This window comes from Mastacembelus armatus, chromosome 16 (assembly GCF_900324485.2).
Source record: "Mastacembelus armatus chromosome 16, fMasArm1.2, whole genome shotgun sequence".
NCBI classification, from domain to species: Eukaryota; Metazoa; Chordata; class Actinopteri; order Synbranchiformes; family Mastacembelidae; genus Mastacembelus; species Mastacembelus armatus.
The window spans coordinates 20,263,954-20,395,876 of record NC_046648.1 but is presented as its reverse complement, the minus strand read 5'-3'; the positions used below and the strand labels follow the sequence as shown (position 1 = coordinate 20,395,876).

The 131,923-nt window shown below is 39.4% G+C and overlaps 6 protein-coding genes and 3 long non-coding RNA genes across 31 annotated transcripts; 4 read left to right on the top strand and 5 right to left on the bottom strand.

The window, feature by feature from the left end:
- Nucleotides 1-13,065: 13,065 nt before the first annotated feature.
- LOC113136251 (free fatty acid receptor 2) lies at nt 13,066-16,159 on the bottom strand. Of its 2 annotated transcripts, XM_026316893.1 has the most exons (3): nt 16,002-16,158; nt 15,197-15,358; nt 13,066-15,113 (listed from the first exon to the last, which is right to left on the bottom strand). In XM_026316893.1, exon 3 carries the CDS (start codon nt 15,103-15,105, stop codon nt 14,092-14,094), a length of 1,014 nt encoding a protein of 337 aa, XP_026172678.1. In that variant the 5' UTR covers nt 15,106-15,113; nt 15,197-15,358; nt 16,002-16,158; the 3' UTR covers nt 13,066-14,091. The 2 variants fall into 2 exon arrangements, with proteins under 2 accessions (XP_026172678.1, XP_026172680.1); XM_026316895.1 differs by having other exon boundaries at nt 13,066-15,355; nt 16,002-16,159.
- A 10,398-nt stretch (nt 16,160-26,557) lies between these two features.
- On the top strand, nt 26,558-49,101 carry LOC113136261 (uncharacterized). 11 transcript variants are annotated; one of them, XM_026316914.1, is made up of 7 exons: nt 26,558-26,618; nt 43,827-43,917; nt 44,406-44,465; nt 45,241-45,606; nt 46,844-47,083; nt 47,817-47,916; nt 48,213-49,098. In XM_026316914.1, exons 3-7 carry the CDS (start codon nt 44,414-44,416, stop codon nt 48,271-48,273), a joined length of 819 nt encoding a protein of 272 aa, XP_026172699.1. In that variant the 5' UTR covers nt 26,558-26,618; nt 43,827-43,917; nt 44,406-44,413; the 3' UTR covers nt 48,274-49,098. The 11 variants fall into 11 exon arrangements, with proteins under 11 accessions (XP_026172699.1, XP_026172701.1, XP_026172700.1 ...); XM_026316916.1 differs by having other exon boundaries at nt 26,571-26,618; nt 44,409-44,465; nt 48,213-49,100; XM_026316915.2 differs by lacking the exon at nt 26,558-26,618 and adding an exon at nt 40,796-40,942 and having other exon boundaries at nt 44,409-44,465; nt 48,213-49,099.
- Nucleotides 30,465-41,394, bottom strand: LOC113136229 (uncharacterized). 3 transcript variants are annotated; one of them, XM_026316850.1, is made up of 9 exons: nt 41,266-41,394; nt 41,040-41,095; nt 37,477-37,824; nt 36,046-36,312; nt 34,689-34,976; nt 34,234-34,347; nt 34,024-34,079; nt 32,001-33,866; nt 30,465-31,671 (listed from the first exon to the last, which is right to left on the bottom strand). In XM_026316850.1, the coding sequence occupies exons 2-9, from the start codon at nt 41,077-41,079 to the stop codon at nt 31,642-31,644; spliced, it is 3,009 nt and encodes a 1,002-aa protein (XP_026172635.1). In that variant the 5' UTR covers nt 41,080-41,095; nt 41,266-41,394; the 3' UTR covers nt 30,465-31,641. The 3 variants fall into 3 exon arrangements, with proteins under 3 accessions (XP_026172635.1, XP_026172637.1, XP_026172636.1); XM_026316852.1 differs by lacking the exon at nt 34,234-34,347; XM_026316851.1 differs by lacking the exon at nt 41,040-41,095 and having other exon boundaries at nt 41,266-41,362.
- Nucleotides 49,102-60,386: 11,285 nt separating the features above from the next.
- ago3a (argonaute RISC catalytic component 3a) lies at nt 60,387-87,953 on the bottom strand. Of its 3 annotated transcripts, XR_003296240.1 has the most exons (20): nt 87,107-87,953; nt 76,860-77,031; nt 75,795-75,915; nt 74,947-75,155; nt 73,971-74,107; nt 71,383-71,517; nt 71,141-71,228; nt 70,588-70,735; nt 70,278-70,397; nt 68,655-68,798; nt 67,601-67,734; nt 66,890-67,074; nt 66,345-66,504; nt 66,086-66,176; nt 65,756-65,950; nt 64,983-65,117; nt 64,371-64,472; nt 63,811-64,010; nt 62,777-63,610; nt 60,387-61,541 (listed from the first exon to the last, which is right to left on the bottom strand). XR_003296240.1 is itself a non-coding variant. In XM_026316860.1 (19 exons), the coding sequence occupies exons 1-19, from the start codon at nt 87,120-87,122 to the stop codon at nt 63,502-63,504; spliced, it is 2,601 nt and encodes an 866-aa protein (XP_026172645.1). In that variant the 5' UTR covers nt 87,123-87,953; the 3' UTR covers nt 61,898-63,501. The 3 variants fall into 3 exon arrangements, 2 of the variants coding, with proteins under 2 accessions (XP_026172645.1, XP_026172646.1); XM_026316860.1 differs by lacking the exon at nt 60,387-61,541 and having other exon boundaries at nt 61,898-63,610; XM_026316861.1 differs by lacking the exon at nt 60,387-61,541 and having other exon boundaries at nt 61,898-63,610; nt 68,676-68,798.
- Nucleotides 87,954-88,153: 200 nt separating this feature from the next.
- ago1 (argonaute RISC component 1) lies at nt 88,154-105,903 on the bottom strand. Its single transcript, XM_026316862.1, has 19 exons — nt 105,449-105,903; nt 101,847-102,033; nt 99,844-99,964; nt 99,274-99,455; nt 98,608-98,744; nt 98,140-98,274; nt 97,778-97,865; nt 96,469-96,616; nt 96,169-96,288; nt 95,946-96,068; nt 95,650-95,783; nt 95,147-95,331; nt 94,811-94,970; nt 94,275-94,365; nt 91,932-92,126; nt 91,710-91,844; nt 91,507-91,608; nt 91,152-91,351; nt 88,154-90,838 (listed from the first exon to the last, which is right to left on the bottom strand). Exons 1-19 carry the CDS (start codon nt 105,471-105,473, stop codon nt 90,730-90,732), a joined length of 2,577 nt encoding a protein of 858 aa, XP_026172647.1. The 5' UTR covers nt 105,474-105,903; the 3' UTR covers nt 88,154-90,729.
- Nucleotides 105,904-107,229: 1,326 nt separating this feature from the next.
- Nucleotides 107,230-112,935, top strand: dhdds (dehydrodolichyl diphosphate synthase). Of its 7 annotated transcripts, none has more exons than XM_026316902.1 (9): nt 107,230-107,286; nt 107,662-107,742; nt 108,277-108,393; nt 108,495-108,637; nt 110,005-110,121; nt 110,253-110,354; nt 110,477-110,591; nt 111,528-111,635; nt 112,193-112,935. In XM_026316902.1, exons 2-9 carry the CDS (start codon nt 107,680-107,682, stop codon nt 112,433-112,435), a joined length of 1,008 nt encoding a protein of 335 aa, XP_026172687.1. In that variant the 5' UTR covers nt 107,230-107,286; nt 107,662-107,679; the 3' UTR covers nt 112,436-112,935. The 7 variants fall into 7 exon arrangements, with proteins under 7 accessions (XP_026172687.1, XP_026172681.1, XP_026172685.1 ...); XM_026316896.1 differs by having other exon boundaries at nt 107,248-107,286; nt 107,651-107,742; XM_026316900.1 differs by having other exon boundaries at nt 107,248-107,298.
- Nucleotides 112,936-114,281: 1,346 nt separating this feature from the next.
- On the top strand, nt 114,282-117,970 carry LOC113136270 (uncharacterized). Its single transcript, XR_003296242.2, has 6 exons — nt 114,282-114,466; nt 115,732-115,749; nt 116,080-116,109; nt 116,462-116,509; nt 116,727-116,783; nt 117,348-117,970. It is a non-coding gene; the product is annotated as an uncharacterized LOC113136270 (long non-coding RNA).
- Nucleotides 117,971-119,047: 1,077 nt separating this feature from the next.
- LOC113136272 (uncharacterized) lies at nt 119,048-120,345 on the bottom strand. The gene is made up of 3 exons (XR_003296245.2): nt 120,074-120,345; nt 119,507-119,552; nt 119,048-119,363 (listed from the first exon to the last, which is right to left on the bottom strand). It is a non-coding gene; the product is annotated as an uncharacterized LOC113136272 (long non-coding RNA).
- Nucleotides 120,346-123,962: 3,617 nt separating this feature from the next.
- Nucleotides 123,963-126,909, top strand: LOC113136271 (uncharacterized). 2 transcript variants are annotated; one of them, XR_003296244.2, is made up of 3 exons: nt 123,963-124,093; nt 125,112-125,221; nt 125,939-126,903. It is a non-coding gene; the product is annotated as an uncharacterized LOC113136271 (long non-coding RNA). The 2 variants fall into 2 exon arrangements; XR_003296243.2 differs by having other exon boundaries at nt 123,967-124,172; nt 125,939-126,909.
- The last annotated feature ends 5,014 nt before the right edge of the window (nt 126,910-131,923 follow it).

Sequence of the window (131,923 nt, the reverse complement as noted above, 5' to 3'; positions counted from 1 at the left end):
CACACCCACACACACAGTCTATCTCTCTCTTTGTTTCCCAGAATTCCTTGCAGATTTGTCTGACTTGGTACTTCCCTCCTCACCTTGTTTCCTCTCATTATTACCACTGGGCTGATGTTGATAGAAAGTGTATATTAAATATTGTGTCAGTGATCAATGAGAAAATAGATAATCTAACAACTGGACGATCATTTATGTAATATACTACACAGACTAATGACTGACCTACAATGTTTGCCTTATGGAAATTATACATAAAATCACAATATTATGGTGGATATTTATGGAAACAATAGTTATAATGTGACCTTTTGAAAAATGTCCAATTGGTGGCTATGTGAAGTGTCACCGTTTGATCTCTCTCTCACATACACATACACGCGCACACACCTACACACGTATGGCTTTTTGATTTTAACTGTGTAGCAGTGAATCTGCTATGAATGATGTCAAAATGTATAAAAAAAAAAAAGGGTGGGTGGTGATGGCGTCAGTCTTAACTACCCCTCTATGTAATTTGGGGTGTTTATACCAAGGTTTCGCATGTTGACCCCCTCACTACCCAAACCTTTTTAGCCCCCCCAACCCTCCCCCCTGTTCAATGTGCTTTGTCTAGTCTCCCTTCGCATTGTTATAGTGTTCTCTGCTCCGTGTCACCTCCCTCCTCCTGCCCTCTTCTTACCCAGTGTAAATATATACAGTACAGAGGCAATGCTGGCAGGCACAAGTTACCTGTCACTGAACGACATCTCCCATCAGCCTCAACTACGCTCCAGTCTTCTGAAGCAGCAAGAGACTTTCCAATGACAATAATATCTTCTGTTTCAAAGCTGCAGCTCCATCCTCTTTGTCGCTTGTTGATAGCATGTACTGGTTAGAGATGTTCCTATTGTGAGTCCATACACCCTACACTCCCTGCCTCCCCTTCCTCCCTGCACTATGTCTGTTTTACTCTGCAAGGTTACCTGCTTTTACTTTTTTGGTGTTAATAATACTACAGATGATGATGATGTTAATAAGTATTTGAATAACTATGAATAGTAATTACATGTGAGAAAAAATGAACAAAATCTGATGGTGATGAGCTGTGCGTGGAGAAAAATAATTTTTGTACTTTACTCTGAGAAGTCACACACATTGAACAACTACAATGAAAAAAAAAACAAAAAAGATGTAAAGTTTTCAAAGTGATGTGCTCTATTTTGCCATGACAAGCTTTTTAAAAACACATTTGAAACAGTATGAGGGATTATTTCATCCAAGTCCAGAAGCAGTGAATGATGATGTAATTTATAATTTGTATATGACTTTTTTGTCATGCCATTACCTGCACCACACACATACATTTACAGCTTATTTGTCCACTTATCATAGTGTGTCTCTCTCTCTGACCAGCTAGATGATTTGGATTGTGTCAGCCTTTGGTCAGGACTGTAAGTCAGTTCTTGTTCGACCAGACCACAGGGAGATAAAGATGTAATTAGCCATTACCTGTGGCTGGCTAAGTGAAGGAGCCCAGGCTCCAACTGTCTCTCCTGCCAGCCAGTGATGGCCCCCATAAATCAAGCTCAATCCAACAACTGACAGGAATCTTCTTCAAGGACAACCTCGCCTTGGTGCACCAGTATTCCCTCCAGTGTGTACCTGTGACATGCAGGCATGGGCACTACAAAATCCCCATGGCACAAATGTCCTGCCACTTCCCCCGCACAACACAAACAGTGGGAGGTAAACCCCAATTTCTGAATGGCAGCACTTGTTTCCATGATGAAACATTGTTCCACTCAAATGCATCGACTATATGCAAATTTGCCATAAAGAGCCTGCACGGAGAGAGGAGTTTATCCCAACTGAACCCCAAGTACTGCAATCTTAAACAGGAATTACTCATTACTGAATCAATTGTCTGAGTGTCTTTTGTTTGATTTTCTTTCAAACAAGCAATAAACCCTAACTGTACTGTGCAAGCAGTATCAGATATGGTTAAAGTTGTAGTATCTGAAATATTGCCATTAACAAGGTATATCAAATAAGTATGTTGTTGTACTTTTACTGTGTACAGTACTCTGAAATGATTGTGAAGCTCTGTTTAATGGCCCGCTAATCTAAAACACTCCATGTTGTGCTAAAAGTCTTGCCCTCTGCAATGTCGTCATGTTGACTGTGTGACTGAACACACCTTTTGTGTATGCATCTTGTTGCTCCAAAAATAATGATGGATTCCATTTCAAGCACAAGAGCAGGTCATTTGGTCAGCACTTCTTTTTCCTCTCTCAATCACTTTTTATTATCTTATTATCTATGTTTTTCATGCTGTTTTCTTTTCTCACATTTCCATGTCTGTCCTGCTGGGTTTGTCAGTGGTATTTATCATCTATGTGTACATAATCTGTTCTTGGTGAAGAAAAAGAACAAAAAAAAATGAATGAAAAGACAAAAACAAAAAACATGGACAAAAAAATAACATGCTGTCATGTTTTTCAATGTGGGTTTGAAAAAAAAGCACGTCAGTGTTTGTGTATGGGTGGATTTTGAAAAAAAAAAGCAAGCAAACGTTGTATGTTATGTTTAGATTTATAGCTAACGGGTCAAGATGGAGGGAAATTCCACAATATGACATGAAAATGTGGAGTGGCGATAAACAGAATGTGGACATTTTACAAATAAGCCACAAAAGAACATGTTTTCATGAGTCATGTATGTATATAAATGAGTCATATTTCTGTTGTCAGAGGGGAGGACTAGAGAGAGTGTGGACAAGAAGGCAGCAGATCCTCTGGGTGCACAGTTGAGGATGCTGTTAAGGGAGCACCCGGTCCAATGGGCCTGTGGGAGGATAACCTGACAATGCAAATCCAAAAGCTGAGAGCCAGAGGGAGATGGGATGACACTAACCAGACAATGAACTCTCCGTTTAGGGGAAGAAGACAGCCAGTCGCTCATATTGCATTTCCAAACTCGAGCACTGTGGTCTTTCCCAGAGGAAGGTGTACCACACACTATTTATGGTTGCACTATGTAATATGAATAGCATTAACATAGCCTTGATCACAAACACAGACTGGCCTACTTCAAGTGTATAAATAACACCCCAACTGGGTTTCAGTGAGTTTACAGTGATATAAACAAGGCATTTGTTTGGCCCCTAATTACATTCTGCGCACCCTGATGAGAAAGTGTTGATTGGCTCCTGCAGCTGAAGGTTATGATGGTTTGTTTACAGAATCTCCGTTAATAAGATGCCATGGAGCGAGAGAAGCACGGAGTGCCAGTGTACCTACATAGCTTTGTATTGTAGTTTATTAGCTGTAGTTTTGTTTGTTTTTAGTTTAAGGCAAGATGTCAGCAGTGGTTTTGCACATTAGTCAAAATGAGGTAGATTTATAGAATAATAAGTAAATGGCACTTTTTGCTTTTCTGAATTTTGGTAACATATCAGTGCAGTGTTGGATGGACTTTAGGATCAGAGCTTGTAAAACACCTTTAACACTTTTAGAGCACTGTGCCTTTGCTCAGAAGTGTCAGGTAACTATGCTTTTTGGAGTGTAAGGACAGATACCGCACATTGTTTTTGAACTGCCTCAGTGATACAGTAAAATAGTTATGGTGCTTTAAAGTCTAGACTCTATAATCGCTAAAGAGGTGGAGAAGGTTCGAACATACTGCTTTTTTCATTTCACGTGGCATGCTCTGGGTGTAGCCTTTCCTATACCCTTGCTACATAGAACAAATCCCGGAGACATTTTCAATTCAGAATGCAATGGTTAATCAATACATTCGACTGAATGGCTTTGGAATAGAGCAATTTCTCTCCGGCTTGCCTTACCAGGTCCCCAGAAGCTGAATTGATCAAGTGTCTATAGACGAGCCTTAGAACAGAGAGCATAATTCATCATGCCTGATACAAGACACCCCTAATTGAGCATCGATTTTAAGCCTTTCTCCGAAACTATTTGGGCAAGCTGTAATGTCAACTCAGTAAACTATGTGTTCAGAGCTACAGTTCAGATCCAGGGAATGAAGAATTAATTCATTTGTTTTTCTTCTGAAGTCAGTCGAGGCTGTTTTTTGTTGTTTGTTTTGCTACACTGTGTAGTGTTAACTGCACCTACTGCCTGGGCTTTTACACTGTATGTACAATTTGGTGGGTGCTGTAGTGTTATATTATATTTTAACAGTAATGGCAGAGATGTAACCTTTATCATTTTGCAGTTGTCAGTGGCAACAGCTGTTAATACAGAGGTTTATGACTGGATATATATATAAAAAAACTAAAAGATAAGATGAGAGCATGTGTATCTATAGTAAAAAGTATGTAAAAGATAATTTAATAACGTGAGATATTGGCAATGTCACAGCATCAGAACCAGTATACCAAAAGGACATGTTACACAGAGTGACAATTATATATGAATGATTATCATTGAGCTAAATCCCCAGCGAATGTCTTTTACAGCAAAGCAGGCCTAATTCCCATACATTATCCTCATTATCCATTGTTTACCAACTATCTACAGGCTCATTCAGTTCTCATGGGCAAAGTCAATGTTGCAAGCCTATTGAGGCCCAGTATGTTTCTATTACCACAGCTAATGAGAGCATTAGTAATACAGCATGCTAGACAGGATTGTGATGAGGCAAGTCCACATAACAGTGAACGCAAGCACACTTGAGGTGTTTTAAATGACATCAAATCTGTTCATTTAAGAGTCAACTGCCAGTTAGAAGATTAGTGTTCATTATTTCAAGTTGCACATACACATATATACATACATAAATACACACACATAAGACAGAGATAGATAGATAGATAGATAGATAGATAGATAGATAGATAGATAGATAGATAGATAGATAGATAGATAGATAGATAGATAGATAGATAGATAGATAGATAGATAGATAGATAGATAGATAGATAGATAGATAGATAGATAGATAGATAGATAATTTGTTATGCACATCATTCACTTCAGGTGTTCTGTGTTTAAAACCGCCTGGGTCATAGAGCCACCAGCCTCGCCCTCCTTCTCACTATGACCACAGATGGCATCTTGTCATTCACTCACCTCTCTGTGAACACGAGCGTCTGGCTAATTAACAGAATGTTATACTTCAACAGTTCAGAAATAGCGACGTTCATGCGGACCATGCAACACAATGAAGCCATCTCGCCCACCATGTCTCCCCTAGTCATTAAGTCGCCCACCTCACATCTCCAACATAGAAAGAGTCCCATTACTTGGCCTCTCTGAATCACCAGCCCACGCCTGGCATTTTCCTTGTCAATCAACGAAGGCGTAAATATTGGTTGTGGTGCTGAGAACTGACAGGGGAAAGTTGGATTTCTTTCACAAGTGACAGCACCAACTAGTGTTTTTGTGCTGATTTTTTTTTGCAGTTATGAGATAGTAGGGCTGTTGGGCTGTGGTGAAGTCACTGATGCAGTCTACAAGTGTCTTATTACCGTGTAAGGTGTGCCGGAGGGTGCGATACATGACAGGATGTATGATAGGGGCTGGTCATGTGCTGTGCCTCAAGAGGGCAATAACAGTGAACAGACTGCAGAAGCCCTCATTGCAGAGTAATGGAAAATGTCTCATTTAGAAACTAATAAGGAAATTTTTTTGCCAACGGAGAACCCACTGTTTATAATTGAGGGAAAGAGCTGGCTTGGGTTAGTGTCAAATATGGAGCCCATCTCTCTCTCGTGCTCTCTATCCCTCTCTCTCTCTCTATCTCTGTCTTTCGTTTTCTACACACACACATACATTTTTATTTTTCTTCATTCTCCCTGTCCTTTATTTCTTTTTAGGTGATAATCTGTAAAAAGGTCAGCCTTCCAACTCCTCAGTTTTCAAGGTTTGCCCACTCTGCTGTTGCTGATATAACTGGTGTGTTTGTATGCAAGTATGTATATGAGTGTGTGTACTAGTGTGTCTATGTGCAAGTGTGTATTGAGCTCCACAATGAACATGAGCATGTCTGTGTCTTGGTATTCTCTGATCTGCACAGGGCAGCCATTGTTTAGTTCATTCATAACACGGTCCTGAACTATAAGCGTTTGTTACAATTCTCAAGATCTCATCAATGTAAACACACAAGACAATAAAATCGAAAGGAACAAAACATTTGTCTTCCACCCTGACAGATGTTCAGCGCGGTGAAGCGATGATTGTACTTCTTTTTAATGCGTTTAGTTGCTGAACTTGTCTTCTTTGACTTTTATTTTGGAGTGTCACTTTTTTTTCAAAATCCATAAAGTGGAGTTAAAAATGATATCAAATGGAGGGAGACAAAAAAAAAAATAAAAATCAGTTTTGTTTTTAACAAAACTCACTGTGTGCGGTTTGTTGCTGGAAGTAGGGCTCATTGCTGGCCCCTGTGGTTAGAAAAGAGGTGAGATCAGAAAATTTTGTTTCAGTGCTTTTTGCTTCCTGCTGAGTAAAGAGCTGCTGCTTTTGTTGAGTTTGCAGGTTTGACATGGTTTTAGTGAAAATGTCTGAATGCTTAGTTTGATGAGACACTGTCAGAATAAATGGATCGTATCAAATCATTTGCTAACAAATGATGTAAATGTTATTTGTGGGTGATAACTACTTAATAGAAATGGGAAATATTATTGTGAAAATCAGCTGCTTCAATCTAGCTTTTCGAAATTTATTTTGATTAAAACTGGCTGTTACCATGTGGTTAAAATTTATTTGTAGCTGGGATGGCGCTATAAATTACAGACCTTACACACAGCAGGAACTTCTTCACTTGTCCTCTTGTCAGTGACAAACACCTGTGTAGCCTCTTGAGTTTCAACACACCTGCATATAATTATTCATTAATTAACAAATAGATTGATAATGGCTTCGAGGAGCTAATCTGTTTTACTTCATTAAAGTAAATACATTTTAACAGAATTCTCTCTGTTTAAATCTCTAACCCTAACCTCATTTGTCATTTTAGAATGAATTATGTAGGCAGAGTAAAATAACAACCCTAACCATAACCATAACTCCAATCTCTAACAATAAACCCCACCACTAGTCTAACTTCATACCTACTGTAATCCTAATTTGTGTATTTTGATTTTTCACAAAAATGTTACACATTAAAAAGGATGCATATTCATATTACACTTTATTAATCTTATTACATATCTAAATAAGGCTGGTACACAGCAGAAGTGAGTTTATTCCCCAAATGCCTGTTCTCTGATGCGAAAAAATATGATTTGAAGTTGGATTACATCAGTCTCCTTTTTAAACTTTCTTCCGGAAAACACAGTAATGCATTATCTAAAGCCGTTTTAGGGTCACTGCAATTACAGTGTTTTTACACAGCAGACCCACTGTAGTTTTCCATTTAAAGTGACAACTTTTAGAAAGATTTTATTCCTCAAGCTGAACTTCAAATTTGTATTTCTTGCTTTAATGATAACGATGATTACACCTACTGTAGCAGCAAGTTTTCTCCCCCAGAGGACACGCATCTGAATTCATTACACTGTAGCTCATTAGGCCACGCAGGAAATTCGTATTTACAGCGATTGCACAAGAAAAACTCAAAAAGCCAAAATCAAAACAAGAGTTTTGGAATATATCAACACATTCAGTAACATGGTGCAAATCCTCTGAGCAGCAAGTATGAATTTGTTCATTCCTGTAAACATGTTATGGCTCAGAATTCAAAAAGGATTATTGCTTCACCTTGTATCATGGTTTCTTTTTGTTTACATAAGCATTATGGTGTCTTTTTCATTAATACTTCATTAATAGGCACCTGATTCTCAGATAATCGACTGTAAACAAGATTGTAATTACTTCAAACTGAAATTCAAGTCTCTCAGACCAGATTGTGTTGATGATTTACAGCACTGCTGTGAAAGGAATCAAAAACATGTATAAAAATCTGTAAAATCTGTAAAGGCAGCAGCACCTGCTAACTATTGCACTGTGGTTTCTGTTTACATGAAGACAGAGGGCCTATTTGCTAACACACTGCAATGTACAGTCTGAGATTCAGGTTTCAGTTGAAGCTTGACCTATTAATGAACCATAAGCTCTAACCATAGATTTCACAAAAAAAAAAAAAAAAACAAGCTGACACCGTTGAATTTTTAAGCACAGTTAAGGGTGCCTGAAAAATCATTTCATCACTCAAGCTTGGAGTGGGGAACAACAACAGCATGACCACATTGCCTTGTCTGGGTTTGCTCATTTTGTTGGCAGGCCAAGTACCAGGTCAGTCTGAATACAGGTCATTTATGTCATAAAATGCCATTATATGAATAGTACACAAAGTTAACAGTTAATATTTAACCATCTTTGTTGTTTCTTCAATTTTTTAAGTACTTAGTTTAAGCCTTTTACAATAAAAAAGACTTCACTATTCTATATTTTGTGACAATTATCAATATTGATGCAAAGAGGCACAACAGAAGGTGAGTAACATATGTACAAGAATGAAAAAATGATTTAAATATTGCACTAATCTTGCGTCTGCTTGCCTTCTGTTAAATATATGCACAGGGTACAGACGCTAAAGTTGTTTTCAGACCATCATTTTTGTTAGGTATTTTTAATATATATATATTTTTTTTTTTTATCTGCAATCTAATTTTGAGCAACTGTTTGTCTTATCTGAAGTATGGCATCATCACAAACACTTCATCACACTTAGTTAGACAAGTAGTCACTACAATTAAAAAGCTGTTCCAACAATTTTGAATTCTTTTGTATTTGAGAGGCTTTGCATTAGTCTTTGTTTAAATAAAGCTTTAGAAAATTGCATTTGTTCTTAGGTGACATTTATCTCAATGGGAGCTATTTGCTTTTAAACGTTTGTTGTATGACACATTGTATTAATGACTCTATCTTTATCTCTGACAGCAACCCCAGGAGGACTGAGCGTTAGACAGTACCCTCCGTCTCTAAGTGTGATGCGAGGTGAAACGGCAACCCTGTCCTGTCATTTCAAAGTTGAGTCCCTCAAGTATGGGGTTCAGTGGTTCAAAATGAAGCCGGAAAAGCAGCTTGTCCCAAAGTCCCCCAGGCAGATCTTTGTGGAGAAGAATCAAACCTCCTCCCTGGTGATCTCTGAGGTTGCACTGGAGGATTCTGGGTGGTATTACTGCGAGGTGAACGTCCTGCAAAAAGACCCAGAGTGGGGCAATGGAACAGAGTTGGTTGTGTTGGGTGAGAAACAAATAGCTGCTTTCAGAAATGAACACGCCTGTAATTCATTAGAATGCTTGCTTGGGTGATGTTGCCATGCTGGTAATTATGTCTCATTTGTATCTTGTGTGCACCACAGCCACAGTGTTTAGTGTGAGGCAGCTCGATACAAGCACCGGTGTGAGGCACGCATTGCCATAAAATGCAACGGTCAGATTCAATCTATAAAAATTCAAGTCGTGAAATTCCCTCAGAGTTCATCTTTTTGCCTGAGCAGTTTCATGACAGATCTAGAAATAATCACCCCAGTACCATGTGCGCTGCCTTGTATCGATCTTGCCCAGGGAACTGAAACTCACCAGAAAACAAGGCAGGGAGGGATGGCCGAATTATTATGTGGAAATCCTTCATGCGGAAGAAAAGCTTCCTTTTGAATTTCTTGGGATGCAGCGTTGACCTCACTAAATAACACTTGATATTGCATGTTTTTAATATTGTTTTATTGCACATTTATTCTGTTTTGCATCAATTAATTGTTAGAATTACACTATTTTGCAACAATATACAGCACAAATTGTAATTATAGATTATAATGGTAGTTGTAGTGAGAGAAGATTGATTTAGATTTATTTAACAACATGTAATGCTTCACTTTTGTAGTGCATTTCTTACATCTGTTTCTTTAATGTCTAAGAACATCTTTCTAATGCAGATTTTTTACAGCAAGCTTGTAGTTCTACTGTAGGTTTAGCACCTTTCTCCTTAACTCTTCCTTGTTTTGATAGTTGCATTATGACTAAAGCCACCACATTTACTCTTTTCATATTTCATTTACATATTTTCCTTAGCTGTATATGATCATTTGCTGCTGTAATACCTAACTTTACAATGTCAACATTGCAATGTGAGGGATCTCATTTAACATGCTTTCTTTGTTTCTTCCTCCTCTTTCACTGGTAGGTCCACCTTCTGCTCCCAAAATTTACCTCCAAATTCCCCCAGACCCACAGACCGGGCAGTGGGCTCTCCTCTGTCTCACTGGGGGATTCCACCCCAGTGAGCTCAGTCTTACCTGGACCTACCAAGGTGCAGCAGCCGATATCAGTCACCTGTCAGTCACCAATTGCACCCTTCCTGCTGTCAACCCTCACCGAAACCTGTCTAAAGAGCCAGTTGACAGAGCCCTGCTGTCCTCAGATTGGTTGGTGAACTCTACGCCTCTGTGCCAGTCAGAATGTTTCCAGGTGATGGACAACCACACACAGGAAGTGTACCTCTTCAGTGTGTTTTATCTCCCACATAAACAGTCTTTGGACAGCGGGATCACCTTCACTTGTAGGGTGCAAGACCACCCTGCCATGAAAACTGCTCTCACTTCCTCCTTCACTTGGGGTAAATAAATAAGAGTTGGTTTATTTCCCAAATAAAATGTTATGAAGTAGGTGTTATCTTAGGTGTGCCCCTGACACTGTGTTGTGGAATTACTAGTATTGTAGTACCCACTGTGAGCTAGGAATATAAAGACTGTAAGATGCTAAAAGTGTTCCTTAAATGTATTGATAATTTTGTGTGGGTCCATCACTACGGATGATCCCTTTCGCATTACCAGCAGTCTGTTGCTCCATTGTTAATATAAACATACGCATTGATAAGAACAGCCTGTGGTATTAATGTACAAGTTTGTATTTAAGACTTTAAAAAAACAGATATTTATTTCAACTGCTCAATTCTTGTACTAATAATTTGATCAGGTTTTAATGCTCACCCAACTGCTGGGAATGCTCTACCTGTCAGTCACATAACCTGTGCAGCAAATTAACTTTTTTACTTCTGGTACCTTGAATGACCAGCACAACTTCTTTCTACTTTTCTAGTCTAAAGCTAACTTCCTTCCACATAGCACAGTCTGTACTGACAGTTCTGGGGGACATGGCCTCACATACCACAAGTTGCTTGCTCAGTGTTTGCCCTACTTGACTGTTAATATGGGTCAGACATCGATCAATCCAAGGCAACAGATTGCCTTCAATACTGCATACTTGATCAAATTAATGATTTTTCCAATCAATGTTTAAACACCTCTCCTCCCAGGGAGGAGGCAAATGTCCATCAACCAAAGCTAGTTCAACCTTCCTGATTTAATTCTGTCATGCTCAATAACACGATCAGTCAGTGCTAATTAGAGTTGGCCTTTTTTTTCTCTCTCTATTTTCCAGATGCCTCCCCTAATGAGGTGATTGTACACTTGAATATTCTGAAGATGTGTTTCCTCTCAGCAGTAACTGGCATATTTTTATTAGAAGGTGAATAAACCTGTTTGAGAAAATTACAGGAAGTTGTTAAAAACTGTATTTAATTTATATGGTCTTTCTCTCCACAGTAGTCAAACATTTCTGTGTGCAGGGAAAATGATGTCTGCCATGTGAGTACAATATCCTCCTGTGCCTTTGGCAAACACATCATGTACACACACAAACATGCATGCATGCTCACATGGGGTTGTTCTTATTGCCTTATCCCTGTAGCCTATCACACATTATTAGGAAAAAGTCAACACTGATGCAACAACCAATTATTGCCTTCCAGGAACCACAACATGAAAGAAAGACTGCCGGGTGTCTCTGTGGCTCCTCTCAACAGACCAACCTTTGACAGATCCAAGTCAGAATTATCAAAGAAAAATGAATGAACAGTTAATTCTCTAATCATGGTTGATATTTGGTAGTTACTTCAAGTTTCAAGCAATACACTGTACATTGTGCTTTGCTTTCACATAGCGCACATCCTCCACGTATTCAGGCATGAGTCTGATTTCTTCCTGCACATCAAAGCTGTTTATCTCTGTAACTCTTTATCGCTGCGGTGTGCTGACTAGCATGTTTTTGGATTTGCTCATTGTGTCAGTGGCTGGTAGCCCGTATATCTTAGTCATTCACTCTGGTCTGTGTGTCAAAATGAATGCTTCATGCATGATCCACCTGTCAAACAGATACAGAGATCAGCTCAACCTCCGCACAGGCCTAATCCTCACAAAACAGGATTACAGTGGATGCCAGTGCTTGCTTGTGTGATAGCATTGTTTATGTTTGCAGTGTGTGGGGTAAGATCTTGATTCACATGTTGGAGGAAGTTCATTTTTAATTTATGCCTTGACTACACTGCCAAGACCAAATACTGCCATAATAATGACCATTACATTTAGAGCAAGGCCATGTATCTAAGGTATAACCAGACTTGTAATGTAAAAATAAACTAACTATTGCTCACAGTTATTTCTTTTTTTATTTTAGTTTTATAAATGTCATATGTACATAAATATGAGTAATTATCTAGTGATCACATCCAAGTTCATGTGATGTAGTGAATATTTACTTGCAATGTTCACATTCATCACTCACTCACCTTATCTCTCCCCTTTCATGTAAACACACATTCAATCATACCTGACTACAGTCCACAGAAAATGACCTATTAGTCATAACTTGAGTAAATGTATCTTGATTCATGATTCATTTGCATAATTTACACATGAACAAACACACGCATACGCACACACACACACATATCCTTGGTTTTGTCACTTACGGGCTCTTTGCATTTATTCACTTTCATTTTCTGGAAACCTTAACTAACCTAAAACTAAACCTAAATTAAACCAATTGATGAGTCTAAGATTCAATGAATTACTAAGTGGGGTCCCCACAGTGTTTGTTTTAATTCCTTGTGGGCACTTTACATTGACTTACATTCATTCCCTAGTCTAACACAAACAAACACAAGCACCTCATACATGACTCCAGCCCATAGAAAATCTACCCTGACCCTAGTGCTACTTCTTAGTTAACCCTGAACCAAAGTCTTAATCTCAAACAAGATCTGTGAGAAACTGACAACCAGGCATCATTATTATTATTATTATTAGCATTATTGTTATTATTATTATCATTGAAGTACATACACACATAATCATTTTTTATCTAAACCCAATAATGTCTGACTCATTAATTATTTTAAGATAAGACATGTCTTTTAATTGAGTTTTTGTATGTTGTCTTACATAATTACCACCCTTGGCAAACACCTCAGACATATACAGTATTAAGCATTTATACATATATTCATACATGTATGCTATTTTAGTATGATATATTATTTAACTATGGCCCTGTATGTATAATAAATCTTATGTATTTGACATAAGCTACGAGTCAAAAGTCTGGACACACTTTACCATTGAATGAGAAAGTGTGTCCAAACTTTCGACTGGTACTGTGTATTTTTAAATGCTTTTAATTACATTATACTATAAATGCAGTATCACGTGAACTAAAATCTGCATGAAATTGGCCACAATCATGTAACAATACACAAATATATTTTTATAGAAAAAGTAAGCTGTTTCACTGTTTATTTAGATGCTTTTTTTAAAAGTGTACAAAGCCCCTGAATCTTCAGTTAGATCTCATGCTTCAGTTCTATCACGGTACCTGATATATAACAAGCTTGTTGTTACAACCAGACAATGTACTGTGTTCACGTATACACTGCTTTATCTCTGCTTACAGATGACGTCCAAAGCAGTTGCTTAGATATTCATTTTGTTGGTGCCTCTGCTGCAGCGCTTCACAACAGTTGACCGCATTAATGGAAATATTATGAAATCCTGTTGTTATGTAAGATTTTTTTTCATTTAAATGTGGTATTTGTTCAAATTACAGTGCATAAAAACTGTTGTGGCCTATTCACACAAACAGGTTTTCTCTCGTCTCATTTCAAAACAAGACGTTCAGCAGAGACACACTGTGCTGTATGCTAAGTCATTTCATCACATGTAAAAACATAAACATGGTGTTAATTTCCTGCTTCAGGGATGAAGAAAACAAAATTAGTGGAGGCAGCTGCCCACAGCTCTTTTTCAGTCTGCTTAGATAGCATTGATCTCCTCCTGTTTGCGTTCCTTATCTTTTGCAGTCTTGTTACCCCCCCCCCAAAAGGCCCGGAACATGTCACAGGACATGTACCTGTTCAGTCGACTTTTAACTCCTTCTATCACACTACCCACAGTCATTCTCACAGCGGAGGAGGAGAAGTAGAAGATAAGAGGGTCTAGACAAGCATTGAAGGTGCTACACAGGAGTGCCTTGTCTCTCCATTCAGGACTTTTCCATGTAATAAAACCCACAATGTGCGAGACATTGTAGGGGCCAAAACATAAAGCGAAAACCAACAGTGTTCCTAAAGCCATGCCAATGGCCCGTAGGCGGCGGCGCCGGTCAATGTGCTGCAGCTTGGACAGAATTCTTATAAAGTTGATGTAGCAGAAACTACAAATCAGGAAAGGGATGCAAAAAAGAACGATGCACAGTTCCAGACGTACAGGCAAGAGGACGTTCAGCTGAGCTGCTGTGAAATTCTCATAACACACTGCCTCGTTGTTACCAGTACTACCTGAGGCATCAGGACCTAAGGTATTATTTGGAGTATTTTTAGGGCCAATAAAGGGCACGATAAATACAATGCTGAGTTGCATTACTGAGAAAATCCAGAAGAAGATGCTGGCAGCAACCGCATACCCAGGTCGCCGCTTCAGGCTGTGCTGGATGGGAAATGCCACACCAAGGTAGCGCTCTACGCTGACCGCAGTGAGGAAGAAGGTGCTATTATAGATAGTCATGTAGAAGATGAAACCAGACAACGGGCATAGGAGATAGGGCATGTCCCAGAACATGTTGTTCATGACTTCCTGCATCTTGAAGGGTAGAAAGAGGAGAAAGAGGAGGTCAGAGATGGTCAGGTTGAGAAGCAGGATGTCAATCGGTGTGGGTTTCTGCCTCACTTTCTTGCAGAAAGTGTAAAAGGCAAGAGCATTGGCTGGGAAGCCCAGCACAAAGGTGATGATGTAGACAGATAGACACAGCCCCGTGTGGCACTCCTGCATGGTGGTCCCTGGTGTAAGACAGTCAGTCAGGAATCAAGATGTGTCACATTATGTCCCGTATTATAACTTTTGGGGGAGTGGGGGTGCATAAACTGCAGTGCAGGGAGGTTTGATCTGTCAGGCAGTCAGAACCACAGGAGACAAAGTTTCTTATTGGGTCAGCAGCGTGGAACAAACCCAGCGAGACAGCGTGGTTTTCCTGTCCCCACCGATAAACCAATGCTCATCGTTTCCTCGAGGGCTTTGAGCTCTGCTGATAAGAGAGAATGGAAAGAGATTACCACACTGCGCAGCACAGTATTTCAACCCATTGTCCATTCGACGCTTGGTGTAAGAGTGCACTGCTACTCTTTTTATATTTTAGATTTTAGCCTAAAAGCTGAAAGTCCACAGCAGCAAGAGATAAACTCTAATTCTCTTTTCCCTCTATATTTCTTCCTAATTTCTCTTCATATCCCTACTTCATAGTTTATTGTGGAGCTGAATTTTCTCCTAATGAGGAGACAGTGTTTTGGTCTGTTGCATGGTGTGGTATACAAACTGTAATACTGTGTTATTGCTCCCTCCTTGTCATAAATACAGTACAATGAGGCTTTTATCATTAACTCCCAGTCCTTGTTCTCCTTATATGCACAAATACTGGACGTGTTGTGAAAATGATAACCCTCATAAACATAATGACTTAACTATATGCTGAGGAAATGAGTGTATCAAAGCTTTAGCTGGCCTGGCTGCACAAGACACTTTAGTCATCAAAATGATGTCTGCATCTATTTCCTGCACTACAAAATATATTTCTATTTCCTGAAATACAAAATAAAGACTTACAGAAATTGATAGGTTCTTTAAACCAAAAAGTTTAAAAGAATGATACTAAGAAAAAACTAATTTCTTACCCTTTATTCAATGAGCTGCATCACTTAAAAATGAACACGTATGTCAGAAGCTGTGGTCTTATAATCTGTTGACAAAACAGGAGGAGGAATGTGACGAAACCACAGAAGTGCCACCAATTTTAGCAACATGAAGACTTCCTCGTTTCTTAGATCACATTTGCATTCTACCAAAAGCTTTCCATTTCCGAACATTTAGAAAGAAAGTCCCGAAAAAGAGTAATGGTAGCACATGTGTGTGCACGCCTACATGTGGTGATTGCTCAACCGTTTTATTTGATCTCTATGCACCAGCCTTCAGCTCCTACCTCCTGTCACCTGGCACGTCCCCCTATTTACATGATAATCTAAACATCCAGAGCAGATAATAGAAATTATTATTAGACAGATACTGCTGCAATTTATCTCTCATGCTCACCAAACATGGTTTCCGTGGTAACAACTGGCCTTCTTGAAATATGAGTGGCATGGATGGTATCTGTAAACCTGTATAATCATAGGTTATTAAATTATATTTAGTTAACAATGCCCACTGCTTCTACAAGGACACCGCTTTGTCTAGAGAAGGAGGGAAAATGCATTTGACAATAGAGACAACTTCTTGTCAGAGCAGTCTGTCCGTTTACAACATGTGGTGAGGTAACTGGGCCAGCTATATGGTTGTCCAAACAGAGGCCTATTGTTTGGACAACCATATACTGCACATAATAATAAAAAGCCGAGACTGAGTTGTGGTTTATTCAGAGAAGAGTCATGAGGATTCCCATTGTGAGATAATTCTTTATTCTGCAGTCCACAACGCCACAAAACACCCAGTCAGGTCAGTAGCCCTTTCTGCATTTACAACAGGGTTATGTTTTTCTTGAACAGGTGAAGCATGAAGCACAGGTAGTCATGGTTAATTTCACAAAGAGAACAAAGCTTTTGAAGTAATAATAACTCTGAGGTGTATGACAAGGCCTTTTTGATGCTGCTTAATGTATGTAAATCACTCTGAGGCACTTTTACTGGAGCTGAGTCCTTAAACACTTGATTCCCATATGAGAGTTTTGGATATTTTGTCACCATCTAACCTACCTCATTACATATTTATACCCTTTACCATATCTGTCTCTTCTTGCCCCTGCAATTGATCTTATTATTAAAAATTCTACACTCCTCTGCACACCAGACATACAACCAAAGAGAAAATGTTTGAGTTTCAGGCACTGTGCTCCTCTGAAATCATAACATTTGTATTCCACACATACATTTCACACAATCATATTGTATTATGCAAGCTGGAGTGTTCCACTGTTAGAGCTGGCTTTACAGAACGACATCAGGGAATTTCTAAGATGCTTTTTGAGAACAAACTTTGCTGTAATACTTGTGGAAATTTCATCACTGCAGGATAGCCCGCTTTAGTAATTAGCCACAAACAATTCACCAAGACAGAATTGTAAATCGAAAGAGAAATGTAGATGAGGGCCCATTTTACACTTTAACATTTGACCTATCTTGTAAATTGCAACTGAAACTGCAACCACAACTTCATTTCTTAAGCACTTTAAAGAAAACAACTAAAGTTGACCAAAGTTCTGTACAAGATATAAATAACATAAAATGGAACAGGAGTAAAAAGCAACACCATAAACCATAAAACAGATCAAGTCTAAATAAATAAGATAAATAAAAACATCACAGACTGTGTCAAAGGCCAATGAGAACAGGTGCTTTTTAAGAAATATTACCTGTTTCAAAACAGGTAATGACGAGGGCTGTCTAATGTGTAAGGGCAGCTCATTCCACAGTTTTGATGCTGCCACCACAAAAGCTTGATCCCCTCTGAGCTTACATTTAGATTTTGGTAAAGTCAGGAGCAGCTGGTTAGCTGACTTGAGTGGCTGTGTTGGAGTGTATGCATGCAAGAGCTCAGAGAGGTAGAGCAAGGCAACCATTCAGACATTGAAAAGGAAATAAAAGGAGTTTAAAATGGACCCTAAAGTGCACAGGCAGCCAGTGGAGTGAGGATAAAACCAGGGAAATATGCTCATGTTTCCATTTGCCAGTTAAAAGATATGCAGCAGCATTTTGTATGAGCTGCAGTGAAGAAATGGAAGACTGTCTAATGCCAAAGTAAAGTGCATTACAGTAATCGAGCCAGGTGGTGATGAAAGTGTGGATTATGGTTTCAAAGTGCTGCCGTGTAAGAAAGTGCTTAACTTTTGATCTGACTATCAAGCTTAAGATCAATGTCCATTTTAAACCCTAGGTTTAAGATTTCTGGTTTGGCATATTGTGCCAGAGGTCCCAGGTCTACAGGGGCACAGGAGCAACAAATACAAAGAGAAAAGGATAGGGCCTAGAATTGAGCCCTGTGGGACCCCATAGGACAGAGAAGCAGAGGAGAACTCCGAGTCTCCAACACAGACACAGAAAGTTCAAGTAGGACCTGAATCAATCCAAAGCTACACCCTTTATACCAACACAGTGTTCGATGCAGGAGACTAAAATATCATTGTCCACTATATCAAATGCAGCAGTTAAATCAAGCAATATGAGAACCACATAGTCACCAGCATCACAAGCTAAGAAAATGTCATTAAAAACTCTCAAAAGAGCGGATTCAGAACTATGCATGGGTTAGAGTTATAAAAGGACATCAGAGGGAGAATATTATTTTATTATTATAGTTGTCCCCACTCAAAAGGAAAATCTGGCAAAGGTGGAGCACTGAACATTTCCCCATTTAGTGAATAGTTTTAACTTCAAAAATTATTGTCATTATATTATTATAAGGAGTAGAGGATCATTGCCTTACCTAAGTACCAGTTTATTATTGCAGCAGTGATAACAGAGCTCCACTAACCTTAAAAAACAAGTCATTTTAACTCAAATCATAATGTTTTTCTAACCTTGAGTCAGTGCTAATTTCAAACCAAACACAGTGTTAACAGACTGTTAACATTTGTATTTCAACAGTGATTTGCACTGGGTTTAGAAGGTCCAGACATATGTTCAAATCAGAAAACCCATCAAACCGAGTACCAATCTACATGATATGAAAAAATTATAGATTTTATTGTTCACTTTTTTGAAGAATCACTGACTAATATGCATGTATTTTATGCAGATATGAAATAGAATGCACTACAGAAATAGTATAGAAGGTGTAGTAGTTAATAGTAGTATAATAGTAGTGTTGTTTCAGTACTGCAAGTGGTAATGATGATAATTAACATAGCTGATTAATTCTCTCAGGGCTGCTGTGGGCACTTCTAAAGGCATAGAATAAACCACGTTGGAGGTTCTAGGAAGGTGTTGCAGGTATGTGTACAAGAGGGAAATTAGGGATTTTCCCAGCAGCATTGGACAGGTTGAGTGGTGTGAAAACAGGTTGTAGATGGCAGCAGCATACCCACAGCCCTGAGGTGCTTGTCAGGAGCTCTGAACACTGGGTCAGAGAAAGCTGATACAAAAGGAAATGTGTGACAGAGCAAAACATATTACAGCACAGAAGATAGAACAACAAGATATTTCAGATGCACAATGTTGAAGTTAGAGACAAGCATTCGGAACAGCCGGCTGTGTTGTTACTGAAGCTGTAGAAAAAGAATCATGCATAATAAAAGCAAAAAGTAGAAGGATTTATTGGAGTACCAATCAGAAACCAAATGATGGAGAATGCTCCATCTACAAGAATCTGCAAAAAGCATCATTGATCTTTTACGGCTGTTTACTAAATCAAAATTATATTTTATTAAAACCCATATAGTTTATTGCCCTCACTCATCGTTTTTCATTCACTTAAGCATTCCAGAGGTTAAATATAGAGGGCTGGTAATAAGGCTCAATGGAGCTGTTAACTGCAAATGAATGGTATGGGTTTTAAAGGGGTGTCTTGTTGGGAATGTGAATATAACCAAGACAAAAATGTGGGGGAATTTATGAAATTATGTTTTAATTAATTAATAATGTAGCAATAATTATTAGTATTAATTAAAAAAGATTGACTGAGAAACTTGAGTAGTAACAGGAGCCACCACACTACAGTATGTTATTAACAGGCTATCAGTGTGTCCTTCTATTTCGATGAGAAAGACCACTTTAACGTTCAACTGACACGGCTGTTATGAACAAAGCATGGGAGTGTTTGAGTTGTTACAGAGCACAGACATTGGCAGACAAGAGCTGCTCTGTATGATGTCAATAGCCTTTTGAAGCCCAGCTAGAGGACAGAGGACAGTGGAGATGAAAAAAGGACATGAGCACGTACATCACCTTCTCCATTTACTATAAATTATGTAAATACAAAGAAACCCTGAGCTTCCTAAGGATTTCTGTGAAAGAGGAAGTCAATTTTTGTTTAGGTAGCTCACATCGTTATGTGGAGAGAAATACTAAGAAGACAAACTTGTGTTACACAAATGTGCATGTTTTATAATGACTTGGCTGGAATCTTTGCCTTCTTGTGAAATGCTGGGATGTTTTAACTGTTTGGGCCTTAATCAGCTGTTTGAATGAAGCCATCTGTGGAGTTTGGAGAAAAAAATCACATTTGGCGAGATTACTAACACAGTTGAAACATGACAAGTGGCCTCAATGGACATTTTATGTATCACAAAATCAAAACGGATGACAACTAGTGCTTCAATTTTTAACCAGCCGATTTGACTGTTGTCTTACTATTGAATAAACATTATCAGCGTACATGAGTCCTATTTATATAAGTCAGTAGGAGCCTGCTCACCTTCTGGAGACAACTCAATGGCGATCAGTTGCTAATGGTAACGCTAATACTGTATGTTTTTGTTCATTTTATTTCCCAACCCTAACCGAGACACTTTATTTTCTAAGCCTGAGACGTTTTATTTCCTAAACCTAACCAACATGTTTTAATACCTAGATATAATTGAGTAGTTGTAGTGCTTAAACTTAAGGATGTAACTTACGTAATGACGACAATGAAGATCTATGGGATAAAAATGACCTACTGAACCTACTGGTATTATGCATGATTCTTTATCTACAGCTTCAGTAACCACACAGTCTGCTGCTGTGCATGCTTGTCTTCAACATTGTGCATCTGAAACATATTGTTGTTCTATCAAGATGTCAATTTCACAGTTTATCTGACCAAACTTTCAGTTTCAGACTTTTCAAGTCTTTTTGAATTTATTTTGGTTCAGATCAGAGGCTCATCATTGCTCCACACAGGACCTGCCTCTGTAAGACAGTGTACTTGAAAAAAATAGTTAACTGTGGTACATCAAGTTGATATTGCAACAATGAAGAGATTGTGACTGTGTTTTAAGGACTTGAGCATCCCATGATCTTCTTTGCTAATCCCTCTGTTAATACCCAGAGCATGAACCTATAAGCTTCTTTATATTTGTGGTGGGCGAGAGAAATAACATAATTCGCCCATCCTGACAGAAGAGTTATGTGTCTTCTAAGCCACCATATTGCTATTTGAAGAGTGGCTATGCTGACAACATAGTTGGACTCATTGTATTCCCAGTGACACATTTATAAAGTAAAGCTCACTATGTTAAAAAGATAATCTTGTACATTTGGCTGGCAGCCTTATCAAGTGTGACCTGAGTCCAAAGAACAACCGTTAGAGGACACAAATCTGTGAGAAAAATAGATGACAGTATAAAAGCCATGCAGGCAAAATAAATTTTTAGCCCCTGGATCCCCGCCCATACTAACTAATCAGTTTTAAAATGATCATATCAATTCCTTTTACACAGAAATACCAAAAGTAAGCTACTGTGTAGTCCCATTTCAAAGTGCTCTGCTGTTTATTCTCACTGCCAGCATGTGCAATTAATATTTCGGCCAACATGTGCTGATACTCCTTTGTGTGAATCTTGTAAACACAGAAACCAAGATTATGTTTTAGTGTAACTTTAAAGCTTAGGATCAATGTGCAAATTTCTACCACTACTGGGAACAAGGCCAAGCCACACAGCTGTACAATGGATCCAGTCATGGGTGTTTATTGGAATATGTGGTGTTGCTGGGAACTCACAAAGTGGTTGTAAAGCCAAAGCTGATATGGAGGCACTTGGACGTATGGATGTGCTTTGAAAGTGGGCAGTGTCCACACACAGCATTACACATACAGCATTAATGTTTGAGGTTCCCAAGCAATAATGCACATGCGTCAATGGCCCTTTATTATGAGCCAAATTATGAATATGCACAACAGGAAACAATTTGTTGATTGTTTACTGGGCTTGTTGAACTATGCTCTGTGATTGCCCATCTATTATGTTACCTTTATTTGAAAACCAGCCTCCATTATTTGCCTGCTTTTTATTTATGGAACAATTAGATCCTTGATTACCAATATATTTAGGTTTGGCTTTTATGCAAAACCTGTCTTTATTAATCAGCAGAGATTCAAGGTCTTGAATACAAAATGCCTTTGGTCAACTTAGTGCCATTAAACAAAGCTTAAGCTTTAGCTCTCATTGTACAACTGCAAAGAGTGATAACTAAACTAATCTGAACTGATGGAAGGCCTAAATGTTGAAACACTGCTGATCATGCCACCAGGATCGTGGGGATAAACATGGTTTTAAAGATCAAAACACATACCATTTTAAAAAGAATCTCATTATTGGAGCAAACGAGAGTTGAATCAATGGTTTTGCCAAACAAGGAATAATTGTCAAGATAAAAGGGGTCACTGACTGCACTGGAGCCATGAGACAGAGGCACCACACTAATTCTTGGAGGTCGATGAAACTTGAAAGTCACTCTTCTGATTAGAGTGTGACATTGTTCAATAGATGTACAGAATACACCTCTTTAATATCTTAGTAGTGGAATAGGAATGAGCAGGAAAGCTACTGTGCCTCCATGTTAGGCTGAGATGAAATTTTAATGATCGCCATGGGGATCACTTACTAACATTTGGGAACATTTAGATGAGGACTCAGCTGCTGATGACCTCACACCATCATGCTTAAGTAAAATAAGTAGCTCTACTACCAATAATTGCTCTCTCTGATTTCCTTTCTTACAAAAAATAAAAAGACAAGTGGAAAAATACTTCTTTACAAAATAATTTACTTATATAATTAAGGAAAATTTTCCTCTATGTTTTTATTGTCGTGGCTCCACATTAAAAAGGTCAAATAAATTAAAGTACCATATATGTTTTTTGAGCCCAAATTAAGCTGTAAAATAATTTGCAATATATATTAATAAGGTCATGAGAGAATTGCACTTTAGTTTAATTAGCGTCTTAGCAAATAATTGAGACTCTTTATGTTGTGCTAGTATTAATCTCACTGTTTAAAGTTTAAGTTCAGGGAGTTTAAGTAAAGTGAGTATGCATCCTTCATTATTAGTTTAATTAACATAAACATTTATGATCATTCACTAGGAACCCAAATGTCATACTGAAAGTACAAAATATACTGTAGATATATGAATTCACATACAGCACAATGTCTGCTAGAAGTTGCATAGTGCCTAATTTAAAAAATTAGGGTTCTATACATAGTATATATGTAATTAAAACCCCTACCAGTGCAGAATATAAAGACGAAAAAAAAGTAAAAATGTATATTACAGTGTTCCCAGCTTTGAAGTGCTTTTGCTCACTTAGCATATTCTTTGAAGCTCTGTTAAAGGCTGATAGGACAAACAGCACTATTTTAGGTCAGCAAAAATGCTATTTCCTAAAGACCTTCAATGTCCCAGAGAAAATATGTCAAAGATATATCACAGTGAGCAATATTAAAGTATACGTGAACTTTGCCAAAATTTGTAAAAATTTGTAAATGTCACAGTTAACTCCCCCCAAAGGCCTGTTTAACATCAGGTCGCATAGCATAGTGGTGGCATTTTGAATCTTCTTTTCCTTTTGGGCTGCTCCCTTCAGGGGTCGCCACACCGAATCATCCGCCTCCATTCAACCCTATCCTCTGTATCCTCCTCACCCACACCAACTATCCTCATGTCCTCCTTCACTACATCCAAGAACCTCCTCTTTGGTCTTCCTCTAGGCCTCCTTCCTGGCAGCACTAACCTCAGCATCCTTTTACCAATGTATTCACTGTCCCTCCTCTGAACATGTCCAAACCATCTCAATCTGGCTTCCCTGGCTTTTTCTCCAAAACATCTAACATGAGCTGTCCCTCTGATGTCCTCATTCCTGATCCTATCCATCCTCGTCACTCCCAGAGAGAACCTCAACATCTTCAGCTCTGCTACCTCCAGCTCTGCCTCCTGTCTTTTTCTCAGTGCCACTGTCTCTAAACCAGACAACATTACTGGTCTTGTCCACCTTTCCTTTCATTCTTGCTGACACTCTTTTGTCACACATCACACCTGACACTTCCCTCCACCCGTTCCAACCTGCTTGCACACGTCTCTTCTCTTCTTTTCCACTCTCTGTTGCTCTGGACTGTTGACCCTAGGTACTTAAAATCCTCCACCTTCTTCCCCTCTACTCCCTGTAACCTCACCGTTCTACTTGACTCCCTCTCATTTACACACATGTACCCTGTTTTACTGCGGCTAACCTTCATTCCTCTCCTCTCCAGAGCAAACCTCCACCTTTCTAGATTTTCCTCCACCTGCTCCCCGCTCTCACTACAGATGACAATGTCATCTGCAAACATCATAGTCCATGGAGATTCGGTCTAACCTCATCTGTCAGCCTGGTGGCATTTTGAATGGGGCAGAGATATTCCAAGACGCTCAGAGCCACATTTTGCAACACAAGTCAAGTAAAAAAATAAACAGACACATACTGGTGCTCACAATTTCTGCAGCCAATGTTTGTTTTCATTATCAGGTAATTTGTCTGATTAATAATGTAGTTTAAAATGCCACAACTATTATCAAAAGCAAAGCATAGGTTAGCAGAGCCTAAAGTAATGTTTATAAATGATTTAGTCTGAAGCAAAAACCAATTAATAATTTGACAAATAGAAAAGAGCAAAGGCTTGGCAATTTTTATGCATGAATAAAGCAAAGAATATTTTTTTAGACTTTAGCAGATCAACTAATAGTTTCAGGAATATTACATCACCCTTTTCCCTGTACCACTCAGACTGAGTAGCCACTTTGATTTAAAAGGCAGCTCTTTTGATTTGATTTGCTCTGTTATCTGTGAAGCAGACCAAGCAGCCATTGATGTCCTTTTACCAGATGTCCTCATGATGACAGGAGTGGCTATGATCTGATTACAGGTTTATTTCTGTATCTTTTTGTTATTATTATCTCTACAGCATGTTATCAAACTTTTTATAAAAATTCATACGCACAGTATTAGTAATTCACACAGGTTTTAATTTTGTTCAGAGCCTATGAAGACATGTACAGCTTCAGGATTAAGTTTAGTTTAGAAAAATAAATAAATAAAGACTTTACTGATAATTATAATTAATGAAGCGAAGTGAACTTATTTCAGTACAGACCTACGGCAAATGATTCTCCCAGCGTATATTCAGGATATTTTCAAACCATTCCAATCATGGCTAAATTAAGAAGGTAAAGTGTTTTGGGTTTTTCATTTGTTTCTTTTGTTTTTTGATGATGTTAACCTTAGAGACTGTCAATGTTATTATTTACTTTTATTGTTACATGTTATTTTAAAACTATGGTTATTTTTAGACTAGTGGCAACAAATCTGACTTACTGCGATCATACATGTTTAATGAGTTGCTAAATGAGAGGTACATTTATTAAACTTGACTGGTCTGTCAGTCAAAAAAATTCTGAACTCCTACTGTGGATGTCAAAGATATATTTAGAATGTAAAAGTAGTCAGGCTGAATTGCTAAGCCCAAATAAGTAGGGCAACTCATCCATATCAAATAACACATTCGCTCACTGGGCCACATACTGTATTTAACAAGGGTGCAGGGGATGTAGACAAGCACCTGACAATTACTACCAGTTGATAACAGGTTACTGATATCTGAATTGGTATGCATGGTGGTTGAAAGTGCATATAGTAAACAGTGCAGAAAGGCCACATGAGGCAATTTAGAAAAAGTGGTATCATTACTCAATGTGTTCAGCAGACTCCACAGTTTACAGCAATCTGCAGCACATGAGCTAGCAGAGCAGCGTCACAGCTGTGCAGTTATAAGGTAACACTCTGGCTGCAGTACGTGCCTGTCAAGACTGATGAGCAAATGTTTCTGTGTTAATAAACACACACAAAGGATAGGTGGATTACAGCGAAGTAGTATTTTGGATTTTTTCGGTCATAACCAAGTAGAACAGGAGCATAAACCATTGAAACAGTGAATAAAATGTATCTATGCAAACATAAGTACAGCTAATAATAGAGTAAAGCCTCTGTCCTTTTGGGTATTTAAAGCTCCACTGACAGTCTTACGATAAAAGGTATGCAGGTCTTCACTGCAGACACAGCACATAGGAGAGAAAGCCACCTGCCTGTTTTTAATGACTCTGACATTGTCAAAGAAGCAGGGCAAAACTGATAGAGTAAACGCTCAGTTTTCTATTTTTAGTCATCATTTCCTGTTATTACCTGCAAAACATGATGAACAGCACACAGAAAGTTCACTGAAACTCCAGCGAGCAGTTTGTGTTGCACCGTGGCCACAGATTTGCTGACTACTGGATGCATCAGCATTGGTATGTTAAGATATTTGAATTTCTCTTCTATTGAGAGGTGAGGGACGCTGACTGGCCTCACCCAGTCAGCGTCACTTTGCCTGGTGCATTGTATGTTACCTGGTGTTTGCAAATGTTAGTTTTTGCTGTCTAATGAATATTTCTGACTTTCAGCGTTCACAGACTTTAATATTATTCTCTACTTGTTTTACTACATTACATACCACATATACTAGCATTTAGTATTAATGACTGAATGTCATAAGCTGTGACAGATGCTGTTAGTGAGCAAAATTTACATAGGCCACTTTAAAGGTTCAATGTGTATTATTTATATCGATGCATTAGCAGAAATGGAATATAGTATTCATAAATATGTTGTCATTAGTGTGTAATCACCAGAATATACCCTGAGACCTTTAAATCTACATAGGGAGCAAGTATTCGTTCACAAAAGCAGCTATGTTGTGCCACCATGTCTCTACAGTAGCCCATCTTGTGCTAAGTACTAAGTGGATTTGATTTTAATTCTTTCAGTTCTTGCGGCTCACATGTATTTTTAGTGATTACTGCATCTGCTCTGTTTTGTGCACTGATCTTTCTTTGGTTTTGCTTAAATTGGGATTTTGCTGCAACACATGGATTAATTATGAGATGAACTATCTGCACTACAATTTGAGGTACATGCTCTTTCTTTGAGCATCTAATCAAAGACGTTTTGTACCATCTTGACCACCTCCGTGGTTTCAGCCTGTGGACCGTGAACCTGTTTCCTTTGAAATAATTGGCTGCTGTGTTACTTAGTTTTATTTTCAGGAGTTCCTTCCCTGCAGTCCACTATGCTAAGCAGCTAACATGTCATATATGTTTAATATATCCCTAAAATACCAGACCATTTTTATTCTTATCAGCAGATAACATGTATAAATAAAGCTGTGTACCTATATCTATTGATTTTTCAAACCAAAGAGGATTTTAAAACTATAATAGGCTTTCAATGAATTCCTTAAAGGGCTCAGATTCATCTATGGTTTATTTCACTGAGAAACAGCAAGAGCCTGCCTTTATTTGAAAGAGAAAGCATCAAGAAAATATGAAACATAACATGATGCACTCAATTGAATCAACAAAAGATTATGATAAAACACAAAACTCTTTGAAGTTATTGTGTTTGATATGTATCCCTGAAGGCAGCAGTTCACCTTTAAGCATCGATAAACAAGTCTGTGACAACTGAGGATTTCCTTGTTGCTGCATACAACTGTATTTTTTTTTACCCTGTTTTTTCTGTGCTGGATTACAGAGAAGAATAATTTTGCCTATGGCTTGTTTTTAATTTCACCACACACCATCAAAGTTGCACAGATGGTGAAGGCCTTGAGGAGAACAAACTGTGGAAAGTGATCAATAGATAACCTCAAAAATCCTCTCACATGGCTCCCTCTTGTGGGATAAGGAATTATGTAGTCGCTGGGTGTCCCAGTGCGGTTTCAGCGTATGATCTACATTTTAGACCCTCCCATCCAGAGTGATTTACAGTTAGTGAACTCTTGGGGATTCACAGTCCTGCTCAAGGACATTTTGTTACAGAATGGATGACTGTGGCACAGACCGAAGCCATAAATTCAGGGTATGCTGTCACAATAAAAAAATTTTTTTTTTTTTAACCAACCCTGGTGTGTAAAGTTTAATCATAAATTTGTTTCATTTCACTTCCCCGTGCAACGTATATGCATATGTTAGTTCACTAAAGAGGGTCAGTGCACAGAGGCAGGGGTTAATAAACAATGCGCCAGATGTTTAGCTGTGGCCTTGAGGTCTTGCTCAAGGACACTTTGACAGGGATGGGCATATAGAGCTCAAACAGCTCACCTGTTTATTTCAGTAATAATATGGAATTGCAAGGACTATCATGGCTGAACTCCTTCTGCCCATTTGGTTGTGAAGAAAATGTCATTGCAATGAGCAAAAGTAGCGAAAAAGGTGGATTTTTTTACTCACTTGGAGAGCTTGGTTAGTTAATTAAACTAAAGTCTGTCTGGGTCTTATGACAGCTCTTTTGTTATTTCATACTATAAATTGCAATCAAATCTGTGAAAATATGTGTACCTGCTGAGCTAGACTGCATTTAAATTAAAATTGGATTAGGATTATATTGGCCATCTGTGGTCTTAAGTTTTTCTGTGCAAATGTATTGCAGTCTCCTGAGTTAAATCCGCGCTGGCTCCCTCCACACGAGTCAGGAAAGCTCACTGCTGCAGTTCAACACACACCGAAATGAGAATTTATCAATACAAAAAAATGCCCTATTTGCACACACCTCACTTGAGTTATGCTTACCTTTAATTTATGCTTCCAAAGGGATGCGTAAACAATTACAATTACTTGCTGCAGTCACACTAAATCAAGGTAAATCAGGATACTAAAACAACACAAGCAGATTTACATGCAAATTGGCCCAGGAAAGGTGGCCACATCAGCATTTGAGGTTTACTGTGTTGTGTCTTTCAAGACTACAGAGCGTCTTGTAATTTCATTTGTTTAGGCCATAAACAATACACTTCACTCCAAAGACAGCAGATAGCATAGTATGCAAAATACTGCATTTGTAAAACTGCTTGAAACTTTTCATAAATCACAGTTTTCATGTGGAACTGGATGGCAATGCCATAACCTTTTCTAGTACCAGGTACTCAAATACACTCCATCTCCACTCATTATAGTGCTAGACTACCGTGAAGTGTCTCCAATAGTGAGCAGCAGGACTGTTCATCAGAGGTGACGTACAAGTGGGAGCAGGGGATTGGGAGACTGATGGAGCTGTGATCCAAACACACGCTCTGCACCTCCACAACAAGCTGAAGGAACAGATTTATCTGAGGAGAATCAACAACAGCGCTTGGTGTACACAGGCTCCATGCATAATTAGCACTATAGACACAGTGAACAGGAATATGCTCAGACTACAAACAGCTTTTTGATTCAGAGGAACACTAGAATAAATAGGTGCCTTTGTGGACTGACTTACTGTCAACATGCAAGTGAATATATTCTGTACCACAAATGAAAAGAGACCCATGTGTGGAAGAATGAATTTATTTTGACACTAGAAGCAAAATGCATTCTGGTGTGAATATGATGGAAATAACAAGCCAGTGTGCCATATTTAAATGTTATTTGGTTTGGCTGGTTTTATTCAGCTGTTGACATCCACCAGGTTACACATACTGATGAAAATTCTTTATTATTTTTATTGATGAAATAAAATCCTGGAACCATTAAATCCCAAACCATGTGCAATCCCTTTCTGAGAAGCCAAGATAAAGTTTGTGCTTGTGGCATCTCAAATTGGTATTGAACATCTGTATAAACTATTTATAATTAATTTTTTTCAAAAACAGCACAATTTCTCAATGCAGCAAAGAAAATCTCATGCGCCAGATGTTTAGCTGTGGCTGCCAGATGTGCTATGTATTTATCAAATTTGAATGTTGACTTCTTATACTGTATTTTGTTATTAAAGGATAAAGCTGGCATTAGTCTATATTGTTCTAGTGTTAACAACTCCCATGAAAAGACAAAACCAAAGCAAGCGTTAGTCTGTCTCAGTAATTTTAGTTTCCCTATACCCAAATATACATTTTTTTAAGCCTAAGTGATGCCTTGGACTAGCTACATAGTATACTGGATAGTAAACTGTGCATTTACTTGACAGGATTAATACAGATTTGGCGCTCTAGTGAGTAATTACAGCAGCAGGATGATGTATGTGTGATCTGGTCAAATAAACAGTGGCCATGTTTATCATAATGATAGACCATGTCACTGAGAACAGTGTGGCTGACTGATGTGTTTTTGTTAACAATGATGCTCTACAACACAGAGATATATCACTTTCAGCTTTGGCTTGTTAGTATCGGTTCGATAGTGAGTTTAGTCTTGTCATATATTACCATCTTTTCGTTATAAGTCCATATAAATTTATGGATTAAAAAATAGCTTAGTTATCAGTTAGTGCAACCTAAATAATTAATTTCCACAAGTAGTTTTCCTCTGAGTTCAAATAACACAACCATTACAAACAAATAAAAACATACATATAGTTACGACCATTATCCATTGCTTGTTTTAGTACAAAGCATGGCAACTCAAATCTGCAGGTGTCATTGTTTTCCAACTCCTTTCTGTCACATAAAAACATTTAATTAACAGGCGCCCATCCATCTGTGGGATCTCCCTCATAGTTAGCTGAGCATTACTTCAAAATACCACTGAGTCAAATCCCTTTAATTGAGAAGTGTCATGAGAGTTATCTGTAAACAAAAGACAAAATAAACAGTTCTGTACATTAAGACCAATCCTTCACCTAGTTTCTGTACATAATTATCACTCTTCCCAGAAGCTGGATCCCTCTCATTCTAATGTATCTGTTACTGTAGATCTTCCTACGTGTCAGAGAGAATGAGATATTCATGCAAGCACCTTGAACGCAACAGGTAGCAGTGTTTAGGTTTGACAATGAATCAGTGAGGGATGTAAGCTTGGTCAGGAGCTATGGATCACTGAACATGTCTTCTCTCAACAGCCTCTTGGCAAAGTTTGATGCATGACCAGTGCTTCAGAAGGCAAAACAGTATAATACATGTGGGTCTGAAGAACAGTGTGTGTGCTTTTTGACAGAGAGGTTTTTGATGCAGAAGCAGTTTCTATAAAGATAATTCAGTATCATTTAGCTTATTCCATTTCATTGATTAAAATAATGGCAGATCAAGCCTCATTTTGGAGACAATTTGTCATTTCTTGTTCAAAAAAAAGCAGGACTGTATTCATAAAAAAGTTTTATCATCCCCATGGGAGACACATTCGTTTCTTATATAAAAGAACTGACTTTGGGACTGAGGTGCCAGGGTATGACAGCTTTTTTGAGAACAAAACCCTGTGTAGTCAGTCTTGCTTGGTGGTATATTGGATCATGTCTGTCAGCTGTTTGTTTATGTCAGTGGATGCAGGACAGTTGCAGAGTGTAGTCTGCTGACATCTGTCATCATCTTGGTCTCCCTCTGTGAGCCTGTTGCTAGAAAGACACAACAAGCTCTTCATTGCCAACATGTCATGCAGGAGAAGAAACAGAACCTCTGACACATCATGCTCCTTTTAAAAACTGCCACAGTGTCACAAACACCCAAGACTAAATACATTTTTATGTCATAGAAAAGACTGTCAATTGTAAGAATGCAACATGCACCTAAAGGTGCTGTCAAGAATTGACAAAAGCACAAACTGTTGAGAAGGCAATGTAGGAAAGTGTACATATGAGCTGGAGCTATGTGATGGAAATCTGTAACATCAACAAACAATAGCATCTTTTGGCACAGACAAACCACAGTGCTCTGTCTCACTCACCTGCTGTTGGTGGGTGAAGTGAGCAGGGTGCCCATGGGTGGGGGCATGGGCATGTCTGTGGGCACTGACATGCATATGGCCATTTCCAGGACGTTGATGATGGTGCTTCACATTGAGCGTGTGCCGTGGGTGTCGCTGAGCCACTGGTATGTTAACTGGAGGTCTGGGGGGCTGAGGACCTCTAATTGGAGATTTGTGCTGCTTGTGCTCCTTGGGAATGGTCTGAAACTGTGTGAGTGGTATCACAGGTGGAGGAGTTGGTGGGTGCCGAGCCTCAGCGGCAGGAGCTATAGGCTGTGCTCCAGGGTGAAGCAGGGCAGCCTGAGTCTGTTGTCTCCGATTCTGAAATGTCTGAGTCTTCTCAGTGTGGGCTTTAAGTGCAGTCTGGGTTAGGTTACTGGGATTCACCTGGGCAGAAGGGTATGAGACTGGAGCAGTCCCTCCTTGGCGATATTGATGTATGACAGGCAGTGTCTCTCTGCCCAAGCCTTGTGCTGATGTTCGGATTGGTACTCCCCTATGTTGCTGGGCCATGTTTACTTGAGGAAGGTGATTAGGATCAGCTAGAGCTCTTGTATCAGTACCCCATGGTGCAGACATTCCAAGTTGTGTTGTGGGTTCTCGTGACACAACAGAGCGGCCTACAGGGGCCTGCTGGCTCATGAGAGGCAGTGCCTGGGGGTTACTGCTGTGTGTGGCTTCATGCCTGAGGGCTGTCTGGCTACCAGGCAAATCTCTGATGTCTTGCTGAGCACTTTCCCTGTGTGTGCGGGGACTTGAGTGTGTGTGGTTTGCAGGCTCAAGCTGTGGTATTCTGAGGGGACGATCATCCAAACGACTTCGTGTCTGTCTGTCTACTGATGGTACATCTTGTCTGGTTGGAGTTCTGCTCTGAGAAGTGGTTTGTTGAGGCTGAGATCTATTTAGTGTTCTTGCTTCTCGTATGGGAGGATGAACAGTATAGTCTGTAGAGTCAGAGTACAAGTCAGGTGAAAAGGACTCTCTTTGAAGTGTGCCCCTGGGATAAGCTGGTGTCCCTCGAAGGAGATCCCATGGGATCTGTTGACGAGTAGAGCTTGGGGTGGCATTGCGTCTTCCTGAATTTCTGTCAGACCTGTTACGCGGCTCTGTGTCCTGCTGGTAGGTCTGTGTATTGGCATTTTGTTGAAAAGTGTTATGACTGTTATAGTGTGTGTATCCAGTTGGGATAAGTCCAGGCTGAGCTTGATGACTTGTGTGGCCATTCATTCGGGGGCCATTAGGATAGGACTGGCCACTTCCTCCTCTGGGATTTGACTGCTCTCCTTGCATCAGGTTTTGTTGGGTCTGTGGAGCATTATTTGCTGTATTGGTAAGAGGTAATGAGCTGTCTTGCTGAATCTGTTGCCCATGAGTTGAGTACGAGTTAAGATTGACATTAATGGTGGGCATTTGTGCATTACTGTTTTGCTCAGCAGTTGGTGGCAGCGTGTTAAGGCTGACATGGACTGCCGGCGGCTGGGCAGTGCCTTGGGCAGTGCCAGCTTGTATGAGAATGTTCGGATTTTGCTGCTGTGTGTTTGGCAGTGTGTTTGTATTCTGAGCATTACTGTGCATGAAAGCTGGGTTGTCAATGCCATTGTGTGGGTATGAATTAGTGTTCTGAATTGCATTTTGTAGGAGTCCATTTGTGTGAGTTCGACTAATTTGTTGGTGTGTGTCAGAGTTATGCAGGCTGTTCAGTGGCAGCGTTTGTGGGTTATTATGTCTTTCACGCAGGGCTGTGTGTAAGAGGTCAGGTTGGTGCATATGTGTGCTTGTGTGATAAAGGGGGGGTTGGGGACCTTGGCCCAATTCCCTTGCACCATTAGGTTGTGGATCTGGAGGCTTAATGGGAGCAGATGAAAAATGAGGGAAGGGAGAGTAGAGAGAAAAAGATAGAATAAGGAGGTTAATTTGTGAAAAACCCTTTAGCACCATCATATGGACAAGATAAAGACAAAAATCAATAGTGAATTATATGTAAACTGTTGCGATGGCTTACTATAGGCCTGGTATTTAGATTGGTCTTCCGAGAGACCACAGTATCCTCTCCCTGTGCTGTAGTAACAGAAATTAAAAAAGAAATATCACTTTAGTCAAAGCAAATATGCCTGACCAAATAGCTTTTTATAAAGTGTTTGACTCAAAACAATACACAATGAAATGCAAGAGTGGACCAACAATATGATCAGGATTGCACATATAAACTTACCCCTCCTTCTTCGAATGAGATAAATAATGAATATGATGAGGAGCACAATGATTAGCAGCAGCAGCAAACTTCCAATCACAATCCCCACTACTTCCCCTACACTGAGACATATGTCTGAAACAGAAAGAATGGTGTCAAACAGGAGCATTAACAAAGATAGTGAGTATGGAGCTCAGAGAGACAAGAGGAGGAAAAGAAACAACAGAGAAAGGGAAGATTTTAAAAAAGGATGATGAAATAACAGCAGAAAGAGAAAAGGAAAGAGAGAAATTAAAAAAAAGGAGGAGAGAGTGTGTGTGAAAGTCAAAGACTGACTTTGACCACATTCTCACTAGATTAATCTCCCAGAAGCCACTCTGTCCCTCTCCTGTCGTGAAGACAGATACAGGGACAGAGTCCAAAACCAACCTTCATCATTATCAGTCACAGAGAGGTCATCATCCACCATAACTCACCTACGATGGCCAAGGCAGTCGTCTGCTGCGATGTGCGTCCAGTGACGCTGTTTCTGGCTATGCAGGCATACTGGCCACTCTGATTGGTTGTGAAAGTCTGAAGGGTAAACATCCCACTGTCCGACTGGCTGGGCGTGACAGGCTGCCCTTTATATTGCCATGAGAAGAGGGCAGGGGGCAGTGAGGCAGATGTACAGGTAAGCCGCACCGCTTGTCCCACCAACACATCCCCTCCACCAACACATTGTTTTGAGGATTCCTTGGTCAGTACAGGGGTGTCAGGGCCATCTGATTGGGTGATGATCAGACAATATTATCATCAGCATCAAAAAGTACAAGAAAATTTTGGACTCCAAAAAAGCTGTTTCTAATGCACAGGTTGTATATTCTGCTAAAATATTTAACATTTAGCCGTTTTTGGGTTTAAGTCATTTCATCCACTTTAAACCACACTGGTGAGCTTTTTGACCTTGTTTGCACAACAAATTGCAATGGCTGTGTGTCAACAATTTATATTTACAGTAGAATATGACTGTCAGGTGAGGGGCTCTGTGCAGTCAAAATCTTGCAGAGGCTAAGAAACACCTAAATGAGCAGATTATTAAATAAGTGTATCTCACAAAGTATTGTGAGAAATTCTAATTCATTTTAATGTAAATTTTTATTAATAATCCAAGTAATTGAAATGTGATGATTTTCTGCTTTTTGCTGTTTCATATTATTGTATATTAAAATTCTTCAGGTCTGGACTGAAAACATGCCATTTTAAAGTTGTCACTTCAGCTTCTGGAAAGTACCATCTGTAGAGTAAGCAGCAAATTAATTTAAAAACAAAGAGATGAATCATAATGAAATGTATTTTTTGTTGCACCTCTTGTTTTATGAGCCTCAATCAGAAAGCAAGACTGAAACTGTCACTATAATAGTCATATCATGGATTCATTCTACAATCAAGCTAAGCTCTTTTGATTAATGCATTGTGACCATAGGTAGTGGTGACTCAAAATGACTTACAGGCACTTACATTTGCTTAAGTGCAAATGTTTTGGCATGCTTATCCCAGTGGCTTTTTACCAACCCAAATGATCTGACGTGTTTTGGTAAAGGAACTTGTGCTTGGTGTTAGAGAACAGGAAAGTAGATGGCAGTCAGCGTAATGCGGGATATTACTGTCATAGTGATGAGATCAAGACAAAGTCAGATGGAGCACAATAAGTTCATGATGGAATGGCCTGTGCAATGCAAGTGCAACTCAGCACACTAAATGCAGTGCAGTGTGGATAAGCAGATAAGCTACTACTATTTGCAGTGGCTAGAGCAGATTAGTAGTCACTTGTCTTGATCAGTGTAAACTCACAGTAGATAGTGAGGGTCTGTGTGGCTGTTTGGGCGCTCACAGGGTTGCTGACAGTACAAGTGTACTTCCCAGTATCACCCCGCAAAGCTGGGCTGATGATCAGAGAGCCGCGTGAGATGGTAATCCTGGGGTTGGCAGTGATGGCTGTGCCATCTTTGCTCCACTGCACTGTAAGCTCTGTCCCAGCAGTCCATGTACAACTCAGAGACACATTTCCATCTTCCACTGCCACCGAGGGAACAACCAAATTTACCCCAGCAACTGCATCTACAGGGAGAATCAAAAATAAATATTTCTCCAAAGAGCAGCAAAAGCAGAATTACTCAGAAATGGGTTCTGGAGGCATTATTACTGTTGTATAGACCATGAGAGTGTGAGAGACCACACTTCAAAGGTTGGAGTGACAGAACAATAGAGGGCAGTTTTATGATTCTGTTGAGGATAATTTGTTGTAATCAAAGCAAGTGAGAGCTGAGAAGGGACAGGATTCAGATAGAAGCACAGATGGTGAATACAGGGGCAGACGGTATGAGTGGTAGCCGAGATGCCTCTTGGCGGGCAGCCTAAGTCAAATAATTGGAGAGGGAGATAAGGGGGCGTACGAACGGAGGAGGCTGTGACTAACAGGGAACCAGGACAGCAACAGCAAACAAACAAAAACATTTAAGCAAATAGCTTTAATCACTGGTATTTTACAGACCTTCCATTTGCCTGTGACTCAGCAGTAGCTTTTTATATATTTTAGGATTTTAGCTGCCTCTCATTTCTAGTGTAAGTTATAAGTGAGTCAGTAGGAGGTTGAGAGATTTGCTCAAGGACTCGGCTGTTGATGGCATGAGCTCGGTGTTGCGAGTTTGGAGGATGTGACCTTTCGGCAATAATAGACTAGTGCTTCCAACAATTTGGTCACCCTGCCACTCCATTAGTGCTGGTGGTAACAGGGATGAGAAAGCCTATACGTCATCCCCCTAGTGTGGGTGGATGACTGCAAATGAAGAGAGCCACTCAGCTGTTCAGACTCCATTACAGTCCTAAATGTAAATGAATGCCAATACTGTACATAGTGTATGTAAATGTAATGCTACATTTAGACTGCTACAGTATCAAACATCTAAGAGCATGAGCATATCAAATGAGTTTTAATTAGCATAAAGCCCTGAGCCACTAGCTTCATCTCCTCCTCCATTTTCATTAATTTTACCTCGCCTACAATGGGTCACTAATTTCATTATACCTCCCAGACTAATTCTCTTACTCCCCAAATCCTCCCTTTCCTCTCTTTACTCCTTGCTGTTCCTCCTTAACATTATCGCTTCCCTCAAAACCTCCCTTTTCTGCACAGTCCACCACTCCTCCCACCTTTCCTTCCCCTCTCCTCCTGTTCTTCTTCTCTCTAAAGTGAACTCACAGGCACATGTCTTTATCTCTTACCAAACACCCTCAGCTGTACTGATCCGGAGTTTTCAGCCAGGCCTGTGGTAGCGAGGGGTATTACAGTCAATGTGTAGTTCCCAGCATCTCGGAGCTGGGCACTTCCAATTTTAAGCTGGGTGGCAGTAATTGTGACCCTGCCCTGGAACTGGGGCACCGGGTTAAAAGTTGGCGCTCCTCCAGTCCAAATCACCAGGATGTCTCCTTTGTACCGCCATTCCATGAATAGGATCTGAGGCACGGTCAGCACTGTGAACACTATCTCTGTACCAGTTTGAAGCAACACTGGGTTTGCCTGGAACTGGATCGGCACTGGGTTCTGCGCCTGCACGATGGCAGACAGAAGGACTAAACAGAAAATAAAAGGTTTGAATTAGTGATGGGAAGTACATTCACTCATGTAAGATGCTATATTCAATAAATTACTCTCTTTCCATTTTATGTTACCTCATGTTTCTTTTTCTTCTGTTCTTATTTGATCGTTAATTATTCTACTACTTACGCTAGATAGAAAAAGTTCTGATAAAAGTAGTTTCCCTTCTAAACTTGGTAAATAACTCTTTAAGGTCAAAAAAGTGATTATTGTTATTCCACAACAACAGCCATGCTAGCAACTCAAAGCTATAGGCATAATGGAGCTTTTACAAGTTTTTACAATTCATTCTGTGGGGGGTAGTAAGAATATTAATAGCACATTTCAGGGAAGTCCATCCAGTGGTTGCGAAACTATTTCACAGTAGACCAATCTGGTTCGCCAAGCATCTGACACACCAACACTTCCCTGCCTGGCCACACTGCAAGCATGGCTAAAATCTTTCATCCATCCATTATCTCTACCCACTTATTCCTAATTAGGGTCACAGGGATCTGCCAGAGCCCATCCCAGCTCTCTTTGGGTGAAAGGCAGGATTACACCCTGGACAGGATACTAGGCCATCGCAGTGGCTCAGGACTTTTCTGGGATTGTGACACCTTGCCTTGTTTCATTAAAGAAACATTTCTTCATACTTCTGTAATTTTACTGAAGGATCTGAATACTGTGCAAACAACAAAATCTATACATACCCAGGCTCAGCTCAAGGGGTAAAAACTCATTAGTAAGGTACACACCTTATTATTCCTTGTATATTTCAAGCAGTGTTTTTTTACTCTAAGGGATCCAAAGCTAAACATCTAGTTTGGGTTTTTAATAGTGTGACTTAAGATAAGCTAAACCAAAATCACATTTGCAGCCACTCTTCTAGAGAATTAGTGGTGCACAGGCAATTTGAAAAAAAAAAAAAAAAACTATTGTAAAGAGCCACTGATTGACTGATTGTACACATTTAACTGTTGTATGGTGTTTTTCCATTTGTAGTGTGCATGTGAGTGAAGACAAAAAAAAAAAAAATCTGTTTATGTATTTGGCTGCCAATCCTCCCTCTTGTTTGTTTTGCTATTACAGATTCAGGCAGGAAAACCAGGATGAATTTTCAGTGCCCTTTTACTGGCATATAAAGCTAAACCCACACAAAAACGCTTTGGCCAATGAATTAGAGTGAATCGAATCAATATGGTTCTGATCAGTCTCACTGGACTGTCTTTACACAATTTTCACAGGGGAGCAGAGTATAAATTCACAAGAGCCAACAGCGAGATGGATTGCGTTCAGGTTAAAGACGAAATAAGTGTGTCAGTGCTCCACTAAAAGTATCAGTGATACAGATAATAAGGCCTAAGACAAGAGTCAGAAGTGAGAAACACCCATGACACAGCAGAGTATCGATGCTTTCATATGCTGATGGATGGTTTTTACAAGGCATGAACACAAGTGCAACAGAAACAGGTTGTAAATATGACTATAAGAGTCAGAATTGAATAGGTTACAGTTGATTTACAACTACACAAGTAATATAAAACTATTTAGGTGAGATTGTTGCCCAGAAGTCATGCCAACGCTTGTAGTAAAACTGAAGCGACAATAAAACTGTAAACCAAAGAGATTAACTGCAGGCAGCCAGAAAAGTTTTTACTTTCTGTTGCTGAACTTTAGGTTTCTGTAGGTGGGTCTAATGGCAATAACTGTTAATTCTACAAATCCATTTCTAACAAACCTACAGCTATTCCTAAAAATGTAAAATAAATCACTTCTTGTGCACCAAAATGAACCAACTCGAGGTGTTTGGAATAGAAATGGCAAAACACTTTTATGAACAGTGTGGGTTGAATCATTATTGTGCAATATCAATTGTCAATAGACAGCCTCAAAATGAATATTTAATAATATGAAAATGTAGCTGATTATTACTTTAATTATTATCTTTCATGCATGAACAACAACCCTTAGTTAATGAACAAATTAAAATATAATTTACATTCCTGGTGCTAATTTCTTTTGCTCATCTTGCTGCTGCAGCACTATTACCAAAAGTAGATCTTTGTTGCTTGATCATATTCATTTTTATGCATCCAATGCTATTATAGCAATGTAGAAACTAACAAACATAAATTCAGGATGGTAACATTAATGCCACTGTAATAGATACATGATTAATTTGATACCCATTATGTAAGAGCTTCACGAATATAAAATGCAGGGCACTTAAAAGGAAAGACTATTTTTCTTCCATTTTGTTATTCTCCACATGAAAAGACCAAAAGCAGCAATGTATGAGCGTGTATCTCAATATTTCCTGACTTGTCTGTAGTTGGTGGCACTCAGCCCAAAGCCAATTTACAACTTTCCTAAAGTCATGAATCTGCTCAAAATATAGTTTTATTGAAATATAAAAAGGAGGGTGGTGGTGGGGGCTACGTGATTATCTGAAACACCAGGGTTTCAGCAAATGTTATTCAAACATGCAGTTTTGGTTGCAGATTAAGTCACTGAGCTCTTGTGAATACTTAAAGCTGTTTCATACAGGGTATAAATAACTACAGCGCTTGGTCATGTTTTTAATAAAATAAACCATATTGGATTTTACATTTCCACATACACTAACTGTCAAAAGAATCAGTTTACTGTCGATTTGGTTTCATAGAAATTGTCCATAATAAAAACAATGTCTGATCTTTTAAAAAGGTTATTGGTAATTGACTTCTGTGTTTATTTTTTGACCAGTTTAGAAAATGAGATGTTTGCTACAGGCTAATTTCAGACCAATTATTTTTTTCTATCAGTGCAGTGGAGTATCGGTACAAATAGCTGGACCATTGTTCATGCATGAACAACAAAAGAGCCTGTTGTTCCTGTGTTCATAGACTACTTATGGCCCAGCCTCACTGTTTGAACAGATGACCAAGAGGCATGCAAATCAGCCAGGAGCCTTGGAGGAGGCCCTGAAGGCATCACGTCAGTCCGTAGCTGGTGCACAGATCGGAATGGAGCAGCGCAGGTCTAAGTGCGAGGTCTGTGTTTGGAGTAGGATTGTTTTGTAAACGTGCCAGGAATACCGCAGCTACACAGCCCTGGCTTGTTTTCCCCACGGTAAAAACAGAATCTATTCATCTGAGACTTTTGTGAAATGGTTGAACGTTAATCTCGGAAGAGGAAGAGAAGAAACTGTAAGTGCAAATTGTTTTACCTGCCAGTGACAGACTGGTAAGAAGCAAAGGTTGTCTCATTGTCAGTCTGGCCGGTCTGCAGAGAGATTAGACTCTTTAACACACAAAATGATTTTTCGTCAACAGCCCGCTTATTATTACTGCACTACTCTTTACTTCAGTCTACCTGACGAAAACAAAGCCAACAAAAAACTGTTTTGTCCCGAGCAGCGATAATATCTGTAATATCAGCTTTATACAACTTACCGCTGCCTTTTCTGTCTGACTTCATGTTTATTTCTGTGCCAAAACACGGATCCGTATCTGTCAAAGGAAACAACTGGCTTTACTTCCTATTTCTTCACACCTGTCAATGACACACCTCTTAAAAGAACCGCAGCTTTTAACCTGCGACAAATGAACCAGTGCCCGGAAGTTCAAGCTACGTTAACGTACATATAGAAGAATCCAGAATCCTATTTTTTGACGGAGACATGAACTAACCAAATCATATTTTTTTCACATCAGCTCTAAACCACTCATATCCGGTGTTCTATCTAACATTATAATTAAAATTCATGAACACTAAAACACTGGATCTAACAAACCCAGAACTGCCCATTGAGGACTGTGGTGTGAAAGTAGATTTGTTGAAGAAAACATCATACATTTTATGCCATTGCAAGGCAGTTGACTAAATATCTGGATTCAATTCTAACTAAAAAGATTAAATTAACAAAATACAGCACATTGCTGTCAGTGAAACTCCCTAAGTGTACATAAAGTACTTAACATTATCTCCACAGCAGTAAAATGCTGATATGCACTGACAATAATTAACTAAAAAGGCGGTGCGTGGTAATATAAATCACAGTCGGCACGTTACCTTTCCTTTTACTGGATTTATTAGACTGTTGTAATCGTTATTACATTGTTGTGTGGATATTTTTACTTAGGGCTTTGCATACCTAAAACTCATTTTAATGCTGCTATCACTTTATACAGCAACACCAAAGTACAACTACCTCAAAATTCTGCCTTGTTTATTCAAACTAATGTATTTAATGATATCATAGCATAATAAGGACTGCATACCAAAACATAAGTATAATACTGGATATTTTTACAATGCACTCATTACAACAATATGTTCTAAGAACATCAGAACCTGTTAAGCCAATAGATTTAAACACATTTTTCTAATCTATTACTTTTTTAGATGAATGGAATTCAGATTGATGGACACTGAGATGCAGTGGACACACATAGCAGTCATGCAGAGATCATATCACCAGAGATTTCAGAACATAATCGTTTTATTTTCTCAAAATGGTGATTGCTCCATTTGACATTCATGATTCAAGGTCATTTTTATTAATACTGTTTACAGTGCTACATGGCAGCTGTGATCTTATGAGGTGCTTGATGAAATTATATGATGCAATACCATCTTTGTATTTTCAGTCCTTTGCTAAATTGCTCACTTGTGCAATTATATGGATTAATGTGAAGCAAAGCCAGAAACTAATTATTTTGCATATGGACTCAGAAGCGTATGATGATGTGTGGAAAAAAAGAGGCTGATAGGAGAGCAAAGTGTTGATGTCTCTCAGATGTTGTATTAGTGCCACCCACTGGTTAATTCCAGCTAACAGCACTCCTCTGTAGACTAAAAACTCAGTGGGAGCCACAGCTGTGATTCCCATGATTATTCATAAATCCTCTACAAAGACAAATGGATTTATAATCAGTTTTAAATCACTTGTTATATCTGTGCCCCAGGATACATTTCCTAAAGTGAGAAACTGCAGAGCTAGGCCTGAATTAAGTAATGTTACATTTCCAGTAGTGTTAAGGAGCTGTGTCACTGACAAACAAGCTCAACTCAATGTCTTTTTAGAAGCCGTTTTGGAGTTTTCAGTTTTGTCATTTTGTTTGATGGAAGATTTTTGGAGTGTGTGTGCAGCCAGTTTAAATACTGATTTATATGTTAGAAATAAGCACAAAAAAAAAAAAATCTGTACTTTATTTCAGTGTGATACCACTAAGCTCCACGGTGGCTGTTAATGAAACAGATGTTGAGTTTAAATGTCTTCACTCTGGCATCACACAGACTAACTGAACTCTCCCAAGGAAATAAAGATATAGTCATCAGATTTCCCATTTACAGGCCCGGAGGTGTTTTGTAGTTATGTGTGAGGGACAAGCCTAGAAAGAAAATAATAAGAATAGAGAAATTCATGTGTTATGTCCTCATCACAAAGGAAAGTCAATACAATGCATTGTGTCTGCAGGACAAATAGTGATTGTATTGTATAAGAAGCCTGTAGTACAAAGCCTTTTTCATGAGACTGAGGTCCAACATTGTCATTGGTTTCCCTTTAAAAAGAATACTAATGCATTTTATCTCTATTTTACAACAGTGGTGTGAAAACTCTAAACCAACCATGTGATATTGTTGTGAGAACATGTGCTTGGACACAGGTCAAAGACAGGGGCCGGGGGATTAAGGAGGGGTGATTTTACAATGGAAAGTTCACTTATGTAAAACACAAAGCAGAAGTAACACTTCAGTGTACAGGAAAACGGAGGAATTGGGGAGGGGGCACTGCTTAAAAACAAAGTGACGCCTACATGACTGGACCTGACAAGCTGAGAAAGGACAGGAGAAAAGGGTCCCAAAACATTTTAGCTTTACCTCATTCGATGTTGTTTGCAGTAACAGCTGTACATCTGAAACTGTCATCTATTATTAGATTATTTCTCACAATGCAATGACAACTGTTTTGAAGATATTGTTTTATTTTGGGCCATAAATCTACCCACAGAGTGAATTTCACTGCAGCTCCACTATTGACAAAGTGAACACAGAGTGAAGAAATCTGGCTCAACCAGATTGTTTGTCTCGACTTTGGAGAGGTAGGTGAATCCCACTCAGGGGGGGTTTGTTGTGCATAAACTGCAAAGGGAATTCCAGGTTGTATTTAATACATGCAGACTGGTTCTGTTCTTGGGTTGTGCATTGTTATCAGAGGCTCCTCTTTATGTTTCGCTGTAGCAGCTGTGCTTGAGGAGGTTCATTTTGGTTTTGGCAGTATGCCTGTCCCTGTTTTGTTCCAACTTCTGATTCTAGTGCAGCCTGCAATGCCAATACTGTTGTTCATTGGATAATTCACAAATAATTTGAGAAAAAAAGAATACCTTAAACATTTGGATTACATTTATAAAACAGGGACAGGCTGCCTTAATTGTTTTATTTTTGCTCTAATTTTAAATTCACATTTTCTCTGGAGGTGGTGTTATTGTTCTTGCTGTAGTGGCACCCCTGCTGCATGAGTACGGAGGAAATGGTGTGCTATTGCTGAGGTCATGGACAAATTCCTGTCTCTGTTCTCTGTTTACATCAGCAGGTGTTATGGATCTACATTATTTCCTGTGCTGGAAAGTTACCCCACTGCTTCTATTGAGTAAGGCTTTTTGTTGTCACCACTATCCTGATGATTTCTAGGGAAAAAAACAGTTGAAAACTACAGAAAGAACAGGAGGAAATCATTTGTAATACGTTTTGTGTTTGTGTGTGTGTGTGAGAGAAAGCCAACAACATACGTTAAATGATAGGCCCACAATTTTTCAACGTCTAGTCCTTGAACACTGAAAAAGGTTTGCTGTAATCATTCCAGTTGAGATGAACTTAAATTTAAGTTTTGAATATTATTAAAAGATCACAGCACCCTTTAGACATTGCACCCTGGAGCAAATGCAAAAGAGCTTGTGTACACTTCCTTTTGCATAAATTATCCTAGCCTCATTGTTTTTGTCACCTCCATCCCTGGCCTGTCAAGTTAAGACACATGATTAATACTGTTCATAGTTAAAGTACACAGACTTACAAGGTCCACTGCAGTTCTGACACAGATTTTAGGATTTTGATGTGGTTTGATGGATATCACATTAGGCATGGCTGTCATGCAATATAAATCATCACTTGACATTGTTTGACAGAAAGCAGCCATACATATTCATAAAGTGCATGTCTACGATTGAGATGAAGTATCATGCCACTGTTTGTTTTATTAGATCCCTGTTCTGTCCAAATAATGCAAACCCCCAGAAGCCAAAAGGCCTAAGCTGATGAATATGAAATGCTCTGGGTCGGCTAAATAGAAATATATGTACTGTATGAGTATGTAAGCACCAGACTGATGACCATGCAATAACAACTGGTCCAATCTCCGTTCTCAGTGCCATGTGGCCTCCAGTGTATGGCAGTGCATATCACCAACGAGGAGCCTGTGCACGTAATCCCTGGCTCCAATCTGGTTCTGAAAGCCCGGATTGAGCAGGGATCCCTTGAAGAGGTCTCCATGGTAACATGGGAACGAGAACCTGAAACTGGAGTTAGTCCCGTGAGAGTGACACTGGCCACGTGTTCTGGTGGACGTCTGAAGTGTGCTGGTACAAAGCAAAACATTCACGTGAACATGGAGCAGCAGGAGACGACACTTCAGATTAATGGATACACCAGAGCAGAGAGTGGCGTGTATGCTGTGACTGTGACAGATCACTCAGGAGCCAAGACCACCGCACACTGCATTGTCAGGGAATATGGTATGATATGCTATGATATGCAGCACGTGGAGGCATTTATTGTGAAGGTCATTATTTAATCATTTTAAAGATTGCTTTTACTTTGTAAAATTATGTTACTTTCCTTTCTCTAGAGAAAATTCTGTCTGTAAACATTTGTTCACTGATACACCACACCCCAAAGGTGTGAGGCAACAGCACATTGAATACATTTTTGGAATTTGTGACAGAGGCATGTTCAAGCTGAAATGAAGTGTAAAGATTCTCTCTAATATTGTTTACAAATGAAAAGGATCACTATTTGAACATGTTAACATTTTGAGGATTTGAAGATTTAGTCATCAGTCATCTTTTATAGTTTACCCTGTTGTAGTGGAATTGCAAATGTTCAATTTCCATTTTTTTGAGAATCATAAGGACTTTTAATGTGTGATGACCTAAAGCTGAGGTTTATAGTGTATGCAGGTCATGCAAACAGCAATCCTTTTAAACCCAAATTGGCTTTTTTAGTAAAGATTCATAGGATTCAGCACTAACTACAGGTGATTTCTCCAAGGTTGGAAAGGTGAATGGATGGTGCTGTTAGATGGAACCAGCAAGCCAAAAAAAAAAAAAAAAAATACCACAGCGGCAGTTTATTTAGCAATCCAGTCTCATATAGGCTGTGTAAGAGTGATAATAAAAAAGCATAAATATTTCAAAGACTCATCAGCTATCTGTGTCCTGGCCTTTCTAGTGTTAATTCCAACAATTACCAACAGCATAATGAATGTGCTTTAATTTCACGCCAGCAGGCATTGTTTCTTTCTGATGGAAATGTCTCATTTAATAATGAAACTCTTGAAATTAAATTTGCCTATAGGCTTTGCTTTCCAGGTCTCTCTCTTTGTTCCTGTGCTTCTAGATGAGTTCAGCCTCGCTGGAGCTCTCTAGTCAGAGCGTCCTTGCTTTTACTCTCATCTGGTGCTCTCCCAGTATCAATTTATCAGCTCCCCTCTTCTCCACATCTGCTCTCTCAGCTTCCACTGTCTCCATCATCCCATTCTCCGACATTATGCTTCACTCGCTCGTCTCGGAAGCGGAGCCAGTTTCTCCTGGCAGCGTTAAATGTCTCTCATGATTCTTTGTCTTAGACTGTCTTGAACAGCCATGTGCCATTATTCTTACTGTACAACAGATAGATGCCTATGGTTAAACACATCTACCTCTATACTTATAAATTCTTTTCGTATTTATTCTCACTTCTGTTCATGTCCAGAGGCAGTGCACCACGTCTCGGTCAGCATTAATGTCTCACACTCATCACTGGTTTGTGGTGAGGCCTGGGGGACAGATCCCCACTTCAGCTGGTTCCATGAGAGAGTTGCCATCTCCAGCTCTGTGGGAACTGTCTCCAAAGATGGAACGACGCTGTCTGTGGCCATGACTCCTATTTGTGGCCATTTCACCTGCATGGTTAGCAACAAACTGGGCTACAGTTCTGCAACATACACCGCAGGTACAAACTGACACCATATTGTTTGGAACCAGCTATAGTGTGTTTAGAAATGAGCTGTGAGCAGTTTTCAGTAGTAAACTGCAGTTACTGTATTATTTAACTTTGCTTTCACTAAATGATATATTGGAAATATGTGAACAGAAAAACATGTAATATCAAAGGAATGGTGAAGTACTGGGTGAGGTAACAAGTATTACCACCTGACTTTGTAGTTTCCCTAAACTCTAAACATTTATTTCACCAGATAAAGAGATATGAGATTATACTAATGCTTAATCCTTATTGGTTTAAAGATAGCTGCTGAGATGTAAATGTGACTTATTGATATCTTATTTAAAGTCAGCTGGTGTACCGTGGATATTCAGAAATCGAATCCTATATACCGTGCCTTGTGTCTGAGCCAGATCCTGATTACCTTTTGTTGTGTGTATTGTATCTCTGGTGGTGTTTCTGTGATAAAGGATTTTCCACAGCACGATCAATAAATCACTGCTGCCACTGCTGCTACTGCTGCTAAACAGGCGAGACAAATGCAATTCTTTGTTTCTGCCAAGAAGCGTGATGATCCAAAGACAATCAGGGTATTTTAGGATACCTACTGTTAGCTCCTGTTCCAGTCAGTTCAGTGACTGTACAGACTTGTTGCTGTGGACCTTTATGGGCTTTGTGAGTGGCCATGTCAGATAACTTGTGTTTTTCCCCCCTCAATGAGTGTCTTTTTCCTGCTTGGCAGTACCTTGTGAGACAGAGGGCAGAGGGACAACAGCAGCTGTGGTAGCGTGTCTCATCCTCCTGCTGCTGTTTGGAGGAGCATTGACATTTCTACTGTGGAGGTACAGTAATTCACATAGGCACTGGCAGGCACAGACACAAATCTCATTCTGGGCTATGCTCAGATGATAAAGCCATACACAAAGAGAAAATAAAACACTGGTAGTAGCTGCTTTGAAAAGAGAGAAAAGGAGGTGTTACAGCTAGCATCCTCCCACACAATAGGCCTACATGACACACATGAGGTATGGCAGGCCAGACTGTGTCTGCTGACACAACCAATTGTCATGTTTACTTGAACCAGTGTATGGCTTGTCACTGCTGTTTGATCTAAACTGAACACTTGGTTTCTTTTTAGGAGACAAAGGAACAATAACAGAGGAGAGAGGCTGCAAGAACATTTGGATGACACTGTCTAAAAAAGGGCCTAAAGCTTCACTGCTGCTGCTCAGATGCCTCAAATACAAGAACAGGAATTGGAGGAGGAGCGTGGGGGGGGGGGGGGGTCCTGTCCTGTGAGCAGTATGACCTTACACTGCATTGGAACAATGTGAAGAGCGACCTGCTTGCTGGCAAATACAAATACCAAGAAAATGGATATTCAGCTTGAAGTGCCAGTAATGTTTTATACTGCTTCCTGCTCTAGCACCTGATACTGCATATTTAATAGTAAAAGCCCTGATCATTTTGTAAGCTTCTATGAGCTTTGCACTCTTTATAAATGTACTGTAATTGCATTCATAATAAAGTCCCGGCACAGAATGTGAGAGAAACTTAGAGTCAACAGGTCGCCTGAAGAAATTGGAAAAGGTGCCAGTCTGGCACATTAAACTACAAAACACCTTCAAAATAAATCCACAGAAATGGCTTTGCTTTTAACTCCTATATTTTCCTTATTGTTTTTAGTTTTTTTTCCTCTGAGACTGTAATCCAATTGCTGATTTCCGATTTGCTTGTTGTAGACCTTAAAAGTAATTCCTGTTTTTTTACTGAATGCAGCTTAATATGTTGTATTTTAGTGGTCCCGACCCACTGGGTATTAAACTTCTGATGGTAATTTTATTCCTGTTAAGTTTTGTTTTCCCCATTGTTAAAATGTTCCTGGTGTTCGTCCAGACACTGCAGATTGTGGGTGAAAGATAAGACTGGATACATCATTATCTCCTCTAGTGATCTTCACTGTCACACTACGTAAGACATGAACCCTGTAACCGCTCCAACTGTTACATTTGCCAAGTTACAGAGACACATGGAGGAAACGGAAGCAAAGCACGAGTGGTCAATGGAGGACATGTTATACTGGCTGTGGGAGGAAAAAGCTATTGAACATCTGCCATGAAAGTTTAGGTGTGCCTTTGGGAGGTTTAGCCAAGAATTATTTTTACTTTCTATGGTGATATTACAAAATATATCAAAGAAAAGCTGCTCCATGTGCAGCTAAAAAAGTCCTCAATACTGCCCGACATTAAACTGATCCAAGAATAGATACAGTTTATAGCTCCCTGAGGCTGTGTCTTGAGGTGGAAAAGACAATGATTAAATATTATGAAAATCAAATAAACTCTGGAGTGATCAGAGTGGAATACATCCACTGCTAAAGTTTGTATGTGCATGCCCTCTAAATGCACCTATATGAAACTCAAATGTCAGTTTCATGAGTGCAAAGTTGAAAATATAGGCAATATAAAGCATAGCACATGTGCAGATTATCCCTCTCAAGACCACTTTTAACAGTATAAGTGTCAAAGGAGAACAGAACATTTTTCAAACTGCTTTCTTCCCCAGATTTCAGCCAAAACCCCCTCTGTCACAAGCCCATTAGCACTGATCTCATTGTACTGTTAGCCTGCTCTGTGTTCCCTTACTTTCATGTGTCTCCCATCAGACTACAGAGGAGACGGAGGTACAGCAAAGGAACATCCATCATGTGGAGCAGAAACTGCAAGCTGAAGAGCCTCCTCTGAAGCTGGCCCCAAGCTGAGTTTATCAACGAAGAAAAAAAAAAACTCCTACAGAGCCTGGTAGTCATTTCTATTCTAGGATACACCTGGTGATGTTCTGTATCTGAATTATATTTTATTTTTCAACAAACTCAATTACAAGATCAACACTAAAATAAAAGTTCGTCATAATAAGTTGTTTGTAAAGCCAGTCTCATTTACCTTCTTTGCCAAAACCTAGTGAAAAGAAAAAAACACATACACCACTGCACTGGGTGACATTCTTCATTATGATGAAGCTGTTGTTGTATTTTGCTTCAGTCCATCATAAACTATCCTGCTAACAAACACTCCAGCAACTACTCTGTTGCTGAAAGTAGTCCAACAAATGCAGTTCTCTTTGAAAATCACTTTTCCACATTTTAAGAGGTAAATAGTCATCACTTATCTTAAAGGTTTTCATTTTCAGTAGGAACAAATGGGTTGAAGCCACAGACAAAAACTGTTGAGAGACAGACTTGTTTTTCATCTTTTCATGGGATTTGTTGATAACAAAGACAAGATATTGTCAGGTTTATTTTTGAATGTAAGCCTGGCAAACTGCTTTTGTACTAATAAACTGTGCCAGCACACTCTGCAAACCAGAAATGACTCCAGCACTGTTCTACAGTCATGCTGTACTTTGGCCAATGATACTTAAAGTAACACGCTAAGAACAGCATGCAAACATGCTCCCAGTGCTAACATGCTAATGTTTGGCACAATGTTAGTATGCTAACACTATGCTAGTTATCCCTGAACACAAAGCACAGCTGAGGCTGATGGGAATGTCAGTTCTGCAAGTATTTAACTGTATGAGTTACATTACATGGCAATCCATTCAGTATGAACTAGCTCAACCTGGACCAAAGTGCTGGATGGACCATCAGACCAGTGTTATCCACACCAACAGCATGGCTGTAAGAATTAATAGTGTCAAATGAGTTAAGCTGTTAATTGAAAAAAACTGTGGCGTAGGTAATTTATTAAAAATGTTGCAATCTCTTTATAAAATTATCTTTAAAAAAAATCAGTACCGAGGCACAGTGGAGGTGAGTACAGTAGAATGACTGGGAAGGATGAACTGTTAGAATGGCTTGTCGTAATTCACACAGTCCATAAAATAGAAAAGCCTGTCTGCTGATCCCCTGACAGCTTAGTATTATACATCACCTCTCTGCTTTCAGTGACACACACACGCACACACACAAAGTCACGGATTCATAGATTCTGATTCTCGTGGCTCTGGTTGTAAGATGCATTGTGTACACTCTCCGGGGCTGGTGAGAGCTGTGCAGTGATCCATGGCACATCCATGAGAAACATCAGCAGCCAGTCTTCCCCCTGTTGACCCTCAATTATTCAACATGTCTTTGTGCATTCCTTCCATGTTACTCTTATCACAACTGGATTTCCTTGCCAGAACTATACGTATTCATGTTAATGGGAAGCACTGAAAGGCTAACAATGTGTGGTCTGATGTGATAAGAGGAAGTACGTGAGTAGTTATTTATAGTTAAGACTCAGAGTTGGTTATTTCATAATCTGAGCACTTTATTATGAGCTTCTTCGCTCTTAAAGCAATAGTTGAACATTTTGGGAATTTGCTTTCCTGCAGAGATCTAGATGACAAGATCAATGATCGATGCTCTCATACATGTGTGATAATATGAAACTACAGCTGGGAGACTGATTATCTTATCTTAGAATAAAGACTAGCAACAGTTGACTCTGCATTTAACTCTCCACAGCACAGCAACTTATACATTTTTACTGTTTGGAGTTTCTAAACTTTGCTTTTTTTACAAATTACACAAAAAAGATATTTATCAATTTCCAAGTTTTAGAGGTTAGGTAGATGAATTCCTTTTCCTTTGGCCAGAACTAGACATGGCAATTCCTACTTCTGCAGCTGCAGCTTCCAGCTTGTGCTAAGCTAACAATCTGCCAGAGTGTGATATGATGGCTGTACTCATATGTTGCTGGATAGGTTGGATACAAGGTTGGGTCATGTAGATCTTCTCATCTATCGCTCAGCAAGAAAGCAAATAAGCATATATCACAAAATGTTGAACTATCCCACAATTTGGCCTCAAGTTTAAACAATGATGTTAATGGAATTTAATCAAAGTTCATTAAATAGCCCAGGGTTTTCCATCACTTTCCACAAACCGTAAATTCAGCTAAATGTTCCCTCAACAGACACTCAATCACAAACCATTCTTACATACACAAATACCAGTAAAATTAAATCAGTATTGCTGACTGCCCAGCAGATGCCAAGTCCTGTGCTGGACTGGCCTTGCACAGCTGCTGGATCCTCTTTTGCAGGTTGTTGTAATTCCCTGTGCAACCAGGTCATTTATCATCAATGGGACAGTGGAGACAGTGGTGTGCAGCCTGTGAGTCAAGTTGTTTTCCCTGTAAATCATCCACCCTCTTGACTGAAGCAATGGTGGAGGTTAAAGGTAAAATGAAAATGTCACATTCAAGATACAGCATTGAAATATAGCTATCAACATCATGTGACGTAAAACTATAAAAGGAAAATTTTTTATATTTATTACTTTAATTAGCATGTTTGTGTATATTGTTTGTGTGTGATTGACCCTTGATCTCATTGAGACTCCATGAACAAATAAATCAACACTTCTACAGTGATCACACTGTGTCTCATGGTTTCCAAAAAAGTGGCTGCACTGTTGCTCTTACAATTAGGCCAATTCACTGAATTTTATTCCTCAAATCTGTTTTGCTTCTGCAGTCAAAACCTGATATTCAGGAGTTTAGGTGATCTTCTGTGACAAAGTCCAGAATCACTCATTTTACACAAAACACATATTTAGATTAGATTACACAGATAACACATTATTGGTCCTGAAGCAGGTCAATTAGAATTTTTTCAGCACACATAAGAAAAGCTTTGATGTTTCAAAAAAATAGGTTAACAGAAACTCCCAAAACAGTAAAAAAAAAACAAAAGCAGCAGGAACAGCAGCTACAAACAGTCTTGAACAGAGCACTCCCACACTCTTTCCCCAAATTCCTTCTTTTATAGCTCCGTACCAGATCAAGGTGCAACACAATAGCTAATCATCATTAGCAAATCAAGGAAACCTGGGGAGATGAGATGAGAGGAAAAGAAAAAAGAGCACATGAGCAATTGAACAGCATGTGTATTTAATATTCATGCTGGAAATAAATGTTTTCAGTCCAAAGCAAACCTGTTTTATGAGAAGATTTTTACTCTTCTGTTCCATTCTCCTAATCAGCTGTATGAGAGACACCTGTGCCGTGTGGGCAGTGGTTATCAGACCTGTTTGTACATTCAGTTACCTTGTAAGCTCATTTATAAAAACAGTCATTAAGACCTGAATTAAAGCTGACACACACTTTCAGTTGTTATTTATTTTAATCAGAGCCAGTTATGTAGCTGCTCTGTTAATTATGATAAAGTGTTGGCTGCCTAAATTCACGATGCATCAATATTATGTAATGTGGCAAATGAGGAACTTGTAAACAAACATGACTGATTCTCACCAACATCAACAGAAAAACCTTTAAATGTATAATCAGCCAAACAAAAGACAATGATGCTCCTGGTTTGCAGGCTGTGTAAAAAGGCAACTATTTGTTAACATGTTTGTGACATAGTGTATCAGTGATGAGTTTATAGTTTGTTCTGCTGCCCCCCAGTGGTAAAAAAAAACAAAAAACAAAACATATATATATATATATATATATATATATATACACACCACTGTAGGGGATGTGACAGGTGTTTGTATTTTTTGTGCTCGGGTTGGGGTTTTGCTAACCCTGAACCTTCTTGTCAAAAGCCTGATGTTGCACATTATGGGTACATCTATTTGCCACTATTTATAGGTGGAAAACCTGTTTTAACTTTGCTGACTGAGCAGAAGTGCACCATGCTTGAAATTACAGAGCCGTATGTGTCATCTGCCCTTTGTGATTTAGTGTGGATTTAGCTTTTAACAGTGGCCTTTGTCACAGTGCTGCTGTATCATCATTAGTGATGAGTTTTTTGTTACTCTCAGGCAGAGAGAAACTGTGGCAGCTGCATTTAGGCCCACAGAGTGGCCGTCTGATTGACTAAAAAGTGGCTCCCATGTATTTAAATGACATACAACATTGAAAGCGACGCCATCATTTTGTCAGTTGGATGTGGCTGTGCACAGGGGGATGGGGCTGTTTATGGCTGTTAGGATGTGAACATAATCAGCCACACCCTGCAGAGCATCTGGTTTCTTACAGAGCAGTCATTATTCCCTGTATTTAATGATGGGGAGAGTTTCTGCTCATTACCCTGTTCTGTGGCTAAAAACATTCCTACTTTCTTGTTAATGTCAAACTATAAAGTATGCTATGTACTAACTTTAGCAATATACAGTTTAAGCAGTTTGTATTTAACACAAAAGTACACTTTGAAGGAAGAAATTCAAGGAGCTCAAAGTGACAGCTTCAAATTGCATGTTTTGTCCAATTAACAGTCAAAAAAGCAAATATTTAATTTAACTAATATAAAACAGTTTAATTCAGCAAACACTTGCCAGGGAATGTTCAATAAATTGATCTTTATGATATGGCAGCTGTGAATAATTTTCTGTCATATGACTAATCTATAATCTATTAATGGATTAATTCATTCCTTCATCTTAATTTGCACTTGGGCCAGTGTGCAGAACTTTGGTATTTAGAAAATACCAAAGATAGATAGAAATTTACAAAAACTGTTGTTGTTAACTAGGAAAACTGAGTTGTTCACTGATCTGTGGCATTAAGAGCACTGGGAATTTTAAAAATGTAATAAATGACTAAAATTAACCTGGAATTACTGAGAATTTCAGAGAGTAATATAATGTGACATAAGAACTGGAGCTTGTCATCAAATGATTTTCAAATTAATACTGCAGGGCCTTGTTTTCTTAATCCCACTAATGATCCTGGTCTTGCTAAAAATTCCCGCTCGCCTGCTTTTTGTGCCTAATATACACGAGCTGACGTTTTTTCTAATAAAACCCAGATTTAAAAGCTTTTTTCAAAACAAATGTTCATGCATGTGTTTTCAGTTGCAGTGCCTGATAAGATCCATGATTGAGGTGACAGTATGTTGAGAGTCATATGAGATCATGTATTAAAAAGAAAGAAGGATACATAGATACAAGAGTATGTACAAAGCAACACAATCAGGGAGGTGGAATCAGGAAAGCTAAGTGGACACACCTGTGATTGGATGACTGTGTGTGTACAGGTTTAAAGTGCTGCAGTCCAGACAACAGACACTCTCATTCCTCTTCAGGTGGACCCTACTCACTTTTACTCCACATTTCCCACCTGTAAACACTTTTAACTCATTAGTGCGAAGAGCAGAGCTTGTCAGTTTGACTGGTGTGTTGATGAACATTTACTGATTACTCTCACATGCTCCCTGCTTGGAGGTGATCCACTTTCTGCATGTCTGTACAGGCGTCTGAGTGTAGTGAAATCTCTGAATTAAACACCTCTCCATGAGTGCATTTGAACTATATTTTTAGTGACAGATGCAAGCAACTTATTATTCTTTTTGCATGATCAAATATAATAAACAGAATCACTCTTTTACATATCTGCATCCTCATTCAATAACAGTGTCAAATTATCTGGCCATAGGTATCCAATATCCTGTTCACTTCTTAAAGGTTTGATAAAAAACTGTTTTGTTCCTTAAGTGTCACATTGTGATTGTGATAAAGGCAGCAGGTAGGAGTGTTACTAGAACTTTTTTTCTTCCACAATACTTTAAGTAACTAATTACAAGATACTCATTTTGATTTTTTTTTTTTAAACACACCTGCAGGGGGCGTCTAGGGATGACAATGTACGTGAACTGTTCAGACAGATGCATTGCTTTGACATTTCCTGCAATTTCCCCATCATTATCTCACAGAGACGACCAAGGTAAAGCAAAGCATTTTATTGCAAGTATTAGTCAAAGATACACTTCAAACTGAAGCAAAGCAACACTAAAAGGCCAACAACCTGTAAGAGAGTAACAAATGAGTGAGACATTTAAAACTGAAAGGAATCGAGCTGTTGGTGCAACAGAGTCTTTGCAACACAGAGAGACTGAGACATGGATTATCTGGTGGTGAAAGTTCAGTTCAACGTCTACATCACTTTGCTGGTGCCTCACTCAGAGGTATCAGAGCCTAGAGCTTTAGTTTGGATATAAGACTGACATAAGAGTGATACTACATTAAAAAATAATGATGATGATTTGAACAATCAATGTATGCAAATATTATAAGTCACTGGCCACTGTTGAATATCTGTCTTCAAAACCATTATGTGTATACAAGGGACAGTTGGCATTAGGCGCCTAATCTCTTCTGCAATATTTGGGTCAAAGTCGGTACTGGAATGCTAATGGGATGAAAACAGGTTAAACATCTGAGAGCCATGGTGTAAACTTTACAGTAAACATTTATTAAACCACAAATTATTTGGTTTAATGGTCAGAGGGTCTTTGATTAGGGAACAGGACTGACAACACTCAAAAGCTCCATGTCTCTGATCCTCCAATGGGGTGAGGGACAAACAGAAACATTAAAAAAAAAAAAAAAAAAAAGAAAAGAAAGAAACAGCAATTGATCACAACACGATTCATTCTTGGTTCATTATACAGGCACAGGTCTCTGTAATCCAGCACTCTGGGGAACCCTCCTGGTTCTGGTCAGGCCTGGGTCAAACTGTATCTGAAAATACTGTTCTTTGGATTTGCCGTATACGACACCATAACAATAACTAATAACTTTTACACAAACATACAGATGTGTATAAAATTAAATTAGTGTATGTTTTCATGCCATATACACATTATATAATGATGTCTGAATTGTCCTGAGGCAGTAAAGCACTGCTCATCTAGCTAAACAATTGTTTCCAAATGCCATTTGACCCAGACCTGGTTCAGTTCTGACATCAGTACAAATGAATAGAGCAATTTTTGAAAGCTTGTTTTTTGTACATCAGACTTCACTAAGTTGTGTAGCAATGTTAGTGGTTTACATGAGAAATGAGAAGAGATGACAATGTCAGTTGGGAAAAATGGGAATTAGGCTTGTATAGCTACCCAACACAAGCATAGCAAAGTCACACAGAAATCTGATGATCACATGAGAACACATTTAAGGCTGAGGCATGTCTTTTCTTGTGGAATGAGACCTGTTCCTGGCTCTAAAATAGTCTGGCGTAAAATATTCTGGCACAAGAAAAAAAAAAAAAAAAAAAAAAACTCAACAGGAAACAATTTAAGAGGAAAGAAGCGACACCAACGCTACACTTTTTTACCATAATCCAAACAATTACAACTTTCCAACATCTTTCCTTCTTCCCTCAGCAGTTTTAATTCTTATTTTATGCTCTTCCACCTGCCCTTTACTGGCATGGGGAATTTACATGGCTAACGTACCAATTAGCAGCTTGGGATTTAAAAAAAAAAAATTGAGTCAGCTATTCAACACTCAAGTCAGTGTGGTTCAGAAATGGTTCCCTTCGTCAGAGATGAGCTGCAACATGTGGGGGGTGGCATGTGGCCTTCTCAGGTGGTGAAAGAAGAATGGAGGATAAAGAATATTAACAAAAGGAAGAGGGAGAGTTGACCTGAAAATATCAACCAGAACTTGACACTATGCTTTTTGACAAGTCAAAACTACCTCCTGCTTTTTCCTCCACCTGGCACTCCCCCCTCCTCCATATTGTTGTGCTTGCATGTCTAAGAGAATAAGGTGTCAACATGGAGGGGGAGGGGCTAAAGGCCTCATCCTCCTGGCTCCGCCCCCACCATGTCACAATATGATGCGGAGACTCCAGCCGCTCAAACACACTCTCAATAAATACGCCATAAAATATTCCGCATATATATATTTAAAGAACAACACATTTAAATAGGACAACAAAATAAAAGTCGGCTCAAGAACAACTTTTCAAAGTCAGATAAGGGTTAAGACAAAACAGAGTATTTTTACATTTATATTTACTTTGACTCTAAAATAGTTACTGTATAAGAATATCGCAGTCAGGCATTACTCAAGCATTACATGTCATAATAAGCAATTTGCAGTTTTCTTTCATGTAGTATAACATATGCAGCATACCAAGGTAAGTGAGGTGCAGTGTTTTTGAGATTTCTTGTAAAAACGATTTCACCCCCTGAACTGAAAAGGTACCAACAGAACTACAGGCCACCCTCGCTTTTCAGTCAACACCCTATCAGTTCAAGACAGGGATACTGCTGGGCACACATTCCCTCCAACAGGGACAAGACACATGGCAGGGCATTGCACTAAGATGAAAAAAATGCCATGAGCTGCTGCTAGGGCTGGGCATCATCAGAAAGGTTTCAATACTGACACTGGTTCTTTTAATTTCATCTCTAACCCACTTTAGAACGACACTTGAATAAATGCGTACTTCACTGTGCAGCAGACTGAAGTATTGAGTCACTTGTGCCTTTTTAAACAAATGCTTCCTTTAGTAAAAATGCCCTTCAAGAAGAAACAGTCTTCCTCAGTACAAAGGTTAAAAGGTCAGAACCTTTTAACCTTTGTACTGAGCAAGACATGAAGACTGTGTATCGTTAAACTTTGTGATGCTTCCAAATTTGATGCCACAAATATGGATATTACATTCTGACACCCAGCCCCAGCTGCAACAAAGTGTTGAGTGGCTATTCCAGAGGAAAAACCGCCACCTGATAGCAGGCTGACTCGACTGAGCCAACAACAAAGTCACAAGAGCATGAGGCACACTTTTAATGACCGACTGCTTCGTTTGGTAACACACATCCCTTTGACTCCTCGTTTACACTGAGGTTTGGGTCCTCTCCTCCTCCTGAACAGGAGGAAGACGGGGACTGGCGGGACAGAGGTTGAAACCTCTTGGCTATGTGTCTGAGTGACAGTGGCAGTCTCTAAAGTGCTGTGCTATGTTTGTCATTCGTGGGCTGGGCTGTGTCACACCACGCTAGTGTCAGCTCTGACCCCACCCACCCCACCCACCCAACATTCCACGCTACAAAACGACGCCATTGGTCCAAGACACTAAATGCACTAGGAAGCGAAAGCTCAACCACAACCCTATACTTGGCATATATTATATTTCTACGGAGGCTTAATGTCTAAATACATGAAACATGAGTTTGCATTGCAGTCTCTAAAAAACAAAGCGTACAGTGAGTGTGTGTAAAATGCAGCCATTCCTGCAATGCAATGTGTTCTTGAGAAGGAGATTCTGTTTCTTTGATTTTAGATTTTATCTTTCAAATTGACAGCACCATCAAGAGGAAAGGCACTTTCTGTGGACTTTTTTCACTCCACTGCTACCTTCCACTGCAAACAGAGAGCAACCAAAACCACGGATATTGATCGATTACTCAAAATGGTATACACCTCTCCTCTTCCAACGTAAAGGGAGACAATAACCTTTTAAAGTTTATCTGACTATTTTTCTTCCCCAGACAGTTGTCACTGTGTGGGCAAGATGTTTGTTCTTCAGCTTCCATAAAAAGACTTGCCAGTGTTCAGTAATCCTAATTGAGAGCCAAAGGCCACAACTAACTGCAAGCTGTGAGCTGAGTATACAATCAAACCTAACAAGTCATTTTAATAGAACTGAAGGACAAACAAGACATTTCCCCTGCTCGGTAGCACAGATGTCTGTTGAAGGAAAATTGGCCCAATAATATCTTTGTATCCCTTCAAGCATTCACTTCCACAGGCCTCAAATGGTCTTGTTCATGTTAGGTCACTAATATTTGCAAAGCAGAGCTAATGACATTTCAGTTGTAAGCAAGGCAAACACATCTACTATGTAAACATGTTCAACTGCCCTCAAGACTAGTTTAGATAGGACCTGACCATCCATTACAGACAGCAGGGATAGTGAGTTAAAAATGGATTCTAATTCAGCCTTCTAACTTGTTCAACTTCCAGCATAATCTCCCACATACTGACAGAGCTGTCACTGATCAGCTTTGATTCCTTACAAATCACACAGGATACTTGACTCAACCACAAGACCCACTATATCCCACCACATTGTCCTTCAGCTCTAGTCTTTCTTATACCTCCCAGGGGTATCTGATGGGATTGTACGGCCATGGAATGTAGTCCTCTGGCACAAGGGAGAAAATGTTTGGGAGCAAAGGGGAAAGAGAGCAACAATAAGATTACAGGCTTTGTCACGGTGCAGATTTACCAGGAGGCCAACTCTTTGTATTTGTGAGTGCATAAAATTGCTTGGGTAAAGAGAGGAGTCTGAGGAAAGCAACTGAGGTTGCAAACTGACGCAAATCCCCCAAGTCTTTAACAGAAAGGAATGGAGAAGTACTACCCTTTGTTACATTATTCTTTGATCAAATGTGTCCTTGAAATGGATAAACAACACTTTCAAAACCACTTGCCCATTCCTTTTCACTCTCCCTCTTGATAAGGAGCAGGTGTCAGCACCAGGTAAAGAAAACCCGAGGACAATCAAAGAGCAGAAGCTCAAAATATTAACCGACTCGTCTTTTAATCTACTACTTGCTGTCACAACAGGGATGCAACAGCTTAATAAAAAGTCAGCTTAATACAGTATGTTAATAGTTTTTCTCTCCGGGTTCTCTCTTCTATGACAGACCTTCAACTGTACAAACTTCTAAATCCAAAAATAAAAAGGAGCAAAATAAGCATTCAACATCTTGCTTGCAGTTTTTTGTCCCAAACATCAAAGCAAAAGGCGGTTTAAGTCCACATCCCGAATCAATAACAGTATGACAGTCCAAACACACATCACTAGTTTCAACAACCCCACCACTGTTTACACATACACTATACTTTAAACAGTGACACAGGAACAACTCAACAGTCTATTGCAATAATAAAACTTTGTTGTTATATCTTTTGAACCATTATTTATCATGATACATTTATTACTAAGATTAATAATTAGACTACATTTTTGTTAGCAAAAATAAGTGGTGTGCATTACATAATTTAAATGTACAAATATACTTTCAATCTGTTTTTTTTTTTTTTTTTAAAAAGGCTTTCGGACACTAGTGAAATCACGAAGGCTCACAGCCACTGGCTTCCACAATGGAAAGCTAGCCAAGAAAGGCAGTCAAATAAATGCAACAGCAGATGTAGGACACTACATTATACCTCACTGTCCAAGGGAACATCTGCCATTGTACCGTTTATAGGTTCTCAAAGCTAACTACAGAGTCAAATCCTAAATTTAGAGCTCTCTGCACCAACCATAGCAGTGGGACTTTCTCCTGACCTTCAATGAATGAGGTTTACTGTTTTCTACCCTAACCTGCTCATATATAGTGTCAATCAGATTCAGCTTCAGATTCTAATTCAGACAGAGTAGCACCACGCTGTGTTCAGTCCTGAAACACATGCTTCTTTTAGTGCAGATAACCTTTAAAAACAACCCACTAGACAAGCTTCAGGTCATTAGTGGCACAGAGGAGCTAAGTGGTGACCATGACCTAGATAAACATTTCATATCAACAGTCAGCTATACAATCAGCTGCAAGTGTTGGTCATCCACTTGACTCCTTGGCTTTCTTATGAAGCCAGTCCCAGCTTTGGGCCGGTGACATGGACAGGAAATCAGCCTAGTCCTTAACTTGGATGTCTACTGAAATAAACAGCTCTCTGAGGAAAAAAAAAGAAAAAATTATGACGAGGCTGGCTTCATGACCATGGAGCCGGCCCAGTAAGTTTAAAAAACAAAAAAAAAAACAAAAAAAAAACTGTAGCAGCTGGATCCATGTCTGGTGATTATTAAGCAAAAAGACAACCCTGCCTGCTTTGCTTGAATGCTGCTCCACAGCAAAGCCAACAGCTAACACTGCTGTATAGGCAAACACAATAAATAGATTGATCCAGGGATAGGTTGAATGAGATGAATAGAAAAGTCAGTAGACGGTGGCTGAGAAGAGGCATCGGGTGAAAATTTCTTTCTACAAACCATCTTTTTGGTGTCCATTTGTTGGAATTTTTTTTTCCCCCATTCTTTTACCCACTAAAACTAGATCCCTATAATAAGCTATGCATCTTTCAATTATTAAATGCTTAAACTTCCACCAGGCACTTGAATACTACCTCTTTATGGCCTTTAGACTCCGCTTTGCTGCTATCAGACAACAAAGCTTTGTTGTCCAAAATGGCAAATTCTTAGAAATAAAAAAAAAAAAATCTGCCTCATTAGCAAACTGATGTTCAATAACTCTAAAATTATGACCATTGATAAACGCTGATAAAATATTCTCATGCCACAGAGGAGCATGAAATCCTTCAATTCAAGTAAAAATATGAAAAAAAAAAAAAAAAAAAAAATCACCAAAACTGCAGTTGAACAATTTCTGCCCAGCAAGGGCAAACTCATTAAGCATCTTTTTAATGAAAAGTGCCTTGTAAGCAGCAAACTTTTCTCCTTTCAAGGACACTCACTTTAAAATGAAATGTGTAACTGTTCTTTAGAGTTGCTTAAGTCCCCCAAAATCCTCTTCCCTTCGTTCAACTAATTATTGCACTAGAGGAAACCACTGACATAATCTTTACGTAACCACCACCTCAAACTCAAGAGAAGGAAATGTGAGATAAGCTCTGAGGGAAAAGAATGCATGATGACTATTAGGATTAAAAACAAAAGCTTACATGATTAAATGATTAAAAAAAAAGTTTCACATAATGTAGAAGAAAAATAACTCCAGAGTCAAATAACAGTGTTATACTTTAAATAAAATCCATACTGAGGATATATCAGTTAATATAAACTGCCCAGGTTCAAATGTGACAGCTGACTTCTATGTATCTGTGGCAGAACAGAACTGATCTGAAAGTGTTGATAAAAACTCCTTGTTGTGACTTTAAGGGGGCATTTATACCTCGTTGCCAACAGGTGGCAGTGCGCTCAAAAGAACAGGTTGCTCCATACCACTGGTGATTTCACACACTGGAGAAAAGTGACAGAACTGAGGAAGCAAGAGGAAAAAGAAAAAAAGTGACAATTGGGAGGACCTCTACCCCAATGAAATAACTATATTCCAAAAGAAATCAGACACTGCTTCTGACCCTCCCCTTCCTGCTCCTTCATTTCAGACACTAGGGAGAATCAATAACAAACTACAACAAACTAACAGAATGTAAAAGTGCTCCTGCTCAAACTGATTTGAGGTACTGTAGATGGCAAAGGGGTAGATTAGGGGACTATAAAGAAAGATAGTGCCAAAGGAAGAAAAAAGTAAAAACAAACAAGAACATCATCAACTAGGCCACAAGTAAAGGAGACAGAAGACATAGGAGGAGCAATGAATTGGGGACCTGATAAGGGTGAAAATAAACTAGTTGGCTGGTTTAATATTGCATAATAGTGCTGAGTTTCTTTCTTGTTTGTTTTTAAAGCAGCGTTTGCATCCTCAGTCCAGTGTGGGGGTGCCTCCTCCCCTCTCTCCTCCCTGCTTTCCTCTGCACAGTGTCAGGTCCGGATTGACTAGGCATGTGGGGCGGGCGAGACTTGCACCTATGAGGATTCCTTGACTGGCAAGCCAGGTGTGTATGGTTGTGTCTGTATGTGTTTGTGTGTGTTAAAGGTGGCAATCGTTGGTGCAGCTCAGGCGAAGTACATGGTCCTCAGGGTGTCGTGGTGAATCTGAACAGCTTTGGCCAGCGCCTGGGGGTCCCGACCGTTACTCTGACCAGACACATGGCTGCCCTCAGCGCTGCAGGATGAAGATGAGAGAATCAGGTATAGATAACAAACCATAATGACATGTATGCAAGAAAATTTGGCAGATTCTGCAAATAAAACAAGAGAAGTGTCATTACAACACCTCTCTGTAAAAATGAAACTTCAGAGTTCAGGACCTTTATATCCAGAGTAAAGAAAAAAAAAAAAAAAAAGGTTGTTTACTCTCCTCACCTATCATGTTCTTTGTCCACCAGATGATAGCGGGCACGGAAGGCCACCAGATGGGCATAGTAGGCTGGCGCAGGGATGGAGACTGAGCGGGTACAGCGCACGTATGTGTGGCACAACTGGTAGGTGAGCAGCTGGAACTCATCCGCGGTAAAACAATTGTCATCCCACAGTACATGATAGTGGGAGGGCCGACTGGTGCCCTAGAAGATAATTAAATGACACAATTTTAATGGAACTGATAGGCATCTATCAGGTGATGTTGCAGAGCTTGGCTGCTCCTGTTCAAATACTTTACATTCTTTTACTAAGGATGACGATGGAAAAAAATCATAAGGATGTGAGGGGTCATAAATATACCTTAAATATTGTAATTTCTACAAAAGTACAGTTCTTGAGGCATTAACTTCAGATACTTCAAAGAAAAGGAAAAAAATACATGGGTACTTCCTCTTTTCTCTTGTGGTCATTTTATTTCTGAATCCTGCCCAGTAGCTATTTGAAACATTGCAAGCTGGAAAAGGAAAGCACCCTTGGCAAAGAAGAAAAGAAGTCTGTCTGACCTGTATTCCAGCGTGACTGCAGAGGTAAAAGTCAAACTCGTAAGGATGCGTGATGTCTGTATCCACGGTAGTACCGGCAGGAATGTTTCCACTACGTCCAACCTGATAAAAGCCAAATTAAAGTTGGTTAGTGCATATTTTGCCTTTTCACTTCTGAAAATAACAGCAGAAAACAAAAGGTAAATGAAGTGCTTTAATGAAGTAAAAATTCCAACTGTTAAAAACATTACTGCACCGGCCAGGCAAAGGTTTACCAAGAGCTTCCCAATCAACCAATTAAAAGCCTAATGCCCCAGAAAGTCTAATGCTCCAAATGACAGTGTCTACACTGGAAATAAGGTTGTTACTAGCTGACTCTTACTCTGGGGGCCTTGAGTGCCACTCCAGAGCAATTGGTTTGCATTGGGCCCTAATGCTTTAATCAAATGTAATTACATGGGTTAGGAGGGTGAACAGTCCAATTGACAATAAAAGGTAATTAATACATGCCTATTTCTAGTACTTACTGTGCTTGCACACAGCATAAAATGGACTAACATATAACATTGTACTGACTTTGGTAATGGGTACTGTCACTCTATCATATTCAGAGTGTGTTTGCTGGGGACTCACTCTTTCATTGCGGTCGGCACAGAAGAGGCGTGTATGGTGGCGTTTTTGCACAACTATATAGGTAATGCCTGGTTGGTACTCTTTTTCCAGGCTGATACAGGCCTCACGAATGGCCAGCAGCTCATAGTACAGCACCTTATAAAGAAAAAAAATGTTTTTAATAAGAACATATTCTATATACACTGTACAGTATATGTTAAGTCTGTATTATCATATTTTGTCTGTCAGGTGATATATACAGTGTGAATGATAATGAATGACAGATCCCTGTGTTCCTCTACAGTGCACTCAACTATAATATTAATTTCATATTTTAAATTCCAAAAACTTAAATGTCCTCGGCCATTGTAAAAATCATATATATATATATATATTTATATATATATATATATATATATATATATATATATATATATATATATATATATATATATATATATATATATATATATATATATATATTCCTTATTTTAAACTTAACTTCCTTTCTTAAAATTTTTACTTTATTTCATTCTTGTACAGTTTAGTGAACCACAGTAAAATTCCTTGTGTGCACAAACTTGGCCAATGAACATGATTATGATTCTGATAATCATACAGAGTCAAAAAAAAACCCAAACATATTATCTATCTATATAACAGAATCTATACAACGGCTAATGAAACAGAGTGAAGAAAATTAAACTCAGCAGAATTCTGTCTGGTGCTCAATTCACACTCAACTCTAACCAATGTTTTTTATGAAAGAAGATTTTAAAAAAACAGGCACTAACCTGTCTGAACTGGCCTTCTGAAACTCCATCCCTGTAGAAAATGATCCTGGTGGGCTTGTAGCGGGTTGACTTGTAGAACTGAATGAGTAATTCCCGCACCATGGAGGCCAGGTCCTGGATGACTTCCTGTCTGGGCCTCTGGACCCGCACAGTGGCACAATACCTGCTGGGGTGGGCATCCATGCTGCCTACCACCTGGAATAGAATATGGAAGGGCAAGTGTGAGGGCAAAAGGCTAATAGGTTGGAGATGGTAATGAGATGAGATAACAAATTGGTAGAAATGCCATGTAAGACAGAATGTCAGGTGGCAAAAGAATAAGAAAGTTACTGCTGCAATTGAAGGCTTCTTTCCATCTCCAGCTGGTGGATGTGTAACATCTGCTCCCAAAAAGATAACAGGCTGCTGAAACACTGATGGTCTGTTGATTGGGAGACATAGTTAAGATGTGTCCTTGTATGTGTGTTACTATAGCATCTGTGCAAATATAAGCCAAATTCCTGTGTATATGACAGATATTCATATACTAAATTTTAAGCAAGCGTTACTAGAAAATTGCAAGTCATGAAGAGGGGAGAAGATCACTCACCGTTGGTGAGGCACCAGAATGTTGTTAATGCCTCCCAGCTTCACATTGATCTTGAGGCAGAGGTTTGAGAGAGTCTGAGGTGATGTCTTTACCACGTTCTTCACCTGAACACACTGGGTGGCCATGCCCAAGAGGGTGTCTCCCACACGCTTAACCTCCGCTGCGAGTTGAAAAAAGTAGGCAGACACACATTGTCACATTAACAATGTTAAAATGTTATCAAAAATCTGAGCACTCAGGTCAAAAATATACAAGAAAGCAGTCATTCACTCAAAAACTTTAGGATTTGAGAACAATCTGCCTACAGTCAGATACTACTGAAAAAACACAAAAAAAGTACATTAATTGAAAGAATATGTTTTAATAGTAGTAGTACACTCTCCTCAATACCGCTCGTTTTTTCACAAACATTTTAAAAGCCAAGGAGGAGTTGATATCAGCACAAGCACTCAGTCCCACAGTAGCATTAGTGATTCCACACAGGCTTTACTATAAGCTTATCTCTAGACTATGATATTATATTTATTTTTAGTCAGTTTTCTAACCGTAGACAGGAGTCTTTCCCGGCAAGATGACGATGATGAGCTGCAGTCCAGCATAGGTGTTCTTCAGGTGTCTGAACATTGGCTCCACACTGTCTGCTCCCTGGGCATATTTACAGAAGCATGGCTGGCCTTGAATAGGCATCCCAGCATCCTTGGAAATTTTCCGTAGCTGGTCTGTAAAGCCCCTAAACAAGGAAGAAACAGGAGGAAGAACACTACTTGAAATCCTAGCTTGGACATTTGTACAAAAGTCAGTGCATTTTTCCATATAAGTATCTCCCTTCAATGTGTCTGCAATACATATGCAGTAGCTAGACATTGTTAGGGATATTTTAATGTCTTGCCAGGGTTTTTCTGACCTCCAGTAGTTGAGAGTAATTTTATATGAATGTGCACCATCCCACTGGTATTAACTAGTAAAGATAAAAAACTAATTGAAATTGTGAGGCTCACTACAGAAACATTAAGGACATCTGAAAATTGCCAAGAGAAAAGGATCCCGTCCTTTCTCAGCAGTTTTCAGATGGCCTTAAAGAAATTATTAATTCATGGCAGTGTCCAATTTATGTAGATAAAACCAGACAAATGATATAATCTATAACATCATCATTATTAAAAATGGAAAAATAGATGTGGTTTGAATAGTAAGCCAAAACTCATGAATATACTGCATGTGGGCACAACATAAGCGGAGAAGAAAGGTGATCATACTTTAGGATTTCTTCCCGACACTGCCTCTGTGTGGCGAAGCAGGCAATGGCCCACATCTTGATCTCAACCCCAGTGTGGAACTGCTTCCCTCTCATGTCCCACACCCCGTGACTGGGTGTGGCAACAGTGCGGTTCTGAAACAACATTGTAGTCTCACCACGTGTACTTATGACTATGTGGGCAAACACATTCATACAGTTCATAAAGTTCATACAGACTCATGCTCATATATAAAGAAAAACAAACACTTTTACTGTGTAAAAACTCACAAAAACCCTACACCCTACCCTACTCTTTCACCCACATCAAAATGTATTTTTGTCTAAAAAGTCATACTTCTAAAAAAAAATTGTTTTTAAATTATTCCATAAAGCATGCATTTGCAAACGTTCTCACCAGACAAACATTCAACTTTCAAAACAAATACCAACTATCAACAACTGATTTCAATGGAAGCCTGCAAATGTTGGTGTGTATGATGAAATTTAGTGTATGTATGTGCGTGTTGTTGCCAGCATAGTATGCGTAAGGGTGCTGTAGCTCTCAGTAATGTAAATGTGCAATAACAAAAAGTGTGTCTCCTCATAAAAGATAGACAGTTGTTAATCAACACTGTGGCTCAGTCTCAGTTTGCTTATTTTGGAAATCTATTCAGCGTATATCAACAAGGTCAATAAGGAAGGTTAACATTAGGTTTCCAAGTTTTTGGTTATAACTGCAATAATGATCTTTAGTGTAGAAGCTATTCATTTATGAATGGGGACACTTTTTTCAAAATTGCCCTTGAGGCAGATGGACAGACATTTTTCATGTACTCATTGCCTCAAATAAAAAAAAGAAATTTGATAAGGGAAGTACGTTTAATTTTAAGGTAGAAACAAACTTGATACTACTGAGGCTCAACCACAAGTGAATAAGCCAAAAACACAAACACCATGAACATCAAACAAAAGCAATGAGTTAGTTCCCCTTAGAGACAGTGAAATAAAGGCTGAAGAAGGGGAGAGCATGTCAGACAAACAAAGAGAATGGGCGTGATTTAAAGGAAGGGTACCATAAAGTGCTCTGTGCTCACCCTGCCGCCGTACTGCAGCATGGGGGCGGGTAGCACTCGCCCCGTCACGTGGGCCATCTCGTCGCGCACCTTGAACTGGAATTCCTGCACAAATGGGTCTGCCTCATAGTTGGCACTGCGCACCTGCAAGGAAAAGGAGTGAGAAAATTGGACTCAGGTTCAGGCTAAGGTACTTCATGACAGCATGAGAAAAGACCACTGCAGTGCTTGAATATGCTGCAATGTTCTCTGCTGACTCTTCCTTTATCTGCTCACTCACTGTGGCTCAGCTGGTTAAAGACATAGTTTTGTGAAATTATCTTTTTCCAATCTTTTGCAAAGCTAAGTAGCTACATTACATGATATAATGGTAACCAATATTTAAAACTGATCTTCTCATCTGAAGCCTGGTAAGAAATAAGTGTATGTCTTAAAAAGTTCCCAAACTATTCCCTGAAGAGTATGAGCTGAGTTTGGCAAAACACTTTCTTTATTGTTCGGAGGTGAATCACCTTTGTAGACCATTATTCCTTGAATGTTATGCAGTACAACAAAATTTGTATATAATGACAAAGCTATGACTCCTCTTAAGAACAGATTCAAGTACAGCAGTGATATTACAACATGATCTCTATTCTTGCAGCTGTACCAGATGGCTTAGACTTGTGCTTGTTAACCTAATAAGGAAATGTTTTTCTGTACTGTATGGTTTATGTGTGGGTATTGGTTTTCTTTTCTTTACAGAATTTGTCTTTTGCAGTTATTATTTTCCAGGATGCTAGTGGATAGGAAAAGTGGATTGAGAAACTGGTAACATGCAACACAATGCCAAGTGTCAGCACCCTAATTCAAAATGTCTGTAAGCTCAGTGTACAAGACCAGCCCAGCTGCCACAATATCCAAATACATTACAGAATTCATTATGTAGTTCTGACAGACACAGCTTATCTGCTTGTTTTGTCCTTTTCTTCCTCCCAGCCTCTGCTATTCCACCCACAGCGCCCTGTCAGTTGCAAGCAACAGTACATCTAAATGAAAACACCACCACAGCAACATCTACAATGATTTCCTGTAAGAAAGTCCAGTCATTTTGCTCCTGAGTGAGGAGGCAAGTAGCTCTGGTTTAATAAGGTAACAACAGATACTAAATCTGATGGTGTCCAAAAGCAATCACTATACAGTCTGTCAGTCTCTCCATAAACAATATCCTGGACACACTGTAGCTGTTTCACACGCTTTAAAGCCATTACAATTCTGCCATGTTGTTACACTAGGTAGGCCTTGTAATTGCTAAATGCATAGGCCAAGCATGCAGACATGCCTCTGTAAACATCATAAGAATCTGGGTGAGGTGATTACAAAACACCCACTTTGATATCAAGATGAGCAGCACAGCAACTAACTGCTGACAAGCCTAGCACCATCTGTATTTTATTAAACTGTTGTAGTGTTCAATCTGAATGTAACAGGCTGAAAAGTAACACATATAACACAGAAAATATTCTGTGGTGTCAGTCTATGATTTTTTATAATATAGATAGTTTCTGGGTACAGAGATATACCTGCTCTGAGTTTAACATTTGATTTTATGAAGCCTATAATCAAATTTATTTTCAAACTCACCAGCCTGCTGATCTCCTCTTGTCTATCAGGTGCAGAGCGAGCAGTGGCTTTGATCATAGTGGAGGTCTGATTATCTGTCAGCTTCTTGATGCACCGTTGACCAGCTACAATATTACACACCTGCAAAGAAAGATGGTTGGAACATGCATGTGCTATCATTTTTGTTATTTAGCCAGCAAAAAAAATACATCTGAACTCCAGGAAGCTGCTCAGTAGACAATACACTGCATATTTCATCATACTTATTATTATGGGTTATGTTTTATCTAAGACCCATAAAAAAGATGAATAGTAGCTTATTCTCGCTCACCTCCAGGGGCAGATAGGTATGCTTTTGTTCCTGGCCCACCTGTAGACAGGGCAAATGTGGGTACTTAAGCTGTAGGCTGTACTTCTCCCTGAAGTACTGGGCTACAGTACGCTCTACAGTCTGACCATTTTCCAACTGCAGAGGGAACCTGAAGAGACAAAAATGTACTATATCAACATCCAGCCTCCCAGCATTCACACCTGGACTCACAAACAATATTTAAATATCATTACAAATCTTTATATTCTAACAGCATATTGTTCAATGGCAACTTGCCACAAATACACCCCATCCATTCTGAAGGCCATATGATGATGTTCAAGGTATTTAGAAGATATCAGTATAGAATTCTACTCTGAAAAACTCTGAGGAGCAGCAGCCACATTTCACTAACACATGATTAAGGTTGACCACATGCTTGTCAGATGAGTCAGGTAGTATCTAAATTGTATCATGGTGAGCTGGTGATCATGTCCTCTGTGGTCGCCCCCATCCCATCCACACTGTCCACCCAAAGTCTCTTGTTCCCTCGTCTGCCCTCAGGATGACTCACGTTTGATGGCTAGCTGGCCGACGGGTGACATTGCAGACACGGTACTTCCTCCGCATGGTTCCACAGTGCGTCACCTCCACCTTCAGACCTGGTGAAAAATATCAAGTGTTGTAGTCGCATTAAGAATGTGTCTGCGTGTCAGTGGCTGTGACATGTGGCTTCTCTGTTCCTCCTCAAAACATGAAGTGTAATTCGTCTAATTCTCTCTCATATGCAGACCCAAATAACAGCCCCAACCTTACCTTTGATTTCTTTGGTGAATTTGACTCGATGTGAGTCAGTGAGAGGGCGAGGCTGCTCGTCTATGTTGTGGATATCCAGCACTTCACACATGAACTGGATGACTGGCTGGGCCTTGTAGAAGGCAGTTGCAGACACTGCACACATAAGCAACGGGGAAAGTATTTTAAGGCAAAAAAAAAAAAAAAAAAAGAAAAATAATAATCATGCTGTTATCATATATTACAGTGAATGATTCTGTAAAATAATAGTACTATACCACTGGCTGCAGATATATCATAGTTAAACATTTAGTTTCATGTTATACATGTTGAGTGTCTGCTTGAAAAGAAATAAACATAAATGTCAAAATTTAAGGGAGTAAAAATGCTCTATCAGGCAGGTAGATCACTCATTTTGCAAGATGCCAACTATGAGAGAAAGTTAAAAACTTTACAGATAATTCTGTTCAAAATTTTGTCTGCCATTCATAACAAAAGTGGCAGTTTTAAGTGGCAGCTACTTTGAGGTTTTCACATAATAAACTGATACACGAACAGATGAACATAGTGATATAATGCAATGTAGCTATTGTAAACCTCTTACTGAGGCTTATCAGCCCACCATGCCAAATTAAAAAGCAGCAGGAACATTGACAGGACCCAGCTGGAGCGGTGCAAAATCTGTGGTGTTTGGAGATTCTCCCATTACCAAACACAAAAAGTCTCCCTTTGTTCACACACAAATAGAAAGACTGAAGTAAAGAAAGTTTCAAATGCAATAGGATACTCAAGACTGCAGAGCAAGATATCCAACAATAGGGATGCTAAATAACAGGTAACAGGTATGACAAAACATAAAGCAGCAAGCACAAAGATCAAAAGCCCTTCAGAAAAAGACATGATGAAGAGAGTGTAGTACTGTTGAGGAGGTTGGATTCTGTGATGTAAAAGGGGTATTCTCCGATGTGATGTTTGACATACTCTCATACCTCTGGTTTGCCCCATGAGACATCAGCTAGTAATTTCATTTTTAATTGTCCTCCCCACAGTGTTTTCATTTCTGTGCGTGAAATAACCCATAAGTCAGTGCTGTTAATATAAAACTGAAAGGTCCCATTTCTCTCTAATTACAGTTATTTAGTATATGCATTTTTGATCACCCATGACAGTGAGTGAGGGAGGTGTTTGTTGACTTCATGCACAAGTATTTAAACAGGCTTCTAAGTTTCCTTTGCCAATACACAATGCCATACTGAAGAGTCAGAAAAGAACTGCTTTATAAACAGTTGGGAGTTCTAGTTTGATGTTGGAGAGTCAACAAGAGATTTGTGGCAACCACCCAATTTCCAAGGATAAGAGGGCGGGAAAATGAAGCAAAGAGACAATCAGAGAGAAAAGAGAAACATTTAAATAGAAAAAGGCTTCAGGCACTTGGAGCCAAACAAAAGCTGTCACAAGGAAATGCTCCACACACCTACCCTCATGACCCCAGCAACACCCACTAGTCTCACTACGGCAGACACAGCCACAACCACACACACAGACCTACACACAAACTACTTTCTGTCTCCACAGCAACCAGCTCATCAGTTCCCACCCAGCCAAGAACCTCAAAGTTACTACTACTCTCACACACTTTCTCTCCTGTCAGCAGCAAAGCCTTGGGCTCTAACAACCTCGTGCAGTGTGCATATGGCAAAACACATTCTCTGACCTTCCTGTCAGACTGACTGAAATTGTAGCTCACTATTCTAGATTATTTGATAGCATTTGTCATTGTCAAGGCTAGCTGGATACAATTACCAAACTAGATCTTGAATATTTTTTTTAGATTACAAAAAAGTGGTTCACAGTCAGCAAAGAATTAAATCTGATTTACAACTAAATAACATGTTATGGCAGAGGAAGACTAATGTCATCACCAAGTAAAACTCATTTAACAGGCATGACAAGCAATGCAAGCAGCAGGTAAAGTTTCAAGACTGATTTGGTGAAAGAAAATGACCAAAATAAAAAGCAAAGAGTACAAAGTAGTTTTAATCTCACTCTGTCAGGTGCACTGCTTCATAAAACATGCATTTGGTTCCCAAGCACAGCAACACAACTTCATCCTCCACCCTCATCAAAAAGCTGAGAGCAACTTGCATAATTTATTCAACTCCAACGAAACAGCTTTTAGCTTTTAACATAGATTTATGTTAAATGCAGCTAATAAATTTCCTCATAACATAACAGCACTGAAAAGTAAATTGATCATGCACAAATCTCTAAATATAGCTTATATTATGGAGAATGTGTTTAATTATTAAAATCTCATTTCCCCATCCATGACAGAGGAACAGAGAAAACAATTTCTGTGTGACTACATGAGAGGACAATTTTATTTTCCTTTTTTAAAGACAGATTAAATTACAAAAAAATATTGTGAATATAGACTTTACATGTTTGGACATTTTGACACATTGTGGCACGCATACAGTGTTTGAGGCAGTAAGCAATAAAAATAAACTATTGTATTTATATTGCTAAAGTTCACAAGGCCATGCTGAAACCCTGAAAAGCCATTGCAGCAAAAATCAAAGTGAAACACAGTGAAGTTTGGTTCTCACCATCAATATTTAGCATCATCTTCCACATGGCAGGGCGTACAGACTGATGGAAGCCAAACCAAACCTCCCTCCCACCTCCCAGGGGATGGTCATAGCCCTCTGGAGCTGAGAAGAAGGATCGACCCACCGGAGTGTACCTAAATGGAGAAAAGAGGCAATTATAAGAAAAGAACAAAGACAACAAAGAGATGAAAGATATTACATAAGTAATAATAAAGTCATAAAGAAAGGCCTGAAGGAAAGGAGGAGAACACAGGGCAAATACTTGAGAATGTATATCACTATGTGCTTATATGGTGTCACATTCAGCTGGTCTTCAATATGGCCTGAAACATCAGTCAAATGAGAGGAAGGTGACACTGCCTGATCTCTTATTATTCTGCCCAAGAGACATTTAAATACGGGGGCTACATTATTCTCAATGAGTCTGGGATTGACAATGTGTCCAGATGCCAATGTAATACTGGGCTCCCAGCATAGGAAAGCAGAGCTAAATAAAAGGTGTCTATATAAGCATTTTTTAATAATGCTTTGAAAAAGATTTTCATTAAAGCACTGGTGATATTGTGTTTGACTGTGCTCTTGCCGGGGCTTAGGTGTCAAGTGATATTGAACGGAAGATGGTATGAGGTCAAGTATGGTATCTGGTACTATGTGTGAGAGGCCACGCAAGCTGTGTTTGATTTCCACTGGGATGACAGTCCTGATGTTGTGCTACTATGACAAATCAAATATATAGTATTTACTGTGAGTATGAGATGGAACTTTTTTGACTTTTCATCTATTGACTTTATGTTTGGAGATTGAAGATGGAGGTATTAAAAGCACTTAAGAATAAAAAGGCAGTTTTCTTGACTAGCTTGCCTGTTTAACACTTTCCACTAAATATGTACTAAAAATATTTATTGGTCTGCTTGGCTGTCATTAAAAGAGCGAACCCAGAAGTCCAGGACCAGATAAAATATCAGCAGCTCACTTCATGGAGGGAAGGTGTCGCAGCACCACATCTACTGCATGTACAGGGTTGGTGCTGATGGGCTTGTCCAGCTCCAGGGGCTCAGGCATACTGCGGCCAGTCAGCACCTCATGGAGCATGTGCCAGCTGACCAGAGACACAAACTTGATGGAAACTTTGAAGGGACGATCTTTGCCTCCCTCACCTGGTAAAGTGACATCCAGGTCCACCTTTGCAAGAGAGGGGAGAAAAGGTTACATCATGCACTGAAGGTGGGTTTTAAGGTTTTATCTACTGGTACTTATTTATGGGATAGAATTGTGCAGTTTGTGTGTCCCATGTGTGAGTCTGATATGTCAGTATTTGTTATGCATGCCTACAGAGAAGACATTACTGTCATTGCTCTGATAGGGAGGAGAATAAGTGGAACTTTACCTAGTGGGTTTTCTTCAATAAAGAAATGTGTATTGCAAATAACTTTGATGGGATTCATTGCACAGTAATGTGCTTAAAGAAATTAATGCATAAGGCAAAAAACCTTTCTGGGATCCATTGCATAAAAAAAGTTCTCAAATAAATTAACAATGCAGTTATAGAAGAATGATTAACACCTAGAGTGTTTCCCTTCTGTTAAATATGTCAGCAGAGGGTGTTTTCCTGATACAGCTGGAGATCCTTCTCAGGGAATTTCAGGGAAATTCTACAGGGAGTCAGCAACTGACATATACACTAAAACAATATTCACAGTAACCTAAGCATGTTTCAGTTGATATGTAGATATCATGCATGTTTTTTTTTATTCAGGTGATACTGGACACAATCAGTATATTTGTGTGTCTGCACATGTGTGAGCCTCTTTTCAAGCATACCCCTGTTGGTGCCACAGGCAGTGGGTTGGCTGTGTATAGGCTCTTCTTTCCATCATAGACTGGCCTGCGATCCCCAAAGATTGTTACCTTGAAGTGCTGCACCATAGAGTCAACTACCTCCCTGCATAACATCCACAAAAAAATAATTTAAGTCATGCTGTATCTCTACTGACTTGTTTAAGACTTTCAAAGAATGTTTAAAATATCACAACATGTTAAGACCAGTGGTGGATTAAGTATCCTCTCATTCACTGCAAGCTTCTCTGTATTAGAGAACAGGTAAATGGCTTTTTCTAAATCTAAAATGGCATGTCTGGGAAAGACACGGGTGAAGTTTTAATGATAGTACCCAGATGGTCCATCCTAGGCAAGGCAAGGCAAGGCAGGTTTATTTATATAGCACAATTCCTACACAGAGTAATTCAAAGTGCTTTACAGAAATAAAAGACAGGTTAAAAATACATAAGCAAGAATAAAAATAAAAAGGCATGCCACCACTTTGTCACCATATTTGCCCCTTATGATATCGACTATCGGACCACGCTGACCCATATTTGTGGGTCCCCTACTTTCAGTTTGTCCCATCCCTGATGGACCAAAAGTACCTCAACACAGACTATCTGCGGAGATGATCCTGAGTCCCGGACTCTTACATCTAGGATCGAGTAGACTACAGCTGGAGGTTCCAAACCCCTTGTTTAAGTCTACAGCTGTTTAGACCCGTATTCTAAGGATAACACTAAAGCGCATGGATTCCTAACCCCTGAGTCCCTGACCCAATTGGCTTTAGATCGAAGGTTCCCAACCTAATCAACTTAGAGTACTGACTGTGAGTCCGATTGTCTCCCCCAACTGGACAAAAGTAGTGACACAACAGTTTTAAAAAAAAAAATAAATAAAAAAAAATAAACAGTTAAAAATTAATACTGAGAGGAAACTGAGTGCAGATAGATCAGTTTGGATAAAACACTGTCAGGTCTAGTCAGGTCATATGTTATATGCCACACTAAAAAGAAAGGTTTTTAGCTTGGACTTAAACATTGCCAGAGATGAGGCTTGTCCTACCTGTTGACTCTGCGTGGGCACTTGTCAGGCTTGATGTCCACCTCATAGAGGTAGACATCCATCTTGGGGATCTCCACCTGGAAGCAGTTGGCCAACAGCTTGATGGGTTTTCCCATGGTGCCATAGCCAGGCCGCCGAGGCATGGAGAACAGGGACTGGGCCCCAACGGCTCCTGAGATCAGTACATAGATTAAATGTAAAACAAACAAAACAACAACAAACAAAAAACTTACAGTGTAGCTTCATTCACATCATTCAATATGTGCTGAATATGTAAACAATTTGTACAGGTTTGTAAAGTTCATATATTTTTTGTATGTGTGTTTTCATTCATTAATTTTCAGTGTGCTCCAATGTTAAAATTTACTAATAGCCTGCCTCACTAGATGTCTATTACAATTAAATATCCTATCTAGGGGTGTCCTCAACAAAGAAAAAGTAAAAATAAAAAAAATAAATAAACATTTAGAATTTAAACACCTGCTGACTAGGGTTACTGACTCTGTTGCTATTAAAAATAAATCATTGGTCAAAAAATATTTATTGCGTTCTGTAGATGAAATGGGGAAACTATCATGTTATTACAAAGGTTTTGTACATTATTGGGTATCGGCCTTTCCACTAACACACACACACACACACACACACACACACACACACACACACACCAATGCAAAGAAATTAACCACGAAATTCCAAATGTCAATATAAGGTGCTGTGTAGGGGAAATACCAAGAATAAATACACCCAGGTTCAACATTTTAAACATTATACAACATTTTCAGTAAACCTGCAATAAGCATTTTAAACCTGATGAACAATACATGAATGTATAATACAAGACACAGCAATTGAGTTCCAAATAAGCTTATTAACATGGTCACTGTCACAGTAAATACTAATAGAATATATTGACTGCTAGAGGAATTCCACTCTGAACTATTTCATTTCAATGTGATACAAATAAATATGCCCCACCTACTTTACACAGTCCTCACATTTGTTAAAAAAAAAAAAAAAAAAAGATATTATGTGCATGTACACGCACGCGCGTGCACAAACATAAAGAGTATGTCATGTTTTAGACATGAGTCACTTTGATCCAGTGCATTCTGTTAAACTTGATGTACCACTCCTTTGTCAGTGCTATCTTTGGATCTGCTGAGGCTTGCCCTCAAAATCATCAGAGAAGGTGTACCAATAGAAAATAGAATGGCTAGATACATTACAAAAAACGAATCTATTTGCCTGGAAACTGTTGCTTTGACTATGCCCCTGTCCAGCCCCCATGGCCCTTCTTCTTTTTTAATTTTATTCAGCAGTCTCATTCCTTCTCTACAACTGTAGGCCTGGTGCTCTCCAGTCTCTACCAAAAAAACTGCCCCACATGCAACACTGATAAATGAAAGTCATGGTTCAGAGTGATTCATCACGGATTTGACTCATAGTCTAATGTGTGGGGGATGTTGGGGTTGGGGGCCCTGCTGAGGGGAAGTTCATACTAACCTCCTTAAAACAGAACAGAAACCGTCTGTGAGGTAACAGCAGAAAATATGGGCAACTTTGTTTGTTTACAGTTGAGCTTTGGAAATATGTGTCTGTTTCTCCTCTGGTGGGCTGTGGAGCGAAGGCTAATTGATTGAGGGTGAAGCCCTGAAATAGCCTGCTGGGATAAAATGATAAAAGTCTGGAATTCCTGCCACAGTTGTCCCTGTGACATAAACTATGCACACAAACTTTTGTAATGGTTATTTCCTTGCGGTCTACAGAGAATCGTGTGAAGCAACCACAGTTTTACACACGAGTGGCAAAAGCAAGAAGAGATATTCTGGTAAGCCTTCATTAAGGTTACAGAAATTAGCTTATCGACCACAGACTGTGACCTGTTCTGACTCAGTCAATTTTAGAACAGAACTCAGAAGTGGTGAACACTCCAAGAGAGTATTTGGTCACTACACTGTGTGCTGTGATGGTCTTCAAGTGGAAGAGAATAGGAGGGAGTGGCAGGATTAGAGATTGGGCAGGGTGGAGGTTTTCTGGCCTTCATCTGCCTCTCAGCTGGCTTCTATTCAGCATGAGTCACAGAGCCACCACTGGTAGAGAAATACACAAGTGGATCATCGTGCTTCTAGACTGAGCAGTGGCTGAATAACAGTAGCAATGAAGGAATCTTAGAACGAAAAAAAAAAAAAAAAAAAAAACAAAAACTTCAAGCAACTAAAAAAAGAAACACACACCGCACGGGTAAGTCTTGGTGTTCCACCCACTTGCACACACAACCACTTAGTTTCGTTTTTGTATGAAACCCACACACACAGAAATACAGTAATTTGTAGCTGTGGCTTTGCACAGACACTGGAAGATTGTGCTTATGTACCCCATATTACACAAAAAGCTACTATTTTTGCAATTTGCACACACATTGTCCCCGATGTTTTCCAAAACAGACGCATGCATACTGGACAGCTGCTATAGATTTATACAGTCAAACAAATAATTCCTGACACAGTGTGATCTCCAAGGCCAAACCTTCAAAAAAATAGTGCCATGATCACACAGACTGACGTGTTCAGCTGGTGGTAATCTGATAAGATGCAAACAGGCAACAGAACAACAGGCAACAAACAAGCTGTGTGGGTCTAATCAAAACACTGGCCCTGTCACCATGATATTTGGCTAGCCTGCCTCTGCATTCTTTGGCTTCCTGTGACTCCTGCTGATTATGACGGAGCTCTGGTTTTTTCTGTCGGTAGCAGAAATGCTTTGAGAAACTGATTTTTGATATATTTATGGACAGTCTGTAATGGGGTTACAAAGAGACTATTCATATTTCTCCAAAAACAAGTGTCTCTGCATTTGGTGAACATTTTATAAGTTAACACTGAATAGAACCTGATGAGACCCCCTTTGCAGAAAAAAAGAAGCTGTAGGATTTTTTTTATTAAGCAGTTTTATCTTGTTTTGGACATATTTAGTAGCAATTTTTCAGCAACCTCCAGCTTAAGAAAATTCACTTTGACCACAGCATTCATCTTTTGTGATTAATGCTTACTGGAAACAGATCTTCCATCATCGAGTGCATGGTGGGCATTATGCTGACATATTCAATATTTGCCCAGAATGTCACATAGATGTGTTATGCAGTATTTTCTGAATGCCAACCTGACCCTGATCATTCAGCAACACATTAAATACCTCCTTCCTGTCCCTTTTAGACAGTATCTGTCTCTGTTCGCTTTACAAACAAACATAACACACATCAGGTCCACAAGACCAAAGGGGTCAGATCCCCCTCTGACTTAACTGTAAAACTGGGGATGGAGGTGCATTTTTCAGTCTCCAGCTTCTATAGCCTTAAGTAGGTCTGTAGTTTCCCACTTCCCTCAACAATGAATGAGATTCAGAGGAAACTAATTTAGTAAATTAGAAGCAACTCAATCAGCAAATCGAAGGTTCAAGACATGTAAGCAAGCTGTATAACCCCAAGCACACAAAATACTTGCATGCGTTTACAGGAACAACTCTGCAAGACAACACAGAATACTGATCAAGAACCTGTCAGCAATATAATGACCTCAACTACTGGTAGGTGACGTGTTATAGTTGGCTATGACAAATACTGAAAACTCACCCACAAATCCACATAGACACATAAAAGGCGTATTGACTCTTTGAACAACAAGCATAAGGGTTCAAGGAAACCCCTTGTTGAGCTGAAAAATGCCATACTGTGTGTGCGTGTGTGTGCACGTTTAGATAATTACAGGAAGGACATGCTTTAACAAACAGTACAGAGAAGATTTATTCCTCGCTCTTTCTATCAGTATGTCTCTCATTTCCTGAGCCTGTACATTCAGACAGCAAATAACAAAGACGAGCAAGACCTTCTCAGCCATGAGTAAAATTAACTTAGCGTATTTCAGTGAAACTGCAATAGCTCTGTGACATGTGTGGATGGAAACTGCACATCATTTGAATCAGTAACTTATATGTTGTTGTTATCTTTAATTGTACAGAAAACCATTCATTCTATAATGAAAGTTTAGTGTTAGCTTATCACGACGCATTTTGAGATTTTGTCAGCAACAGTTTACACACTGACATTCTTTCTTCAAATCAAAACATGAAATTTATTACCATGTACTGCCACTGAATAGTTACTTGTTCCAAGGACATCTTAAAAAAAAAAAAAAAAAAAAAAAAACTCCAGGTAAAATAAAAATAAAACATAGTTCCTCATTGGTTGAAACTGTGTTCATGAATGTTTTATGTCCTTGAATTAATAATCAGCAAATTATTTCTGTTTGTATGAACTAAATACAACACTTTGATGGATGTAATGAAATATGTTTATATTGATACTACTGTACAAACTCTTAAAAAAAAAAAAAGCAATAGGCCAGCCAAAATCTATGTTTTAATATTATTTACACCCTGTAGACTTAAAAGATCGTTTGTAAATGATGGTAGTTTCATGCTTCAAGGAACAGCTGCTGCGGTCAGCTTAGATTTTGTCACTTACACTATACTCCAATAGTAACATGGTTTCAAGGCACAAATACAGTATCCCGACTACTCCCATGAGCCCTGCAACGTAACTCACTTTCCTGCCATCCACCAGCATGCCCAATACGGTCCAAACATTCATACTTTTGCCAGTAGTTTGCTGAAAGCACAGCTTCAATTTTCTGCTTGTGCACTGACTAGATTTTGTGTCCTGCTTGCTTGAGTAGCTGGCAACGTTGTATTTGGACATATTCCACCACATTTTGTTAATTAACTATAAACAAAGCTGTGTGATGCAATCTAGCTAGAGACACACCAGTGATACACTGCAATAGTGCAAATTAAATAAATAAATTACATAAATATTATATAATGCACGTATTCAATGCAAGGTCTTTCTTAGCAATTAATATTTTGCAGAAGCATTTCAGCAATGTGAACTCATTCCACTCCACTGCTTTGCAGCACAACACAGTCACACTCCGCCACAGCCAGCTAGGAGCCAAAATAACTGGACAGCGAGAAGCTAGACTGACATCCAGTCTCAGCCCACCCCCACCCACCCCCCTAACTACTCCACATGTCCACACATATACAGCCCACACACCGACACGCATACACACACAATACAGCTGTTGTGTTTCTAATCCGGAGAGGCCTGAGCTGTGGGAACACTGTGCGAGTGCTCAGTGGTGAGGCACAATGGCGTCAGTCACAGCAGAGACACACACACACACACACACACAGAAAGACTGATAGTTGATGAGGACGAACTGATGCACGTCACACATCGTCAGACTCCTCCCTCCGGTTTCCCTCATCAACCCCAAGTGTTGCATCTGGCACCCATGGGAGTCAATGCTACTCTATGCCACAGATAAACACCAGCATGCAGCCACGTACTGACAGGCTGACGAGGGCCTGGTCAGTCACAACAACATGCAAAACTTTTGAAATCCCCCTCAAGATGAACCTGAGGCAGAGTGAGAGCAAACAAGTGTACATTGCAGGAAAATGGTTTGAAGCAGTCAGAATAAAGCAGGTGGAGGATTTGAAAGGGATTAACAATCATCTGTATAAAGAAGAAAGATCTGACTCAGTGGTTATGGAAGGCAAAAATAATCATATATCACTATCTATCATCTATCACCTACCCATCAGTACGATTGCTGTGTGTGTGTCTGTCTATATATAAATATACAGTATGCATACATACACAGTAGGATTGTTCTCAAAGTTCTAGCTCTGTTAAACTGACCAGGGAAGGTTAAATGGAGTCCTCTGTCCTTACAGTCTTGCTAGTCCAGCCTGAGTGGAACAGTGGACTAGGGCCAGGGGCTGTTAACTTTTTATATTGACTTGGGCAAGATCAAGATGACTGGCTGTCACTGACAGTTAAATAAACCAAAACACATAGTTAGCTTTACTTGTCTCTGTCACACATCTGTCACAATGGGGGGTATGTTTCAACACTTAAACTTAGCATGAACATATTTGTCATTTCTACAAAGGAAATAGTCCCAATTATCTGAATGGAGATGAGAAAAACTCTCCAAATTTCAGAATTCCTAGAAGCATGAAAATCACTTATACTCTGCCCTTGACAAAATCAAGTAGTGCTCTTCCTACGTGGCAAAGTGCATTTGTTTTTTTGACAAACTGACAGACACTAGTCATGTCTGAATAATGTATTGGCAGATGGATGAATGGAGGAAAATCACAGGCTTCTTGAATGTTTCTATCTCTTTTGTTGGTTTCCTAAACATATGAGTAGACAGATTTCTGTCTTTCCTGCAGTGAGTACAACAACAAAACACAAAGACTTCCCCATCTAACTCCCTCTTTTCCCATCCACAACCTAAAAGGAGCCCCATGCAGCTCCCCCAAAAGACAGGAAGAGGAAAGCAGAGAGAGGAGGAGGAGGCGGCGGGAAGAAGTGTGGTCTAGCTGCTCTGGTTTCCAATCTGTGTGACACATCACACCCCCTCCTCCTCATCTTTATTCCTCCTTCTCTCTCACACACACACACACACACACACACACACACACACACACACACACACACACACACACACACACACACACACACACACACACACACACACACACACACACACACACACGCGAGCACGCACGCGCGCGCACACACACACACACACACCATTGACTTTTCCCTCTTTTTACCCAGCCCGTTTGCCATCAACCCTACAGTCTGACAACAGCATGTGTCAGCCAGCAGAGCAGCATCTCTGTGTGCTACACAGACACATGAATGATGAAGCTGTTTCAGTGAACATGAAAAAGCCACATTCCACAGTGTCATGGGATTCACAGTACAACAAAATACAATGCAGAGACTGCCTTTAGCCAACATAAATAGAGCATGTACTGAGGAGTAACTACACTGAAGGTGCTAGCTGAAACAACACTTTTCTTTCTATTTAAGTAGCTTGAGTATGTAGGTCAGAATCAGTGGACATTTAACATCTAGCAGCACCTGCACATGTATTAAATGTAAAACACAAATTGCAGCTTGAAAATGTTAGCTATCTGTGACAGTTTGTTGAAATATAACTAACAAACATACTGGACTCAGTGCCCAGTGCCAGGACAAGAGCTTGGAAAAAGGGATGTACTAATTTTTCATGAAAAATATACATCTAGGGCCTTATTTCCTTTGATGTTCTGACTGAATATCACTGATGCCTTTTATCTACTGTTAAAATGTAACAAATATTTACATAACAAATAATTATACGTTTCAGAATACTTACAATTATCTCACATTTAGATGAATATTCTATTAGCAGCTCCCTGCCAATTTTGGTTATGAACACTCATTTTAATTGATAGAATATCATTGCCAACATTGGCTAGATCATATACCAATTATGGCGTATGACAGAAAAGATGAAGAGCCATTAAAACATTGTAAGAGGGGTCAGTAGGAACAGTTGTGACTTCTCCTTAATAAAATAAAACCAAGGATAAATTTATCTTTATTACAATCAGCTTAGAGAGCAACAGCAAACTGCATTCTCCATAGAAACCCACAACAACATACAGTTAGTCTTATGGCAGGCTGGGGTTGCAGATGGGGGTAGTCTATAATCAATGGGTTGCTTGAATGAATGAGTATTGTGGAGACTGCAAATCAAGGACTAACCCCTTGCTAAAAGTCAATGCTGCTGTCTATACAAAATCTACAGAGAGCCAACCTACAAGAAGAATGACAGGGAAGGCAGAGTTTCCCTCTGAGGCACAGAGAGGAAAACAGAAGCTGTTACCAAGGAAGGAAGGGGGTGGTAACTGTCTGTGAATCAAAAAAAGTGCGGGAAACAGAAATAAAGAGGGTGTGAAATGGAGAGAGATGCTGGGAAAAAACAACACATCAACCAGACAAACAACAGAAAGAAAGTCAGATGTCCTTAAAAATACCCCAAAGACATTCCTCATGAAACTAGTATTGTTCATCTCAAATGTTCACTGACGGCAAAACCCACCTCCACTGGGACTGTCTTCAATACCAAGCTGAGTAATTTCAGCCAACTCACCTGCTTATAAAGTGCAATGTGGCAGATGGAGGGTGGGGGGGCTCTGTCATCTCATTGTCTTCCAGTAAGCTACATCTGTCAATATGCTAAATACATTTTTGTGTACAGTATGTATATGTGTAGCCACCATAACAAGTTTCCATGATGACACAGAAAAAAACTAGGCACATGGTCACAGGTTAACCATTCATCCAGTTCAGATGGGATAGGAAAGCCTTGATATGAGTAACAATATTTTTAAAAGATCGGTTTGACATTTTGGGAATTACTGTATGCTCATTTTGTTTATTGCCAAGAGTCGCTAATATAAAATTAATAATGTCTTATATCTCAAATATGATGCGAAAGCCAACTGACTTATTGGTTAGCTGTTCATAAAGACAGGGGAAAAGTCTCATCTGACTTGTAGCAAGAAAACCAATAGGCACATTTCCCAAAATGTCAAACTATTCCTTTAAATGCTCTAGTGCCACTGAAATCCACATGACTTACCAAAAACTTAAGTCAAAAATAATATGTAAGAAAATTGCAGGACTATTGCATCCATCTCCATGTAAGAAATGTTCAACTATAACAACCCCCGAAATGTTAACAAAATTAAAGAGAAAAGTGACCGTCCGTTTTTATACGGACTGTGCAATCCATTTGCATTTTCTCACACCACTCTACGGACCACTGGCTGACTGATGGAGGGCCCCCTTTTAATCATTCATCCAGGCATAGAGCTCACTGTTTGGCCTCAGATGGTTAGTGATATGAGATTGTAGCCTAACAAAAGCACATGCAAAGTCAAGACCTTTCAATGACTTACATGGACAAGCCAAAAAAATGTACAGCAAAATGTGTCTGTCTGAATGTATAAATGTATTAACATCTTCCAAAGTGAAAGCATCAACCAGACTCCAACACACTTGAGGCATACGGAAACTGCATCTGATGTGTAATCACACTGAGGGCAAATATGTTCAGTCCCATGGTCTGATTTTTCCGGCATCCATGCTGACTGAAGAGCTTGAGAGTTATGGTGGAGGCAGACATGATTTAAGTGTCTCAAAAGAGTAAGTTCACAGAAATGTCATAACGCTAGTATGGTGCAGCTTTAGGTGCCATATCTAAAAAAGAAAGTAAAACTGAGTTTAACTTGTATATATGTCCTAACCATGACATGTAACGTTTTTATGTTTGACATAACTATAGGTACTTGGTTACTGGGAAAACACCTAAAGTTCCCTTATGCTACCAGCGAAGTGTGCAAACTGAGACTAGCAGAGATACTAATGAGACAGCAGGGAGCAGAGAGGGATCTCCTCTTGAGGAGGAGGGGTGGGTTAAGGGCAAGTTGTATCAAGTGTCAGTGGCAGATCAAGAGTACCTGGCATTCGGTTGATGGTCACATAAGTGGAAAGCTTCCGTTACAGCTGAAACAAAGCCAGGTGGTCTGACTGTTAAACTGCCACTATGATCATCAAACAGACAGTTTAGGGGCCACCAGTTTGCTTGACACATTTTATAACGAAGGAAAAACAAGAATTTGAAATGTACATTAGATATTTGGTAAATATGTTCAACAATGAGGTTTTCTAGATTTAAAAATTAAGGCTTTAGCACAGATGGAAAAACGAATCTGAAAGCTGAACAAAATCTCCCATGTTTAACTTACACCCCTATTACTTCCAAAAAACAAACAAACAAACAAAAAACACTCAGAAAGCAAAAATGTTCCAAGCACAAAACATGGGGATGGCAAAATAGATTCAATCTCAGCCTACTATTATTACGTTTAAGATTAACCCATTCAACATTTCAGTCTGCAACATGAAACCTAAAACGACGAGTGTTTTTTTTTTTTTCACTTTAACCTTCTGCTAAGGCCACAAACAGAACTAAATCCCCAATACACTTATAAATCCATTACAACTGGCAATGATTCCGTATTTGAGTTGAACTTGGAGTCAGTTTCGCACGAACTGGACAGTGACTCGGTGAAATCATCTTAAATGTGACTCATGTTTAGACAAAAAAAAACAAAAAAAACAGACTTAGCAACGTTAAGATTATTACTTTCAAGCTTCAGCAATAGCAACAGCTGAAGCAAGCCCACCATCCCGGTGTTTCACCCCACTAGCCAATACAATCCCAAGGTAACCTGTTATAGAGACGTTATAGAGACGTTATAGAATAATTTACCTGTTCCGATTTCCATTCATGAGGTCCCTGCCCGGTTCACTTCCCGGATCACAGTTAAACGTTTGGGATTCGTCCTCCGTTAAACCCGGTGTCTGCTTAGGCAGATCACCGCCTGTGCAGCGCTGAGTGGCCGAGCACCTAGCTCCCCTTCCTGCGGAGCGTCAAAGGGATCGTTTCGCCGGCCGAGGGTCCTCGTCGTCACCGCACAGCGCCGTTCGCACACGGTAAACGTATCCAATCGGATTTCACTGCCACGGAGAAAACTGCTGGCCGCTAACGCTACGCTAGTTAGCCGAGTTAGCTCGCTAGCCAGGCTTAAGAAAGTGTCTGGAACGGAGCGGAGGAGCTGTCAGGATATCATCCCAGCGGGGTCATCGAGTCCAAATGAATTCCTCCCTATAGCTGAGCAGCAACAACAATGACATAAATTCGAATCTACGGCACTTCCAGCGTCGGGGTAGCTACAGTAATTAGCTAGCTGGCTAGCTCGGCTGTTGGATAACGTTAGTTGGAATTCTGGCAGACGACGGCTAACGTTACTTTTATCGCCTTAAAAACAGCCGTTGACGCGGCACCGTTTCTCAAGCACCGTATCCCAAAGTCCTCGTCTTCTGTAGTTAGTATCCCAGTGCCAACATAAACCTGTCAACGCCGGACTGTATCCCCTGATAAGTGTCAATATTTCCAGCCTGGTTGACAGATCAACTCTTCGGAGCTACTGCAAGCCAGCTAAATATGGTGAAGTTGCCTGACACCGACAGGAAGAGGTGGGCTCCGTGTCACCAGACGTCAGAAGAGCCAACTCCGCCTTCACCTAAACGTAGCTCTACGTCTACAACACTGTGAATGAGTGGGTACGAGATGTATTCATTAAAGCCTAACATGATTTTTTAGAGATATTTGTTTTAAGACCGCTTCTGTTGTAGTGTTAAATGTGCGGACATAGCTCAATTTCATTTTATTTTCTGCTGTTAGCCAGTTTCATTGTAGATAGCTATATGTCACCAGTACTGCTTAGGTTATGAGCAAGTAAAACAACAACAGGGGTAATAAAAAACAATTTTATTTTCTTTAAAAAATAACCCTCCCCAACAGAGTTCTCATACTATCACATACAGAGCCAAAATAATATGCTTCCATGTCCTTTCATTCAAATCTACTGGGAAGTGCTATGACGAGGACTGTTCTTGATCAGTGGCTTCAATATTGCTTAGTCAGATAGTGAGGCTGTGTGGAAAAGAGTAGGCTCTCCAGTGTCCACATGATCCATTTCTGGGTATTTTGTCTTCCCCCCCTTTGCAAGGTGCTTTGTGGCTTCAGTGAGTTAAGAACTGCATCTGGTTTCAGCGGTGCTGGGAAATGCCCCCATAATGATTTTTTTCAAGCACAGAATGAGGGGTAGAGCACTGACCTCAACTGTGGAAGGCCCGGCAACTGGTGAGCCAAAATACGTAACAGGTTAATTTTATATATTTATATATACAAATCACCTTAGACACAATGAAGGATCAGTAAAATGGTGTACAAAGGCATTTTGATTATGCAATTCATAAACATAATTTAAAAATCAAACTCATCTGATTTCTTATCTTTTGATCCCTTTCATCTCAAAGGGGCCCTGACCATCAGACAAGATTTGAGGCGCTTGAGGGGCGACAGGTGGAATTTTGAGATCGTCTCCACTGTGCCCTCTTGAGGATACACTCTTGACACTTGTCACAATATTCATATTAATAATGACAAAGGAAATAGCAGTCTTTATAACCATTACACAATCGAGGCAAAACGACTGACAGGCAGTGGTGAGCGCGAGGCTCCTACCTCTAAGAAAACCAAAATAAGGTGGCTCAGAATATCCAGTCATAAAAAATAATTACATGCATTTTTTCATTAATCCAGAAAGTGACTAGATGTAAAGGCAGGGCTTATTAAGTAGTAATAATAGTGGCCCACCCTATCCAATGTAACAATCCCCTATCTGTGCTGCCCATGCACACAGAGCACCAATGGAGACTGGCTAACACAAGCTAGGGGATTGGGGCAGGGGATGCTGCAGGTGAAAAGAAAGAATAGCCATCAGGGATACAAGGTGATCATGAAAAGATTGACTGATAGTTTGGCTGGGAAAAAATAAGTCAAGTGCATTTGAAAAGGTTGGACTCTACATGTTTAGAAAGAGACTAAGAGGGCACAGATGTGTGTGTGTGTGCATGTGTGTGTGTGCGCTTCTGCTATCCAGGCTGTGAGTTGTAAATGCCTGCAAAGAGAAGAGATTTGTATAAAAATGGAACAGGTGCAGGATAGCTGTGTATAGGTATGCAAAGAAGTGCGTGGGTGGAATTTGCCGTCATCTCTGATACATGTTGGAATGTGCAGAATGATTGGGGCAAGGTCAATTGCTGAATGTGAATTCAGCTTTGCAGCACTTAAGTGATCACAGACTTTCTATTTGCCTGTATTCAAATGTACAGAGGAGTGTTGACCTTGCCTATTGCCTTAGTTACCTCTTTGTTCTCAAAGCTATGCAAGAGTGTGGGTGTAAAAATTTTAAGGTAGTCTGTGTGGCACACCTCAGGACAGACAAGTCTCACCATTTCAAAGTAAACTTAAGTAAATAAAAAAAAGTGCCTCATAAATCCTTGAAGAGCAATGCATACAGAAATAAAAGATTATCTTCCTGTTTAAGTGCCCCTTTTCCATTGGTTGGCATCACTTTTGGCTGGTTAATAATGCTGGTTTAGGTGCATGGGGTGCAAGTATATTTAATACACTCTATGCAAATGGTCCCTCTATTGTTAGGCTATGCTTGCCTCTATAGGCTAAATCTCTAAGGGACTGGCCAACCAGCACAGAGAATGCAGCGGGACTTCTCTCCTGTATCTACGATATGCTACACCTGTTCTTCCTGTCTCTGCTAATATAAAGAGGGTTAGCCTCGCATGTACTAACAAACTCATATGTGCAGGACTGGTGGCACCTACATGCTAACACTAAGTGCTAATGTACCATACCTCAGAATCCTCAAGACCATTAAAAAAATAACATTATTCAAAAAACATTAAAAACATGAATGTAGTTCATGACATTGAAATGATACATGTAGGTGTGCGTGCCCAATACCACCCCTCTAGAGGATCCCCATTCTAAAGGGGCTTGGAACACTGGCATCCGGCATTCGGATGGGTAAAGAGGCAGCATCGTGGTGGCAGTTAAAAAAGTTTTCAGGAATTTTTTCTTTTTATCGCCTATCTTCCTCCCATCCGTATTGCATACTTACATACATAGGAGTGTGAAGGTAGCATACAATACAATACATAATAATACCCACGTTTTAAAAATTCAACATAAAAAGAGCAATAGTCCTGGTAAAGTAAAAACAACAAAATGACAATAATAATAATATTCATAACCTTTTGAGTGCATGAGGCTGTAGAGTCTGCCTGTGGTTTATAGGTGAAGGGCCTTATGTTTCTTGGATTTGGGAAGCTGGCAAGGCTGTGGAGTACGTGTAGTGGGCAGTCATTGGGAATAAGGGATGGGGATGAGGTGGTGCTAGTGGAGCATCTGCCCACTCAGGTAGAAATGAGGTGGGAGGGAACAAGGGTTGTGATAGTTGGTGTAGTTCAGGCGAAGTACATGGTCCTCAGGGTGTCGTGGTGAATCTGAACTGCTTTTGCCAGTGCCTGTGGATCCCGACCGTTACTCTGACCAGACACGTGGCTGCCCTCTCCACTGCAAAATAAATAAATAAATAAAAAAGGTCAATGACACTTCATATGTGGTCAACTCATAGGCATACAGTGCAGCATAGCAGTTATATTAAGAGCAGTGTACTTTATGTTTAACATATTTGTAATCATTTAACCAAATGGGTTTTATACAGTTCAGGTCTTCTCAAACAGTACAGAGACAGAGCCATATGACATACCTACATTCACATTACAACATCAAAGTTCTCCATTTGCTATGGGTCTTAAGACTTCTGGGATCATAGGCTAACGAAGTTTGAGCAACTTTATGCTATTTCCTTCATACTAAGACTAACCTGTCATGTTCTTTGTCCACCAGATGGTAGCGAGCACGGAAGGCCACAAGACGAGCATAGTAGGCTGGAGCTGGGATGGAGACTGAGCGGGTACAACGCACGTAAGTGTGGCACAGCTGGTACGTTAGAATCTGCAACTCATCAGCCGTGAAGCGATTGTCATCCCAGAGGACATAGTAATGAGATGGCCGGCTGGTACCCTGGAAACAGAGAAAAGGCAATGAAAATAAGATGATATATACACAAAAATATATATGTGGATATGTGAAACAATCAAGATTCAGTCTTAAAATCTGCTCTGTAAATTTCAACCTAATTACAGAGGAAATGTAAAACATTTGGTTTCTGTTATTACCTGTATGCCTGCATGGCTACACAGGTAGAAGTCAAACTCAAAGGGATGAGTGATGCTGGTGTCCACTGTAGTCCCTGCAGGAATATTGCCACTCTTCCCAATCTATTAAAAGAAAACACAAGATGAGAATTATTAAGCACATAAAAATGATATGTCTGAAAACAAATAACAAAAATATTTGCATTTGGAAATAGATGATTCACCCTTTCAGACTTGTCAGCACAGAAGAGGCGCGTGTGGTGGCGTTTCTGTACCACAATGTAGGTGATGCCTGGCTGATAGTCTTTCTCTAGCTTGATGCATGCATCTCTGATGGCTAGGAGTTCGTAGTGGAGAATCTATATACAAGTAAATAAAGTTAATTAGCATTTATCTATAAGAATAAGAAAAAACACATTCTAACAACATAAAAAAAACTACCATACCTGCGGCAACTGTCCCTCAGGAACTCCATCTCTGTAGAAAATGATTCTGGTGGGCTTGAATCGGGTTGACTTGTAGAACTGAATTAGCAGTTCACGCACCATATATGACAAATCTTCAATGATTTCCTGTCTGGGTCTCTGGACTCGCACTGTGGCACAGTATCTGCTGGGATGAGCATCCATACTGCCTACCACCTGGAAGAGAGTGAGTTGAACACAGCACTGTTAGGATTAGGGATTTGATTCCTACTCATAACACAAATCCAAAAGTTTGTCATTGAGTATTTTAAAGGTGCTTTCCATAAAGGCATTTATCAAATGCATGGATAAGTCATGCCAGTGTTACATCTCAACCTACTTGGTGTTAAAATGCCTTTAAATGGAACTTTTCTTATACAAAATATATAATATTTGTCTACACAAACCAAAGAATAACAAAAAAGAAAAATTACAAAATGTGTTGCTGAGAAAAATGTTTTTTAAAAAATGAAAATACTTAAAACGATAGGTTACATAATAACAGCTTTCACATGGCAGCAGCCTTATCGTCCATTCTCATTTGTACCCATGTGTATATTTGTACATTAGCATCCTCTAAAGGCTGTGACTGGGAAGTATGGAGGCTCAACCAATTATTTTTCTTCTCTGAGATCCTCCAAGTCTCACCAATACAACCATTTCACCAGTTTTCTCTGCTGTCACGAGGATTGAGACAGACCCACTCTCCTCTCCCATCCTTTCTCCTTGTGACTCAAGCATTTGTCATAATTGCTAGGCAACAACACAGCCAACCACAGCCAAGCTGAGGTCAAGGGCAGACGAGAATTGACGTCATTTCCTTTATAAACGTGAGTCAGTGATGAGCCATTTGTTTCCCTTTTATCTTTAAGTCCTTTCTTAATACTTTTCTTTCTTCATTCAGCTAAATTTATTGTCAGTCCACCAAATTCATTTAAAATGCTTTTCATGACATGGACTCTCAAAAATAGTGTGTGTCTGGGCATTTACTGCCAATTTAATGCATCAGACAATGTTTTAATGAAAATAACTAAATGAATTACAGATGTCAAAGATGCCAGTCTAAAGAGATAAATTCCTCTTATCACATTCTTGCATCTAATCTGTTAGATCCATCTGCCTGACAGTCAGGAAAAAAACTGTATTTCCCGATTTCTGCATTCATGTTATCACAATAAATTTTGAATACTCACAAATGAGATGAAATCTGATGACCCTTGCTTTATAGTGTTTTAATAAACTTGTCGTTATTAAAAATTAAAGATGCTTTACCCATCTGCTGTGTGCCTTGACCATCCATTGCCACTTTCACCAAGCAACCGCAGCCATGTGTTTGTTAATCTATGACATCTTGAGGTCATTTGCATTATTTACACGCCCTTGATGTTTTGTGATTTGCCTATAAAAAGGAGTGCCTCTGACAGCCTAACATCTGGGCTGCCATAAAAGAGGCCACATTACACTGTGGCAATTATTTTGATTTTCAAATAACTTACTTTAGCTTGTAATTTTCACTTCACTATATACTATACTTATAAATTCTGTACTTATAAATAAAGACAAGGACAAACCATCCCCTGACCCTAAAGGCAACTATTCACCAGATATAGTGGTGATCCACCTTAAGTGATGTGTGTGGCACAGCTGACACAGAGCTCTTGTGTCCAGCATAAACAGACACAGTGAGCACAACCTTATATCCATGCTGATCAATTTGTGTGTATAATTACATTGCTTTCCATGGCTGGTATATCTCAACTAAGAGGCACCCAGGTGCTATAAGCAGCTGTTCTTATACTGACAAGTACCATAGATAGACTATTATTAAAATCAAAGAAAACGCATCTCTCTAGAAAGTCAATACTTTTTCTCAACAAAAAAACTAGGATATCACAAGGTGATTTGTTCTAGCATGTGCCCAACTGGTGAGTTTATACTACAACACAAAGGAGTACGTTAAAAATCTGTCGCAGCCTGCCCATTATGACAAATATAGATTTTCTCACTCCAGTGACTGACAGTGATAGACCTCAAACCTAAATCAATATTTAAACAATGAGTAATGTTTTTCCAATACCTGCATTTTCTTTTGAATAATGACATTATAATTTACTCTCCAAATAACAGATAATAATCAGAAATGCCCTTCACAAGCTACGACAGGCAAAAACACGTCATATTCCCCCACACATGGGTTTAACCTGTACGCCCAGTTTTGACAAGAGGCCAGTTTCTGTGAGTTGTAGTTCATTTACTTCCTTTTCCTGAGATTGTGGTCAAGGTCAGGTAGTGCTGTTTAATGAAGGAGTTCTTTCAGAAACTTACAGCAGTAATGGAAGGCTTCTTGCCATCTCCCGCAGGGGGGTGCGTAACATCTGCTCCCAGGAAGATAACCGGCTGCTGAAACACTGCTGACCTAAGAGAGAGTGTGGAGGAGGAGATGGAAATTACACTTGATATGAAGGCAGCAAGCAGTAGGTTTTTGAGGAGGTACAGTATATTATCATCACAGACTAAAGTGCTGAGATGGGTCAATAGTCAGGAGGAGTTTGTGGGCCATAACTGTAACATGTAAGTTTTTTGCATAAGCTTGCATAAGGTTTTAATAAGGACAACAAAAAGAAAAAGAATCTAAAATTTAAAGAACTTGGATGTTAATATTGCAGGAGCCCCTTCTCATAACTGAAAGCAAATATATTTAAAATAAATAACCCCCCCCCAAATTTTATATCATATTTGCTATATATAATTATTAGTTTACCATTTTATTCATCTGAAAATGATGTCAAATTACAAATAATTTAAAAGAACAATCCATAACTGCATAAAACTAACTCAAAAGTATCAAAACAGAAACTGACCGTTGGTGAGGCACCAGAATGTTGTTAATGCCTCCCAGCTTCACATTGATCTTGAGGCACAGGTTTGAGAGAGTCTGAGGTGATGTCTTTACCACGTTCTTCACCTGAACACACTGGGTGGCCATGCCAAGGAGAGTGTCTCCAACACGTTTCACCTCAGCTGAATTGACAATTTAGAAACACCATGTCACTAAGAGACTTTTCAGCTTACGAATAATTTGCTGCAATGATTTTTGCTGCAGTATGTATTTTGATTGCTTTGTGGTCTGATAGTTTTAGACACTTTCTTCTTAATTATTTGCAAACTATAAAAATAAAATTAAAAAAAAAACATACCGTAGACAGGAGTTTTTCCTGGCAGGATGACAATGATGAGCTGCAGTCCAGAGTATGTGTTCTTCAGGTGTCTGAACATTGGCTCCACACTGTCTGCTCCCTGGGCATATTTACAGAAGCATGGCTGGCCTTGAATCGGCATCCCAGCATCCTTAGAGATCTTACGCAGCTGGTCTGTGAAGTTCCTAAAAAGAAACCGAGCAGTTGGGACAAGCTTCGGCTACATAAGGTTCTTAATACTTTACAGTTAACTGTCTTGCATTGTCTAATATGTTTTTTGCCCTAGAGAATTAATTATGGTACTTGGGGTCTAAAATGAAATGTCTTCAAGAATATAAACATAAATATATACAGTTCTGTGGGATGTTAATGGTTTTCTCCGTGAATTGATACATTAAAACTGAATCCAGTAACTTATTAAAATCAAATATAGGATGATGTTATGAGGAAAATGATTTGATCCCTATTAAAACTGAATTCATTTACTACTCATGAGTACTTACTTAAGCACCTCTTCTCTGCACTGTTTCTGGGGGGCAAAGCAGGCAATTGCCCACACTTTGATCTCAATGCCATTGTAAAACTGCTTTCCCCTCATGTCCCACACTCCCTGGTTGGGGGTAGCTATGGCACGGTTCTGTGGAACAGAGAACCAAGTCAGATGTACAGTAGGTTTATGTACACCACCATATGAAACATGCAGCAGAAGATTTTTTGTTTGAGGTGTTCCTACTTCCAAACCTTTGCCATCGTTATTCAAAAACAAATGTCTTAAATTAATAAATGACACATATATTACCCGTCCTCCGTACTGCAGGATAGGGGCTGGCAGCACCCTGCCCGTCACCTCAGCCATGTCATCTTTCACTTTGATCCCAAACTCCTGGATGTATGGGTCCAGGTTGAAGTTAGCGTTCTTCATCTGTGAGGAGTGAAGGACATCCATCATATCTTACCCTTCTGACTTACAACATAAATCACTGATTCATACATTTCTGTACAATTAAGCCTGAACAACCCACCAGCCTGCTGATCTCCTCTTGTCTATCAGGTGCGGAGCGAGCAGTGGCTTTGATCATAGTGGAGGTTTGATTATCTGTCAGCTTCTTGATGCATCGTTGACCTGCTACAATATTACATACCTGGGACAAGTAAATTCAAATTCATTAGGGTAATAATATCAGTTATTCACAAGCAGTAATCTTGACTGTACCCCAAAGTAAATTTAAAGAACACACACATAAATCATTCACATCATCTACAGTGAAAATTCTTACATATGAACACTTGTTTGTGAAAATCTGAATAAGACCCATTCTCACCTCCAGGGGCAGGTAGGTATGTTTTTGCTCCTGCCCCACCTGTAGACAGGGCAGGTGGGGGTATTTTAGCTGCAGGTTGTACTTCTGCTTGAAGTACTGGGCCACTGTACATTCTACTGTTTGCCCACTTTCGAGCTGGAGGGGAAACCTGGTTAAAAAGATTAGAAACATGACCGACATTATTATGTATTAAAGACAAAGAAGATGCTTTTGATTTATTGAATTAGATTCTGAATGGTGCATGTCTTCACACTCTGATTTGCGGTTTCTGCCAAATTTACATAAATAAGGTTTGTGCACCACAGTTACACCCACTGTCAAACAATGAACTGATTATGTATGTTTCACATTTACATGTACAGTATTTATGTGACAAGCGTATCTTATAGTGAATAACCCACAAAGAATTTTCAACTAATCCAGTAGTTCTTCTCTTTGCATCTTTTTAAGCTCAATATTTTGGTTTTCCTGTTTTTACTGTGGTTTTACTCTCACCGCCCACATCAACCCTGTTTCCAGCAGCAGCAGACAACCATTTTTCAGCCAAAAGCATTGATAAACCAAACACCAGACAGACAGAATTAGTGTCTGGACTGTGGAGCATCTAGCCTCTTAAGTTAGATACTGTAATTTGGTGGAAACCACAAGTTAAAAGCGGAGTGAATATTTGCCTTACCTTGATCAGGTGAACACAAACACAACTCAGAATGGGTGATAGCATGGATATTTAAGAAGATCTGACAAAATGGTATTTATATATTACACTCATCTGGTAGTGGGTAAGGCAGCATGGTGGCTAAGTGGTTAGCACTGTTGCCTCACAGCAAGAAGGTCCTGGGTTCACAACCCAGCCTTTCTGTGTGGAGTTTGCATGTTCTCCCTGTGCTTGTGTGGGTTTACTCTGGGTACACCGGTTTCTCCCCACAGTCCAAAAACATGTATGTCAGGTTGATTGGTGACTCTAAATTGCCCATAGGAGTGAGTGTGAGTGTGTGTGGTTGTTTGTCTTTGTGTGTCTATATGTGGCCCTGTGATGGACTGGTGACCTGTCCAGGGTGTACCCCTGCCTTTCACCCAAAGAGAGCTGGGATAGGCTCCAGCAGATCCCTGTGACCCTGGTTAAGGAATAAGGGGGTATAGAAAATGGATGGATGGAAGTGGGTAGTAGGTGGTACTATGCAAATCTATATAGCTAATTTAGCAATGTCCTTATGATACAGATTAACTAAGCCAACCAACCGCTCTGTTTGTTTTATCAAAAGTTTGCCAAATGAATATAATATACTGAAATTTAATGCGGTCTACTTACGTCTGGTGGCTGGCAGGACGTCGTGTGACATTGCATACACGATACTTCCTCTTCATTTGACCACAGTGAGTTACCTCCACCTTCAAACCTGCCATCAATAATTGAGGTATCCAAGAATTGACACACAGACACAGAAAGACAGACAATGTAAAAAGAAGCCAAATATAAATAAGCCTTTAGTAAAGTGAAACAACAAAGCCAAAATCAGAAACATGGAAATGGCAGTAATTTGTAAAAAGCATTTACTCTGTAAAAATAAGAAAACATGTTTTATATCAGGGCACTGACGCATAAAGGCATTTTCGTTATTTGAGTTCACTGTAATATTTGGAATTATAATTTCAAACTGCCCAGCAGCCCACCTTTAATCTCCTTGGTGAAGCGGACCCTTTGCGAGTCAGTGAGAGTCTTGGGCTGTTCGTCAATGTTACGGATGTCCAAAACCTCACACATGAACTCAATTACAGGCTGAGCTTTGTAAAAGGCCGTAGCGGACACTAGAGGGCAACAGAGAGTACATTATGTCCATAAAAGTCAGAGAAAAGCGACTTCACAAAAGATCAGACTTTTAATCAACATTTATATTCATATTCAAAGCGTTTATCCATCAGATTCATGTCACAAGTAGCCAAAACAAAGAGAGATGTAGACTAAATTTAAAATATATATTTATAAATCCCCATTTTCAAATGCTTTTGCTCACAGTGTAAGTTTTACTTTTCAACATTTTTGTCTCAATCTTTGTGCCTCATCAGGCAATGTCAGGAAAAACACACTGAGATCATTGACTGACTTCACACGCTCTGGTGAGCTTGTCTACAGTGACTCACCATCAATGTTAAGCATCATCTTCCACATGGCGGGTCGCACAGACTGGTGGAAACCAAACCAGACTTCCCTCCCCCCACCCAGCGGGTGGTAGTATCCCTCAGGTGGGGAGAAAAATGAACGGCCTACTGGAGTGTACCTAAAAGGAGGAGGCAAGAAGGTGAAAATGAAAATTATGAAGGTGCAGAATGCCTGGAGTAAATTCAGAGCCTGACTTCAGTGTGACTTAACATCCAGTCAAGTTATTTTCTCATGTGGGTTGTTTCAGAATAAGTCAACCATTAGAATATATGCAATAAATAAAACAAAAAAACAAAAAAAAAACCCCCACAAAAATACTGGTCATAAGGAACCAGTCAGATCCTCAGGTCAGTTATAATTATTCCACTGCTCAGCATTGTTCTTTGGACATTTTCACACAGGTCTCAGCTAACAAGTATCTTTTGTTTGGTGACTCAACACCTAGAGGCATGACAGCCTGATGCAAGTGAACAACAATCCAGTTTACCTCGGCACATTGTGAGGTTACAATATTAACAAAAAAAGGGCTTGGCAAAAATAAGACTTTCCAATCTGCTTTAAAGACATACAGAGCATGTGCATATATAACTATTCTAGTATGTATGTGTATGTGATGTATCTTAGTGAAGAAAGTTCCTATTGTTTACCTCATAGAGGCCAGGTGGCGCATGGCCACGTCCAGGGCTTGGACGGAGTCAAGGGGGACCTGCAGCCGGCCACTGACCAGAGTCTCCTGCAGCAGGCGCCATGACACCTTGGCCAGCCAACGGATGGACACCTTGAAGATTCGGTCCTTACCTTCCCCTGGGATGGTTACCTCAAAATCCACCTGAAATTATGGAGGACAGAGATGACAGAAACAGAGAGGAGGTAAAGACCAAAGCTGAACAGCAGGAACCAAGAACTTGAATAAAGAGAGATTTTAATTAAACAACAATCTTGCTGGACGCAACTATATTTACTGTGTACTGCACATCACATCAACCCACAAGCTTACATGGTTTAGCTTTTCTAATGTTTTTCTTTCCTAGCCTGTATACAGTTATTTGCTTTCTTGCCAAGAGTTAGATGACTCTGTAGGGTAAAGAAATGTCAAGCTACACAAAGGAGCCTGTGAGTTTAGTTCAGCATTAACAAGACTTCTTTGATACCTCTGGAGAAATAAGTCAGTCAGTAAGGTATAACTGGGTTTACACAAAAGCACTACCAACATCTACCTTCTCGCTCCCAATCGGAAGTGCTAGCACAGTGTAGATGTTCTTCTTGCCGTCATACACTGGCTTTCTGTCGCCAAAGAGCTGGGGCTTGAAGTGTTGCACCATATACTCCACCACCTCCCTGTAGGAAGTGACATGCACACAGTATGATGATAATATCCAACAGAAACAGAAAGAGACCCTGCTCTGTCAAATACATCAACTGATCAGGATGCTGTGTTGTGATCAGAAGGAAAGCAGCACTCAAGAGGAAAGGACATTGATCAAGCAGGATACAGCTGGTGGGTGCAATATCTCATGGTCATGGGGGGAAGAGGCAAGAACAAAAGGAGTGAGGCTGTGGACATGGGCATTTTTCATTGCATAGTGCCTTGGCCTTCATATAAATGTGGGGGATGAGGAACCATTCTAAAAAAAAAAGGTCAAAGGGTTTGACCTTTTAATTCCATGTTTAACTCTTTGTCTAAAACACCAAAGCTAAGAGATTGAAGCTCAAAGAGCCTCTGTGAATGTTAGAGAAAATGCTACAAACACGTGCAGGTTTCAGGGATTCTTCTTTAGAATTTAAGGTTCTCTGTGTCTACAATTGTGTTTAGTTACAAATAGGAGGTTATGGATTGGCTCGTTTCTTTTTGTTTACTGTCTTTTTAATTTAGGGGACTAAAGCTCAAGGGTGGACAAGCTCTGCTGAGATCCTGAGTATTTAAACTACAGTTTGTTTAATCAAAATCAGGATGTTATATGAGGACACTAGTACTCAGCTGGGTCCAGACTGTTTTGGTACAGAGAAATAAATCATGTCAAGTTATTCCTTTCAGGCTTTGAGATGAGTAATTAATGTCCCTTCAGGAAACATGCAAATTATAATTTATTGAAGCTAAGTCTCAATAACATTGTCATGCCAAATTTGTATATGAACATCTGGCTTCAAACTGCCAGATGCCACTATTGCATATATGTACCTTTGCTATTCTTTCCAGGTGGTGGAAAATGTTTATCGTAGTTTATGAATGGGAATACAGATTCTTTCTGCAGAGTAAATGATTGCCAGTGATTATGTGACAGCCTGGGGCCATTTGTAAGCCACACTGCAACAGTAAACTTGAGGACTGACTGTCAAACAACTGACAAAAAACAGAGTTAGTTTACATACTGTATATTAATTCCTGGTCCCAGCCTGTCCTTTACACTAGGGACATAACCACACAAAAGGAAAGTGTGGGACTTAATAGGCCATCATATTTTGTTGACAGCTACCTCACAGTCACAATACATGACACTACAATTTTAGTGTGGAGCTGAGAGCTGAGAAAACTGTGAGCAAAAAGGAAAAATGACATTCATGCCTGCACCAAAGGATGAATTCACCTGAAACAAACATCACAAACATATGTATTTTCTGGTATGTTACAGTTCCCCTGAAAGGCAGACAGGGCAGTCTTTTTTTTTTTTTTTTTAAATAAAGGAACTGGCTGATTCACTTTTGACTCCACCATCTGTCTAGTCCGGTCACTTGTGCACAGCTCCTACAGGAAGAGGAGACTTCCTAATGCCTAATATAATCAAAAATGAATGCAGAAGTACTATAACACTGATTTTTGCAGAGATCCATGGACTTTTATCACACTGCTCTTTGTTCTTCAAGACCATAGAGTGTGATGTGTAGTTGCAATTATGTTTTCCATGGATCAACTTGTAAAAATAAATACATTATTCTTAAAAAAAATACATTTGAATATCAGTGGTACTGTTGTTTTGTTACTGCTGCCTCTTGAAAGACTGACAGCACAGTGATTACAAGGAGCTGTTGGGCATTCATTATCCAGTTTTAACTGTTCCGCACAGCATTTCAGATGCTCGTTATCTTCTTAAAATTCATGCCTCAGTGCCACAAGCAAATAATTACCTATGGCACACAGCAACTGATCTTTCAGATTCATGTGGGACATCACAGAGAAGAAATACAAAAAAAAACAAAAAAAAAAAAACCACCATGACCTTACCTGTTGACTCTTCGTGGGCACTTGTCAGGCTTAATGTCCACCTCATAGTGGTACACGTCCATTTTTGGGATCTCCACTTCAAAGTAGTTGGCCAGCAGCTTGATGGGCTTGCCCACTGTACCCATGCCCGGCCGGCGGGGGGCATGGAACACCTGCTGCAGTGGTGGGGGGAAGACCCCCATGGGCACTGGAAACACAAGGAATAAGGAGCCATTAACAACGACAGGTTACAGAGGGGAGAAGATTGACAGCAAAAAGGTAGGAATGAGCTGGATGTGAATGAGGAAACAGCAAGGACAATTTAAACCCAAAGAAGCACAGAAACAAAGCAGCAACACAAGATAAACAACGTTTAAGTGAGGAGGTGGCAAAGGAAGCAGGGGAGCAAGTAAAGAGGGCAAGAATTGTGACATGAGTCAGGAAGGAAGCGTAGGCTTAAGCCACAAGGACATGATGATTGGAAATGAGAGTGAACGGCAGGGACAGGGAGATAGGAAGAGGGAGAGGGCACACAGGAAAGCACAAAAATAAGAAAGAAAAAGTTAGCAATATGTTGACCAGGGAAAGGGAGACAACAGATGTTGCCAGAGTGAAATAAGCGGTGATAGAGGAGGATATTGACAAGGCAAAAAGATGAGGGGGGACAACCAGATTAGGTCAGGTAAGGATGGACAAGGGAAAGAGGGAATGAGAGAAAGGCAAATTATGGTGCTGCCTTTATGTGGCACAGAAAAATATTTATGGCTCTACACAAAGTGGACAAAAGTTCAAAAATCCATTGTTTTATCATTTGGTTAATTATAAAATGTTTAAAATCTTTAAAGTCACTAAACCACTAATACACAAAGTTTTGCTTTCTAGTGTCTCTTATACAATTTAGATTATTGATGAATTGTTTAAATAATCTTTTTTGCCAGTCCATGCCTGAAGATTGACAATTTTCTGCTCTACACTTCACAGAGCAATTAAATAATTTGCTTATTAATAATTCAAAAAATACTTTTTACTGATGACAATCATTATTTGCACTTTAGAAATAAGGTGAATTTCTTCATCCAACATACTTCATATATAAATTATTTTTCAGTGGGTAAATTCAGCATTGGCTCACATAGTCAAAGACTAGGCCCAGAGTATTCAACTTTAGCCTCAGTGACTACCAGGATCTGTACTAACATCACACCTTAAAATCAAGCCTGAGCCAGACAGGAGTCGAACACAGAGGGCGTTCAAGACCGGGTGCTAGATGTGAGGCTAGCTATGACTCCTGCCTGAGAGGGGCCCAGTGCCTTAACCTCTGGGCCCCCAGAGAACAGCCCTCCTCCACCACAACAAAGACCCCAGCTGCCCTGCTCCTCCGTCTCCCACACAAACACATGGGAGTACAACGGAGGGAGTGCCCTTGCTACACCGAACACACACTCGCAGGCCTCCCCCCCTCTACATTCCCAGCCTCACCATGGAGACACCACGGCAACAGTATTGTCATGGATATCAGGAGACCTGCATGTGTGTGTATAGGGCTGCTGGAGAAGATGGGGAGGAGGCAGGGTGTCACTGTGGTCATGCTGAAGAGACCTTGGCCTTTTTGGTCCTGCACTGGGCATGTTCCCACATCAGACCTAGTTGTCTGGGTATTCCCAACCTGGAAAAGCCCTGCTTAAACATAGCTGCTATGGTCAAGCAAATGTTCACTAATCATTCAGAAAATACCAAGAACATTAGCCATAAAACACAGATGCTCTGCTAAGAGTGCGTGTGTATCTACACATATAATCGCACTTCACTACAACACATCTGACAAGCATCATAAACAGAGACATATTTTGACCACACATACTCCACGTGCACGAAAGCATGTATGTGTGTGAATATTTGAGTGTCTAGAGTGCACTGTTATCATGCCACTTACACAATGACACACACTCCATCCTCATGCCAGTGAAGGCAGATGGTGAGTAGCGGAGCCAGCGCTCACATATCCCAAGACAATAGCAGTCTTTCCCAGGCGGTAAGACTTAAAACAGAGCTTCAGTGCAACACCACAACATGAAGGCACTCACTATTTACTTTATTTTCAATGACGTAACCAGCAACAAGCTAAAGTTAGATGGGATGGCTACTTTGAAGTTTTAATTTGGGGACATACACTTTTTATGCACTCTATTTTAGTTTGTTAATGACCAAATGCCGAATTTGCCAGTTTTTGGATGCTTTGGTAAGGGTGTAAATTTTTACTTTCAGTATGAAACTTTTAAATAATTGTGTCTGTTGAGCTCTAAAAAAAATAACTTTACAAATCTAACTATTAAATGACCATACAAAAACTTAGAATAAGGAGCAATAGTGGATGTTGCACAGGATATAATAACAAGCCAGATACATGAATGAAAAGGTAAAGACAGTTACACATAAATTGTGTAATTGAGTTGGATCTCTTAATAACTAGCTGTTGACCATGAGCTAAACAGGGCAATTAGCTCAATCTTGGAAAATAACACAATGAATCATGACACTTAAAACACAAAAGCAGTCTTTGCGATGAGGGGCCCTGGGGTCTTTTCCCACATTTAAAAAAATCAAAACAAGCCTATTGAAATGAGCTCAAGTTTCAGAATGTACAATAACAATGCAATTTCAATCACAGGCCTACTTGTGCACGTAAAGGCAGTCCGACAATATTCAGAGGCTTCATCACTACAGTTCACATCCCTAAAAAGCATTCATTACAGAAACACTGCTTTTCACGGCAAATAAAAGGTTAGATGATAAATGCCCAGGCTCAAGATTATCCACAATAAGTGAACTCTAGAATTGAGAATAAAGTCTCTCCTGGGTCTGTTTTTTTAATTGATGACTTCCTCCAGTGTCATCCAAGCAAAACTGCCAAATAAAGATGATCAGTGGCATGCAGAGCAAAACTCCAATACAATGTAAATGATTCTCAGTCTTTCCTGTTCTAAAACAGGTTCTGCTGTCTCCAAGAGCAAATAAGGCAATATCATAATTGAGGATTCATTTTGGTTCCACATAAATATATTATTCATCTGTCTCGACAGATGTTAGGCCTAAGTTTGACTCCCTAATGTGCGCATGTAAGGTAGAAGTGTTAAACTCTCATTCTACCACCTGAACAGTGTGAGGATTCATAACCTGCGTGTGGCAGGGGAGGCCGGTGTTATGTGCGGGCTGTGCGGGATGTAGCCAGCTGCTCTGGTGCTGCTGCTGTTTGAAGGCGGGCTTCACCTCGTCCCTCCTCACCGAGATTCCCACGACCTCCCTGCCCCCTCGCATGGCTGAGGATATTGTCAACGCTCCAAAAGGCTTGTCTGTGACTATAAATCTGGATAAATAATTCCGTTTTCTACAAAGTGCTGTGCATGCAGCCTGCAAGAGCCCCCTCTATGTCCCACTCTCTCTTCTATAAACGTTGCGATGCAACAGACGGGGTTGTCACCAAGCCTCCTTGTACCAAGCCTCCCCTGATACTAAGGCCAGGCTGCGATGCCTCGATCTTTTCCAGCTGCAGTCTGGATCTGCAGCCACAACTGGGAGATCCACATTAATAGCATGTTAAACCACTAAAGTAAAAATAAACCTACCAGCGCCAGACGGTCCCGGCTCCATCCCATTCACTTAGCCGCGCGGGTACAAGCTAGCTAGTCCGGGGTGCTGTGGCCAAACCGCCGGCCCCTTCAGGCTGGATCCGTCTCAGACTTCCAGCCCCCTCCTGTCGCCGTGTAGTCTTTTCCCTTCTCGGTGTACCCCCGCCCCCTGCCCCTACGAGTACCCCCCAGACCCGCAGAGGAGTTGAGGCTAACGGCGATAGCTGCCAGCTGCTTGTCTGCCCGTTGACCCTGGAGCTAGTAACGGCAGAGCTGCAGGGCGATACCGTCCTATTTCCAAGCACTCCGGCACTGTAGTCCCTCCCGGCGCCGGGATTTAGTCGATTGTCCGAGGCGCTGTGATTCCTGGTCGGTCTGTTGTGCTCCTGCTCACCGTTCAAGCAGGATTCTCCAGCGGAACAAAAAAGGCCAGCCCCCCCTCACCCCCAAAAATCTGAAACTTCTTCTTTGCCATTAAAAAGTGCAAATGGACTGTTGATGAACTTACTGTCACACCCCAGAGGCCGCAGACGGAACTGCAATGCAGAGACGCTAAAGAGAAATAAGGGGCTAGCTCACTGTTATGACCCAGTGTTAGCATTTTAATAAAGCAACAAAACACTGAAAGCAATAATTTTATGAATAACTACACACTTTTGTGTCAATAACATATAAATAGAAAAAGGAATATATGTATCAAATATAGGCATCATGGCATCAGTTATCTGATTTGTTAATGATTGTATTTGAAATTTAATGCACAACAAAAAGAATTTCATCCCAAGAGGAAGTGTGTTTTGACAATATTCATTTGGGAAGAATAGTGTTAATGTACCCAAAATACTGGACAAACACTGTATATTTTAATATCCTAAATAATAGCTTACCCAACTGGTTGTGTTAAATGTTTTGCTGATGTTGGTACTAACTGTATGTGTTGTAGAAACAGCAATATTTTCAACATTAGAAACAAATAAAAGCTGAATTTTGTTCCCCACAAATGTCATTTTTCTAAAAGATATTTTGGTTTATATCATGATTTTAAATACTGTACAGCCTATTATAGGTTTTCAAAAATTCCATGAGTAAAAACGTTTTTAAAAATCTCTTTATGTCTATTAATTGAAGAATTAGAATTTTAGCTCATTATCTTTCAGGATATCTGTCTGTTGGGCTGTCAGGAAACAATTACTAGGAAGCACCATGTCCAAAAGTTTAAAATATAGCAAAAACCTGAATGAATGAATGAATAGTTTTTGAGCATTTAATCCATCCTTATTTAGGTCAATGTCTACACTGAATAGGCTCCCGTTCAAAGTCAAGTGAAAGGCACCAGCCCTACAACCCCAGACTAAATTTGTAATTGTTTATCCATTTCTTTATTTATGAGTCTTTTTGTTGACTTTTTTTTTTTTTGTAGTCTAATAATGTCTGTCCGTGGTTGTTCTGAATGCCACTGCCGTCAGAGTTGTATTTAGTCTCTTTATGGTAGTTTTGTATCTTTGATGTAAAAGAATAAGGGAAAACGGTTCTGAATTGTGTTATAGGTAGGGATTTAATTTGACCAGGGAACAATAAATAAATAACAATAAACAATAAAATAAACAAAAAACATTTATTCTTTCTATAATAAAATACAAATTTGTTTTTATTAAAAGTTTTCTAAAGGGGAAACACTTTTGTTTGTTCTTATTTATGCCGTTTTGTAATTGAAATACATGCTGGGCCTGTCTGACGTTGAATCCATTCACATATTTTGAAAATCCAGTCTCTGACAGGAAGTCGTCACGTCGTCACTTGACTCCAATGCGGAAGTGGTCGTCATCGTAAAAGCTGTGAGTTGGAAGGTCCGTGAAATGTGATGAAATGTCAGTAATTTCGTTAGTGGAGCACCGTGTGGGTCAGTAGTTTGAATGAAGGGGGTAGTTTCTATTCAGAATAGATGTTTTCTGGTCCACGTGTGACTGCGTTTGTGCTTTTTTTAGCCTCCTAGCAGTTAAGTTCATTGCATGTCTTGTGAGCCAGGCTGGCTGTTAACGGACGAGTTGGTCACTGTAATCTGAACTGATTTTAAAATGACGAGATTAATTAAGATATTCAGTATGTTTTCCTAACAGTAACCTGGTAATTCGTTTTTGTCAGGTTTAGAGTGAGTTGTAAGGTTGATATTCATAAATCATTTTTAAAACACTTTAATAGCTTGTTTTCAGACCGGTTAAAGCCTGGAAATGTCGTGGATAAGGGAAGGTGAATTAAACCTGATTGAAAAACTTTCAGCCAATGTCCTGAAGGTAAGCAGACTTTTCTATATTCAGGTGTATGTTTCCGACTAGCTGCATGTCTTGTTATTGCATTTGGGTCATCACAGAGGCAAAGACTTTTTTTCCGAAGAAGAAATACCCAGCCGTGATTGTAAAACTGAGAAGGTCAACACTTACTCTAGTTCTGGATTTATGTCCACAGTCCCCAAGACACCTCTAGCAATCTAGATGAAGAAATATTTATTTCATTGCACAATAAAAATAATTTAGGTTTCTTCAACAGTGCACTACAATTTAGCACTACAAACAGTAATTGAGGCATGCTAAATATTTCTGTTCCTTCCTAAATCAGTACTGAACTCACCCCTGTGGCTCTATGTTATAGTAATAAGTGAGATTTACAAACTAACAGGACTATTGCCTGCAGAAAATAGTGCAACATAGTCCACAAGTCCAATTTAACATTACTTAATTGTTTTGCTTCTTTTTCTATGATTTCTAAGACCAGGGATGAAATGTTCTGTCACCCCACATTTCCTGACTCCCTTACATTGTCTCTCTCAGGCAGGACCCATGCCTAAACATGTGGCCTTCATCATGGATGGTAACCGTCGCTTTGCACGTAAGAAGAATATGGAGCGCCAGGAAGGGCATATGCAGGGCTTCAACAAGCTGGCAGAGGTGAGGCTGCATTGGTATTAAAGCTTGTCTTCTCAAACACGTCATCCAGTCCTAAAATATGTTGCTCATGTATCTATAATGCCTTATCCCTTCTATTCCAGACCCTACGCTGGTGTAAGCATCTGGACATCCAAGAGGTTACAGTATATGCCTTCAGCATTGAGAACTTCAAGCGCCCTAAAGATGAGGTGGATGGGTTGATGGAGTTGGCCAGGCAGAAATTTGAGAGGCTGTTGGAGGAACAGTAAGTTTCTCTCTCCCTTAGTTTGTTTTCTCTCTCTGTCCTCTCTCTCTCTCTCTCTCTCTATATACTTTATGCAGGTATCCCTTGTCCTGCATTGCACTGCCAATGTGCAGTTACTGCCCCCATCAACCTGCACAGTGTTTGTTTATTATTTCTGGCTGCTGTCCTGTCTCCTCTATCCACTCACCCCAACCGGTCAAGGCAGATGGCCACCCAAACTGAGCCTTGTTCTGTTCGAGGTTTCTTTTGTTAAAGGGAGTTTTTCCTCTCCACTGTTGCCAAGTGCTGCTCATAAGGAATTTGCTGGGTTTGTATGTAACGTGTTTTAAAATGATTTTTTTGTGTGTGATTTGGCCCTGTACAAATTGAATTGAATTGAAGTTCGGGATTCTAAATATTCAAAATAGCTTTTTGTTTGGCTGGTGCTTGTCAGGCAAGTCACATTTTATATATCACGAGTCACAGCTTCCTCAAAGTAAAGTCAAGAATAACCAAATGCAGAGTTTGGCACAGCTGTGTAAAGTAATTTAAAGTTCTTTGAAGTTCTATTTAAAAAAGAATCAAAGCACTTCTTATTATTATAATATAGAAATTGGGAATGTTGTGTTGTCCCTCAAAGCTACATTGTTGATATGTAGTTTACATCTACAAGTAGCTGGGACTGACTATTGATTTTTTTTTTTTTTTTTGATGATGCAAAGACTCTCATCTATAACTGTATTGGCCAATGAGTAAAACAAAAAAAAGCTGCAGTTTAATTTCGAATCCAGTAGGAATGTTGACTGAAGAAAAAAAGAATTCCCTTGGATTTCCAATATTCTTACACAATGGAGGCTTAGCTATGCTGAATGCTTATGGCTCATTAAAATGTAAAAATGCTTTCTCAGTAGACACTGTGGTGTTAGTTACCTGCACTTCTAAATATTTTATTTTTTTTATTATTTTATCTATTATTATTCGTGTCTATCTTATTAATTCATTTTCATTTATTCTTTTAAATTGGGAAAAATCTTTAATACCAACATTTTTACTGATACCAACAATTTTGTGAATCATGATGCCTTGCAAACCTTGTTGACAACAAGGCTTCTGCCACCATGAGGATGTTTTGTCAAGGTGGATGGTTAGTCTTAATTGTGACACCTGACTAATCACTGCGCTGGCCTTCAGCAACATTTCAGGAAAAGTGCACTCACTGAATTCCTATGTAAGCATCTTATTGAGTGCCTGTGTGGGCAATGCAGACAGGCACGTTTCAGCAGCTGTGTATGAATGGAGCTGTGTTCTTGTTCTCCCTGTTCTTTTTGAAGTTTTTCCCATTTTTCTTCTACTCTAAATTGCTTTCTTTTTTCTCCTCCTTCCTGTAGTGAAAATCTGGAGAAGCATGGTGTGTGTATCCGGGTGCTGGGTGACTTGAATATGCTGCCTCTTGACCTTCAGAAGCTGATTGCTAAAGCTGTGGTCACAACCAGGAGTCACAATAAGTGTGTTCATCAATTTGTGCTGACCTCATTATTAATGACTCAACTTTACCACTTTACTACTTATCCAATGTCAATTAATTTTAAAAAATGCATTGTAAATCACCACCGTTATGCAAATTCATGTTTTGCAGATGCTTCTTGAATGTGTGTTTTGCCTACACATCAAGATATGAAATCACCAATGCAGTCAGAGAAATGGCTTGGGGAGTGGAGCAGGGCCTGATCAGAGCAAGGTAAACAATTGCCAAGACAATACTGAGACATTATATCAGTATCTTAGAGACATCCATAATGTGACATGGAATATAAAAACATAGTGCTTTAACAAACTGTTTTGTGCTTCCGTTGTGTTCAGCGATGTTTCAGAAGTGCTGCTGAGTGATTGTCTGTACAGCAATAACTCTCCCAATCCTGATCTGCTCATTCGCACCTCTGGAGAGGTGCGTCTCAGCGACTTCCTCCTTTGGCAGGTAAAGAGAAGACTGATTCCATAGAACAATGACAGCAAATCAAGATGGGATTTGTTGGTTGGTTGGTTGGTTTTAAAACAGTGTTGACAAGCCCTCATATACATGACAATCTGTGTTAGTCATTGTAACCTTTTGTGCTCTCTGAACCGACCTTGAAGCCTTTTACTTGGAATGTGACTATACAGAATAGTACAGAGTCCTCTTCCTGTGCAGAAATGAACTATAAAAATTATGAGGCTTAAATGAAGCTTGAGCTGTCCTACAAAGCTAATCTGAGTTAGTATATTTCAAAGTTAGTTATTTCAAATAAGATATATAAGACCAATTTCAGTTTTTGTCCCCAGTCCAATGCTGAGCAACAGCATAGAGATATAAATAATTATTTTAAAAATGGGCAGAGAAGTTGTTAACCTAGTATTTTTATATTGTGCAAAGTATTCCCCTCCAAACTTAATTTTAAGAGTGAGTTTAAACACTGCTTCAAATTTGTCTTTGATGTCAGCAAAACATATCCTTGACAGCTAATAACTATTGTTTTCAAGATCTGATAGTTTTTAATTTCACTTTTTGATTTTGCTAGTAAGAGGGAATGTTAAGCTTTGCGAAGTTGGAGTAGTCACATACTGTGTATGGTTGTCTTGCTTCTGTAATTTTGCAGCCATCAAAGATGAAAAATGAAATTTGATTTTACCAATAACAAATAATTCTTCATAAATGCTTAAATGTTTAGCTTGATTTCATACCAGGGTTTTTTATACATGCTTTTATGCGTGTAACAATAAAGTATTAACCACAAAGGTAGACATTCAACTTATGATCAACAATAGTAACCTAATACATCAAAAAATTTAATTATTTGAACTGTGAAGGCATCATATTGTGTCCTCTGAGACTAAAATATTGATTTATTTATTTTTTTTATCATCCATTCTGCAGAGTTCCCACTCCTGTATAGTGTTTCAGTCAGTTTTGTGGCCAGAGTACTCATTTTGGAACCTGTGTGAAGCCATTCTGCAATATCAATTAAATCACAAATCAATTCAGGTAAGGCCTACATAGAGGTTTGGGGAGGCTGTGTCTTAAGCTTCCCAGTTTCCCATGGTAGTTTTTCCATTTCACATATGGCAGTACATTAAAATGGCACATGATTTTGTTTTATGACACAATTAGGAAATTTGCATTGGTTAAAAATGGTGCACCAGAAGTGCATGATGCAGTAACAAAGCACATAGTCATCAAGTCTATCTGGCTTCCTTGAACCCTCAGTGGCTTGCCATATTGATAGCCAGGTCATGATTTCCATGTCCATATGTCTGCATGACTTAAATTTGTCATCTGAGGATCCATGCAGAGTCTGTGTGGATGCACCTCTGACTGTATTATGAATAAAAAAGTACATTCTTGTCCAAAATCCAGGTCCATATCTGTCAGGGTGTAAAGGGAAGCCATTACCATTATTTGTTGTGTATGTAATGAGTGTTGTGATTTCACTATACATCTACATTGTCAGCATAATAAAGGAGACATATATTTTACATCTGCAATTAAAACTATTCCTAGTTACACATGACTAACTGGAATTTTCATGTGTTGTATTTCAGAAAGCCAGAGATCTCCACAGAGAGCATCAGGCCTTACAGCAGCTAGAGGCAGATCGTGACTGTATTGCAGAACACCTGCAGCATCATGGGAATGGAAAGCCTGCCGACGCCCAGAGAAGACAAGAGGCACTGCTACACTATGCTGCCTGCCGGGAAGAACGAGTTCAGGAATTCCTACAAGCACTGAAGCACAAGAGAGACTCCTTCTTTAATGACTTATGCAGTGAAGCTGTTTTGGCCTAGGAAGGCTCTCCCCAAATTGAAGTGGGGATGAAACCTCCGTGGTCCTCTTCCCAAAAGGGCTTCTGTGGAAAAGTGAATATAGATGGCAAATGAGAATGGTTTCATGTTGTTACTGACTTGTACAAGAAGAGAGGGCAATTTACCCCTATGGGGCTGTAGAAAAATTGTGATATTTATGATTGTAAATTTAAAAAAAATAACTGTTATCATGGAAATATCTGGTCAAGATGTAGTTAAATTGTTGTGTAAACTGTGTGTCAAATGCATGCCATTGATTGGAAGATCAGATTCCCACAGATCTATGATTTGGAAATGTTTCCAAAGCAGTCACCCAGATTATGAAAAATCGATACAGTTGTTCATTTCTGTTGAGGCCTAAAGAAAGTGTTGTTTGTTGAGTGTGATGTTGATGAAATAACTAGATTTTGACCAGCTTTCTTAAACAGAATAAAGTGATTACCGTAAGTTAGATGTGATTAAATGACCCATTGTACTTTGTACCACATGACTGAGCTGAAAAATATCATACACATTTCCTCTAGTACTGTTTTTTATAAAGTATAAACTGCTCAAAAAAATTAAGGGAAAACTTAATCATCAAAAAAGTCAGTCCTCATTCTGTCCTTTGAGAAAATACAAATGATTTCAAATCAGATTCACTTGCTTTTAGTGCTAATTTTTCTAGGGTCCTTGTCACTACTGGTAGCACGAGGCAGTACCTGCATCCTATTGAGGTTGCACAGGTAGTTCAGTTATTACACGAGGGCACATCAATATGTGCAGTTACAAGAAGGTTTGCTGCGTCTCTCAGAACAATCCCAAGAGCATGGTGGAGATACCAGGATACTGGTTGTTGCACCAGCATCCTGGACACCGGACAATGCTTCATGTGGTTATAATGTGTAGGCAGTTCCTGGATGACGAAGGCAATGACGCCAGCAGTGACAGTCATTGGCCCTCACATTCCACTGACCTAAATCCAATTTAATTCCTATTATTATTACTATAATTATTATTATTATTATTATTATTATCATGTCTTGGTGTATGCAACGCTCACTGACACCCTGATTAGGTTAGGTCCTCTAGAATACCATCTGCCGACTCATTAGGAGCATAGTAATATAACGTGTAGGGGTCATAGTCATACATTAAATAGTTTTGATACATTACTGACTCTGCAATTTTATTTGAATTACCTTCAATACAGTACAAAATGTTCAGGCAGTCGGAAGTAACTAAGTGCATTCACTCAAGTACTGTACTTAAATACTGATTTAGTATTTAAATACAGTGCTTCAGTAAATTAAACTTTACCTAAAGTTTTGCTACTTTATGTTTCTCCTTCACTATATTTCAGAAGGAAATATTCCACCTGTTACTGGTTAATAAATACATAAATAATGCACATAAAAATGTGGTGTATTATGTACACATAAAACCTAATTACAGGGTATTAAAGTTATACTTAGCTTCACCTCAACCAACTGCAACAATAAAGTGCAGCTTGCACATTAAAACAACAAGCATCCAGTAATATGATATATAACTTAATAACAGTGCATGGACACATGTTAAATTCATGTTTTACTTGTAACGCCATGTTTTTTTCTTTGACATCATTAATACTAATATCTGAATACGTGCTGTGCTACTGACTCCAACTATTATCTAAAATTAAACGCCCCTTTTTAGCCCACAACCAGCCCTTCTATATAGCTCCCTCCTGCGGTACTGATTGGTATTTTTCGGTCTACCGCCTGCCTCTTTAACAAATGGGTGGTGCCTGAAGCCACGTGACACATCTACATCCAATCACAGACTTTGAAATACAAAACTGGTTCAAACCGGTTTCTTCTTATATTTCAGTGTATAAACTACAAAAACATTCGTTTGCATTATACATTCGCCATTTTACTGAGCGACTGGTCGGTTGTTGTCTGTTATCTCTCCGAAAAAAGTCCGTTTTTACGGTTATTATTTTTGTGATCTTTCTTTGCATTTCCTGCTAGCAACATGGCCAAAGCAAAGGTAGGATTTTGATTTTATTTTATTTTAACTCAGTGCATTAGCGTGGTGTTAACTCGAGGTTAAGGTTGTGCTGCGTTTGATATTTCTACATCAGAGGAACGTCATCATCCCTAATAAACGTTGCAGCAATGGCGGCCTGGCAGAGAAGACCAGTTCAGGCATCCTCCTAGTAGTCGAAATTAAAGATTTATATTCTTGCTGGTTTCATGAGATCTCCTAACCAGTTTTAACACGGTTGATAACGCACATATTGACACCTTCAAGTCCTACGCCAAAGCGCCCACTGTTGCAGCCGTTGTTATTGCGTTGTGCAAATTTTTCGGCAGCGCCTGTGTTTTCTGCCTCTGGCTGCCGTTTGGGAGGGAGCTGTTGACAGGTTAAACGCAGCAAAAAAACTTTCGATGCGCGCTGTAAATGTGTAGCTACAAAGGCAGCACGATTGCATGCCTTGTTAACTAGTGTAACTAACGTTAGAGGCGAGCGGTTGTCTAACGTTAGCAATCAAAATAAGTTCAAGCACAAGCTGCAAATTTGAGGAAGGAGTGGGGGAGGGGAAGCACCATTTGTTTTTTACTGTTTTGAATATGAAAAGTCGAGCTTGTTGGAGCATGTTGATTCAGTAAAGGTTTAATATTTTTGTCAGCCACTTTGAATTTGGACAACAATAAATGCAAGACTTAAATATCAAACTCCTCAGACATTTCTTTAATACTGCGTATCAGAAAATGCTAAGATATGTCCCAGTGACGGGGAGTATTTTGCTTTATTAGAATTAAGGTAATTCTTTGTGTATTTAGTAGTTACACGATTACGTAGAAGCGTTTTGTTTTTAAAAATGCCAATTTAGTAGGTAAAAATACGACGTTAGACAAAAAATAAAATAACGTTTCCTGCTAAAATCTCAACCCAAATGAAATCTTGATTTGCTTGCAGCCCCTGCAGGTTTACGTTTGGGTGCATTTATCGTATGGCAGTGGCAGCTACAGATTAGTAAAGTAGTAATCTTATCCATTTCCCAACAGCTGTCTATGTGCGCGCACTGATACGAAACAAAGGAAGCTGTCAGGGCGCCAAGGTTGTGTCATGGTGACAGGACAGTCTAAATTTGAATTCAAATATGCGCGGGAAGTTCTGTGTGAACTTCAGAATCAGCAGCTGTACCCGATCAATACTGTGATTTTAGGAAGATTGTGTTCTTGTGAATTGTAATGTACAGTGCTGGCATTCTAATTGATATATTGTTTTTCTATTCTTTGTCATTACAGCAACTCGTGCCCCCTGAGGTTTGTAAAAATATCATATGTACTTATATAATTCATATAACATTAATTCTCTTTTTTTTTTTTTTTTTTTTGCAAGAGTGCTGCACCTTGTCAGAAAATATTTATTTAATCACTTTTTCTGAAGTTCAATAGTTTATGTCAAATTTGGAGGTTAAATGGATTAAATTATGGTTAAATGCTGCTTTTAATGTAATTTTATCCTTACGTTTACTTTTTTGTAATTGTTCTACCTTTTAGTTTACTTTTTAAGTAAGTTTGGCTGTAAGTTTACATTATGCCTGTAAATGTGGCATATTATTACTTAAGGTTTTCTTCCTTCTGTCTCTGTAGCAAAGAAGAAGTTCTCCACGGCTGGCTCTGGTAAGCTTCTTAGAAACATTAAGTGATAAATTTAGTACAACAGCTAATTTTGTGATTGTTCTTCTAAGGAATAAACTAAATAATTCAATTGAAAAATGCATAAAATCATTGCCTCTGTGTCTGGATTGCACATCCATGTTATGTTTTATATGAAATTATGAAAATTGTAATTGTAATATTTTTTGTGAGAAAAGGAAGTAATATACATCACCTAAATATGTTATCAAACTTTAGTGGTTACAATGAAAGCAGAGATTAACCAATAATTTGCTCATTATCTTTTTTTGTAGTCAGTACTCTTCTGCTTTCTTTGTTACACAAAGTTTGAAATGTGACTCTTCTTGTTTTGCAGAAGACTAAAGCTGCACCGGCGGAGACTAAGAAAAAAGCTCCTGCTAAAGTATGAAACACTGGCTGTTCTCATTAGAAAATCTTTTTATGCTATGTGTCGCATGTTAAATTGATTCATGTCCTTGTAAATTAAGTTTGCGATAGTTCAGGCAAAAGGGGAATGTTTTTGAGAAACAGTTTACATGTTTTGGTACATTTTATTTTGTTTATTATTCTAACAGGGGAGCTATAATATGTTAGTAATTGATTTAAATGTTATCTTATAGAAGGCACCCAAAGCAAAGAAGGCCAAACCAGCTGAGAATGGAAACACCAAGGCTGAGGTTTGTTTCTTTAGGAGAGAAAGCTTCCAACATAACTCACACAACAGCACATTTTTATTCAATTGTGTACAGTGTAATTTAATAAATAATCCATATTGGCAAATTAACACAGATTTCAGTAAACAATATTATTGTTGCAATGTAATGTTAAAGGAAGGAGTGGCAGCAAAAATCAGACTGTAAGAAGAGGTGCAGATGCCCTTGAATACATCTGTATTATAGTTTATTTAGCCTTGTCATTTTATTCACAAACTCAACACACAATAAACCAAAATGAAAGTTAAGGGAAATTGGCACAAGGTATTTGCAAGTTCTTAAATTAGGTACACAACTGTAATTAGATCATTACCACCTGTCAAAATTTTACAAGACTGAAGATGTGGTTTCTTGGTGCAGTCTAATGGTGTCTAGTTTGAAACTTGCAGGCACCCAGCAGTACTGTAAATAAGATGAAATAGAGAAAATCACAGTATGATTCTGATCACAGTACAGGGCCGTTCACTATCAGGCTGCCAAAACAAGCAATTAATGTAATGTTGCTGTTGTCTTATTTCCTGTCCCCAGGAGCCAAAGGCTGAAGCCGCTGAAGCCAAATGAATATCAGCTGATATGCTCACTCTGTGTACTTGGTGATTGTACAGTTTTAAATAAGTATTTTTTACCAAGTTTTATATTACAAATGTCATTTATAGGTTTGTTCTGGGCTTGCACTTGATGTAACAACTCTGTTTTCACATTCATAACCATTTTCTATTCTAAAATTATTGCCGTCCATATCTTGTAGACGTGGCATTTTTAGTTTGTCTAATCCTGTTTTATTGTAAACTGCTGAGTAATAGATATTTTCCAAAAAGTTGGATTTGAATTCTAATTCTAAACATTATAAAGGCAGCTAAGGCATATTAAATTTCAGATTAGCCTTTTATCTCCTTGTATTGTATGTTAAACTAATAAAAGTAATTGTTTTGAAGCACTGTATGTTGACATGAGATGTAGTGAGTGAAATGCCACATTAAAAAACTTATTAGGTCAAAAGTTTAATACATCCAAAAAAAAAACACACATATGATGTGAACCTTAATCATCCGCTTAAAATATTCTGTTAAGTTATTCCTTTAGGGGAAGAGGAAACATTTCTGACTTATATGGTTGATCTAAATGTTCTTGAATAAAAATTTTCAAAATGTCTTGGTGTGACTTTGATGTGAGATGAAAGTAGTGTAGCTGATTTTAGTTGATCTATATGTTGATCATATTATGTTTGCAAAGTATCTTAATGAAATTCCTGAATTCTAAAAATATTTTTTTTTTCTTGGGATATGAATTGATCAGCCTGTATAATGAAATTATTGCAGTCATGTAATTTGCTTCATGTAAAAGCAGTTTTAGTAAAACTAAAGGCAATGTGTACTTCATATTTTGTCACTGGATTGTTAGTGCAATTGATGGTCAAAATGTGCACTTTGTAACATGTTCATATAGCTGACAACCCATTTAAAATTGATCATAAGTACAGTAAGTAATATGTGCTTTGAGTACAGTAATGTAATCCCTTTGTAATGAGTTGGAGTATTTTTATTCAAGTGGCATTGCTTCTTGAACTTGAATGCTGACTACTTTTCTCTGTTGTATTTCAGTATAAAACCTTTATATGCCAAAAAATAAATTGAAGTAGTATATTTCTCCAGAATAATGGCTGTACAGTGGGGCACAAATTTGAAATATTCCCAAAAATACATGTTACTAGAGTGAAGAGTTAATCCCAAATCCCTGAGTGGTTTTACTCTGTAGCACCACCACAGGGCAGTCCCACATCACGGAGAGAGATGATTCCCTCCTTGTTATTCCAGTGGGGGTCTCCCTCTCCTTTATCTTACACAGCCTGTGAAACTCGGTCAAGTATGACACGTTTTGTTTTGAAACACTTGATCAGACCTCGGTGAGGATTCTGTGTAACGTTCTGTGATCTGTCAAAAATTTAGCAGTGGGTCTCGTTAAGGTATGAATCAAATACAACATTTCCCATCATCATCACTCATTTAGCTTTTGTTAGGTAGTATATCAATATTTTTATGAGGATAATTCAAATATTTCTTAGAAAGGTGTTTATAAATCAGCCAGAAAGCTCAAACACACCAGAAGTATCTTTTGTTTCTTTTGAAGATATTTAATTCCTTGACAACATGAACAATCTCCATCTGTTAACATTAGTTTTGTTACTTATATTCTGAGTTTCCAAACTACAGACATGCTTGATAGTTTGATAATCCTTGTGTTTTCTTATTAAATATAGGTCTGAAATATAATGTTTTTTGAGTCTAGTGGTGATAAACCAACATCACAGAAGCAGGCAGAATATTCAAACCAAACAGCAAAAATGCCCCAAAAAAATCACTGCAAGAACAATCTCTGGCCTGCTGGTTTGGGTCTGTAGGTTCATATGCATTTCTAAATTAAAACAGTGTGGTGTTCACAGACTGCAGAGTAAACACACTTTAAATCAGTCCAATGTGATTTCGCTCCACATGTGGTAAAGCCTGGAGGGAAGGGTGATACCAGCAGAAACGTGTCAAGGGATGACTGCAACGCAACAGATAAGACAAATGTGAGAGACTCTAGTCGTGCATTACATTAATACTGAACTCAGAAACACACAGAGACATACAGGTATATTTGCCTAATCGCCACAATTTTAAAGCTGATGTTGATGAACATAATCACACCTGCAGACAAACTGTGTTCAAAATAGCTTCATCACTTCCTTCGAACCTGAAAGAGATGAGCCAACATGGATGACATGAAAATATCCTCTCTCTCAGGATGTACATATAGGGTGTGACATTTCCATGTACATGTCCAAAAAGCTTTAAAAAAAGGATTTTGTGATGAGAGTATATCAGTTGCTATTTTAAAGTCAAGGTTGAAGTTTTAGTCTCAGCTGATTCAAGTAGCTAATATATGGACTTTAGAAATTCCCCATATTTGAAATGTGGATTGGACGATGCATTTCAGACATAATACATAATAGAAACATTGTCAAACACCTGCCTGCATTTATTCCAAGCTAGACGTTTCTTTACTTGTGTTTTAAACGCATGTCTTGTAAAGTAACAAATGTATGTGACTGTATTAAGGCCACGTTTTAAGCCAAAATACAGCTTGAAGCCTTGTGCACATACAGGAAATGTGTTTATGTTTTGGAATTTCACAATATATGGCGATCTATGGCGGGCGGGAAAAGACGAAATGTTCCAGAACACAAACAAACAAACAAACACGCAAGCACTCACGCAACATGTGAGTGGACGAGCTCACTTCTGGCCGACGTGGGGGTCTGTGTTATCCACGTGCAGACTGGCATGTTGCAGGGCCCCACCCCCCTTTCCTTCCACACTAAACATGTCCCGGCCTCCTACATAAACGTGAACATAGTGTACTATTCATCCAAACGCAGGCTGCTCGACCCTCAAAACTGCCCAAAGAGCCCAGTCCAGCTGCAGGTAAGCGGACCGGTTTTCGCTTGGTACTTTCAAGGAAAAGCAAAGTGACGCGAGAATCTTGAGAGTCCACAGCTGGTTTTGTAATACTGTTCAACAATCACGTGTTCAGTTGTCTCTGGGGTTAACCTTCATGTGTTTTATTTTTCTCAGTTAACAGTCATTTAAAGTATGTTTTTTTTTTTAGTTTTTTTTTTTTGCGTTAGGGTTTTACTTTTGTTTTGTTAGAAAAACAAACAAACAAACTAGTCGAAGTTGTTTTTGTTTACAAATAAATAGTTTATTGATGAATCCACGTGGCTGTAGAAATAATGTAATTTTAAGCACATAAGCAGATAAATGTGACATTTAATAAACATTCGCTCTAACTGGATTTTTTAATGAAACTGACTGGGATTAGATTAAGAATAGAAATATAGTGGAGATGTATTTTTAATTGAATGTGTTGAAGAAGTCGCCCTTACAGAGACAGCCCCTAGCAGGTAAAAACAGATATTTTCCCCATTAAAATCTGGCAGCGTTTCTTTGTGTAATTTCCATCATCTTTATTGGAGACTTTTATAGTGATTCAGCATGAGTTAAAAATTTTACTGTCTTTTGCATTCAGTTTCTCTGTAATGCCAGTCGGTGCATGTCTGGACTGGAGGTTTTGTGCACATGTCATCTGTAAATTTAGCCCCCTGGCAGCATAGATGCTGGAAAATACTCTTCTTTATTTTCGAGGTATACCTGCCACTTTGAGCTTGGAGTGGCAATTTTATGTAGGTTGATTTATGTTTTAAATCTGAAAGTCTTTTACTGTGAAGGTATTTTAAGCCAAGAATATTTACCATGCTGCTTTTTTGTTGGTACTATTTGCTCAGCTGTAGTACACTACATTCACTACATGCACTACATTCAGGCTTGTTTTCTAGAGTTGAGGGTCACTTTCTACCTCCTAAATCAGGTTTGCACTCATATCTCAGCTCACTAGGTGGTTTTAACAGTTGGTGGGTAATTTACATTGGTGCTGATTAATTATTTGACTAATTTGAATTCACAAAGCTTTCACTGTGTTTCTCCTGGATTTTATTCAACTTTTTCCTGTTTCTGTGAGTCAAATATGTCCGCATCTTCACAGCCGGGGCCCAAAAAGGAGACCACAATTATATGAACCCTTTGAACTCTGACATTCCCTTAAATTGTCCTAAAATGACGCCAAGTAGTTTTTCTCTTCACTCTACTCCACATTCTTGTTTCTGTGTGTTACAGCCATAAGATGTTACATTGACTTCTGGGAGGTTGTGAAAGGTGTTTTTCAAAAATGTTATGTTTTATAAGACTAAACAAGTACTACTAAAATATATCTATAGTATTACAATGTTTGATGAAATGCAGAATGACGATCTTTTAGATTCTGATGTATTAAAATGTTTTGGGGGATGTGGGAGTGTTAATGTGTATTTTTGCAGTGATGCAAAAAGTGGAGGTTTTGAAATTCATTATTTGTTGCCAGTTTTTGATCCCCAGCGAGAGCAAGCGTGTACATCAAGTTCAAAACCATTGTACTAATACAGAGAAATCATGGTTCCAGACGTGTGCACATAGTCATGTATGTGGAGCGACTGCAGGACTAGCTGTCCTGGCTGCTGTTGTCTTGCCAGAGCGATGTCCTGTCCATATTCCTGCTGAAGCTACTGATGCCTCAGGTATCATCCATACTCAGCCTCAGGAGGTTCTCTGCTATAGGCCGCCTGGCTGCAGGGCGGAGGAGAGCATGACACTTACTGATTGGCTGTTTTAAAGTTAAGTATATAGTGCACCTAGTAAATGTTTACGAGCCTGATGCACATGTGACTCTGGGGAAGAGATGGCGGAAAGTAGTTCACACCCAATCTGTCTTACATTCGCACAGCATTCTGCTCTGCTCTGCTCATCCCCTGGACGAAAGGAGAGGCAATTTCTTGCATGTTTTCCCTGACATCAAAATCAGTTTTGTGCTTCTGAAATGTTTAGACGAAAAAGAAAGTTTTTGCCTGTGAAGAGTAAGCGGCTTTAGATGTTAAGTGTGTGACTTTTTGTGTGTTGAAGCAATACGTCTGTTTCTGGTCGGCATTGCCCTCCACAGTCACTTATTGAATGGATATACAACTGGCATTTAAAAATGGGGAAACACCCTCTGGCTTTAAACTTAGGCCTCAGATAAATCTGGAGTTTACAGGCGATTCACATGCACTCACGCTAAGGCATGTAGTGAACCGCTCCTAAAAACCACTTCAGCATTTGCTGCATCCGGATAGAAAATTTAACCTACAAGCTGTGTACTTTCATCATGGACCAGGCCCACCTGTGGATCTTACAACTCCCATGATACATCTGAATGGCGTAAGAGATTAGTTACACAATCCCTGGCTTGTAACTGCTATGGTCAGATATTTATTTAACTTGCTATTAGAAACTTTCCCCAGGTCCACACAAGCTCTTATACAAGACGTGCATCATCTCTTATAACACTAAACCAACAAAAAAAATTATTTTTTGAAACTGTAGTTGTAAAAATTATTGACGTTTCCCTTTAAGCACAGTATGGCTCACCTCTATGCATAGACAACATAATTGTTCACAACCTGAGCTAACATTTAGGCTGCGTGTGCAGGCAGGGCCAACGGACATCTATAATATATCATAATCATAAGAAATAAGTCAATGTCTGTATGTATGTATAGGATCTGCACAGTCAACTAATTTGCCCTTTTAAATCTAAGATTTTGTATTCAATGTGGCAGTGTTCTTATTCATCCTTGTTGTGAAGGAAGCAAGAGTATTCCCTGTGTTGTCCCTGCTACTGATCACTGGAAAATGCTTTGCTCACTAGGAGCCTTCTAATGCCCTGTAACAAAATCTGGAAATGCAGGTGAAATCTTTGATGTCTTATTTGTTGTGGCTTGGACACCAGGTTGAAATAACATTTCTAGAATTTGAGCCAAATTTGTGTAATGTTTGCTCAAGATCTCTTTTTTTTTTTTCTTTCTGAATATATAGTAGTCTTCGATATAAGTTGACCCATGTTGTGTTTACATTGACTGAATGTTAATCAAACATCTGAAAACTTACATTGCACCATGGTACAAATTGGCTGTCTCACTCAGTCTTGGAGAGAAACCACCACCAACTATTTGTTGAGTGACATGATTATTATATAATAATAATAGCAGCAGCCACTGGAGCGACTGAAACCCTGAACCGAAATTAACATTAATAAAAGGTGTTTAATGTTTCTTTCTAGTCCGGAGTTTTGTCAGGTTCTTGATGGACAGGCCAGAGATCTGACATTTAATTTCTGCCCTAGTTTGAAAATTAAAAGGGCACATCAGGCTGGTTATGTAACCCTACTCTTTGACAAGCGTGCTCTGTTGAAAACACACTCACGCTCACATTTTTGTTTGTCTTATTCCTATTTATTAGTGTTAACCCAATGAGCAAACAACATTTGACAGTTCTCAAAGGGGTTTTCTTTGTGTTGGATGGGTTAAGGAAGATGTGTGTTTGGGGAAAGCAACCCAGTGAGAGTAATGCGTTTCGACAGTGGTGTGTACTGTATGTATTCGAGAGTGGGTGTGTGCTGCAGGGAGCCTGCAGATCTGGTTGGGTAAGAGCAGGGCAGTATAAAAAGGCGGAGCACAGCACAGAAGCACTAAGCAGTTCAGGTTTATCACTGGCATTTGTTAGCTATTCAGCGTGGCTGGGAAGCAGAAGGTCCCCCTGCCCAGCTGGACTGGCACGTTCAGTTCTTTTTGTTTGTTTTGAAGAAGGAGAACCTGTGTGTTTTCAAAGGTAAAACTTTTCACACCAGGAGGAACTTTTAAAGCTTGGATTTCCATTTTTCCTCGTAAATGGGGGCAACTCCAACCAGGTTGGCACATTAATGCTTCCTCCTCCACAATCCTCCTCACCCTTATTGGAACCTTATTTCAGATGCAATAATCAAATCCCTGCTGGTGGTAATGGTTGTTCATGAAGCAACCAATTTAGGTTTGTTTTGAAATGTTAAAATCTTGGTATCTCCCTCATGTTGGGAAGGACATCCATTCATCTGGGTTTTTTTGTGTTTTTTTCTTTTTGGGGAGGGGGGGGGTCTTAACAGCTGATGTCACACATTTAGATTTGAACATAATGTTTTCAGCATCACTTATTTAAAGGGTTGTCTGTTAGTGAATAAACTCAATTGTCCTCTGCTGCATCATTTCGGAACACAGCATGAATGGTCTCTTTTGCTCTGGTGCAGATCCAGTACAAACATAATTGAATGACAGAAGGGGGTTTTAAGGAAGTCGAGGCAGAAACTGTGAAACAATGAGAAATGAAGCCAAGTTCCATAGGTTAGACTTCAAAGAATTCCAGTTGTGAAATGTCTGAAATACGCTCTCACTGTATGTATATTGGACTTTCGTTACATGGGGATTGTATTGGATCTACACACCCTGAAGCTTGTGTCATTGCCTGTTGTTTTATGTTTCAATGATCAGATGGTTTTGGTTTATTTGCCAGCCCGATGCAGTGTTCTCTCCTTCTTTGGCGGCGATTCTTATGAAAACTCACTGAAAATTTGACAGATCTCTATCTGGTGTCTATAGAAGTCTACCTTAAAATACAACTAGAAATATTCAATGTGTATTTAGGTTTTTGATGTGTTTTGGAGACTTAACCTCTAGTGGATAATTTATTTTTCCATCTATAATTCCACATTCATCACTTTAGTCTTGATTACTGTTTTCTTCAGTTTGTTGTGGCTTCAATTTTTCTGTTGGAGTGCTGTGTAGAGTGATTTTTTTTTTTTCCCTTCTCTTTGCAGGTCTTGAGAACCACCCCACCTTTACCTCTGTCAAACAGCTTCACACCACATCAGCAAACATGATCATCAGACTGGGCAGGCTGACACCTGGATACTTCCGCCTCCTCCAGGTACAAAGCTTTGCCGCAGTTTACGAATGAACGTTGAAGTGCACTGAGCACTCCAGTGACTCTATGTGATGTTATTGTTTCTGATGAGGATAATGAATGACAGGTGTGCCATATGTCTTTAATCTCCACCACAGAAAAATCTGTTGGAGTAATGTGGACTTTAAGTTAAAAAGGCGTTAACATTGGTTGAACTAGTTTCAAGTGAGTGGCTCAGTGCTGTGACCCTCTACAATTATATCTGCTGATAAAATCTAGGCAGCTTTCACATACGCCTCAGTATTTTAAAAAGCTGATGTTCCTGTCTTTCTGCCCCCCCAGGGTCATGGAAAGCAAATTGGGGCTGTAGATTTAGACACCACCAGCCTGAGCTAACACAGGCAGCCTTTGTATACAATACATGCTGTCTGGTTCTAGGTTTATGGTTTTGCTCTATTTTCTTCACAGAACATTGTGTTCCCCTTTTGCTAAACTTCCCTTCCCTAATGTTTTTTTTATCACTCTTTTCCCCAGCGGTTTGGCAACATAGCATTGAGCTCTAGAACTAAAGTTGCCTATATCACTTATTTTAAAGAATGAGTCTTTTAAGGCAACACATTTGAATGTTTGCTTTTTGACAGGTATGGACAAAGAGGAGTTGATCTTCGCTGACAAACACATTTTGGCTCATTATTTCCAGTGTTGGTGGACCTCTGACCTTTGTCTTGTTTGTCTCTGCAGCGGCAAGTTGCTGGTGAGGTGCAGGCACAGCCACAAGACCGTGCTGTCAACCAGATAGCCATGATGCTGGCCATCATGGGCCTGAGTTTGTCCTACTACAGTGCCAAACAGATGACGGAGAAGGTCCAGGTCCACCCTGTGCCCTGAAGAGACTTGATACTCCGATTGTGGAGATAATAAATGAGCCAAGGAGGAGTGAAGAAGTTGGAGCAAGGAAGTGGAGACACGGCAGTGTCTTCCAATGCTGCACATTTCTCACCTCTCACCATAGCTACACTCAGAATTTTGGGGATGTCAGGGCTGCTGCTAAATGTTTTATATGTTTTCTGTTGTCAGGAACTTGGGGGGCTGGTTTTATGGAGTGGTTTAAGTCATTAATAATAACCAGCTGACTGCAAACTGGACCTAACCATTAGTCATTACAAAGGTGCATGTTTGCAAGATCAATATTGTTCGGAGCATAAAGCTACATAAAGCATGGGGGACCTCTTAAATTACTGTGAATTTTGCCAGTACTAAAAACATTGTGATGTACTTTGTAATGAAGCGATGGCAAGCCAAGACCACAGTTAAAAGGTATGAAAAGTCAACCCTTTTTTCTTTCTGTGCAAACCAACCTAGTGATCAGATTACTGTACGTAAACTGTCAATATATATCTATCAATGTATCTGTCTGGTGGTAGACATTCAGTGAATATTTGCAAGGGGACTTGAAGATTATTCACTATCTTATATGGTCTTTTTTGTTATTTCACACTGTTTTTAAAAATCCAAGTGTTAATAAGATGTGTATTGACTTTCATAAACACCCTGGTTACAACCCCTTCTGTTAATATGAACAGCTTTCATTAGTGAACATCACATAGGTGTGCAGACTTCTATTCAAAGCAAAGTTCATGTCTTGTTTTTATTGATGAATGTATTACTTTATTTTGTAATGATTTAATAAAGCTGTGAATATTGAAGGAAGGGCAGTAGTATCATTTAAAGTATTCAAAGTTGAATCAGATGAAACCATTTCACAGTTTTTCTGCAAATTAAAAGAAACTCAGCTGGCACTGGAAGCCGCAGAGCCTTCAGTATTTCCTGTCAGAGAATGTGCATTATCATCTGCACGCAGCAGGAAGCATGTTATGTCTCTTTAGGTGATGTAACATGGCTCCCCTCCTCCACCCATCTGCTAGATGCCTCCCTCTGCACACGCAAGCCCACATTTAGAATGAAATAGTCAAAATGTTGTGTATGGATTGTTTTGCTTGAGCGTCAGAGTAGAAGCTCATACAATAAATGCACCTGAGCTTTAACTGTTCAATGGAATGAAAGACCAAGTGTGAGGTGGACATGTCTGAAGTCTTTTAATTCCATGTAAACCTGGGACATTGAGTCTCTTCAAAGGTAACGTTGGTTCACCAGCTTGACCAATCATTAACGTGTTAGAGAAATTGAAATGCTGGGCCATATAAAACTGATTTCTTGATGTTTGCCACGTTACGCCCACACTCTACTGCTACACAGACAGGTTTAAGGCAGATTGCAAATGGATTTTCTGCACAGTCTCCCCTTTCCCATGCAGGGCGTGGAGTTTGGAAACTGCACATACTTGCTTACAGGCTGATGTGATGCCCCGTGACAGGCTGAGACCTCGTTGGGCGCCACGTGCTCCTCTACCCACACAGCAAGCTCCTCCTCTTCGCCATCCCCATCCTCTCCCACATATCACTGGGCAAAAATATCACTGACGTCTCAGTGGTGCTAGGACCAGGACACTACCCTTAACGACGGGCGCCCATTGGCTAATCGCTGATGCGTCACCAAAATCAGCCTGATTCTAAGCCACAAAGACAAAAGGATGGTGGGGAATGTGGATGGGGGGATGATTATTTGGGACAAGGGTGGGGATCTATTCCCTTTATTTTACATTGTTTTAGTATCCATCCAGTTTTAACTAAAAGAGTTTAGGATTACTCTCAGAGAGAAGTGACCTTAACATTTGAAACCAAGTGAGGTTTTGTGGATGGACTTGTTTTCTAGATGTTTGCGAAAAGCTTTTTGTAAAAACTGTTATTTGGGAATGGATGGAAATTGAAGTTGATGGCCACTTTATGTTCAACCTTTTCACCAGTGGTATTATCACAAGATCTGTTTTTGTTAACAGTGACTTGCAGTTGTGTGTCTTTTCCCACTGGTACATATAGTATCATATGTGGTTGCAATATCACAGAAAGAAGAAGTTTAAAGATGGAGGTTCAGTCTGGGTTGTTCTTGTTCGTCTGGCTGGCGTGCAGAGAACACAGTGTCTCTCAGGTCACAGACATCCTGCCCTGCAGCACAATAAGCAGCGTCTGTTTTTATCCACTGCTTTTTATCCCTGAATGCTTCAGGGTATCACGTCTTATTAAAAACACACTGCATTACACAAAATAACAAGCAAAATGTAAAGTGCTGTTGGACAGTTGTAAAGTTGTAGTTTAAAGGTTCGCTCTAGCTGTTAGTGCGTCTACATCACCTTTTAGGAGTAGGAGTAGGAGGCCACGTTCTGTCTAATAATCTCACTCTGATTTTTTTCCCCACATCTCTCTTCATTAGGATTTACCAAAAAGAAGCTTATCTCAGAACTTGAAGATTTGTAAACTACCCAACCTCAAATCTGTTCATCCTTCCCTAAGACTGAGCTGCTTTATCTGAACTGGAAGACATGCTGAACCTGTTGCAACATGACAATCACTGTATGAGGAAGCAGTGAATTGGTAAACCAAAACTAGCACTGTCACACATGCTAGTGACTTAGTCAACAAAAATGATGCAACATCTGTACTTCATTGCAAATGTTAAGTGCTATGTGACTATTGTACGTTAGTCTTCGGCTTTGCTGTCGATGCTGAGGTAAAACCGGTACAGTAAACTTTCAGTAAAAGGTAAATCACTGTACTCAACAAATAAACACTAATTAAAGTTTAGAGTTGGTGAACAAGCTTGATGACAGTTTCAGTTTCTTTGAGGTATTTGCATAAATAAAGTGACATTTTGAGCTCTATGTGGTGGGACTTAAAGTGGTATGGTGCAGTGGAACGAGTCCTCTTGAATAGGAAGATGAACCAAAAGGGTAAAAAAATTAAACAAATATTTATCTGTATTATCTGAACATCACATAATGTGAGTGCAGACAATTCTTTTGTTAATCAAAATCCGCAGCATGAGAATGTTATTTTAACAGGCCACAAGGGTTTGATGGGCACATTTTTGGTTGAGCCCCTATTTGAGTGGAGCAGGGACACTGAGCTGCTGATTTCCTCTCTATATTGGAGGGGAATGCTTGTGAGAATACCAGTGGCTATGGGAGTCAGAGCTGGAAATAGGCAGTGGTTTGGGAATTACAGACTCTCACTCTGTCGCCGTTAAATGCTGAATACTCATCTTTTTTTTTTACCTCTGGGGGTTATTGCTGTCATGGGAGGATTCAGAGGTTGACCTACAAGGTCTTGAGTACCCTATATGGAAAAGATCACCTTTCCTGGGTACATTGTTAGGCGGTGATATACGTTACTCCAAAGGTATGCCTTTGGGCCACGTGACTCAGTAAATAGGAGCTTGCATAACCTGTGATATACTGAGTAGTCACTGACACTTTTTCTGTTTTTCCATTTTGAACCTGTTGACTGCGCTTCACACAAGCCAACCTCTGCTTGATCTGTCTGCTGACTGACATCTTGCAGGATGTGTTTTCTTTCCTGAGGATGGGAGCTAATTCAAATATAATTCAAATGAAATGAACATCATTGTAATAAATGCCCTTGGGTCAGTCAAACCTGTTCCTAAGGGGTTAGAATCATCCAGCATCATAGTCATATGAATGTGTTTATTTTCTGTTGGGACTAAAATGCATTAGCATGGTCATATGGTCTCTTAGCTTAGAAAAAAGCAAACAAACTACACCAACTGTGATAAAATCTTTAAACAACTAAATGAAATCAATGACTGCTACAGGGTCTTACACGTTGTCTATTTGCTTTTGAGAAGTTGAGTGGTAATTATTTACATAAGATTTTACCTGGTTAAGTAATATTGGACATGCATGATAAACAGGGAAAATATTTGTTTTCACCTGTTAGCTCCTGACAGCCATGTATTCAGGTTGGAAAATGGCAAATGAAACCAGAGTTTTCCATTGGAGGCCTTTCAGTGTGACAGCACTAACAACACATCTTGATTGACTTACATCTCGATTTGTTTACTACCCATTGCCATGTTTCCTTTCTGTCACTGCTGTATCTATAACTCATCCAGCACCTAATAAAGTTCCAGTGACACCAGGAGCTGGTCCAGATTTCATACTCAAGTCAACTATAAAAAGAACGCAGAGATGAATGACAGCTGTTATTTCTTACCCTCCCCCCCTTCTTCACTGATACAAATCAGACCAAGCCAGGTTAATTTTGGAGGGAGGCAGCTGTGGATGGACATTTGAGAGGCTCCAAGTCAGGCAGCTGAGGCATGTAGTACTTCATGTGCATGTTGATCGTAAACTGTCCAACTGCATCCAGCTGGAACCACCAAGACTCTCGGCACTTGAAAATTTATTGCCACTGCACACTCAAAACTATTGTTGTTGAGGAAAGTGGCTCCTCATTGGTCCAAAGTGCTGTCAGTTAATTGAAATTTTAAGGGCAAATCTTGAGGATTGGTGAGCGTGAGAGGAACCGGTTATGTGAACTTCATCATGCAACAGCTGATGCTGTAAGCAGACTGGGAGGTTTGTCATGTGATGTCATTTGGTTTTGTTACATAACATGATTCATGGATCTGTCATGTATGTCGGTCATGTCTGTTGGTCACATCTACTCTCTCACTGAACAGACACATGCCAGAAATTTGTGTGTTAAATTACAGTTACTTCTTTGCTTCTCTGGTGAGTTTCATCTCTGTGCTGCTACTGAGCATGCCCAGTGTGGCTTTCTGACAGTGTTTTGCTCCAGGGTTTTAGAAGGTCATCTGTCACAGTCAAAGTCAACATCACAAGATCTGTGTTGTTTATAAAATAACAGTGAGGGTAATCTCTTTCTATGGGTTCAAAGCCTTTCTCAGGTTGTTTTTACTTATATTAAATTTCCATTGTGTGTGTTGTACTTCTGTATAATTTTGAGGTTTGTATCTGCTTGGAAAGCTTTGAATGTATGAGTCTGTCACACCTGAGAAACACAGGTTTAAACCCTTCTATGTGCAATTGTTTGCATGTTTTCTTTGTCTTGAACTTTAAACTCCTGTTGAGCAAAACAGCAGGGCTGCTCTTTGGGAGCTGCTTACAGTCTTGCAAAAACCTGCTTGTAACTAATTGTCAGCCTGTTTAAACCAGTTACAAGCTGTGAGAAATCATTCCCAAGTGCACAGATGAGCATGCCACTGCGACTATACAACTGGAGTTGGTGTTTGGGATACGAAAGGTTGATTCCTCAAAAAACACTATTTATGTTGTCAGAGGACAAGAGGACAGTCCTTTTCTTATTTGACATTTACAGTCACAACAAGACTAAGGACCAAGCTACACCAGACCCTAGGACCACACTGGAATAGTAAAAGCTATTATCACAGAGAGCTGGGAGACATGATATAGTTTAAATTAGGACATAATGCAGCAGATTTTCAGTCCATCTCTCCTGGAAGTCATGAAGTGTGACAGAAATAGTTATATCCATATAATTAAAAGAGAGATTGAGAGAGAAGCTAAAACCCTGGCTCTTTGCTCACCTCCACATAGGTGACCAATCATAACATAAAGTAGCAAATCCATCCAATATTTGTTGTGATATTTCAGTCTGGGTAGAAGTAGTGGCGGACAAAAGTACTGTGATTAAACAAATCAGTGGAGTTAATGGCTGCATGAAACACATGGCAATCTTTTGAAAGAAGTATAATGTGCTTAAACACAAAATCCCCACTATAGCAGCTGGAGAGGTGCAGCAGCCGCATGTCTTATGATTATGAAATAGC

Bases quoted from the DNA above. Each gene is read 5' to 3' on its own strand.
- ago3a (XM_026316860.1), bottom strand. The intron at 66,177-66,344 runs GTGAGTGATCTT...CCCAATCAACAG, and splicing joins ATTCTGGTGCCTCACCAACG to ACCATCAGTGTTTCAGCAGC. The intron at 65,118-65,755 runs GTTAGTGCCTGT...TTTCTTTATAAG, and splicing joins CAGAAGGCCAGTTCAGACAG to GTGCTGTACTATGAGCTGCT.
- LOC113136251 (XM_026316895.1), bottom strand. From the start codon at position 15,105: ATGCAGGAGTGCCACACGGGGCTGTGTCTATCTGTCTACATCATCACC.
- LOC113136229 (XM_026316850.1), bottom strand. From the start codon at position 41,079: ATGAGACAACCTTTGCTTCTTACCAGTCTGTCACTGGCAG. The intron at 34,080-34,233 runs GTAAGTTTATAT...CTGTTACTACAG, and splicing joins TCTCATTCGAAGAAGGAGGG to CACAGGGAGAGGATACTGTG. The intron at 33,867-34,023 runs GTAAGCCATCGC...GCTCCCATTAAG, and splicing joins ATCTAAATACCAGGCCTATA to CCTCCAGATCCACAACCTAA.
- dhdds (XM_026316902.1), top strand. From the start codon at position 107,680: ATGTCGTGGATAAGGGAAGGTGAATTAAACCTGATTGAAAAACTTTCA. The intron at 108,638-110,004 runs GTAAGTTTCTCT...TCCTTCCTGTAG, and splicing joins GAGAGGCTGTTGGAGGAACA to TGAAAATCTGGAGAAGCATG. The intron at 110,355-110,476 runs GTAAACAATTGC...CGTTGTGTTCAG, and splicing joins CAGGGCCTGATCAGAGCAAG to CGATGTTTCAGAAGTGCTGC.
- ago1 (XM_026316862.1), bottom strand. From the start codon at position 105,473: ATGGAGCCGGGACCGTCTGGCGCTG. The intron at 91,845-91,931 runs GTATGGTAGTTT...ACTTGTATATAG, and splicing joins CTGAGGGACAGTTGCCGCAG to ATTCTCCACTACGAACTCCT. The intron at 90,839-91,151 runs GTTAGTCTTAGT...TTTATTTTGCAG, and splicing joins GTGGACAAAGAACATGACAG to TGGAGAGGGCAGCCACGTGT.
- LOC113136261 (XM_026316919.2), top strand. From the start codon at position 44,414: ATGGATCTACATTATTTCCTGTGCTGGAAAGTTACCCCACTGCTTCTA. The intron at 45,607-46,843 runs GTATGATATGCT...GTTCATGTCCAG, and splicing joins CTGCATTGTCAGGGAATATG to AGGCAGTGCACCACGTCTCG. The intron at 47,084-47,816 runs GTACAAACTGAC...CCTGCTTGGCAG, and splicing joins TTCTGCAACATACACCGCAG to TACCTTGTGAGACAGAGGGC.